The 138,021-nt window shown below is 40.9% G+C and overlaps 10 protein-coding genes across 19 annotated transcripts in view; 3 read left to right on the forward strand and 7 right to left on the reverse strand.

Moving 5' to 3' along the window:
- The window catches only part of myg1 (myg1 exonuclease), a 24,163-nt gene extending 19,609 nt beyond the window's left edge, over window positions 1-4,554 (reverse strand). The window contains exons 1-2 of the mRNA XM_063472800.1: window positions 4,227-4,554; window positions 2,805-2,917 (exon numbers count right to left, since the gene is read on the reverse strand). Coding sequence (XP_063328870.1) covers window positions 2,805-2,917; window positions 4,227-4,511 — 398 coding nt within the window. The 5' untranslated portion in view covers window positions 4,512-4,554. The remainder of the gene's footprint in view (window positions 1-2,804; window positions 2,918-4,226) is intronic.
- A 2,065-nt stretch (window positions 4,555-6,619) lies between these two features.
- On the forward strand, window positions 6,620-41,789 carry LOC134627371 (mitogen-activated protein kinase kinase kinase 12-like). Of its 2 annotated transcripts, none has more exons than XM_063473389.1 (14): window positions 6,620-6,747; window positions 26,181-26,707; window positions 28,966-29,149; window positions 29,339-29,530; window positions 30,067-30,225; window positions 32,005-32,163; window positions 32,308-32,416; window positions 34,269-34,378; window positions 34,863-34,979; window positions 35,590-35,727; window positions 35,813-36,521; window positions 38,367-38,434; window positions 38,566-38,866; window positions 39,004-41,789. In XM_063473389.1, exons 2-14 carry the CDS (start codon window positions 26,215-26,217, stop codon window positions 39,088-39,090), a joined length of 2,826 nt encoding a protein of 941 aa, XP_063329459.1. In that variant the 5' UTR covers window positions 6,620-6,747; window positions 26,181-26,214; the 3' UTR covers window positions 39,091-41,789. The 2 variants fall into 2 exon arrangements, with proteins under 2 accessions (XP_063329459.1, XP_063329458.1); XM_063473388.1 differs by lacking the exon at window positions 6,620-6,747 and adding an exon at window positions 23,776-24,289.
- On the reverse strand, window positions 40,991-53,845 carry LOC134627372 (poly(rC)-binding protein 2). Of its 3 annotated transcripts, none has more exons than XM_063473390.1 (13): window positions 53,657-53,844; window positions 52,365-52,486; window positions 51,095-51,118; window positions 50,969-51,001; window positions 50,725-50,841; window positions 50,494-50,625; window positions 50,249-50,377; window positions 49,911-49,985; window positions 48,555-48,596; window positions 47,323-47,422; window positions 46,791-46,843; window positions 45,502-45,671; window positions 40,991-42,302 (listed from the first exon to the last, which is right to left on the reverse strand). In XM_063473390.1, exons 2-13 carry the CDS (start codon window positions 52,431-52,433, stop codon window positions 42,266-42,268), a joined length of 981 nt encoding a protein of 326 aa, XP_063329460.1. In that variant the 5' UTR covers window positions 52,434-52,486; window positions 53,657-53,844; the 3' UTR covers window positions 40,991-42,265. The 3 variants fall into 3 exon arrangements, with proteins under 3 accessions (XP_063329460.1, XP_063329461.1, XP_063329462.1); XM_063473391.1 differs by having other exon boundaries at window positions 47,323-47,395; window positions 53,657-53,842; XM_063473392.1 differs by lacking the exon at window positions 48,555-48,596 and having other exon boundaries at window positions 53,657-53,845.
- Window positions 53,846-54,829: 984 nt separating this feature from the next.
- On the reverse strand, window positions 54,830-57,210 carry prr13 (proline rich 13). Its single transcript, XM_063472801.1, has 4 exons — window positions 57,100-57,210; window positions 56,218-56,264; window positions 55,640-56,094; window positions 54,830-55,410 (listed from the first exon to the last, which is right to left on the reverse strand). Exons 2-4 carry the CDS (start codon window positions 56,231-56,233, stop codon window positions 55,375-55,377), a joined length of 507 nt encoding a protein of 168 aa, XP_063328871.1. The 5' UTR covers window positions 56,234-56,264; window positions 57,100-57,210; the 3' UTR covers window positions 54,830-55,374.
- A 2,355-nt stretch (window positions 57,211-59,565) lies between these two features.
- Window positions 59,566-62,627, forward strand: LOC134627595 (cell division cycle-associated protein 7-like). The gene is made up of 7 exons (XM_063473829.2): window positions 59,566-59,646; window positions 59,790-59,885; window positions 59,967-60,119; window positions 60,462-60,605; window positions 61,870-62,019; window positions 62,224-62,360; window positions 62,539-62,627. Exons 1-7 carry the CDS (start codon window positions 59,644-59,646, stop codon window positions 62,582-62,584), a joined length of 729 nt encoding a protein of 242 aa, XP_063329899.2. The 5' UTR covers window positions 59,566-59,643; the 3' UTR covers window positions 62,585-62,627.
- Window positions 62,628-65,204: 2,577 nt separating this feature from the next.
- On the reverse strand, window positions 65,205-78,885 carry LOC134627373 (serine hydroxymethyltransferase, mitochondrial-like). The gene is made up of 12 exons (XM_063473394.1): window positions 78,778-78,885; window positions 74,638-74,829; window positions 70,877-70,956; window positions 70,126-70,326; window positions 69,868-69,949; window positions 69,437-69,559; window positions 68,910-69,049; window positions 68,669-68,831; window positions 68,220-68,319; window positions 67,557-67,712; window positions 66,729-66,836; window positions 65,205-66,472 (listed from the first exon to the last, which is right to left on the reverse strand). Exons 1-12 carry the CDS (start codon window positions 78,808-78,810, stop codon window positions 66,345-66,347), a joined length of 1,506 nt encoding a protein of 501 aa, XP_063329464.1. The 5' UTR covers window positions 78,811-78,885; the 3' UTR covers window positions 65,205-66,344.
- Window positions 78,886-81,422: 2,537 nt separating this feature from the next.
- Window positions 81,423-89,735, reverse strand: sp1 (sp1 transcription factor). Of its 4 annotated transcripts, none has more exons than XM_063473396.1 (6): window positions 89,654-89,735; window positions 88,982-89,055; window positions 85,914-87,315; window positions 84,584-84,725; window positions 84,129-84,319; window positions 81,423-83,310 (listed from the first exon to the last, which is right to left on the reverse strand). In XM_063473396.1, the coding sequence occupies exons 1-6, from the start codon at window positions 89,658-89,660 to the stop codon at window positions 82,997-82,999; spliced, it is 2,130 nt and encodes a 709-aa protein (XP_063329466.1). In that variant the 5' UTR covers window positions 89,661-89,735; the 3' UTR covers window positions 81,423-82,996. The 4 variants fall into 4 exon arrangements, with proteins under 4 accessions (XP_063329466.1, XP_063329465.1, XP_063329467.1 ...); XM_063473395.1 differs by having other exon boundaries at window positions 84,129-84,322; XM_063473397.1 differs by lacking the exon at window positions 89,654-89,735 and adding an exon at window positions 89,599-89,641 and having other exon boundaries at window positions 84,129-84,322.
- Window positions 89,736-92,855: 3,120 nt separating this feature from the next.
- On the forward strand, window positions 92,856-103,407 carry tespa1 (thymocyte expressed, positive selection associated 1). 3 transcript variants are annotated; one of them, XM_063473400.1, is made up of 12 exons: window positions 92,856-93,302; window positions 94,001-94,183; window positions 94,487-94,529; window positions 95,423-95,463; window positions 96,116-96,169; window positions 97,841-97,880; window positions 98,162-98,209; window positions 98,317-98,412; window positions 98,580-98,788; window positions 98,917-100,091; window positions 100,743-100,821; window positions 102,129-103,407. In XM_063473400.1, exons 2-12 carry the CDS (start codon window positions 94,045-94,047, stop codon window positions 102,218-102,220), a joined length of 2,016 nt encoding a protein of 671 aa, XP_063329470.1. In that variant the 5' UTR covers window positions 92,856-93,302; window positions 94,001-94,044; the 3' UTR covers window positions 102,221-103,407. The 3 variants fall into 3 exon arrangements, with proteins under 3 accessions (XP_063329470.1, XP_063329469.1, XP_063329471.1); XM_063473399.1 differs by having other exon boundaries at window positions 92,856-93,163; XM_063473401.1 differs by having other exon boundaries at window positions 92,856-93,163; window positions 98,165-98,209.
- A 162-nt stretch (window positions 103,408-103,569) lies between these two features.
- tarbp2 (TAR (HIV) RNA binding protein 2) lies at window positions 103,570-109,036 on the reverse strand. The gene is made up of 7 exons (XM_063473404.1): window positions 108,822-109,036; window positions 107,009-107,323; window positions 106,715-106,784; window positions 106,493-106,610; window positions 105,907-106,034; window positions 105,475-105,670; window positions 103,570-104,573 (listed from the first exon to the last, which is right to left on the reverse strand). The coding sequence occupies exons 1-7, from the start codon at window positions 108,872-108,874 to the stop codon at window positions 104,416-104,418; spliced, it is 1,038 nt and encodes a 345-aa protein (XP_063329474.1). The 5' UTR covers window positions 108,875-109,036; the 3' UTR covers window positions 103,570-104,415.
- A 7,902-nt stretch (window positions 109,037-116,938) lies between these two features.
- On the reverse strand, window positions 116,939-119,545 carry sp7 (Sp7 transcription factor). Of its 2 annotated transcripts, none has more exons than XM_063473403.1 (2): window positions 119,525-119,545; window positions 116,939-118,288 (listed from the first exon to the last, which is right to left on the reverse strand). In XM_063473403.1, exons 1-2 carry the CDS (start codon window positions 119,543-119,545, stop codon window positions 116,939-116,941), a joined length of 1,371 nt encoding a protein of 456 aa, XP_063329473.1. The 2 variants fall into 2 exon arrangements, with proteins under 2 accessions (XP_063329473.1, XP_063329472.1); XM_063473402.1 differs by having other exon boundaries at window positions 119,510-119,545.
- Between the last annotated feature and the right edge of the window lie 18,476 nt (window positions 119,546-138,021).

Raw genomic sequence — 138,021 nt, forward strand, 5'->3', positions numbered from 1 at the left:
TTTATGTTGGTAACCTTAAACAAACAAGAAGAATCTTCACAGTAAAAGAAAATTGTTTAGTCATATTTTTCATCACAAAAAATAAATAAAACAATGTTTATGTTCTTTTTTGAAAGGCAGATAATAAGCAAGGAAATGCATTTTCATTTATAGCCAACTGTAAACAAATAATAGAACAGACTCGATAGTTTTATAAGTCTCAGAGAGCTTCAGATACTAAATGATCTATGGGGTATTGCTGATTACACTTTTCCCATCAAATGAGTTCAGCAAGAGTTAAGTAAGAGAAAAAAAAGGAAAAAAAGAAAAAAAAAAGAGTTGTTAAGTCAACTCAGTGTATTGCAGTAACAGTGATTTAATTTAAAAATTATTGTACTTTTGAGAGGCAAGCACCAATGACTCCATACATTTGTACCATTATTGTCCATAAATTCATTCATTTTCTTCCATTTATTAAATTCAGGGTCACAGTTGGACTGCAGCTTATTCCAACTCACATAGAGCACTGGAAATGTTTTTATACATTAGTATGTACAGAGTCCAGCCTGAACAGGCTGCCAATCTATTGTAGAATTACAATAAAAGGCTTTCCTATTCTATTCTAGAAAGGCTCAGCTTGCTGGTGGATTTGAAACTAAGACCTTCTTGCTGTGAGGTGACAGTGCTAACCACCATGCCACCACCATTATTGATATTCATATTTAGACCCAAATGCAGACATTATTACAGTAGATCAATCCCAAATATTAAATAACTGCTCAACATTGGTCACATTATAATGCAGTGGTCCCCAACCCCCCGGGGTTTTCAGGGTTTCCCTGGGTCTTTTCCCGTGTTGTAATTGTTTGTCTTATTTTGAAAGAAATATTTCCACGTTACCATAGCAACCAGAGAGCGTTAAGGGCAGAGAGGAGGATGTTACTTTCAATGTTGTTGGCGCATTTCAGGAGGATGCTGCTTAAAAAAGTTTTACAATTACATTGTGAATTTGCGTTTATCACTATATTTACAAACTACCAAATACCAGTTTTTGTCTTGGTCGGATCGTTTTATTTTGTTGTATTTATCCGCGACACATTAAAGTCCGGTCCGTGAAAATATTGTCTGACATTAAATCGGTCAGTGGTGCAAAAATGGTTGGGGACCGCCGTTATAATGCACTGAAGATATGCAATAAATACATGGGAGAAGGAAAGCTGCTGTATCCAAAAATCATTTTTCCTACATTGTTAAAGATCCGAATTCAGTGAGAGTAGCAGTCAAATCTGCAAAAAAGGTTTTCCTTTTGCTGTTTATGACATGCTGCAAAATGCAGAGCATGTTTGTCACCGCTGAAAAATATGTTTACTCACTTATAATTCTTTGTTAAGTCAAAGCAGTGAGTGAGTCGAGCATAAGCAACCAATCTTAATAAATTAACTGGGTATATATTTTTTAGCCTTCAAATTTATAAATTGTATTTTTAAACATTTTCTGATTAGTAGTCATTTGATATTTGTAAATATATTTATATATAATTGTATGCTATTTTATTTGACAGAATGTGTTTGTGATTCATTGGTACTGCTGTCAGCTCAATCTGTATGCTGTCACTGTTTTTAAAGAAGTGAAATTGAAATGAGGACTACAGTTGTTCTCGCCAGCTCCTTCTCTAACTTCCTGTCACACCCAGCCCACTTACATTCATCTGTGCCATCACAACCATCATGCCCCCCATCCGGGCATGTGAGTGACAGCCACAGCCTCCTGTGGCCCCGACAGCACTGTTGCAGCCTCTGTGCCTCGTGAACCGACAGCAGGGGGGCGTTCAATTCAAGGAGCGCTAATTATCACTAACCGCCTGCGAGGAAGAGAGCCCTGGCATATCTTTATCGCCGTGGTCATAAAAGCTATGGCTGATTATCATCAGGACATTAAGCTGACAAGACACCTGGAATAGGCTGATTACTCAACGTGATGAGACGTCGAGTGAATGCAATCATCAGGAAGAAATTCTACACAAAACACAGAGCCTGTTACCTTATGATTCATGCAATCAGGGTGCTTCAAAGATGTCAGAGCAGAAGCCACCCAGAAATGTGGTTTCTCATCATTAGAGCTCAGATAATGAAAAGAAATCCCAAAGGCTGTACGATGACGATGTTAAAGCGGGAAAAATCCAGGCGTAATAATTCCGATAAATTATTCTGGCTTGCTGGAGACGGTACACCTCAGCGCTTGGAAGTGACTGGAGATTGGTGCGTGAGCTACTTTAAAGATTACGCTTCCTTCCATTGGTACATACGTATATTAGAGTCTGACCGATATAAGATTGTTAAGTCTGATACCAATATTTGGCAATTTCAAAATCCAATAATCTGATATGTCAGCTGTTTCTACTTTTAGAAACAAAAAACCTAAACAGAGTGGCCGACAGGGAAATAGAGAGTTCCCTCTGTTGGACAAACTATGTAACATCAACATTCATAACATGCCTGAGTGGTGTTTCTCCTGTATCTTCTTTACCTTTTAAAACTTTCTTTTATTGATCCTTAAAACTACCGATACAAACAGAAAACATGAATAGCTCAAAATGCAACACCATGTTTTTTACAGCACTTGGAACAAAGCAAGAGTTTAATCTTAAACTTGAAGTGCAATTTTTCAGCTGGCATAAAATTAATCTGTGATATGATCCTGACCCTTACTGTTAATGAACAGTGAAGATTAATCTCTCCCCCAGTCTTAGTTCAGAGTACATAATATTTTAGAAATCTACAGCTATAAATTTCTCTCTTTTCAGCAGCTTACTACCAGAACTGCACCTCTGATGGTGGTCATAGCGGTGCCTCTTTGGGTCAAACTCTCCTCCAACGTCCACAACAATGTCGCACTCCGCCAGCTGTGCAGGGTCCCTGGTGCGAATGATTTCTCCATCCTGTGCAGCAAACAAAAACAAAGATATGTCAAACTAAATTAATAATAATTATTATTTTATTATTTGTTTACTTGTATAACACTTATCAACACCAACATTCAAAGTGCTTTCCAGAAACACAGGATAAAAGAACAAACTAGCATGAAATTAAAACAGCAAACCCTCGATCACCTTTAGTCTTTAAATGTGAGGTGGGAACAGTTAACACGTTTCTGCCTGAGCATCTGAGGCTGCTTGGTGTTTGGTGTGGAACAGTAGTTTTAGCATATATTCTGGGCCCAGGTCATGAAGGGCTTTAAAAGTAATGACTATAATCTGAAAATCAGTTCTAGAAGTAATGGCCTGCCAATGTAGAGTCATTAAGACTGGCGTAATATGTTCAGTGTTCTTGGTTCTTCTAAGAAGTCTGGCTGCTCAATTTTTCACCATCTGAAGTTGATTTAATGCTTTCTGATTGATACCCGTTAAAAGACCATTACAACAATCTCACCAGAGGGAAAAGAAAAAAAAAAAAAAACACATGAAAAATTAGACCATAGAAGCCCAGCACTGTTTGGAGGTCCAACCTTTAAGCTTTGACTGTTAAAGTATATGTCAATTCAGATATGTTTTATTAAAAATGTTTCTGTTAAACTACGCATAAATCACGGACATGTAGAGGTAATCAAATATGGTATTTATGTTACTAATATAAATTATAAAAATTACAAATATAAACAATACAGTGCCACAAAACAACGGTACAGCTACGACAGGTTATAACCTGGGTTTGGTCACAGATTTTATTAGGGCAGTGCAGCAAATCTCTGATCAGTATTGTATCTGATCAATATTATTTTATCACACATATTAAGTATTTAGAGACAAAATGTGCTATTAGGTTGAGATTAACTATTAATTAAAAAATTCACTCAAATGCTCTGCAAAACTGGCTACATACACACACAAAAAATGTATTTTCAGTTTATTCAGACCATAACACTGAAATGTGTGACATATTCACCGTATTACGGCTTATGCTGTAATCGTTTTTGCTATCCGTTTACACACAGCGCCCCCTTTTGGTGGTTTTTTGTTGGGGTTTTTTTTGCATAACACTGGATCCATCAACAGAAGACAAGGTTAAGTGTTTTTTCCTAAAATGCAGATGTGGCTTTATCCTTACTGTGAGGACTTCCTGGGAGGATTTAAATTCTACCTAGCCAGTAACGATGAGCACAGTGATTACATTTAAAAAATTAAAAGCACTGCGGGGAGTTAGCAATAACCCCAAACATGTTTCTATCAATCTGCAGCGTGCTGCACCCACCGAGTACTCGGGTAACTGCCGGAGGAAGAAACAAGCCAGAACCTCGTCGCAGTGGAAGGTCCCGTTGTGGGTTCCGATCTTTGTAACGGTCATGTTTTCGGTGCAGAGTCTCTTCGGCTCACTTGACGTGTAGCGCGTTTCTCCGTTAGCAAAGTGCACGGGCGAACTAAAGCAGCTAACCCGCGAAAATACCCTTCGTGACACACTTGTTGCTTCACTGGTTACCAGAAAATATCTGTTTTTTGTTAATTTAATCGCCAACGAAAAAACACGCACGACCCACATCCAAAGAGTAATCCACGAGACGCGCCAGTGGCGGACAGGTTTAACAGCCGGACCGGATGTGGTGCTCCTGTTTCGAGAACTAAAAATGCCGGGTAGCATTTTTGTTGTTGTCACCATTGTTACCGTTGTGTTGTTTGCCTTTATGGGCTTAAATAACTCACGCAGACAGTGATAAACAACACAGGTAATTAGCGCGATTACATTATCACAGAAGCTCGTTTACAGGAGAATGCTTTTATGCTAACTCAACTTGTGTACAGCAGAGGACGCTGCAGAGTTAAAAAAGCAGGACTTGGACACTGTATAGTGCACAAATAGTTAATTATGTACTACTGTACATGATTTATTTTATTAAAAAATATATTCTACAATTACATAATAATAAAAAAATATTATGTTAAATTTACAAGGATTCGCTGTTTCGTATTCTCATACAAAACAGATATTTGTCAATGAGAGAGGCAAGAAAAGATACAAGGAGGTGAAGTGAAGGTGGAATAGTTTAAATGCCCGGTGTCAATTATAAAAAGCAGGGGACAGTGCACAGGAGAGGTGAAGCAGAGAGTGCAGGCAGGGTGGAGAGGGTGTAGGTTAGAGTCAGGGGTGATTTGTGAGTGAAGGATGGTAGCAAGATTTAAAGCAAAGGTTTACAAGATTGTAATGAGACGTGCTGTGATGTATGGATAGAGAAGGTGGCAGTGACAAAATGACAGGAGGCAGAGATGAAGACTTTCAGGCCTATAGTGTGAGGTAGTGCAATAAATAAATAAAAATCGTCTCATATCTATTTTTAATGTTTAGCACTATTTGATATATACAGCAGTGATGAAAATTAAAATAAATAAATAAATGAAGTTAAAGAAAAATGTAAAAGAAATGAGACAGAGATTGTACAAAAGAGTAAGGAAATGGCATTAGAAAATAATAACATGCACACTTTAAATCTAAGAAACAGAACCAGGAAGGTAAAATACAGAAATGTGATGGGGCTCAGGTCGAGGAGCTTGGACACAAAGTTACTGAGGCAAGGCTGAGACTGTTTGGACATGTACAGAAGAGGGAGAGTGTACACTGTTCAGTGGATCCTGAAGATGGAGATGTAGGCAGGAGGAAAACAGGTTGAAGAACCAATAGAACAAGAAGATTAAATAAAAAGCAACACAGACACTGCGACAGGCTGTGCATTTTTTGTCCGTGAAGACGTTGTATCTCTCATTCAAGAGGAATCTTCAGTTCTACAACTGATGGAGACTCCAGGTATTTAACACCTAGCTGGGTTATCCCATAGGATCTCCTCCACGTTGACGCATCCACTACGTATTAAATACTCGGGACTCTCCATCAGTTATTTTTAAACTAAAAAAAACCCTCTTGGATGAGGTGAAAGTCCATTTTGTCTTATTTTCACCTATTCACAGCTTTGTGCATTTTTAGTGCAACCTGAGGTCTTGGTGGTTACAAACCTTTTTGTTTTTTTCCCTTTCACAGTTATTTAGGCCACTGTTCCCGCTGGGATGACACAAGAAAAGGTTTTCTACCCTTTGCCCCAGTCTCTGCTTCACCACACTTCGCCACGCTTTCATTAGAGTAGATAAAGTCATCTTTGGAGATTGATGGCTTAGTGTTTGTCCTGACAGGCAGTGTGAAAGCTCATGGGTGTGTGTCTTTCTAAATTGCATCCAATCACTGTCCACTTTCCATCTCAAGGATAAAGTCAACAAAAAAGATGCACGTGACAACAAAAGAGTCTCAGCACAGTAAAAAGGTTAGTGCATTAGAAATGTGCACATGAATAAATACATATAAATATAAATGCATATAAACATTTTCCTGGTCAGCTTTGTTCCACACTGTTTTACACCTTGATGGGCAAAAACTGTTTTTCCTTTTTAAATGAAATCTGCAATACAGTGACAGGTTTTTAATATGAATGGACACGTGCATGAATAATATTGAAACCTTGAGTTATTGCCTTGGACTGTTTTTCCTGCCATGCTGGAATTGGGATGGGATAATTAGTGAGGGTCAGGATCAGCGCTCACCCCCAACTCTCGTTCTCGCGGTATTACCTTCAAGGTTTATTGACAAGGTAATTAGCCAGATGGGACCCCAGTAGTAGCAGCAGGGCTGAACGGAGGTAGCACGGTTTCAGGGCTTTCCCGTGTGAAAAACTGCTGCAGTTTCCTGCTTTACAAACCGATCTACCAGCGGAAACCAAACAGCAAGCCTGCAAAAGGTAGGATTTTGTATTAGCGTTATGAATGCACAGCCTGCTTCCTGCAGAGCCTCATTCATTCTTCCGATGTCGGTAATATATTCTTCCTGTCCAGTTTTAACGATCGCACGCAAATGTCTCACTGGCATCAATTCATACTGCAGCTGCTTAGCAATGCAGATGTTCCCTTAATATCGGGACAAAGAGTCATGAAGCCTGACACATTTAAAACGGTAAATACAGTCAGAGAATATTTGCCGCGACGTTAGTCTGACGTAGAACCACCAGGTGGCGCTGTGTCTCAGTCATTTAACCAAGTTTCTTCATCGTCTGTATCACCAGTTCAGCGGGCACATTGGCAAGTCTTTATTTCAGCCTAATGAAATCGATAAACATTGACTTGGAGTGGGGGAGTCCAGAGAGAGGCCGGTGTAGGGTTTCTCCTGTAAAGGGACTTAAGAAGTCGACGCCCACACTCCATCATTCTATGTATTTCCTCTGAAGCCCCGATGTTATTCGTCAAAATACACAACTTGTATTTTATGGAAGACTAAGAGGGATTTTTTAAGTGTCCCGGAGAAACGGAGCTCTACTCGGAGAGGTTTAAAGGATATGAGACAAACAGAAAACAAAGAATAACAAACGTCGTGCTCACCTCCAAATCATTAAACTGCCATACTGTTAATAGAACTTAAGCACTCACAAATGCATATATAATACTATTTTATATGCTGTTAAACTACTTAGTATAAAATGGCAATAAGAAAACATGGACACACTTCTGTCAATGGCTTTCCTCTGCATATGTGGACATCACCAGCAATGAAGCACTGGGACACACAGGAACCTGCTCAGTAGTGGATTTATATTTATTTGTATACGTATTTTTATACATACATAACACCACATATATAGCTGGATATAAAGCCAAACCTCACAAAAGAAGAAATGAATAAAAAAAAAAACCTTTCCCATAACAGGAACAAAATATCCTAGATGATACAGTCTGTCGGATTCAATAGAAAGATCAAATATCCACCTAGTAGTCCATGAATACCTTAAAAAAACATTATATGGAACAATGTACGTCAGTTTACCAGAGGTCCTTGGAACCCATCCACTACATATAATAATCGTAAAAAACAGGACGACAACAATTCCTCATTTAATCCTCCAGGATACACTGTTATATATTCAATGGGCTTCCCTTTGATGATTTCCCTTCCCTGTCAACAACTCTTTTCAACAGCCCAACCACCATTCCCCGTAACCACTGACCCTCCAGCTAACTGAAAATGTCTGGCTGTAGGGGACCTCTCATCATTTTTTCTGATGTAATTCATGTGTTCAGAAATTTTAGCTATCAACTCCTTCTTATTGTTCATAACAAAATTCAGAAGGGAGCTTTATTAAATATACTATATGTGTGGTACTAAAAGTGAATAAATGAAAGAATGGGTGAAAGAATGTGGTTAATGTAAGAAGTTATGCCTATCAGTCTGTTTTGAAAGTGGGAAAAAAACAGTCTGATCCTTTATGTTCTCATTTCAGGGAAAAGCACAGTGATCAAAAGGTTAAATGAGTGTATTTCTGGGATCAGAAAAATGTATAGAAATAACTTTTTGGCATTTACCATCCTATGCCAAGGACACATTCAGCTGTTTCAGTTTAAATGGAAAAATAAAACGTCCAATTGTCCATCCATCCATAGTCATAGGGCAAAAGGCAGGGTAAACCCTGGGCAGGATATCACAAGGCTAAACATTTGCAATGAATTTAGTTATTTTGTTGTGTTTTTGTTTTGTTTTTGCCTGGGAATATTTAAGCATAGTCTTATTTCTGTCCATGCTGCCAGGCCTACTGAGTGTATTTGGTGCATTATTGCTTTTGGATTTTGTAGCCTCTAAACAGTACCATGGACAGCTCACTCCTGACCTAACTGGCGAGGCCTTCTCCATCATAGTTTTATGGGACTCCTTGTTTTCAGTTAAATTAGTGATTCTTAATACAGCTAATGTGTGAGCTGGTCAAGTAGGTAATTACCATAACCCATGTACCCGTGTATTTGGTGACTGCTGCATTATCATGCTGAAAAATGGAAAAACTTTCCATCTGAAGAAGAGTTTTTTAGGTATGCCACTTCTTTATTGTCCTCTTCAGGCTCCTCAAATTTTTTGAGAACGCACTGCACCTCATGATGTGATACACCAGGTTTTCTGTCATATCACATAAGAGTGCTTTGGGAATCACCTTGTTGTTGCAAAAATATGATTTCATGCCTGTCAAATGGCAAAGGGTGGAGTGCCCACTCTGGGTCGGGGATGAGTTCCTGCCCCAAGTGGAGGAGTTCAAGTATCTCGGGGTCTTGTTCGCGAGTGATGGGAGAAGGGAGCCGGAGATCGACAAACAGATTGGTGCTGTGGCCGCAGCTGCACCGGTCCGTCGTGGTGAAGAGGGAGCTGGGTGTAAAAACGAGGCTCTCAATTTACCGGTCGATCTACGTCCCTACCCTCACCTATGGTCACGAGCTGTGGGTAGTGACCGAAAGAATGAGATCGCGGATACAAGCGGTGGAAATGAGCTTCCTCCGAAGGGTGGCTGGCCTCTCCCTTAGAGATAGGATGAGAAGTTCAGCCATCCGGGAGGGACTCAGAGTAGAGCCGCTGCTCCTCCACATCGAAAGGAGCCAGCTGAGGTGGTTCGGACATCTGACAAGGATGCCTCCTGGGCCCCTCCTGGATGAGGTGTTCTGGGCATGTCCCACCGGGAGGAGGCCCCGGGGCAGACCCAGGACACGCTGGAGAGATTGTATCTCTCGGCTGGCCTGGGAACGCCTTGGTGTTCCCCCGGATAAACTAGAGGAGGTGGCTGGGGAGAGGGAGGTCTGGGCTTCTCTGCTTAGGCTGCTGCCCCCGTGACCCGGCCCCAGATAAAGCGGAAGAAGATGGATGGATGGATGCCTGTCAAATGTGTAATCTTTCTATAGTGTCACAAATTCGACTAAAGAAAGGGGAACAAATTGTGTCTTTGTTACAGGCTGTTAGTAACCGAGTGCCTAATAATAATTAGGCATTATTAGTGCCTAATAATTGGTTCTTTGCTAAGTTTTCTGTTATGTGTAGATAAAACAGTGGTTCATCTTACGTGCATTTTTATGCTTTAGTGATTTGTATTATGGGATTTAACAAACAAGCAAGCAAAAACATGAAAATGATCAAGGACAAGGACTGGATTGAAAATGAGTGAAAAAGCAGCCAATGTCAATCCAAAGAAAAACTTTGAAAAACTTCAGAAAGGCTGAAAAACTATTGATCAAGACCACTTTTAAAAAATACAAACAAGTGTGGTGCAAAATTCAAAATATAAGAGAAAGTATAAAAGTAAAATATAAAGAAAGACTTTTTCATAGTGCTGTACTTTGTAGCAAAATTAATATTAATGGATTAAAAAATACTTTTGCAAGAACTCCTTTTTTGGCAAAATGTAATGGGTTCAAAAGTTATTCTTTCAGAATAACTTGTTTCCAATCAACATGGCAAGAACATGCAGAAGATGAGTTATTATATTATAGTTATTATATTTCTAACGTAACAATCGAGAAGAAACAGTAACTATTGAGGACACACAATTAAAGCAGATGTGGGTTTTTTTCATTGTTACCAATGCCAAAATCACAGCGAATCTCTGAAAGGAAATTTTAAATCAAAAAGAGAAAATCCAGTTTCTTGACTTGTGCATGGGGCACAGCTGCATCTACCTGTTCCCAGAAAAGAAATGAGTCATGGTCACAAAAAAACTCAAATAAACAAGATGAAGATTTTTTTTTCTTACCCAGCCTCGTTATACTGCTGACCACCCAGCTTTACTGTTCCCCATTGGCTTGTCTCAAACCATGAGTTACAGTTGTGGGTGGTGACCCAGAAAACGTCACAGTGCCTGTGATCTGCTGCTTCCAGCTTTACATGCTGCATTGATGGGAAATGAACCTGCTTTGGCTTTCCTTAAAAGGAAGACTAAAGCAGCTTTCAATCAAAGGACCATTATTTGCTATTGGACAAGTGGACGTCACATCCCGCGGTGCTACAGCACTGCAGTGGCTGATGTGATCGGTACACTGTAAAATGTAATTCTAGCTGTTTGTTATTTCAACATATTATTCTATATCAGTTTGACGATAGATGACTGAAGTTGTTGTTATAACATAGAATTACAAGTTAAAAACGTCCCAATTACACCAAAAAAAGCTAACTTGAAAACTCATGTCCAGCTAAATCAGAAACTTATGTGAACTTGACAATGCGGGTAAGTTGAGCACAGCAGGATTCAAAACTGCCTCACGTGACTGCTACCGAGGTGCATCATGGGGAATTGGCGGTTAACGACATGCTCACTTTACTTGGACGTTTTCTAATCGTCTTCTTTGGAATATGCTTTCAAGGTGAGTAACATTGGTTATAACTATAAGGAAAGAGAGCTACAAAAGTTGGAACATGTTTTGAATTTATGGCATGACGTGTGTTTTTCTCTTTTACCGAAATGTTTGCTTTAGCTAATGTAACTTTAGCCACAAGGTCCAGCTTGTGTGTCATGACCAAACTTGACCTAATAAACTGACATATGGCCTTTTTTATGGGTTTAATGTGGCGCTGAGCAAATCACAAGTATTGTGCCGCTAGCTTTAAGGTTGTGCACTCAACCACTGTTGCGATATTAGCAAGCTAACTCAGCTAATTAATAAAGCTTATTTCATATTGTCTCTGTACTTGTAAATTCCTTTCAAGTTCACAGGCTGTTGTATTTTGGTGGAAGTTCATTTTGGCAATATTTCCAATAACTGGCTGGGTTCAAAAAGACCTTTTTGGCAGGACTCGGATGCTTGTTGTCATCTGTTTATCCCTATGTAATCACTTAAGGTGTTATTAACTGCTGCATGCTAAGCTGCAAGAGTGCACTGAGGACAGAGACAAAATATGGTCTACAAACCAGCATTATATTAGTTTTTATCAGATAGTCCTCCAGTGTGCTTATTTTTTGCTTTAATTATATTGTGCAGTTATTTGTTACCCTGAAATGCTTTATGCTTAACAACAGTTCACTATTTTGACTTATTTTTGAACTCTTGTGATCAGTATGACTAGATTGTGTGAGTTTCCATACTAAACGAGCTGTAGTGATAAAATAATTGGCATCAGAGACACTGATTTTTGGCATGGTATACTGCAGAAGTTTTTTTTTTTTTGCATACTTTACCTTTTAATTAAACTGCATTCTCTGTATTGTAACAAAACTAACATTGTTTATATGTCAGAAAATTAGCAAACATGAATAAATGGCGAAAACAATATAATTATAACATATATTTTTATTTTACTTATTTTAGGTCTGTGAAGCCAAACTTGATGCTGGGGATTTATTTTTGTCAGTGGAGTCAAATGGTAAGTTACAATTTGTGCATTTTGTCATACTGGAAACACCTCAGATTATATTGTAATTTAATAGCTCTGTAGAACAAATGATATAAAGATTGTAGTGTCAGGGTACTTCTTAAGAAGTAATATGGCACTATTGATGATCGCATGCAGGTGGCATAAACTAAATATTCAGACGTGTTACCAACAAATGATTCATTAACAAAAGCAATGGAGCAGACTGTTTAGGTTCTTGTGGTTGTAATAACATCCATAACTGCAAGTTTGTCATTAATTTATTTTCACAGGTCTAGATGATCACATTTGACTTTGTCATTTAAATGAGGTGGACTTGCAAACTTTGCGCTCTTTGGGGTAAATTGCTGTCCACTACATATACACAGAATCTGCACAGTATTTCAGATCTAAAAAGGGAGTATGTAATGGACTTGCTGGCTTTAATGTAAAAAGCCTGTTGTGTAACTTTAATGAGGCAGTTGGACTAAAACAGTATTGCTCATCAAGGTAAACATCTGAGGAATAAGGAAACTGTTACTTGTCCTTTTACTCAGTGTTCTTTTAATCGCACGTTTACTAAAGTTTTACATCACATAAGTCATTTTCACAATCATTCTACTTTAAAAGACTTCAAGACAGAGCTTATTGTTCTCTGAACTTCTTGTTTGCTGAACGGCAGGTAAAGTGCATCTTTTTGTTTGTTTGCTTTTGTGTGTTTGTGTTTTCTCTAATGGGCCTCAGATGACTGTTTGCTTAAATTTGGGTCTCAAAGAATCTTTTTTTAATTCTGCCTGTACTCTCCACCCCTCTTCTTCTATTGCTCAGGTTGAAGCAGAATTTGCCCGTCTTACATCTGTTGACCTGAAAGGGTTCCTTTTTGCTGTGCTTGACCATTATGGAGAGGTTCGTGGAGCTGTACAAAATCAAGAGCGGCATAGAAAGGCTAACTAGGCTCATAAGATGCTTCGGAGATGATGTAGGTGTTCAACTGCGAAATCTAATCCTTTGTTTAAGTTTTAGGTTATCCAGTTCAACTGATGAACTCATTGAAAGAAAGCTGATAAGTAAAGTCTGTCATCATATTTCACAACTGGACATTTAGTGTGGTAACTTTTACAGAATCTATGTATATTGGTGGTAGGTTGGATATCATATTCTACTTGAATGTCCTGATAAGCCTGATTCAAAATCTCCAATGATAATCATATATTGATGGAATTATGCATCAAAAAGCTGTGAATTTGGAGCTGTCTACATGCTTCATAAACACTGTTTAAAAAGTGTTTTTGTTTTCTTTTTGACTTCTTTGACCAGAGCCCTACACAAAGGAAGAGGACAGAGGACCTCATTTTCTAAAGGAAGATCCCTCACACACTTTCAAGACTGTGAAGGTTAGCATTGTTTCTTTTAGTAAATTTAATAATGTCAGCACCACAGTGGATTTTAAATTAAAAAGTACATGTGTACTTTTTCCTCACCAAATGTATTATTACAAGATCTTTGACACTGGATTTGGTCTGGGTTTCAGAGAAACTAACTGGCAAGCTAGCATTGATATTATTAGTGTCTTGTGTTTATTCATGTCTTCACCAGGGTCTTTGACATTTCGCTGCTGTACTGTTCACTTCAGCTTTACGTTTGATTTCTCACATTGTATATTGTAATGGCAGAGATATTAGGATATTTAAGGGGCTGCAGTGGCTGCTACAGCTGTGGGGGGCAATACTTTGGTGAAATGTCCTGGACCCTGGAAAAGAGACTGTGTAGACTGGGTAAGCAATTAAAGGTTACTGGCCAGGAGTCATTGGGCAGCTGGGTAAAGGTGGATGTTGATATTCAGTGCCAATTATGCAACCTGTTCAGCCATGTCTATATGCTCTTTTTTCATGCTGTTAATATAGGGGGAAAAAATAAACTTTAATCAATAAACTGATTAAAGAAGCATTGTCTATGGAGCCATAATCTGATCCTGTAGTGTAGCTGCAGTTTGCACATTTCATGTATTCTCAGCCAGATTTGGTTTAGAGCACAGCCAATATTTAGCATAAGTAGATTTAAATTCACACACTGGTGATGGCAAGCTACATTGTAGCCACAGCCACCCTGGGGCGCACTGACAGAGGCGAGGCTGCCGGACACTGGCACCACCGGGCCCTCTGACCACCACCAGTAGGCAACAGGTGAAGTGTCTTGCCCAAGGACACAACGACTGAAACTGTCGGAGCCAGGGCTCGAACCGGCAACCTTCCAATTATAAGACGAACTGTCAACTCTTGAGTCACGATTCAGTCATCCACCCATGTGTGTGAATGACTGAATGTGTAAAGCACTTTGGAGTCCTTAGGGGACTAGTAAAGCACTATACAAATACAGGCCATTTACCATTTAAATTGAAAATTTTGTTTGAATTCTGCAATTGAAGACATGCTCAGTTATTTATGAACATGGTCTTTGTTTAAAGCAAGAAATGGATTTGTAACATGGGGGTGCATATCTCATTCTGAAAAAACTTTAACAACTAATAAGTGTTACCCAAAGCCAATCACCATCATCCAAAGCATCAGTATGGCTCTTCTTTGGAAAGACATGAATTGTTAAGCACACGGGATATTGTGTAATTGTAATTGTGTAATTTTTTTTTTTTTTTTTTGTCTTTGAACCCTTTTATAGCCGACAGGTATTGAAGACACGTTTTCTAAGAGGATGAAAGTTGGCATTGCGATGGTGAAAGAAGAAGACATCGATGTGTTGGTTGTCCTTGAGGCAGCAGTAATCCTGTCTAATCTGAGGGATGTCTCAAGTGCCATTTCCATGCTGATGGGCCTTCTTTTTGCCCTCAACATACACTATCCAAAGGAACTTAAGGACATCTTTGAAGTCATTCAGAACATCCTAATGAACATTGGTGGAAGGCAGTGCATCTCACTAGTGCATGGTCTAAGAAACAGACTCTTGCAGAAAGCCATGCAGAACTGTAATTGTATGATCCTTAGTGTTAAGGACAGTTTTTATTTTACTGTTTGTTTTTTTATTCTTGCAAGTTCTCATTCTCACTTTTGTATGTCACTAAATGACTACACTTTACATTCCAGATTAGACAATTACTCATTTGTTCATGGTTTAAGAAACTTATGTGAACAACAATATAATGGTGGACTCTGCAGATGCTTATCTCATGCAAGTCAGTAGTTTTTCCTTTGTTTTGCAATTGAGCAGACTCAAACTAATGTTTCTGAAATATCCATATTATCAAATGTTTCAGAAGCATGCAGTCATTTTCAGAGATATTGGTTCTGTGGAATTTGTTGCAATTGTAAACGAAGACAAATACAAGAGTTTGATGTCTTAGTTGTTATAAACTGATCTTTACTGTCACTTATCAAAGGTTTTGTACTATTTTAATATTTCAAGTTTTATGCTAACAGGTGTGACTGAGCACAATGAAGTTTAAAAATTTTGTAAATGTAAAGAATAACTTTTCTAAAATAGCAAGTGTCCCGTTGATACATTACATTAATGCAGACTTTATGTTGTTACTTCACAAGAATCACTACCGTTCCTAGAGTATTGGTCAGAATTTCATCTTCACCCAAACTGGGCTCAAGACCAAGTTCAAATTTATTGTTTCACAGGGAGCAGCCTTTGAGTTTTGATGGATTGTGAGCCTGATGAGCTACGTCACTGATTTTTCTGTTTCTCAGATGACTAAGATGGCACAATAAATGGTGAATGTTGGGTGCTCATGAGTAATTGTCTTGTCATGTTCTTAAAACAAACTTTCTGTATGAAATGATCAGATAGACTTTAATGGAATCTGTGGGGTTTTATTTTTTTTCTGTAAACAACAGAAAATTAATTTAAAGGAATGTAGATATTTAAACCTGAGATCTAAGATAAACCTAACAGGTAGTTTTGCTGAAATGGATGTTAGAAAGCCAAAAAAAAACAAAACAAAACTTAAGATGTTTAATACACATTTTTCTTTACATCCAGTCAATCAACTCTGATAATTAAAATGAAACTGATTTACAAGTTCACTCAGCTACCTTAAGGAGCTCAGTTAATTAATAAACTTAAATCAACTTAGCTAACAGATTATGTTAGTTAAGCTAAAATAGATTCCTAAGTTAAAAGAACTACTAAAGTATTTGAATTAACTAAAAAACCCAAGTCAACTGAACTAGGACAAGAGTTTAAACAATAGATTATTTTAATTTAGCTGAAAGGGTTTTCCCAAGTAAAGATGACAATTAAAGGAGTTGAACTGACTAATAAATCTCAGTCAACTAAACTAAGATGAAAGTTTAGACAACATGTGATTTTTCATTAAGATAACAATTGGTTGTGTTATAAGAACAAACTCTATTTCTTGACTTAACTTAAAATTTTAAGGCAGCCCTTTACCTCATATTTTTAAGTTGAAACAACAAGTTATATTTTACAGTGTAGAAAATCTTATGTTTTGCTTGGGTTGTTAAAAAGTGAACATAAGAGAAAAGGGGTGTGGTGAAAACATTTCTATAACGTATACGTTATGCTTTAAACTACACATCTCATTACCGACTAAAGCTGTGGATTAAAGTTAATCCAAACAACCTAATGTTGATTGTATTCAAGATTAAAAACACAATATTAAATTATTCATATTTAATATTTCAATATTAATTTATTAGTGTATAAATTCAGATTCATATGTATGTTAGGATTCAGGTTGTGCACTTGAGAAAATATGTATCTGTTTAATATTGCTTCTTATGTGTTATGGTCCAGCATCCTAAGAGACAAAGTTCATTAACATAAGCTTCATATAATGAGATACAAACTAACTCCCCTGCAGCCAAAAAGAGAGAAAAAAAAACACCTCAAAAATAAAACAGCATAAAATCATCAACATAATTATTAACAGTCCCCCTTTAACAGCTGGTGAGCTGCTAAACTCCCAAGGGTATTTGGGAAGTGTAGTTAATCCAATGATAATCTTGAGCATGGTTTACACATATTATCGCTTTAATTGCTACGTGTGCTGTGCAATTATACCGTCACCAATTACATGGCTATAGTTTACTTGCCTGTCTGAGCAGTTAGTTCCCCGTAATAGATGCCCTTTATCAACACATGCAAGTAGAGCCAACAAAACGTATACTAATGGATTTTCCAGCACATAATGAAATAATTATATGCTCAGAAATAGCGTGATAACGCTGATCCATTATATAAATTAGCAAAGGAAGTCAGGATAAAACAGGAGATGCTAAGATAAGAAGATACTGACAATTGAAGGTGACGATAGCTAACGAAGGTGTGTGTATGTGTGCATACACGTGTGTCCATCCATTAGAATGCAGAGAGTGTTCTCCAGTGTGAGTCACCCTCCCATCCACCCACCCACCTCACACCACCAGCAGCAGCATCTAACTGCAGTCACCACCCAAAATTATGCCTCTGACTTCACACTGGCCAACTGAGGATTCTGTTTCTACGGCAACATGCTCCAGATTCCTCCCCCTCTCATCTCCAGCAGCCCTCCCTCCAATCTTTTAACCCCCCCCCTACCCCACCCTTCCCAGCACATACCATGTGACTTTCAGGAAGGCTTCTCCAACCTCCCCTTTATTGTTATTAACCCTCTCCTGACTGGGCCGCTGCCAGAGGCTCTCAGCAGCATGCTGGCTGGCTGCCTTCTCGCTTCTCAGAGGTTTCAAAGGGAAATCAGACACATCTCTAATCTCCCTCGGAGATCAAAGCATTGCTTGATCTAAATGTTGGATTAGCATATTTTAAAACATAACTGAATGAGTCACTATGTTTCCTTAGTTGTGCAAGACGCCTCCTAAACCTATTTACAATAGTGGTCTCTGAATTTAAAGAATCTATACTGTATAGTTACATGACTATGTTAATAATGACCATGGATAACTTGGCTATCTATGTGAAAGGGTGTGTTTGTGACAGATCCTTCTATGCTGTTCTTGTTTTCAAACCCGCTGTACACCATCTGACCAGCATCAAACAGCAATGTAACACCTAACTAGTGAGCATAGTGATGCACAAAGCTGCTAAATGGCCAGGGATTTCACACAGAGTTGGTGGAGACCAACGACGGAACTAAAAGGCAGCGAATAGCAGACTGAGATGAACCCAGTGACGGCGTGACTCTAACATCAGTGCAGGTTTTTTTTGTTTGTTTTGGGCTTGGGGGTTTCCAAGTCAAAATGTTCAACTTTTAGCGTAGATGGAATTGGAGTTTGAGAGCTAGCTGAGATTTAAAGAGGAGTCAGAGAGTAATAAGATTATAAAGACACCTGAGCTGCTGCTTAAGTAAGAACTTACCTTGAATGGTTGCTTACCGCTGCTCTGAATATTTTTGTCGTATTGTAAGTATTAGTTATTGCTGTATCAATACTGATAATTGTACAATACTATGCACAAGTCTTGAGCCACCCCTCATTTTTTTATATTTTGCTAGGAAAAGTTGCAGCAATTTATTGAAACGTGCAAACATAAATGCAAATACGGTATTTAAGTCAAAAACATAGTCTGCACAATTCTAATAAACTGAAGAGTGAATATTTGGTATGACCACTGTTATTCTTTAACACGCCCTGAACTCTCTTAGGAAGCTTCCTGGAGGACATTCAAAACTCTTCTTTGGATGTTTCTGCCTTTTGTTTCAATCCTTTGTCAAGATGATCCTACACTTTCAATAATGTCGAGGTCGGGACTCTGGGGAGGCCAGTCCATGACCGATAGTGTTACATTGTGTGTTTTTCTGTCCAGGTATGCTGTGCATATGCATTGGCAGGGTGTTTGGAATCATTGTCATTGCTGTAAAATGTAACTGTTGTCAATCAGATGCATTGCAGATGATATTGCATTGTAGATAAAAATCTAATGTTACGTTTCTCTGTTCATAATTTGATCTCCCCAACACCACTGACTAAAATGAAGCCCAAACCATGAGTATCTCCACTGTGTTTTACAGATGACTGTAGTCGCTCACAGCTGGAAGTCTCACCTGACCTCCTTCCTTCTTATTTTCAGTCCAGTTCTTGTGTAATTTGGCCTATTGCTCAAGAGCAATAAAGCCTGATATCTTGGAAGCAAAACATAAAGAAATGAGTGGTGGCTCAAGACGTATGCACAGTATTGTAGATGGTAGTTAGGAAGATTTTTTTTTTTTTTTATGACACAGCAGCGTTTAGTTGTTGTAAAGCTTGCGTACACTGGAAGCAATTCTCTCCACTTATCGTTTTGAAGCATAGGCTGGTTATTTGCAGACATTCCAGGCTCCAGTTGCCTAGGTAACCCCCTAATGTATTTACTACCAAGTCATATGTCAGTCATTGGTATCCAGCACTATCCAGAAAAATTGATCTTAGGTCCCGCCCACTTGGCTTCATCAGCGGTAATTTTGCCCTCAGTCACAAAATAACCACCGGTGATGGTAGCACAGCGACGTAGCAAGTGAATGACTTACTACATCACCGTGAATCACTTCCAGTGTGGATGCAGCCTGATGGTTATACATATATGTATAACAATATAAATCCCAACGGTTCCATAGTGCTCCTGCCATTTTCACTTGTATTCAAATATGTTTAAGTCATTATAGTGGTCATGTTTTTATGTCTTTGGTAAAACAGGACATGTCACACTGTGTGACAGCAGGTGCCTTTGCTCAGAAATAAGCATTGTAAAACCTCAAAAATAAACTTTACCTGCCTCTGAAAGGTCAATAAAGGATTAATAATCAATTTATTAATACGACAGTGGCTATTTAGACACTCCAAGTAGACCTGCAGTTTAAAATTAAGTATAGTATGGGGAAATTTGTGATTTGAGCAAAAAATGTTACCGACTGTTGTGAGGGCTTGAAATATGAACAGTATATAAAGATTAAATATGTCAAATTTTGTGAAAAGGGATCTGTCACAATGTTAAACCTGAAGGAATCACCAACTTAGCTTAACTTCATCGAGCCTTACGACTAATTTCAGATTTGTTTTGGTTCATTCTGGTAATTCTCACAGTATCGTTCAGCAGACAGTGAATTTTCAGTCAGACTGGTGACAAATAGAAAACAGTCACAGCTGGTGAAACATCTTGTGGCATGTAGGAAAAAGATAGATTTTCCCTCATCAGTTATAAGAGATCAAAAATGTGTAATAAGACATTAATGGTGTTCATTTTTTACTGGATGTGTAAACAACTGCTTGCTTGTCACACATTAGTTTCCACTGTTTTTGTTCCCTCTCTAAGGATGTTGCACAAGTGTGGGTGAGTTTTATAAAAGGTATCAAACACACATCCTTTATAGAGTTTTGAAATGGAAAGAGGAGCCACGGCATCCGGCAGTGATCTCACCTGAATATTGCCTCATTGGCACAACTGTCTCCTCAGCATCCCATTAGGAGACACGTTGGGTTGTATGTGTGTGTGTTTGTGTGCACGTGTCTGAGCACGCGCATGTGTGAATGGATGGACTTCATGAATGAAAGCTGGGTTTTTTTTGTTTTTTTTTTTTTCCTGAGCTGCAGACAGGAGGTGAGATCATCTTGTTGGAATGGAGACTCCCCCCACCCGCTTGCAACACCCTCCCATCGCACATCAATACCAGTTGGTGCCAATCTTAATGAATCCCATCGACATACAATATGGATGAAGCAAACAGTACTGACAACCTGATTAATGGAAGCGCTGTCCAATATCAGCCTCCCCCAACAAACAGGAAGAAGTCACTCCGCAGTGCACATTGGCACAGGTGCACAAAAATGCAGACACACACACCTTTCTTCAGTCATTAGAAAACTCCAAAAATGTCTGCCGCTCTGCTGTTGGCTTCCAGTCAACACGATGATGAAACAAAGTGTGAAAATCATCTTTGCTTCTTATGTTCAACTTTGCCTTCAGGAACAGAGTTGAGTGAGCTTTAATGATGAGCCACCTATTCAGCTACGTGTGAGTGAAAGTGACAATGAGTAACACAAGGGCCTCTCGATGAGGATCCATAAATAGCCTTTCAAGTAAGCCAGAAGCAACCCTCCCCCCTCATTCTCTAGTCTACATCCCGCCACACACACACACGTATACCCTACCACCTTCCTCCTAACCGGACTTGGACAATCTGTGTCCACTTGGCACGAGGCCTCAAAAAACATACTGTATATTCAGCAGCAGAGCCGTGCATGCGCACATGCACACACATGACATTCCTCTTGACATTCTTCACTGCAGGAGTCTGTTAATTCCCTCCTACAGATTATGATACATGTTGCCAAACAATGCTGCATTTTTACATCAGCTTTTTGGATGGTCGCCACAGTACCTCTGTAGTCCAACTGCTCTTTAGAAGTTTGATTTTCACTTTAATATATATATGTAGAAAGAGTTTAAATTCTGGAGGTGTAATTTGCCAGGCAATCTGAATTCCAAATTTATTGTGTAATTATTTTAAAAGTAAATGGGATCACCATCGAGTATCGTTCTTAAAAGCTGTCACTGTGCAGGCTGACGGCTTGTATCTAAAACACGGGATACCCTGCAGTGTTACTTCTGTTCTTGTTTCTGGTGGAGTTACCACAACAGAAGCTGAAGCTGTGTTGGTGGACATCAGAGGCAGCAGCGTTGATCCTTAGAGGCCTGAACATCACTGACGAGAGGCCTTCCTGCAACTACAAGCTCCACTGAATAAATCATGAAGAAAGTTTTAACGAAAAAGATTGAAATGGAGGAAAAAAACAGAGTGTGCTTCTCTATTCAGACCGCCTTAAGACACAGTGAGAAGAGGATTGTAGATGGGGATGGCATAAAATAGCAAGACTGATTAAAGCTACTGAGTTTTTCCTTGCGAAGCCCACAGTTTCTTCTTCATGTGATATTAAAACCAAAATGAAACATTCATAAACCGCTTTTTGGCAAGGGTGTTTTGAATGTTCATTTGGGAGAGTAAGCTATGAGATAATGCTCCTTCACATTTGAAAATGAAAATAATAAGCATTAAAAATTACTATCAAAATAAAGTAATTAAATATTTAGACGTACTGAAAAGGATAATTTAGTCTCTCACAGAGTCTGACTGTGTTATTTATTCAATTGTTAATAGGCCCAGTATTAGTTTGCTATTGCTCTTGGTCCCCTTTGATGGACAGAATTATAAAAGAACTCTTGTTTTCGGTCTACTTCTTTATTACAAATCTTATTTGTATTAAAAAAAAAAAAAGAAAATATGTCTTATTTTCACTTGGCGAGGATTCAGGTAGGCACAGATTGAGAATGACTCAAAGATGAATAAATGAAAACAGAAGCAATCAGTTTCTCCTGGCTCAGATTTCATGAGGGGCATCAAACTGAGCCGGCACAGTGATCTTTTTTCATCGTGTTTTCATGCAGCATTCATTAGTAGGAGGAGAAAGTGGAGAATACTCGTGTTTGTGAGTGGTTTTCAGGTCTCTCCGTGGATTGTCTATGCGCTAGCTAGGATTTCCCTACTGTGTACAAGCGGCACGATGAGGTCATCGTTATGGATTTAAGCCCAGCACGGACTTAATCTGGGAGATAAGGGCTGGATTTGGATTTACCACTCAAAAGGGTCATGTAGCTACAACCATTTACACTCTCAGTAAAGACAAAGCTCAGCCACAGCATCTTCAGCTGTTTCACAGCCCTTTATGCTTTTTAGCTGGAGGTCCTCCACTGTTTACACTAATTTTTTAGCCTCTCAGTTAACGTGATCCTGTTCATCTAACAGCATTTCTCTAAATGTCTAGGCAGTTTAAACTAAAGTTGTAATGTTGTTGTTCAGTGTCAATATTCCCGTGAAATGGCTTGACAAAATCCTGAAACATCCTGGAAAAAATGGATTGAATATGGTTAAAATGTTGCAAGTGTTACTTCTTTATTTTTGGTACTGTTAAAAACAAAAAGTCTGAAAATCCGATCTGATTGCAAGTTTAAAGGAAGCCCTCTGAACAAAAGGTAGCGGAGGCACTCTGTTTTTGTGAAATAATATAAAAAGTTTGTCCTCATCAGAGTTTCTCCTTTCTGTACTTTTAATAGTTTAGTTTTGTTTAAAATGTATTTGCATTTGTTGCATCCTGGATCTTGTTTGTATGATATTTGAGGTGTTGGAGAAGCATGTGTGCCCTGTACACTGCAAGGCCTTGAAAATACCTTGAATAATAACTTTAATTAAGGTGAAGGCGGTTATCTGCTGGTGTCATGGTTCCTCAAACATAAAATGAGCTTTGTGTTAGAAAAAATGACAGTTGTTTAAATTCAGGTTAATTATGGTCGCTTAGGGAAACAAATGACGCTGGGGGACAGTCCCATTTAGGTTCTGCATGTGCTGTCCTGTCTCACAGAAATGGGTCAGGAGAGATTGGAGATGATGATGATGATGATAATAATATTTTTTAAAAAACCAAACAAAAACAACACGTCTTTCCTTCATGTCCTTTCTGTGGCAGACGGAGTCTGCAGATTATCCATCAATTACTCTGCGCTCTGTACAGAGGGCGTTAATAGGTTTTGAGGGGATTTACATGGTGCTGTCCAGTCAAATGCTGCATGCTTTGAGAATGACATCATTTTGGTCACCTCACATACCGGCTGACCCTCCTCCCTGCTCTAAGAGTAGCCTCACTCGAGCCCGTGTACCTGCGGTTGTCCCGTCTCTCACCGGACTGCACTCGTCACTCCAGAGTTCTCCTCTGATAGGAGGGCATCAGCGCTCCCTCCCTCCCACACAGCCTCGCTTCGCTCTCTCCATCGGTCGTGTTTACTACAGCCTGGGAGAGATGGTCGTATAAATTGCCTGGGAGTGCGCATATCGCAGCATCCTCAGAGGGGAATTGAAAAGGTCCCCCTTTTCAATTGTAGGTGTAGGATCAAGAAAACAACCCAAACAAGGAAAAATATCTGCGTTTTCTATCGTTTCAAATTAACGCAGGAGAAAAACAGACCTCCACAGAGCCCTGCGATTGGAAACCCGCACTGGATGTAGAGGAGAGAAGGCTGAGCGCGGATGCTCAATACATGGACAGGAGGACAAGGGAGGAAAAACAGAAAGGACCAATAAATCCTAGAGAGGAATAATCTTTTGCAGTCATCAACGATGGACTCCAGTTATCGGCATTGAGGTAGGAATCGTCAAATTGGCTTCTTCCAGTCGAGGTGTTAGGCAGGTAGGCATGAGGAGAAGCGGGTGGTCTTTGCATAAAATAACACATTACTTCTTTAATTTTTCCCCCAATTTAAAGTGCCATCGTGCGTTTGAGTGTAACTTCAGTGCTGTCAGTGATGCTCCACTGGCGCACCGGGTCGTAACCGCAGGAGGTGCCAGGAGAGGCAATGATGCGCCTCCGATACATCCACAATGCGCTGGCCTGTAACAGACCGTAGCTGCTCCTGCGGCTCCCGCAGCTGACACCTCGAAATAAAGAAAGTGAGAAACGGAGCAGGACTATTAGGAGGCAGGATCAGTCGGATGTGACTGATGTGTACACCAGATGTGTCTTAGTGGTTGGGTTTCTCTTAGTGCATAACATTATAATAAGGGTGGTTTTTCCAGACTTGGGGGTTTGTTGTTAGTTTCTGGGATAATGAAATCTCCAGGCTGACTCTGCCTTGTTTCAGAGTCTCTGATTAATCTGAGGACAGGGAATTATGGATGGTTATATGCATCTTGGGTAAGTCGGCTAATAGCTCATTCATCAGACATCAGCACTTTATTTCTAGTGGGAGTGTCACAGTGGGATGGTTGATGTAGCCTAATGGTAATTCACTCAATTTCCCTCAAATTGACCTCCAAATTGACTGATGTAGAAATGCATGAAGTGCATCTCATAATGACTGAAATGGAAATTGATGAGCTCCAAGTTTGTGATTTTAAAAAAAGTACCCCGTGTTTTCTTGTTGTGTATGTTTATTGTCCCATCTACTCCAAAACTGTGCTCTGTATTGCTGTGACTGTTCCTCATATTCTGCTGGTTCTTTATGAAGAACTTGAACTTAAACATGATGATGATAGTACTACGAACATTTTGACTTGTGTTCTTGTTTTACCGAGCATGTAAATCCTTTTGTTGCTTGCCCATCAAAGGAGTGGCTCACTTCAAGAGGCTCTGATGAGAAATAATGCATTTTTCTTCTCCATTGAGCGTGCAGATGCTGCTGCCCTTGGAAAAATGTACAGCTTTCAAGAACCCTGCAGAATTTGCTCATTATTTTGTAATCTTATCCATTTTAATGTCACTCGAGTAAGATGTAAATAAACAGCTGTGGCACCATTAGGACTACAGAGCAGCAGTGAGTTAATCCTGCCAAACTAAAAGCAATGCAACACTAAGCATGTAATATTCTGTAACAGTGTGATACCTAACAGTGTCAGTTTATTCTAAGAACGGGCGGTTGGTCTCTTTATTTTCTGTGCTCTCCACTGAAGGCTTAGCTATTATGCTGCAGACAGGATGTTCTTTTATCTCATAACCATTTTTCACATTTTTGTGTTTTATATCTACCAACTGGCATCTACCCAATTGATGTCAGTCTCCCGACTACAGGGTACATGTGGACTGACACCTGCCACCTTCACCTGTACTAGCCAAATTATGAGAGAGATTGTTTTCTGTGTTTGTAAGAAATGCAGAAAACGATTATTGTCTGTGGATTTTTGTATCCATATATTTATCTTTTATTCTGATCTTGAACTCCATCTTTTCCTTTGGTCTGTTGTATCTGTGGAGGAAGTCAAAAACTTTAAAATGCAGTTTGGTGATATTGATGAGAGGCTCAGGAAGATGTGCTTTGTCTGCCTGCGCTCCCTATCAGACTTAGACTACAGACTTGTGTTGCACATATGACATCATAGTAGCCAAAGCTTCTTTTTTTTTTTTTACTTAAAATGGAGCTAAAGAGGACTACGCTCTCCTGCAAATTCAGCCATTACTGACAACTTTCAGAAAGAGTTCATTTAATCTTGATTTCACTCATACTATTTTATTTAAATTCCCTTCTTTCCCTCTTTTCCAGTTCTCTTCAGTCATTCTAATGACCGCAGTCGCTCATGGCCCTCATGCATGAACCTCGCGCCCCATCGCCCTCTCTTTCCGGCTTCAACACACCCCTCTCCGATCCTCCGTCCTTTCGCCGCCTCGATGCCGAAACACCCTGCACCCCAGAAATGGACTTGACCCCAACCCAGTGCGTTCTTCGCAACGTCCTCTCCATAGACACCGGAGGTGCTGTGGAACCTGGGGGTGGAGGAAGAGAGGGTCACACTACCGGACACAACCAGACACCCTGCGAGGAACAACAGGAGCACTTTGCCAACAGTGTCCTGAAACTCCATGAGCACGATGGCGGTCCTGGAAGGACGGAGGGAGAGGGACAGGATATGGACAGCAGTGCAGTCAGAAGCCAGGCGGATGACGCCAGGTTACAGTGCCAGTCTACGGGAGGGGGAGGAGGGTTTTTGGAGGGGTTGTTTGGGTGTCTGCGGCCTGTCTGGACAATGATCGGCAAAGCCTACTCCACAGAGCACAAGCATGACCTGGACGGTGAGTCGAACCATCAGATTTATTTCAGTGTAAATGAGTGAACACACAATTATGGCTGAATTCTCACTTTTGCTTTTGCAATAAAAAAACAACCCCTAGCTCTCAATTAAATTTAATGATAAGCTTTGATATGCTAATTAAATGATCTTATCCCCCAGTTTAATTACATTAAACAGACAGTAGGTAAATGACTCCCGCAAAGGCCACGTTGTAAACAAACCCCTTCCTGACATGAACGAGCTGCAGCCAGCGAGGGAGACTCTATCAGAGCTGTAAAGGGCTTATTTTCCCCTGATATTTCCCCCCCATCCTTTTTCCTGCTCGTGCCCACCACCCACTACCACCCCCACAGTGAAACTAGCTCCCTGTGACGCTGTGTTGTTTATGTGTGCAGCCACTACAATAGCGCAGGGCTCCCCTGAGACCCCTCTGCCAAATCTGCCTCATGAATTATGCATGGCCATGCTCTGACCCTGCGCCTCTCATCTCTATTAACACAAACCTGACACACGCATGAGGATGAACGCGTGCACACATAAACACGTCCACAAATAGAAACATTTCATATCTGCCGCTGACATAAACGCATAAAGTCATATAAGGTGCCAAAAACAAAAGTTGATGAAATAAATAGAGCATCAGACATCAGGCACCAAGGTGGCAGCTTTACACTTCTCCTCGTCTTTATTGCCTTCTGATGTTTTATCATCCATTTGACTTTCACGTATCCCCTCTCCTCCCCTCCTTTTTCCATCCCTCATTGTCTCCCTTCCTCTCCTTTTCATCCCGTGCTGTTATCACTCCCAGCCCATCTGCACCTCGCTGCTCCCCTCCTCTCTGCGCCATCACAGGGAGTCTCACACACGCCAATAAGAGCAAAACGGATATTATAAAAGTGAAATAAATGGGCCTTTTGTAACCAAATGCCTGGCCACTATATAACAACACTGACTCTTTTTTCAGTATTGACTGGACCTAACAATATATATCTGTAAAAAGCTGGTCCTCTATTGATTCTGAAGGACTGAACGTATCTGGTAATGTGCTAAATTGTCCCCTCTTTTTTTGTTTCAAATGAAACAAAGCAGACACATGGAGATTCTGGTTTATCAGATGTGGCTTCATGTCTTTATTGAGGAAAATTTGAGGGGCTCATTAGAGACTGAGCCCACAATCAATCACCGGAGAGCATTAATCATTCATTTCATCCTTATTAATATGATAAATGTGTCTGAAGCTTCTTTCCCCGGGTTAAAAACAGCAGCAGGGTAGGCTGTCTATCTTCTCTCTATTAACAGTCTGTCTTCAGCCACATGGACCCCTGCTGACCGGTGGGGAATCCCCCTCCCATCTTTTCTCTTTGCACACAGACACACACACATGAGTGCTATCCAACCACCTCTCCGTTCACATACATCCACATTAAGACTCTGAAATTCCCTCCCTCTTCCAGCCCCCTCCCGAGCGCTGGACCCCTGTTTTGCGTCAGCCCCACAATGGCACTAAGGAGGATTTAAGAGGCTGAGGGAGAATTAACCGCAGGAGATTAGAGCTTTATGTCTGTCTGCCTGCACACCCCAGTCTTAGGTTAAGGTGAGGTTCAACAGCAGAACAAGATATCAACTGGGGATTCAGTTTTAAGGTTTTACTCTAACGGGTTTAGCCTTTTGTTGCAGCACGCCAGCGACTGTAATGATGCTGGATGTTTCACGTGTTAGCAGGTTTGGGTTTATACTCAGTCTTTTTGGTGTTTTATGTTTGCTGTACTTACACACAGCAGTGTACACACTGATGTTTAGCAAATGTCATGTTTACCACATATAATCGCTTAGTAAGGATGCTAAAAACACACAAACCAGACAAAAAGTGGAGGGATCCCCAGAGTTACGAGGATATGTCACCTTGAAAACTTGTAGCAATGTCTCAGCGACCCACTTTGAACCACAAAGAGAAGTTGTCAGGGAATCATTAAGGTCCCTATTACTCATTCATTAGAGAGAATACATATCAGTTTAAAAGCTGCTGAGATTTTAAAGTATATTAGACAAACGACACAAGGGGCCTAATCTGTGTCGCATCAAATGTCTCATAGTCTGGAAGCCAGGCTGACTTTTCAACATCACCAAACAAAGACCTGCAGCTACTTTCAAGCATCATTTTGCAGCAGAGTTTCATCATTCAGCATGACAAAACATGTCAGTAGACATTAGTGAAACCATTCCTTTCTTCTATATGCGCTTTTTTTTTTCTGGCTTCAGAGGAGTGGGAAGTCCCATTCGAGGAGATATCGGACCTGCAGTGGGTGGGCAGCGGAGCCCAGGGCGCCGTCTTCCTCGGTAAACTGCACGGGCAGGAAGTGGCTGTGAAGAAAGTGCGGAACATCAAAGAGACGGACATCAAGCACCTGCGGAAGCTCAAACATCCCAACATCATCACCTTCAAGTAAGCAGATGTGATCACTTGGCTTAGGTGGAAATAAGGAGGCTATCAATAATGGTTTCAGTAATTTTGAATAGGAAGAATGTTCTTTGATGGAATAAGATGAACATTTGCGCACTTAAGTTTTCATTTGTCTACATTTGTAAAGGCATACATTGTAAATTCATACATAACCTTTCTTTACTCTGTCAGAGGTATCTGTACCCAGGCTCCTTGTTATTGTATCATCATGGAGTACTGCGCACAGGGACAGCTGTACGAGGTGCTGAGAGCAGGGAGGAAGATCACTCCATCCCTGCTCATGGACTGGGCCATGGGCATCGCTGGAGGCATGAACTATCTTCACCTCCACAAAATCATCCACAGAGACCTCAAATCACCCAAGTGAGCTTTTTCTTTTTTTTTTATATGCACCTAAGTTTAATTTTTTTTGTCTATAGTTTTGTGATTCGAATTTAAGGAACAGATGCCAAGGTCACGGAAGAGTTGTATTTAAAGTTAGATCCAGTGTAAGTAATTCATAGCCAGGAATTGATCCGGCTGGCAGATGAGATGCAAGCATGAAAAACACACATCATGCCGTTTAATTTTTTTAAATTTAGGTTTTAGTGCATTTTAGAAACAGTGGAAGGATGTAGAAGCCCGGAAACTATTCTAATGGTTGTTAAGCCGCGTCTTTATTGCTGTATAAGAGTACAAGGAGCTGGTCACATGTTGTCTTTGTGGGGGAAGAAGTTCAGATTTGTGATGCTTATATCCCAAACCACGGTTTCAGAACCACTGCTTTAGTTAATTGCAATTAACAGCTATGATAATTTGTATGATTCGTGAGCAAATTAATAACTGTGAAAGTCCCCAAATGCCTCACCACTTTTTATTACTGACTGTTTAAACCTGATGGATGGGATGTTTCATTCCAGCATGCTGATCACCTATGACGACGCAGTGAAGATCTCTGACTTTGGCACATCTAAGGAGCTCAATGACAAGAGCACTAAGATGTCCTTTGCTGGCACTGTAGCCTGGATGGCCCCCGAGGTCATACGTAATGAACCGGTCTCGGAGAAGGTGGATATTTGGTGAGTGTCATAACTCCTCTGAACTGTCCCTTTGCATTATTGAAATTTTACCATAAGAGTTTTCTTATCTGTCACCAAATCAACACAGAATCTCATTAGTTGCCGTCTACTACGGTGCAGAGCGAAGGATCCTGTTCCCAGCCAATCTATTCAGCATTACAATATCTCATTACATGAAATTCTATAGGGTCTCTGCCATTTCTGATGGGTTGCCCTCTTATAAGCACTGATTTTTTCCCCCCTCCACATTCTCTGCCTCTCTTTTTCTCCTATACTGTATTCCTCTATCAGTCTTCCTCTGTGTCCTGAAAGGAACGCTAGCTAATTTAATAATTGATTTGCCAGATGCTGCAGTGCTCAGGAGAGGCTGGAATAACCTTCCGAGCCTATGGATGCTTTGGCCCAGAGCCAGCAGTGCATTAGCAGAGAAGTGAAAATAGGATTAAAAAGCTTTTGATGTAGAAGCAAAGCAAAACATGGGTGTGTACTGCACAGTTTTGTTTAAATATATGTAAATCGCTTAGCAGTACTGTTTCTGACAGAAAGAGTGCCGGAGGACGAGAGGCTGTTGTTAAGTATTTACATGTGTTGTACATATTTGATTTAGTTGTGACATACATTTCCTGAATGTTTTTAGCGTTGTTCACAAGTCGAGAGAAAGTGACTTACACAAATAATTTTTAAGCCAAGGGGAAAATACATGCAGTGCCTTGGGATCATCAGTACATATTCTCCTTTAATATAAAAAATTGTGAACATGGAGATGGAAGGACTCATTTTGAAACACAACATCATAAACCCACCTTAACCTTATGTTAAGGTGCTGTTGGCACCTTGGATATTGTACACGGTCTCCATCGCAACCCAGAGAATCACCAGCAACAGACTTTCCTTAGTTACCGTCCCCACGGGTCCGCTCTCTTCTTCTTCTAATGCTAAACTGAAACAGTGAAGTGTAATGGAAGAAGTGTTATTATGGCTCTTATCAGCTGTATTTCTTGAATCATTAAAATGATTAGCGAACATTGTTTCTTCCAGAATTAATTAAAATATCCCATAAAACATTAGAAAAATTAGAGCTGGTTCACATGATCCACAACTTACTACATAATCCTTATTTATAAGCCAGAGTTGAAATGATAATGTTGAGGACTGCCACTTTTAATGACATCATAGATGACATAGGAGCAGAAAAAAAATATCAATACTTCACTCTTTGTCATTTCTTTAAAAGTAGTCGTCAGAAACGTTTCTCCAGACGTCTTGAATGTCATTCAAAGCTCTTCTTTCTCCCTTTTTTTTGCCTTTCTATACTGTATTTTTTATTTATGACAGAATCTTTCAATAAATCTCTTTCAATAAATTCCCATTTTCCTTCCTCCTGCTGCTTGCTAGATATTTTATCTTTCATGGCCAGTTCTCTTCAAACCTTAGAGACAATCGTGTGAGAAAATCCAGTAGATCTGCAGCTTCTGAAATCTGAGTACTTCCCTAAATGCACCGAGTTTCTTCCATGTGATTGGCTGGTTAGATATTCAGTATATAAGGGGAATTATAGGTTCGCTTTAAGTTTAAGTCATCAAAGACTCCCTATAAGGCACTGGAGCTTTTGCATGAGGTATCCATCAGAAACAGCTGCTGGAATATCTCAGAAAGCAAGATTTCCTTCTCACAGGAAGTTAAAAGTGTGACATTTCTGTGAGGCTGCCTTTTATCTGCCAACTTCACATCTTTATCCATATGTCTGGGGGAAAAAAAACATGGCTCGTATCTCTGCAGGTCATTTGGTGTTGTGCTGTGGGAGATGTTGACAGGAGAGGTGCCGTACAAGGATGTGGACTCCTCCGCTATCATCTGGGGAGTGGGCAACAACAGTCTGCAGCTGCCCGTGCCCGACAGCTGTCCAGAGAGCTTCAAACTGCTGCTGAGGCAATGCTGGTGAGCAGACGTGAAGGGAGACGAAATTAGAGGGAAGAAAAAAGATAAAATAGTTGAGAGGAAAGATGCTTTAAGAAGGTGGAAAGAATAAATGTCACACACAGAGGGGGACGCTAATAAAGCCATGATTTAAACTGTTCACAGGAACTGCAAGCCCAGAAATAGACCTTCATTTCGACAGATTCTCCTGCATCTGGACATTGCCTCAGCGGATATATTGTCAACCCCACAAGAAACTTACTTTAAGTCTCAGGTAAGCTTCTTTTGCCCTTTTTATAGTTTCATTATTCTCTTCAGACAATCTGACCTGAATGGAAGATGCTCACATGCTTTCTTAAGTTTCTTTTTAGCTTCACCTGAACAGAACAACAGCCTCTCTCAATGCACTCACAGGTGTATTGTTATAAGATTGACCCAAGGAAATATAAACCAGACCACAGAGACGGGCCTTTTTGTTAAGCATTATTTTTCAGAGCCAGTTTACACAACGTTGGGGTCACCCAGTAAAATTCAGACATTGTAGCTTATTTTTAAAACAAATAAATATTGAGAATATGAGCTCTGTATGTCTGTTCGAACATTAGCCAGCATCACTAACAGTCATTTGTGCCATTTGTTCCCATTGTGCTGTGTAACTACAGCCAGAGCAGAGCAGGCAGCTGCACACAGGCCCTCGGCCTCATGGGAGCACTAATAATACCTGTCCTCTCATTCACAACATATTATTGTGAGTTCCTCAGTCTCTGACCGTAAATCAGGACTCGCATGTAACAGGGAATAAAGAAAACATTTTACTGTTTTCGTGATATCACAGTGTAATTCAGTAGCAGCGGGTGTCTGCCTCTGAGTGCGCGTGGAGATGCAAGCATATGAAAAACATATTCGACCTCTGCAAACAAAAATGGATGAAGGAGAATCAGAGATGTATAATTGCGTGGAAGATATGTTGTTGCTCAGCCATGCGGATCCATTTATAACTCAAGCATGTATAATTATGAGACACGCTTGTGCACACAGACTCACAAAATAAATAAGATTTTCTGTTCCTTTTTAGAGTAATCCACTGCTTCTCCCTCTGGTTATATCTCATGGTGCAAAACATAAACCTCTTTCATTTTCTCCACTTATCCTTGATCCTTTATTTCTCCCTGTCCCCCTTCCCCCCCTGCAGCCCTCTGCAGTTTCTCCCCTCTCTGCCCCATAATGGATTTTTCTTGTGACGTTAGAAAGAAGTATTTGCTGCTGGAGTGTATTGATTGGTTTAATGGTAGGGAGCTGAGAGCAAAGAGAGAGGAGAAAGAGGGGGACTGGAGACAGGAGACTGCAGAGAGTCCATTAGCTTAATAAGAAGAGCATCCTTTATGCACAGATATACACACACATGCACGTGCATGTACACACACACACACTCATAAATCTGACTTCCCTTGTCCCTTGTATGACAGGTATCAGATAACAGCTGTCATGCTGCACTGTGTACAAAAAAAAATGCGTGTACTGCATTTTTTTTGGGGGGGGGGGGGGGGGGGGGTGTGTTTTGGGGGTTTTTGCCTTTCATGTCAATTCTTGTTCAGTTTTGCTCCATGAGTACTGATTATCATCTGACAGCCTAATGGATTTTGTCTCAGTGATATATACACGAGTCGCTGTGCAAATTATGAGGGTTTTTTTGTAGAAGATCAAGGTTAGGTTTACTCATAGCATTGAAATCATTTTTCATTAAGCTCATTTTCATGACTCATAAACTTGAGTCATATAAATTCTCTCAGTGGCAAACAGGAACTGTTTCATCTTCCAAGTGTGCAAATCTAATAAATGCAAGAGTTAAAAAAACAGAAAGAAAGAAAAAAATGTGAATGTGCAATGAAGCATGTTTTATCACCCCACTGTTCTACTACAGGCTACTGACCTCTGATTTACACTGGTGACTTTATTAATAAAGGTGGCTCTGAGTTTTTGAATGTCTGCATGTATATTTTAAATTTAATAGCAAGTGCAACATTTTATCGGGTTGACAAGGATGTTTTTCTACCTGACATTATAAACTGTTCATTTGCACTTGTACTCGTTCTGATGGATATGTGGTGTTTTGTGTGTTCTGCCAGGCGGAGTGGAGAGATGAGGTGAGACATCATTTTGAGAAGATTAAGTCCGAGGGCACATGTCTTCACCGGCTGGATGAGGAGCTGATAAAACGGCGCAGGGAAGAACTGAGGTAAGATATACCTCAGTAAGATTGATATTATCGTCTGTATTAGTTTATATTTGGCAGTGTAGCTCTGGGCTTCAACCGGCAGGCAGAGCAGTAGAAACTGAACAGAGTGAACTTTACTGACAGCAGATATGCCTTAATTCAGAAACAACAAGAAAAGCAAGAGCTGGGGTAGAGGTGGGTTGTAAAGTGGCTTGCAGATGCTTAACAAGTGAGAATACACCCTCTATGATATTTGCCAACTGAATGTGGAGACGCTGATTTGTGACTGTGGCTGAACTAATGCTATAGTGGATTTATGTGAACATCACAGCCTGTATTAAAGGCAAGTGGAAGTGATATTGAAAGCAGCAAAGGTTGATTAATGGAAAACAGAGTGTAAATGCAAAATGTAGAGTAAATAATCAGAGTTTCTATATACTAGGTGTAGTAGGTAAATATCAGTATTGCCTATTTATAGCCTTCCCCTGCTTTCTTCCCCTCGCAGACATGCACTGGACATCCGAGAACACTACGAGAGGAAGCTGGAGAGGGCCAATAACCTCTACATGGAACTGAATGCTATCATGCTGCAGCTGGAGATCAAAGAGAAGGAGCTGCTTAAGTATGAAGACAAACTGCATTGTTCTTAATTTTTTCTTTTTGCAGACTACAGGGTGTATCAGAAAAAATCCTCTGATTTCGAAAGGCCATATTTTTTAAAGTAGTGGGCACAGACTGAATATAAAGTTTCATGTCACAAGTGACTTATGCCATGCCCCCCAGATGCACAGCATATGTCCATCCAATAGTCAGACTCCTCCCATAGTTTTGTGAGCATGTCTGCTGTTGTTATGCTACCGTCCCGTACGAATCCCCTCTTTCTGACAGAACATGTTTCGACTGTTACCGGCGAAGTGCTGTGAAATTAAAGCACTTTGACTCTTTTTGATACCCTGATCAGGTTTTAAATAAATGAGACCAAGGGCACTATATTGCTTTAAAGTGAAAATTAATTAAGAAATTGATGGCTTCACTTATTAAAATACCCTAAAAGCTTTTTAATACATCAACATCGGTGAAGTAATGAAATAAAAGACGGAAAAGTGAATCCGAAATGTGACGTAAGTGGCCATTACATATATAGTCATACAAGGCTATTGCATGTCATAGGCCGCTCTCTTATGCTCAGTGACATCCATTAAATGGGTATTGACTTTGTGTTTAAACATTAGGAGGGAGCAGTCACTGGACAAGAAGTACCCAGGCTGCTTCAAGCACCACAGTACCAGACAGTCAGCCTCCTCCAATTCCATGGAGAAACTCATGAAGAAACGCAATGTACCTCAGAAACTGCCCTCACACAGCAAGAGGTGAGGCGACAAGGAAGATGTCTTATCCTGTAGTTTATATAGCAATAATTTGCTAATAACATTCGTCCGTGTTTCTCCTTTCCAGGCCAGACTTACTAAAGTCAGAGGTCATCCTCCCTAAGCTGGACTCGTCCATGACCCAGGTCACAATCCCCAACAAGGGCTCTACCTCCCCCGGCCGCTCACGCCGAGGAAAACCTCGCTACAGAAAGGCTGGAAAAGGCAGCAGTGGCGACCTGGCTCAGCTAAAAGCCACTCTGTCCTCGTCTTTAGCAATGATCAATGCAACCTCGTCTGTTCCCAGCAAGCACCGTCTAGACCCCAGCGCAGCCCTCAGGGGCTTACAGCATGACCTTCTACTCAAAAAGATGTCCTCCTCCAGCCCCGATCTTATTTCTACCACTCTGGAGGTCGAGGGCCGGAGGAAAGGCCAGGTGAGATCAGGGCTGGACAGAGCGGGCAGTCAGAGCGCCTCAGCTGGGCTGGAAGAGAGCAGAAGGACTGATGGGCCAGAGCGGGGCCCTGACGTGGGTGTAGGGGGGGATGACTTGGCAGAAACGCCTCCACGCAGTGATACACCGAGCGAAGACGCAGCATCTATTCCTTTTTCCAGTAGCCCTGACTCCCCTTGTGGCAGAGGAGCAGCGGCGGGCAGGGTGTCCGCACTCGGGAACACTCGTGCCACCCAGGAAGGTGAGGAGAAGGAGGAAGGGACGGTGATTACACGCTCGCCCAGAAGTCAACGGCTTACGCCTTCAGCACTGCTCTACAGGGCAGCAGTCACACGCAGTCAGGTGAGAATTTAATCTCAACCTAAATAGCACAGACGTACACCAACATATTTCAGATTTATTTCTGTCTATATTTTATCAAAGGGCTCTTTAATATTCTATTCAGAATTATAATTATAGGAGTTCACCTTTCGCGGTCTCGCTGTTTCGCCGATTTTTTTTTTTTTTTTGCGCAATTTTGCATGCTTTTTTTTTTTTTTTTTTTTTTTTTTTTTACAGCACATTGTGTTCTGCATCCTGATTGGATGTAGACCATTGTCAATCTCATGCCATGCCTCCCGTACAGGATGCATTCAGCTTGTCAAATTTACATAAATGTTTGTAAGTTTTCTTCCCAACAATCTCGACAATCTCGAGGGGTTTTACAGCCTTAAAACATCTATAATTGTAAAAATCTAAAGTTGGCTACTTCGCGGATTTCACTTATCACGGGTTATTTTAAGAACGTAACTCCCACGATAAACAAGGCACCACTGTATAGTATTTTCTGATTCACTGAGTGATGAAATGAGATACGTTTGAATACCGAAAACTTGAATTTATGTACATGAACACTACATCAGGAAAAAACTTGAGGTTTCACATTAATATCTTTTGGTTTAAATTTCTTCTCTATTCAGCTACAATGTCTCCCCTTACTTTGCTCAATATACAGTCACCGGACACTTTATTAGGTACATCTTTCTAGTCTTGGATTAGGTTTCTTTGTCCTTCGCAACAGATTCCATAATGTGTTGTAAACACTGATCAGAGATTTGGTCCATATTCACATGATAGCATCACAATTACTGCAGGTTTATCAGTTGCACATCCCAAATACCCCCTTTCACCACCTATTAGATTGAGATCTGGTGACTGTGGAGCCCATTTGAGTACAGTAAAACTCATTGTTATGTCCAAAAAAACCAGTTTGAGATGATTTTAGCTTTGTGACATGATGCGGGAACTTGCCATCAGCCATCAGAGGATGTGGTCATGATCAGGAACAACACTCGGGTATGCTGTGGGTTTGAAACGATGTTCAGTTGGTACAAGGGGTCCAGTATGTGCCCAGAAAATATCTCCCACCCCATCCTGCCTTTGCTTGATCAGTAAAGATGGGATGAATCCAAGCTTTCATGTTGTTTACACTAAATTCTGACATTACCATCCAAATATTGCAGCAGAAATTGAGGCGTGGGAGCATTTTTTTCAATCTTCTATTTTCCATTTTTGGTGAATGTGTGCAAATTACAGCCTCCTGATCTCAGTGGACTGGAGTTAGCACATGGTGTGGTCTTCTGCTTCCAGGATTGATGTGGTGTGCATTCAGAGATGCTCTTCTGCATGGCTTGGTTGTAACAAGTGGATATTTGAGATACTGTTGCCTTCCTATCAGGTTGAAGCAGAGAGATGGTTGTGCAGGAAAATCGCTGTAAATCAGCAGTTTCTGAAATACTTAGATCAGCCCGTGTGGCACCAACAACCGTGTCACATTCAAACCGCCCAAATGCCCTGAGCTGCTACCATGGGATTGGCTGATTAGATATTTTCATTAATGACTGCAGCTTCCTTCTTTCCATTAGGTGCAACTCATTTAGATAAACACTACAAACACAAAAAACTCAAACCTTAGTAAAAAGTAAAAAATTCAGTGGGATTACGGTCCACTGAATTTGGTGTCAGTTATTGGTTCTTGTGCACTGACTGCTCACATATCAGTGGTTGCACCTTCAAATGTCTGTTTTATGTGTTCTAGCCGAATAGCATGAGCAATTAAAGATTGTGTTATCTATTCTCAGACTTATCAGAAATCTCAGCTCAATTAAGTCTAATTACAGCACATTGGAAAATGCTTTTTCTCCACAGAGACGTGGAGTGTCATCAGAGGAGGAGGAAGGAGAAGTGGACAGTGAAGTGGAGTTGCCGAGGAGACGGTACTTAGTGCATTTTCATACCGCTGCTTGTTGTGTATCAATATCTGTATGTACTATCCTTTAGCCATGGTCACTGACATACTTGCAGATTTTCATTAAAATGCGTATTCTCATATTGCGTACCCTTTCAGGCGGCCTGTGAGCATCACCAAATGCCAGTCCCTGTCGACCTTTAGCTCAGAGAACCTATCGGTTTCGGACGGTGAGGAGGGCAACACTACTGACCACTCCCACAGCGGTACGCCCGACGTGGTCAGCACCAACACAGACGAGCGACTGGATGACAAGAGCGACGACCTGCTATCTCAGGGCTCGGAGATTCCTGCTGACCCGTCTGACCCGACTCAGCTGGGCTCCGATGGTCTGTCTGAAAAAGAAGCCATTCTGCAACAAGTCAAGACGCAGCTCGCCTCAAATGACCCCAATTATGAGGTAAGGCAGAAAGAGTGAAATGTAGTATAGAGGTCTGATATCTGTCAGATACGCAAACATCTTTTCTGGCAAGGAGATGATAAATTATCCTTCTATAATCTGTTCATTTTCTGACTCCTGATTTTCCTCCAAACCAGGGCCTGTATGATGACTCAGACTGTGACAGTGCAGAACTGGACCATTCGTGCACTGCAGACCCCAGTCAACCTCCAACCAACTGGTGAAAACCGGACACCTCTAACCCACTCCACCACCTGCAGACCTGGCCTCTCAATACCTCCTTCACTCTTAGAAACTCTGAGTCATTATCAGGGACATCGCAGAGAGGCAGGAAATTGAGCAATGTGTTCTTAAAAACCACATATCCTGGTTAAGGAAACAAAAAAAAAGGAAAGTCGCATTTCCTTTGGAGATGAATGCAGCACGGGGATGTGAAAGTGAATTGGGGCACTATCCGAGCTGACAGCACCTTTTGTTCTCTGAAATCACATCAAATGACACCTCAGCGACACAAGCTTCGATCAAAGAGGCCGACGTCTGCACTGTCTGTTGTCGTATTGTTTTCGTGTCCTCCATCATAATTCATGTCCGTTTTTCATTTTTATTCTAATGAAAATGATCATGAAACTATTTAAATGTCACGATTACTGGAGACGACCAGTGTCGCTCCTTTTACTTATAATTTATGAAATCTTCTGACTTTTTGTCTTAAAAAAAAAACAACTTATGCACTGTTTAATTTATTAGAAAGAAAACAATGTTTACATCTTTTTGTGTCGTTTACATTTTTATTTATAAATCGTGTCATAGATTACGTTTCCATTTTCTACTTCTGGTTTTAATATCGGTGTAAATATGGGATGTAAAATGAACAAATTTTTAAAATGTGAGATTGTATAATTTAAGGTGCTGATGTTTCTAATTAGGTGGAACTATTTTATTTGAACTTCTAAAGCTCTCGGTAGTAGAATGTACTGTAGCTGCTGTTCATGTCCGAGCATCCAAACAGGAAAAGGAGGAACAAACATGTGAACAAGGAAAAAGCAATATGTCTGCTCTGGTCTCACAGCCGGGTTCTTTTAGGACAGATGAGCTTTTTAAAAAATACTTATCGCACGTGTTTACTGTATTTAAAAATGCAAGGTCATTTTAAAACATATTCCCCCGTTTATAGCATTGAGAAAAAGCATGCGAGTGAAATAGTAGGGACACCTTACTGAAGTCAAACGCCGTCTCTGTGTCTCGGCTCCAACATGAGAACATCTGCAGAAATTTATACCCTCCAGTGCCCAGTGACTGAAGGCACAAGAAACACCAATACAGATCCTACAGCGTGGTAATTTTAGAAGCCGAAAATCATTTATGCAAAAACCCGTTTGTGTCTAGTAACTGATTTATCTCTGGCAGAAACATTACATCTCAACATCATTTATCTCTTTAAATGTGAACATTTTGGACCCAGACGTTGCCATTTTCATGCCTACTTAATTTGGCCAATTTTATTTATAGTCTACTCTCAACATAATCATTGGCCTCGCCGGCTGAAAACTTCGCCATCCAATGGTTATTTTTCACTCTTGTAAGGGCTGCGTCATAAACTGTGACACCTAAAACCCTTGTGTTTGTTTGTTCTCCTTGGCAAATGTCCTTAATGTGCACGTGCCTGAATCTGACCGTACAACAGCACATCACGTTATTCCATGAATCCATGACTGATCAGGTCACAATCTATAAGCTAAAAATACAAAAAGGCAGCTTATTTTGTTCATCTTTGAAAAGAAAGAAAGAGACAGGTTATCTTTTGCAGTTTATATTTGTAGAAAGATTTTACAGATTGTGGCCCCCAAGGTTTGAAGCTAGAAATCCTCCTGCAGGATTAAAATGTTGCCAAAAAGCAAGATTACTGCCCTCTATTGTCCAATCGTGGAGGTACTCATGTTTCCCATGATGCTCACTGAAAGCAACCCTGTTAAATGTTGGCTTTTTATACAGCATTATCGTAACTGTACAATAACTATATTTAAAAAAGAAAAAAATGAAATGCCGTTAAAAATAAATTCAAACTTGTAAACCAAACATGTGGTTTCACTCTCCTTTCACATGGTCACAAAACTCGCGAGAGGGTTTGTGGTTTAAGCATTTCACATCTTTATTTCTGTATTCTTTTTAAACAACGTGGCACCCAGGTCTACAGTCTCAAAGGAAAAAAAAATAAACGTGCACAAAAGTTTTTCCTTTCCTGCAAATAAAAAATAAATTCTTGAGCAGAGCAAAGAGCAGGAAACTAGTGTTAACTCACAACCCTTTCTACTTCCAGAGCATCAGTGATTTCACTTCTTAGCCTCATTACATTTAACAGATCAGTGTCCAGGAGTTCATCCCCCCCCCTCCCACCACCCTACTTTGGTAGTTAAAAAAAAAAATATTTCCTCCATTTAAAACAAATATTTCAACTTTTAGTATATAATCAGTCTTTACAAAAAAAGCGAGGAGAACCCTCTGCTTCCAATCCCTAAAGCCGACCCCAAATCCCCAAAAAAACAAAACAAAACCTCCCATCCCAGCAAAATATCAACACATGATCTCAGGACAGGAGCGGGAAGGTTTAGGAATGACATGTAAAGGGAAGAAACGTGACATGCGTAGTCATACACACTTTAAATTATCTGGATAAATTCATCTGAGTGTTAGAACATTTACTAAATAACCAAATATAATTTGTGACGGTGCATGTACAGCTACGTGTTCTCGTCAGTGACACAAGTGCAATCCATGTTACAAGCACTTCAATTGAAAAGGTGACAAAGGGGGAGAATGCTGTGTATATTTAAAGCAAGTAAGTACAGGTATTAAATGGACAAACTGACAGGTGGATCTCAGAGAGGGGAGGAGAAAAAAAAAAAAGGAGTGGGGCGTATATAAACACAGAATAAAACAGTCACTCTATTCTTATTTTTGATACTTTTTTATTTTTCCTTTTTTGTCTTTTCCTTTTTAAAGAAAAAAAAAGCTGACTGTACAGAACTAAATCTATGTCTATTCAGAGTTTTTCCAACTCATGTCTCTGTGATGGCAAAGAAAGAAATGGAAAGAGCGAGATATCCATCAAGAAAAGAAAAATGCCTAAACAACAAATCATTAAAACCTCTGACTGGACTCCAAAAAGGGAATTTAAAACCTAATCATTTGCTTTGTATGACTAAAACCAAAACAAAGAAAATAAATAATGAACTCAGCGGATCAAATCAGTGGCGGATGACATAATTTTTTTTGCTTTTGTTTTTTTTAAATGAGGAAGAGGCAGTATAATATATAAACTCTTAACTTGGATAGTTGCATTGACTGCTTAATCATAGCCGATGATATAAAAGTGAGATTTAGTGCAGATGCAGTGTCTTATCAGTTGGCTGCCAGTCCAGTGGCCTCAGAGGAAAGCCTGGAGAAACAGACAGGGAGACACCCAGAGAGCAGGGAGGGAGAGAGTAAGGCATGCAATCAGACAGACAAGATAAACAACAATATCATTATGTACATTTATATATATATTACTATGATAAAATCATCTGGATTCATTTAGCAGGAAAATTATGATTATACTTAGAAAAACAAAAATTAGATGTTCAGTTTGAGCTCCTGCTGCCAGTGAGAGGGTCTCTTAATCAACAGCTGATCAAACTTACTGGTTTGCAAATGGAGCTGCATTAAAGAATTGGTCAAGAGTTGGATGAGATGATTCACTCTGGTGCCACTTGATACGGCCCTTCTAGGTTAAATGAAACTCTGCACAGCACAAAAACTGCAACCGAGAGGAAACCGCAAGCCCGACTCTCTGCAACCACCACATCACAGTGAAGAATATATGAAGGGCACTATCTGAAAACTCAGATGCCCTCATAACCCAAATTTCACAAGCCAAACAAAGTCTGCGCAGGCTGTGGATGCATGTAAATAGTCTATGAAGAGAAAAAGGAGGACTGCTTTTCCCAAAATGTAATGTAAACAGCCAATTCAACTTCAGGTCAACTCAAGACCTGGAGTCTAACATGCATCTGCATTTGTAAACAATTACAGGCACACAGAACTGGAAATGCTGAACCGGATAACTGTTATCTGCTATCTGGCCCATGTGGCTACAGCGGAAGCCCTGAATAATCTGCGGCTGCCCCTGAAGACCGAGTCTGCAGACTAGCCGACGAGATCAAAGACTGCCTAATGCCTTATTGTTCTAAATTCCGAAGCTACTCGTTTACAGCTCTGTGTGACAAAGGAAAGCAGTGACACATCACGTTATGAAGCTGAAGTCTTCGTTCGGATGCAATCGATCATCTGCCTCCATCTTACTCTATCCCTGGGATCCTCACCGAGCCTCTGCATGTCATCCTTCACTACATCCATGAATCCCTCGTTGTAGTCTCCCTCTTTTGATGGCAGCTCCATCTTCAACATCTCCAAACCATACATCGCAGCAGGTCTCACTGCCACCTTCTAACCCTTCTCTTTCACGCTTGCTGCTATTCTTTCGTCACTCATCTCCACCCCGCCTGCACTCTCTTCTTCACCTCCCTCATCTGTTGCTTTGGATGGATGACCCCGGGTATTTAAACTCATCTACCTTCACTACATGTCTTCATGTCCATCTTGCTTTTACTGACTTTCATTCCTCTTCCGCATAGTGCACACCTCCACCGAATCTGCTTACAGATCACAATATCGTCTGCAAATATCACAGCTATGAAACTAATATTTACATATTAGTGAATTTCCTTTCTTAAAAATCAGCTAATGAACTAGGCTGTTCATTTATGTAGAGTCGGGCTTGTCATTTCTACCATAAGATAAAATAGTCTAAGGAACTCTTGGCTACAGAGTTTGCTTCATACAAGATTAATGAGAGGGCTAGAGGTCTTCTCATCCAACTCTTTGCAAGAAGGTGACCAGATATTCCCTAAAAGATCAAATTATTCCTTTCATGATTTGTTAAATCAGCTGCTTTAAGCTAAAGCAGATGGACGTTTTTGTATTTGTACCAACATGACAAAAGGATGATTTGGTGGCTTTGATACCTGAGGGTACTTTGAATTAATTTCTTACATAAGCAAAAATAATAATAATAAAGTCATCAAGATGCAATCCATTACAACAGCTAACAACAGTCACTTAAAATTCACTACAAGAAAACTTCTCATAAATACAATGTGACATCTTAAAGAGAGCCGCTACCTGAGCAGAGCTTACACAAAGAGAGAAATGCTTCAGTTAATCAGTGAAATAATTCCCTGTCCATGCTAAGTTCAAAGTTGTTCAAAAATATAATGCACTCAACATGTCATTTCTTTAGCAGACAAGTAAAGTCAAGCTACAGATTATCTATCTTAGAAATATGGCGTCGTCGACCATCTTTCTGGCTTTGTAACAATGGGCTGTTCGGTAGTAAGCGTGGCATGGCACAGCCAGATACAAAAGCAAGTGCAGGTACGGACAATAAGGAGCATTGTCGGTACTTCAGTAGTAGATGACTTATGTTTCCTCGGTTAGTAAGGGGAGAGCCTTCGCCTTTTAGACTTGGAGCCCAGCTCTGAGGCAATTTTGGGCTCAGTGGGAATTGGGTGTGCAGGGTTACTGGCCCCGCTGACAACATGGAGGGCCAGGAGAGGGAGGGGCTTGAGACTGAGGAGACTCGACACACAGGCAGGAGAGCTGGGGAGCAGGGAATCGGTGGAGGAGGTAGAGGAGGAGGAAGAGGAGGAGGGAGGAGGCGGCCCTGGAGCCAACAAGGACAGAGGGATGGAGGCTGTGGGGGGCACCACACAGGAGGAAGAGGAGGAGGAGGAAGAAGAGAAGGAGGAGGTAGCAGCAGAGGAGGTGGTGGTGGTAGTAGTAGTAGTGGTGGTAGTAGTAGTAGTAGTAGAGGTGGAGGGAGGGCACAGGCTGGTCTGTTCAGGGTTCAAGGAGGAGGAGGGAGGAGGTTTAGAGGACTCTACACTGTAGAAAGAGAGACAAGGAGAGAGGGACAACACAGTCGGGATGGGTCACAGGGCAGGCTGGTGAGCAATGGGTGGGGGGGATAGGGGCAGGAGGAGGGATGGGGTAGGGTGTTGGGGGAAAATCACTCAGGGATGTGACCAAAACACAAGACAGAAAGCATCAGTTACAAATCAGCAAGGAAAAATAAATAAATAACATATCTAGTGATGGATCAGCGTGGGAGTAAAGGACAGAAAAAAGAAATCGACACAAGTGCAGACTGACACAGAGCTAGCAAACACCACAGTGATGGTTAGCAGGAGTTAAAAGAAAAGCCAGTAATCACTACAATCAATCATCTGCACATAAATCCAAAGAGTAAGAGTGGATGCAGTCGAGCTATCTGTGTGACATAAAGTAAATAAAGCTTTTCAGTTCATGAATTACTCTAGCTGTGCGGCATTAGGCGAAGTGAAACGTGCTGAAAGATTACATTTAAACAGAAAATAATCTTTCAGGCACGCCCAAGTGACCTGACTTTTACATCTAGCCCCTGCAATTTCAAGTAAACCACCCCGGTGCAGACAAATAAGTCGACTTGAAGTGAAACTAAGCCCATGACTGAATCAATTACCCATCTGGAGTTAAAGTTCTTTTCTTTATTATCTCACCTGGCGTTGATGAGGTACTCTGCCAGACTAATGCTGGCAGGCGAGCCTGTGATGGTAACCTGGCGGTCAGTCGATCCATCCACTGGATTTGCAATCTTGATCTGGGCACCTGACATTTGCCTGATCTCGTTGATCTTGGCTCCCTGGCGGCCAATGATGCACCCAATAAGCTAGTGGAGGGGAAAAAAAAAAAAAAGTAAAGAGAGAGACACAGATGACTGATCGCTGCGATTATGCATATGTGAGTCTAAGCAGGGCCTGCTCACTCTTAAACAGCATGACTAACAAGAAGAAAAATCCTCCACAGATGAAGCACTGTGCCCCAATAATTCTGGGGGATTTAAATCTGTAATAAATGCACGATTTAAATCAATGCAGGGGTAGCAAAAGATACAAAGTCATGTGAAAATAGTTTTCAAAGTACTCTTTGCAGTCCTGTGAGGGGGAAACCCCCCCCCCCCCAAGTACAACTGATGACTCAGTAGCTCACAGAACCACTTTTAGCAGCAGTAACCTGGAAGCAATCGCTCTCTTTAGGACTTCATCTGTGCCTTTTGGCCTGCTCTTTTTTACAACGTGGCTTCAGTTAATCAAAGTTTATGGCAATTCTTAAGTCTCTTAAGGTGCTGCCACAACAGGTCGACATCTAAACTTTAAGCCACTGCACACCAATTCTTTTCTTTTTCAGCCATTCTTGTTGTAGATTTACTGCCGTGCTTGTACGAAGCACATTTGGCCAAGCTGTATCCGTCAGACAGACGGCCTCAACATTTGACTCTAGAATACTTCGGCATTCAGACGAGTTCATGGTAGATTCATGCTTGACACTTTGATTATCAGCTACTGGCTGCTCCTCAACCTCTTAATTCCCATGGAAGCTGTAAGGGTGTTTTTCACAGGAAAGCATAGAGTCCTGTGATATTCTCCTTGTTCACATGACTAAAATTCCTAATTCTTAAACTTTGTGTCCAGGTGGTCAGGAGGTTTCTGGTACATCTAACATGAAATGCAGATTTCTAACCCACAGCAAGTGGGTTTCATATGTAAACCCTACCCGAACTACCCAGGCAACTCCATCAGCCCTAACAACAGTAAAAATGAGCCTGAGCAGGACCATTTACTGCGGGTTGCTGCATTTGAGAAATTAAAAAATAATAATAGAACTTTAAAGATAATGCGTGAAACAGTCTTTCTAGTCTTCAGACACAACCAATGATGCTTCCACTGACCAACATGCAGTGTTATTTTTAATAGTGTTTGGAATGAAATTCACTTCCTGAAGGACTTACATCATTTGGAATGGTCATCTCATGGGAACTGGTTTGAGCAGAAGCATCCATCCCTGACAAAGAAAACATGAAAGTGCTTTAAATGAACCAAGTTGACAAAGAGAAGGTACTTAAGATACATGAGGTATAAAGCAGGTAAAATTGTAATTATGATCATTTTTAAGTCACCAAAATCAATTTGAAATGAACTGATTAGCTAATTATACTATGTTACTGACACAGTGAACTCACGCTGACTCAAGATCGAAACGATTTGTTAAAAGGCCAAAAATTAAGATGTTTGATTAGAAAAAAAACAAAAGACCACATGGGGCTTTCCACACGTCAGCTGCTTTTCTGCAAACATGTGAGAAATGCCCTCAGTGTGTCATCACAACCACCAGCAGCTGTCATTACATCTAGTTTAGCAGTACAGGATGTGTGAATGTGTGTTTTGTCACGTTCTGTGTTTGATCTGTAAACCTGGGAATTTTAAAGACTGAGCAGTTAAAATGTTGCATTCAAAGCCCGTGGGCGTTGCTGCGCTGCATACCAGTGAATCCCTGGTTGCTTGGTGCAATGGGGAACGGGCTCTGCTGCATAGCCAGCTGGTGAAGCTTGGTGAGCTGTGGAGAGATAGCAGCAGAGGAAGACTGTGAGAGTGAGAGAGAAGGCAGGGAGAGAGACGGAGGAAATGGAAAACACAGGAAGAGGAGGGGGGAAAAAACAGAATGAGAATCACAATCAGTAAAGACAGATACACAAAGATTACAAGGAGATTTCACACAAATCACTTAATTTTGTGATGTGAGGACCTCTAATCCTTCATAAGTTTACTACATAGCTCACTGGTGTCTGACAATGTGAATTATGGCTTGTCTATGTAGGGTACCGCATAGGTATTCCTCCAAAGAGCAGGCTGCATCTCTTGGTAAAGCTTTCTCGCAGTCTTCGGGGTCAGGACAAAGTCACAATACACAAGGGAGGAAGTTCCCAATATGCAGGTGATTTCCTAACCAGCAACAGTACACACCTGAACATAAACTGACAATCTTAGCATGACTCTGTACCAGCAGCACCACTACAGCTGTACAGGAACTTGTAAGGAAGCGATTATGTGCGTATGAGCCAAAACTGCTAGAGTAAGCAATGACTAACTCATTATGTAATAATAATAATAATAATAATAATAATAATAATAATCAAGCATAATTAAACTGTATAAGTGTTACAAGTCTTTATTTTGTCTCTGGCTGGTACCTCCCTGTGCTGATGCCAATAGTCAGTGGCAGGTATGACTAATTATATACAGTCTATCACATCCAATGCTCCTGATGGAACTCATTAAAAAAAGAGAGAGAAAGATTAATTGAATCAAGCGACAAGTGGCCATTGTATAAAGTAATTATGAAGGGGGAGAAAGGAGAGAACAGTACGTTTATCTAGGACAGATTAATGAAGCAGACATGTGAAACAAGACAGCACAAAAGGGAAAAGACAGAAAAGTGAGCAGCAGGAACAGTTTACAATTCATGGAACAGTGGAGAGTCTGGACCAACAAACAAATGTCTGTCTAAAGAACAACCAATCACCAGTGAATGTATGAACTACATAGAATAACACTAACAATAGTATGTCAGCGTAAGGTAAAATAAAAAACAGGGGCAGGTTCAGCTACAATTACAGGCTGTAAAATGTGGTGGGGGCGGGTGGGCAGCTGTACATATTGTAATTATGGGTGTGGGGGGGGGGGGGGGGTCATATAAAAATATCTACTGCACTTACATCTGGCTGTGGAATTGCGTGCTGTCCTTGTACGGCATATGCCTGAAACAAATGAAAACAAAGCTTTCATAGGCCTCACATCTGATTTTGTTGGGCAGCTCATTTCTCCAGCATCAACACTCTTGGTAAACAAATCTCTCTCAAAAAACATCAAAGCCTCGTTTGTGGCCTGAAAAGCCAACAGAACCTTTCATCGTCTAGCGTCACCAAACCCAATCTGGGAACTTGTCACAGAGTCTGCTGTGGGGAAAGAGCCAATTTTCTGGGCCTTCTGCTAAATACAATCCTCCTTTTTCAGTCCACACAGACTGTTCCTGCTCACAACTGAATGTGAAACAAATCATGAACATTCATTTCCAGATATCCATCTAGAGATGGGACTAAATGCAACTACTGCAGTCACACTTTGACGACAGGAAGGTTAATTAGCTCATCAATATCTCTTCCCCATCATAAAGTCACAGTTACTAACAACACTTATGAATCAGCGTGTTGTTTAGGCATGTTACATATTATGGTAGGACAATTATGACCCAGTACTACTCAGCCAGCAGGTTTTGGGAATGAGTACAGAATAAATATTAGGAAAAAACAGAAAGAAGAAGAATTCAAAAAAGTAGGCTTTGCAAATCTCCTAACAGGTCGATAACTAAACCTAGAAGATTTAATGCGTTCTGTTTCACGATTTTTATCATCAAACAAGACCTAAAAACCAAGGAAAATGCTATAAAATTGCTTGCATTAAGTCAGGGAAAGCCAAAGGGATAATATTAAAATAAGTATAAAAATGATCAAAATGTATTCCTTGTCCAAAGTCTCCACATTTCTAGGAAAAAAAGAAATATTTAGAGGCGTTACAGGAGAATTACGGAAAATCAAAGGAGAGATTTTGTTTTATCAAAAGAAATAAAAAAGGTGTTTAGAAGGATAAAAAGAGTTTGTAATGTTAGGCCAACAAGCACCAGAAAGCATTTTGGTTCAGACCAACATTAGTAGGAAATAGGCCACCACACTTCTGAAACCTGATGCTCAAAACAATGAAAAGCTCCATGGAAATAGGAGGAAATTCAAGGCTCCGAAACAAAAATCTTTTATTCTAGGTCTGCTGTGTGTGGCTTTAAAAAAATAAAAATAAAAATTAGCACAGATACCGTTTTCTAACCTAAATCCATCCGAGCTGCTCTTTTACCTGCTTTTCATGATCTTTCCCCTATCATGTTCTTCTGACTTAAGTATCCTTTCATCACAAATCAGGTTTTCCAAGTATGTAACAAAATCCATAATCAAATATCTCACACACAAAAAAAAACCCCAAACTCTGGCATCTACTGATTCCCTCCAAAGTATCACATGTACCTGTCCGCCTGCAAAGATGACGGGTGATCCTGAAGGCTTGGGTCTGTAGGGGATAGTGACCCCCTTAGGGGGAGACTGTACAAAAGACAAAGGATGTGTTAATACACTGATATCCATTTTATCATAATGCTTTATATCTGTTTACATAATCATTAATACAGATTAAACACAGCTGCAGTGTAACAGTATCTGCGTTTTTATATATACAATAATATCAGCTCAAACCATAAACTCTTATCTGAGCCTAATAAACAGCAGCTGAAAAGCCAAGAGATCATATATCTGAAACGACTACGATACAGCACAACAACAGCCACTTCATCTGCTTTACTGCTTACCTCAAGCATGACCACACAGATCTGCTTGACGCACTCAATTATCGACTGGGGAGTGCCAGCAATGGTGATGGCACGCTCCGTGGAGTTGGGGAGCATGTCTCCAGCCACTTGTACCTGAGCACCGGTTGACTGAAATACACAAATGAAAGAAAGTGAGATGCAAAGACAAGTGTTGCCTTATAACCTAAAGCAGAAAGGTGACAGTTGGCTAAGGTTGAAGAGAATACAGTTTTTGTAGTGCACACCTCTCGAATTTCCTTGATCTTGCATCCACCTTTTCCAATAAGCGAGCCACACTGGCTGGCAGGCACCACAATGCGTAGGGTGACCGGGGGCTTGCTGGTAGCTGTGCTGTTTGTCATCGAGCTGCTGATATCCTGATCAACAAAAAAACAAAACATTTGGGTTAATTCACATTCTGACTGGACTAGTCATCGCTTTTTTCCTCTCTGAGGTCAGGAAAAAATGGAATCTACCTCTTCCAACTTTTCAATGATCATGGAGAATGCTTTAAATATGGCAGTGGTTGGACCTGCCAATGTAATGATCCTCTCAGGACAATTGCCCTCTGAGATGTTGATGCGAGCTCCGCTCTACAAAGAAAAGTAAAGAATAAAATGAGTGATCTGGAGCCTTTTGTAGCCTGTTAGTAAGTATAACTTTACATATTACTGTTTGCTACTATATACAAAAAAAAAAGCTGTGTGTAAAACACCTCACCTCTTCTCTCATCTTCTTCACAGATTCACCTTTCTATTTGGAGACAATAAAGACAAATTTAGTATAACTTAAAAACAGATCTTCGATGACTGAAAATGAAAATTGTTCATTTAAACAGCATCCTACCTTCCCGATAATGCTTCCAACTTCCTAAAAAAGGAAAGATCATGTGTTATTAGCTTGAATTTGCCTTTTATTACCACAGAGTTTCAATGCTCCCAAGACATGGTTTGCTTAGCTTATCAGGGAATTAAAAATAAATAAATTTAGAGACATGTCTGTAGGGTTTCACCCTCGGACACAAAAAGTTATTACTTTCATTCCTTTATTAAATCCTCAGTTGTCACAGTCATTAAATAACTAAGGATTTTTCATTAATCTCCTGCTGATCATTAAAACTCCTTCATCTAATCGTCTTTGGAACATTTAGCCTGATCCATCATGAACATCCACATTTGTATGTCCGGTCTGTCTCCACATACTCAAATGAGATCCGGGAGGCAAACTAGCACACAGCATCTGTCGGTTTCTTACACTTCTCCAGGCTGCTGTAAGATGCTACAAGTTAAGGAGCCGACTGCGAGTTGGCCCCATGCAGAGCATAGGCGCAGCTTTGCAGACCATCATCTACATGTTGTAGGTGTTTACTGTCACCAGGTGGCAGTGTTAAAAATATGTGGAACAACCAGCCTGCGGGCTATTCTTGTGTCTGCTGTCGTTGGGTTTTTTCAGCCTGCAGGAGAAGACCCAAGTCAGAACATAACACGTTCAACCTACGCATATCATCACAACCATCCCGCTACATGCTGCTGGTTTTTCAAGGACTGCAAGCAAGCATGCCTGCATAGGCATATCCATAATCCTTCGCTTTGCCAAGCCAAATACCAATGCAAACACACACACAAATGTGGTAGCATAAAGTTTTTGGAAAATCTTTGTCTTCCTTGTTAACATGACATACCAACATTTTAAACCACCATTTAAAAACGAAATAAATTTAAAAAAAAAAAAAAAAAAAAAAAACAGGCTACTCTGGGACCCAAGAGATGCCACGTGTGGCTTTCCACTGTCATAAAGCCAGATGGATTAGTGAAATTAGCAATTTTCTGCTTACCGATTTTAGATTTTACTACATTGGACAGTGATGCCATGAATATATTTGTGTAATATCATTTCAGCAAACACTTAAACAGGAGATTTTAAAGGTAGAAACTAAAGCTGAGTCATAAGTGAAAACACTTATTTTGGTATACAGGATTGTAACACTGAGGCACTATCCCTAGTCATCCTACTAATGTCCCTGCCTTCAGTATATCTCAGGGAGAGGCTTAATTTTCATAAATAAAATGTCATACACTATCAAATGCAGACACAGGCAGTCGATGGATGACCTCACCTTGCCATGCATGAGCAGCCTAATGGTAAGGGTGACATTGAGCCCGCCTTCAATCACACCGGAGTCCATGACTGCAACTGCAGGTCAGTACAGAACTGAGGTCTTTGGTCACTGAGATGGATCTAAGGAACACAGAAAAACATGCACACCTTAAACTAGAAATATGATGTAGAAAGACTGAGCCGCCATTCATTAAATGAGACAAATATAATCTAAAATACTGTTCCAAGATGCTGGTAAATAAGCACACCAAGTATTTCGCTATTGAATGTTACATTTCACAATGTGTTTAAAGGCCCGTAGATCCCATTCACCCATCTTACTAAGCAATTATCTTACTAATTATACCAACTCACAACATTAAATTTTGAAATTGAAATTTCACAAATCTGTTGGCTGAACGAATACGGCCTGATAAAACAGTTCCAAACATATTGTGTTTATGTGACATTTAAAAAAAAGACTAATTCCACTTCGTGACTTTAGAGGATTCGAAAAAATAGTCCACAATAAATTTGGGAGATAGCATATGCTAACCTTAATGCTTATGAATACTGATGCGTACTAAGATGAATCAGACAAATATGGCCAAGATTCTCCAGGGTAGGTGAATTTACTTCCAACTATCTGAATGCTGCTTATGCGACTCTAAAGAGGCGCTGGAAAGACCTCGATGTTAACTAAAACACATATAGCTTATACGCTAACGATGCCTTAATCATTAGCTATGCAAGTTTATCAACAAACATGCGGACACGCTCGTCACGAACCGGACCTAAATTTCATAAAACAGGCACACAACAATTTTCCGTGTGAAAAACAAGACATTTAGTGGCACACTTTGGCCGTGTTGTTTTAGTTAAACTCAGATCATTTAACTATTAAAAACTAGTTGTGAACCTGTTAGCCACTTAGCATTGTGGTCGAGCTGGAAAAATGAATGGAGCATGCGTGCGTTACTTAGCTAGCTAGTTAGCTAGCTTAATTCGTCAACGTTACAAACAGCTGGCTAGTTATCGGTGGTCTTCATAGCGAGGTAGATTGGTCCAGTTTTAATCAAGTGCAGGCGATAAAGACGAAAAAACATGCCCATAAAGGAGACATTAAAATAAAACTTCCCCCTTGGCTAGCCAAGCTACTGAGCTCAGTCAGCACGGAGACTGCGTGCTCATCATCACGCGGCCTGTTAGCACGCAGAGCGAGCCGCGGCTAACTGCTGGGCGCGATTTCTTTCCGCGACTTCTGATCATAACAACAAATATAAAAAGAGCAAACAGCGAAATCAAACTCACCTGACTCGTGCGCTGATAGGTGATCGGGGGGAGGGTTGGGGTTGTAAGGGTAGAAGGGGAGAGGTTCGGGAGGGTAGAAACCCGGGGGAGAGTTTAGAAAGGACTCGGGGAAGAGGGAAGAGTGATGTGAGATCGAGCTCCACTCCTTTACACAAAGACAACAAAATTGTGACCTCTGAACTTTCTCCTTTCACCCATCACAAACCCCGACTCCTCCCCGAGTCTGACCTATTTTTTTTTTCGTAAAGCACGCCCCAATAAAATGTGGGACAGTTTGCGACAATATGGCAGGTTATATGAAAGGACATAATTTAAAAAAAATAAGAGTTATGCAATACAGTGCATTGCTAAATTAGTTTTGAAAACGAAAAGCCAGTTGATGGGAATAACAGACTGTCTACGTGTTTTATCTGTTTATAAAAATTAACAGAAAAAGTTTTAAGATATCTTTCAGATTTCTTGCAGTTTCTAATATATACAGATTTAAAAGCTGAATAAAATACTTTTTAAGGAGCCGCTAGAGGGCGTGATATTCCTTCCTCTCCTCTTCTTCGGCTGCTCCCTTTAGGGGTCGCTACAGAAGATCATCTGCCTCCATCTCTCTCTATCCCTGGCATCCTCCTCTGCTACGCCACCCTCTGCATGTCCTCCTTGACTGCATCTATGAATCTTCTGTATGATCTTCCTTCTGCGTGGCAACTCCATATTCAGTATCCTTTATTCAATATATCCACTCTTCCTCCTCTGCACCATGTCAGCCTTGCCTCTCTGACTTTTTCTCCAAACTGCTTAAACTCAGCTGTCCCTCCGATACACTCTAATCCTGTCCCATTTTGGTTAAATCCCAGTGAAAACCTTCAGAGCATCTTCAACTCTGCCTCCTCTCTACCAAACATCATAGCAGGAAACCCTTGGAAACCTTTCTATTTGCCCTTGCTGTTATCCTTCTGGGACAAATCATCCCTGATTGGTCTCCACCCACTCCACCCTCCCTACACTCTCTTCTTCACTCTGGATGGTTGACACCAGGTATTTAAATTCTTGTATCTTCACTATTAAATCTGTCTCCTTAGTGAGCATGACATTTATTACAATTTCTTTAAAAAAAATAAAAAAATCTCGATTTTTCTGAGCAATGTCAAACACACCATAGACTTTTTATGTAACTCCATTTATTAATACAATTTATTTAACTTTAAAATGAACAATATTAACAAGCAACAGGTTTTTTCTGCAGCTATGCACAGTAGTGATCATAAAATTAAAAAAACAATTATAGACAGTATACTTTTAATTAACTATATTTTCTATCCCTTTTAACTTAATTACATTAAGAAAATCCATCTGCACAGTGCTGCAGTCTCTTTTTCAGTTATCTACATGTTTGTAATTGTAATATTAGAGAATAGTAATAGTAGATAAATTGCAACATTTCACCTAAAAACCACAAACCAAAGTAAAATTCAACATGAGGTGGAATCCCAGTGCCGATGAAAGTTATGACAGTAACACACACACAAAAAAAGAGCTGCTGTATGCATTTCTAGTGTCATACATTTCTAGTGAACATGTGAGATTTGCTGCGACTCAGCAAAAATCTGCAAAAGGCTATAAGAACTGCTTTAATGCATTGACAGTTAACTGTTAGTAGTTAATAGTTGCGCTGTGCTGTTGTTACACAGCTTTTTTTGTGAAAGCCATGCTTCAAACCAGTCGCCTCAGTCTGAGTCGCTGCTGCTGCTGCTGCTGGAGGACTGTGAAGACAGAAACAGGAAATTATACATCTATGAATTGTTTTAAAACAGTTAAAATATAGATTTTAAATTTTAAACAATGCCTGATCTGCTTAAGCCATCTTCAACAGTGAACAAAGAAACACACAGTTTTAAAAGTCACCATCTTTCAAAACCGTTTGCTCTTTTCACTCAAAACTTGAAAATTAAACCATAAACTCTGACATTTTAAATTTAAACCCAGTCTCACCTTGCCATGTTTGTAGTGCTTATGTTTGTGTGCCTTTTTCATCTTCTTGTGCATCTTTTTGTTTGCTTTGTGCCCCATTAGCCCCATTCCCATTCCTGCAACTCCCCCGGCTAAGGCTCCAGACATGGGATTTAGCCCTCCATGATGAGGATGACAACCTTTGTGTTTGCCGCTTTTTGGGGAGTGTGGATATGGACCTGGGTGAACACCTGCAGGAGGAACAACTGGATATCCACCTGGAGCCATAGGATAAGGGTGAAGTCCAGGAGCTCCATAAGGCATCGCCCCTGGTGCACCGTGTGGTCCCATGGCTGGATTCATAGGAGCTGGGAACTGGCCAGCAGAATATGGAGGTGGAGGCTGGGGGAATGCTCCTGGAGGAGGGGCAGCAGGATAAGCAGGATTGTAGCCAGGAGGAAAGGCAGGATTTGGTGGGCCGACTGGAGGAGGAGGACCTGATACAAGTAAAAGCACACATCCATCTTACACACTGTATGCTTCAAACTCCTAAGCTATTAAGCAATTATAGACACACATAAAACATCATAATTAAATGATAATCATGTTTGATGTCCTACCTTGATTTGGCCACATGGTTTATATATACTGACCTAACAGAAAAATCCTAGAGGAAAGACAAAGGAAATGCAGTTTAAAAATATTGGATTAAATAAAAATGACACTTTAAATATATCACTCAGTATATCTTGATTGAATTCTTGATTCTAGCCAAATTAAACAAACAGTTAACATTTAATCAGTGGCTTCTTCCTTTTTCCAGATCAAAACCAGATATTCACTTTACAAAGACACAACAAAGGGAAAAGCAGTCGGTGCTTACACTCAACAACAATGAGAAATATCTGGTGGGTTTTTTTTTTTGTTTGTTTTTTGCTTTTAGTAAGCATGTTGACAAAGAGACATCAGAGCCAGAGGCAGTTACTCACCTGATCACCTCTAGCTGTCACGGTTTCTCATTTCACAATTTGTGTTTGGTGTACACACAGATGCACAAAGTAAGCCGTTTAATGCGAACACCTAAATAAAACTAAACCATAGTAAACCCCTTCAATTAATCCTCCCTTTATGAAGGTCGTGATATCTGTCGTCTGTTTGTTTTTAAGTGTTTACCGTGGAAACGGTCACATTTTGTAGCACTTGTCAGTACAGAACAAGACTCATCGCTGCTATAAACCTCAATACAACACACAACAAAGGCTTAAATGCCACATGTATACGCTTACAAAAGATGACCTGACAAAACATGAAGTCTGAACATGAAGTCATAATTGCTCAACAGCTTGTAAATCCGCAACACTTTCTCCATGTTTCTCCACACAGCAAGTTCAGCACACTCAGTCAGTCGTTATTGTGAGTTTTAGCTGTTTGTCCCAAACGTGTCACTTATAATAACTGCATCAAAATCTAAAGATTTCACAGGTTTTACCCTAGGAACTTACCTCGATTGCAGTGAAGTTTCAGGAATTCCGAAAGAGCAGTTTCGTGTTTGTCTTCCGCATCCAGCTCCCGGAAGGCTTAAAGAAGCACACCAGGAAGCCACGCCCTTTGGGAGGAACGCTGCGCACTTTATTTACGCAATGGCCCATCATACCTGGGAACATGACTAAAACAGAAAACAATCTGAGTAATCTTTTTTTAATGGGAGGAGTCGGGAGTTAAGGTTTGTGTCGTAACACACACACGCCTGACTTGACACTATTGTTATTTTCACCTGTGACTCATGCCCTCATGGCAACACATAAAACCCATGACATCATGGATCAGCACTTGGAAATTGTTCAACAATACACAGATTTCAAAAGGGTTAATACAATCAGTTTACAGCAGACATGATGGCTGCAGTGAATTACATGGTTTAGTTTTAATGTTCAGGAACTGAGTTTTTTTATGCTTGTTGTCACCAATGACATCAACACAGACTCTGTGGAATTCATAAAAGTTTCACAATTAGCTAAAACACATTGTAAGAAATAAACTATAAAACTGACGCTACATTAAATTAATCCATAAATAATATGATTAGTTATTTGCTATAATCAGTGTAATGTTTCAAAATATGATGCTTCAAAAGGCCTTTTGCGCAGTGGTATGACCTGGGTTGTCTCACTGGAATAAATATTCAAACATATTACATACATCCAGTTTTTTCAGTATGTGGAGGATCTCTTGACGAGGAGTACAGGTTCATAATGTAAAGCCACCTGCAGATGGAGACATTTGAGCATAACTGTAAATGTAAAATTTTACCTTTTTTTAGTTATGCTGTACATTAATAAAGCTATCACAGAGGTGGCCACAGACTCAGCTGATCATTCATTACTCAGCCCAAGTGAGATGAGCTTCAGGGCATGATGGCTGGATATTCTCCTTCAGGATGAAGGAAGATAAACATCCTTCCACACCTTTCATGGCCTCCATGGATCTCTTACTGGTGTTTCACTGCTAATCAGCCACAGTGCATTTTTGGGAATGTAGGAAAAGAAAAATATCTAGTCTAACTGCATTATTTACCACATAGCTGAACGTGAAATCAAAATAATTTTAGCTACCATTTTGTTATCACAAACAGCAGCAAGCGGGATGAAGCTCTTCGTTTCTGGGGTCGGTTTCCTCAAACTTTAGTTTTTCTGGCTCAAACGTCATGTTTTTGTTAACATACAATAAAAAAGCTTAAATTTAGAGAGAGAAAAAAGGTCATATAATAACGTCAGCAAATTCGTGCTAATTTAACCCTCAAAATCACAACAATCTATTTTATTTTCGGGCAGCTTTGAAATCAGCGGGCAATTAAAACGAGACATTGAAGGTGTGTTTGCAGGTGTGCGGGAGCCTAGCTAAAACTCACAGGCTAGCAGGGTGCTAGCCACAGTCCAGGTTAGGCACACACACAAGAGGCGACAAAGAGGCCAATAAAGTAGCATTTGGTACCTGTTTGTTCAGATAAACGTATCCTACACAGGTTTTGAGGCTAATTTTGGTGATTTTTCTGTCTTTAGGGCACGGTTTTAAGGATGAATTCGCTAACAACGGAGCTAGCTGATGTTTTTTTAGAGGACTCTGAAAATGATGTGACATTTTACGGCTTTTCCGACACTGAACTCAAAGATGAGGTAGGGTTTTGTTTGGTTTTAGACCTTTAAAGCTTCATATATCCATACTGGGGTGACCAGAAAGCCAAGTACTAACTTGGAGTGGTTGTTTATGTGGGACACATTAGGCTGAGAGGTGGCTTAAATTGTTTATATACTACATTTAAAAAGAAAAAAAGACATTTAAAATGAAAAAAGAAAAAAAGCACCAACTCTACAAGCTAATGTATTTTATTTGAAGACGACTTTTAACAACTTCTTCTGAGCATCAATTGATACTAACCTCCTTTTTATGATCTAATAAATCTGTATTCTCTTTTTCTTTTGTAATGATTCTTAAAGATGTAATCATGTGTGGGTTTTCTCTGGCAATAATTATAATTGGCATGTATTTTGGTTGTTTCACGATAAAGTGTTGCCAAATCCAGTAATTTTACTCTGCATTCATTCAGACAGACAGACTACTTCTGTAAAGGGATTTGGCAAAAAGATCTGTTATTCTGTGTTGATATTCAGCAGAATTGCAGTTTTGGAGATGAAGACGAAGCTCAGCCTGACATTTTCCCCAAGGAGGAGGAAACTACATCTAAAGCATCTGCTACTTCTACAGTTCAGCCCTTCAGGCTGAGGGTGGCTCTGCGCTCAGCTCCCTCTACCCAGCAGTCTACCGACGATGACGATGCAGAGGTGGAGGAGAGGACGACACACAAGAAAGGAGTGAAAAGGACAGGACAGCGCAATAGGACAAAGAAGGAGAGACACGTGAAATTCGAGGATGGCGAGGCAGCAGTGACTCGGCCTGCTTCGACTGAGGACCATGGTTCTGATTCAGCAGATGATGCGTCGGACACTTTCCTGGCCAGGAGAGAGCAGAACATTAAGGCCAACAAAGCCATGGTAAATCAGACACGGCACCACATACCGAGTTTAAAATGTGACAGACTGATGTGAAAACAAACACATTTGGTCTCAGTGAATAGTACAATAATACTTTCAAGTGCTGACCTTCTACAGTGACTCCTGTTGCTCATCTTTAACAGTTGGCTCAGCTGATGGCAGACCTGCAAAAAATGCCAGGAGGTGCAGGGCTGCTGAAGAAAAAAGCAGGCAAACAGAAGGCAAAAGACAGAAGCTCTGTGAGTGTCGTGAAAAATGTAGGAATTTTCAGCAGATCTCTGAATTTTTGAATTTCTTTATGGATCGTATCGCTCCTGCAGCATCCGCCGCGATCTGCTGCGACTGGAGGGGAGTCCAGGAGAAACCCAGAGCGGGCATCTCGCAGGCTGACAAGGTCCATGTCGGGAACGGAGGATCCTTTGGCCGCTGAGGAGGCAGAAGTGGAGCTCAGCTTGGAGGAGGAGCTGCTGGAGGTCAGTTCTGTCACTTATCAGCAGCCAGTTAAAGTCTACAAGGCCTTTGGAGCATTTGTTCAATATAGTGCAGTAATGTACATATTTACATGTGATTTATTTATTGGTTTAGCTTTGAAGTAGATGGCAGTCAAGAAAATCTAATAAAAATTAGTGTTTGGAACCGTGCGTATGCTTTCCTCAACCAACACTATACAAACATTTAGAGAACCAGAGTGATAAGGAGTGTGGCAGTGAGTGAAAGCCATCATTTTATTCTGCTCTATTCTCTAATCTGTTTCTTGTCAGTATCCATGTAAAACTTGAAGCTAAGTGGATTATTCTTCTCATCATCTGTTTCAGGTACGCCAAGCTCCACGGCGTCGTGGCATCCCACGAGGTAATCGAAGCAAACCTCACATTTTTCGTCCGGTAGAAGAAATCACAGAAGATGATCTCGAGTTGGTTGCAGACAACATGACTGAGAAAGTCTACAACAGTGTCACAGTGAGTTCACTGCTGGTATTATTCAAACCCCGTTAGCACTCAGTGTTACCATGTGATCAGGATACATGGTTGGATGATGACTTCTGTGATTAACACTCTTTTTAATTCTGTACACATTGCCTTCACATAGTAATAAACCTATTCTTTAGGCTTTCATGGCAAGCTTGTCTGTGTCCTAAGGTCAAGAGAACATCTGACAGTTATATTTAAACCCCTTTTTATGAGTGTACATTTGTGACCTCCACCTTCTGGTTGGTGCTCTTAAGTGGGATTCATGATGGTGCGATTGCCTTTATCTTTGGCTATGTAACGTGAAGTATTTTCTATATGCAGCCTGTGTTTTTGTACATAGCCTGAAAGAGATGACGCTTTCTGTAGGTCAAGTGTTTGACTGAAAAGGTAAGGGAGCGACAGAGCAACAAAACCATGCCATTCCCTTTAAACTGAATTTAGGCTTCTGCTCTGTAGAGGCTACAACGAAGCCTGCACAAGCATCCAACACTTTTCCCATGTTTATGCCTGTGCAGCTGTGTTTCCATGACGTGTAGTTACATTTGTAGAGAGGTGCACAGCAGGTGACGGCGCAGGTTACACAGAAAGGTTTGAGGTTACGGTTCACCTAAGGTGTTGATTTACCATGGGCAGATAAATCCACTTTAGCCTGGTGGCATAAGGTAACCTAGCTTGGTATGCTTTTTTTGTTTTCTTTTTTTCCTTCTTCTCCACCTAATAATGATAACACTGCAGACTGCATAAACACCCAAGAACTGAGGGTTGTTCTATGAAGCAAGATTAACGGCTTAGTCAGCTATGTCAAGCTTAGAGTTTTATGTACCAAGAAAGTGTACCTGGTTAAATCACCAGGGTTGGGAGCAGATTATTTATGTTCATTAAAGAATCTTAATCACTATTGTATCACATCATCAGATAACGTGTCTGGAATAAGCAACACTCGTAGGGATCGTTTTGTGAAGAAGAGTCATGTGACCTGTGAAATGAACCTTTTATCTGAGTGTGCACAGAACCTGAAGCAGAGAGACAACCGATAAAGATAAACCACCGTTCTGAGCTCAGACTGGTGTTTTTAGGGGGTTTTTTCGAGCCAGAAACCTGGCTGTGCTGAATGTTGTTCATAATAAATCCGTATGATCAGAAAGCAAGTCTACCTCCACGTGTAGATTAGCAGTTTGATCAAAAATGTATTTACACCTTCTAAATTTGGAGAATGTTGAGGCTTAGTTTTATGTATTTTATGCATTTTCAGGGTTCCACGTGTCATCAGTGCCGTCAGAAAACTGTTGACACAAAGACGTGCTGTCGCAGTGAGGACTGCCGTGGGATTCAGGGTCAGTTCTGCGGGCCGTGCCTGAGGAACCGATATGGAGAGGATGTCAAAAAAGCGCTGCTTGATCCGGTCAGACTGATGATACCCCAACACTGAACTGTGCAAAAGCAAAAAACTGTTCATCTTAGACACACACTTAATTATTAAAGTTTTGTATAGAGATATTAGAACACGGGTCATGTATAAAATTATAACAAAAATGAAACCTGTAGAAACATTGACCTCCCATCATACCCGTAGATTCGGGTTTTAAAACCTTCATTTTCTCTCCAGGACTGGAAATGCCCTCCCTGTCGAGGCATTTGCAACTGCAGCTTCTGTCGTCAGCGTGAGGGCCGCTGCCCAACCGGCATCCTCTTCCCCCTGGCTCAATATCACGGCTTCTCTGACGTCCACTCCTACCTCACCAGGTGACTTTGCAAGACTGTATTTTATATATAAATGGTGTTCCTTTTTTCACCCAGATGGTTTGGAAAGTAGTGCCACATTGAGTCATTCAGTCAAGGGATTTTATGATGGCCTTAATAAGTCCTATCAAAGCCTATTGCTAGTCCAACTTAATGAGTGACCTAAAACTTCTCTTTACAGCCTCCGCAACAAACTCAAGACCGAGGTGGATGATGTAGAGATGTAATTTTAACACTAGAGGGAGCCAGTGTTCAAAGGTTTTATTGTGCAATGTTTTACTTTCTCTGAAAATAAAGTTTGGCATTTTAACGTTTTTGACATTACATTCTTCAACTTATTTGGACAAAAAAGGGAAAATAATTTGCCTCAAGCTGGACCTTTTCCAGTTACAACTTTAGCATGTGAGGAAATGCGAGGAAAGCAGCTGGTCTTGACGGTGTAGCCGGTAGAGTGCTTAAAGCATGTGCAGACCAACTAACAGAGGTTTTCACCACCATCTTCAACCTCTCACTACTACAGTCTGTAGTACCATCGTGCTTTAAGTCAGCCATCGTTCCAGTGCCCAAGAAGAACACGATGAGCTGCTTAAATGACTATCTATAATATATCCCTGCCCATAATTGCCAAATGTTTTGAGAAACTTATCATGTCACACATTAAGGCTGTTATTCCTACAGACCTCGACCCATAATACGAGGCAAACAGGTCAACAGAGAGGATGCCATAATAACAGCTCTTCACACAACCCTCACATATCTGGACAGTAGTAACACTTATGTAGGAATGCTGTTTGTGGACTTCAGCTCCACCTTCAGTACAGTTCAACCCCGCAAACTGGTTAAAAAAACTAAGCAACTTAGGACTCAGTAACTCACTGTGCACCTAGATATTGGACTTCCTGAGCAATAGACCCCAGAACACAGAGAGCACACCACCTCCGTCCGCATTCTGAATGTAGGCGTTCCACTGGGGTGTGTCCTCAGTCCCCTCTTATACTCACTTTTAACCATGACTGTTCTTCAATTCACACCAATAACACTCTGGTTTAACTGCTGTACTGTGGAGGACAAGAGAAAACTGCAGCGGGTGGTGAGAGCGGTAGAGCAGGCAATTGGCACTTCACTAACCCCCCTCAGAGACATTTATACTGGCAGACTTCAGCAGAGAGCCAGTATCATCATCAAGGACCCCTCACAGCCTGGACACTGACCTTTTTCCCCCCTTCCCTCTGGTAAACGCTACAGGTCGATCAGGTCAAAGACAAACGGACTCAATAAAAGTTTCTACCCACAGGCTGTCAAACATGCCCTACCTCCACCCTGATTGAAGGTTAACTGTGCTGTTAAAATTTATGGACATTTCCACTGTATTTATTAACCAAAATTATTATTATAGCAACCAACATTCCTACATTGAGTCCTACCTGTTACTCAATGTGCACTACCACCGATCACATTGCACCTCATATTGCACACCTACCTGCTCCTTTATATGGGATAATTTAACTTGTACATATCTGTGTAGATACTTGTACTATTACATACATTCCCTGTGTAGGCACCTCATAAACATTAAGTCTATTCTTTTTTTGGTTTCTTTTTTTTTTTTCTATATTCTCTCTTATTCTATCTACATATTTACATAAAAAATGCTTTGTGATGATAGATATCGAAGCATGATATCGAAGCATGATGGCTCAAGTGTCCTGGGGTTACTCTCAGTGCTCTGATAACTCTATATCCTTACACTGCACTGATTAGTGCTTTTGGCTCTGATGTCATGTTCACGTGCTGTGGATCAACCGGTGATCCATGGACAGGAAGTCTGGACTGGCTCTCCGTTTAAAAGGTCAGAGTTTCTGAGTTTTACTTTAACAGGCAGTGCAGAAACTGGTTTAAGCCGGTGGTGAGCAGACTTGTCCAGCTCTAACAGAAGAAACACTGCATGAGTAGTGTTGCAGATCAAGTGCAATTCATCAGCCACACCCGTTAACTGTGCAGCACTCCTCTGATGATCCTCTAGGTAGAATGAATAGATTCAGAAATATACTGCAGGAATTAGTTTCTTGGGGGGGAACATTTGAACCATTGAAAAATGCGGTCGTTTTTCACAAGTTTTAACCTTTACTGTTAAAATTTTAACTTTTGAATGCTTATTTTATTTAAGCAATTTAGCAAGAGCATCAGATAATAAGAATAACATAATTAAATCACCTAAATTTGATCTTAACCTCACTAATCTACTCTAGGTTGATGCTGATTTCTGATACCAGTCTTGAGATGAAAGGTAGAATAAAAAAAGAAGTGTGTCATGGTCACAGGTGCAGTCCTCTCCGGGTCTCGCCTGATGAAGTTCAAATGGGGAAGTAGTGACTCGGTACAAAGTCCCCCAAATTCTTTCAGACAGCCAACACAGCAAAAATGAGCTAAGACAAAGCCAAAAACTGCAATTCTTTCACAGTGGTTAGGCAGTTAATCTTCTGGTGCTCCTATTTTTGACTGAACTCCAAAATCTTCAGAGGAAGAACCCCCCCCCAGAAAACCCTTTTTCTTTTACTCATTTTCTCACATGCATGACTTGTTTACTCTGTGAGACACACATCTATCGACACACATACTTACAGCTACGCCCCCTCCTGTCTGCTAGCTGTGCATTCTCCTGCACTGAGAAAACAGGTGGGCTGCAGAGGGAGAGATATTTTAGGGCTACAAATGAAAACACTGCAAGCAGCGACGAAGGAAACATGAAAAAGTTTTTTCACTCTACGTTTTTCTATTTTAATCGTCTATGGCTCTGAGAAAAAAAAAACATGTAAATATTAATGACAACACTGACCCCGTTTTCATTACTGGACTTTATTAGTAAAATGTGTAAAAGGTTGGTTCAAACCTTTGTGTACAGCAAAGATCAGAGATTTGGGAACACTGTAGTAAAATGTATTTTGGCTGAATTGTGATGTGGATCATTTATTTGCATTTGTTCAAAGAAAAAGTACCACGTAATTTCTAACATCCAGTTCTTAATTGTTGAACGAGACAACTCGTTTCTTTTCACTGTACTGAGAACAGTCTTTAAACCAAATGTGCAACAAAGTCTGAAGCAGCTTGATTTTCAGTTTTTCACTTTATATCACACAAAAGCCACAGTGGAAAAAAAAACAACCCACATCAGCAGTACAAAATCCTTCTTGTAATAAAATAAAGGAAAATGGATTGAAACGACATGACAATTAATACTTTTTAAATAACACATAGAAAAGATTTCTCTTTGTAAACAGACCAAAGGTATGACTTAATAAGGAATGCTATTTACGATTCCATTTGGTTATTTAGAATTATTCTGACATAATAAAATATAGAGAAATTTTAACCTGCGTCTATGATATGCTGGAAGAAAAGCAGTGCCAAATGACGACAACATGCATCTCAAACTTATTATAAAAGCAGTTTGTAGTGTTGCATATTTAAGATATAGTATATTAAAATATATTAAGATCTTGGTGTAATTTCCGATCCCCTCTTTTCCACAAAAAAGTCCAGCACACCCGTTCACATTGAAATGACATTAATGACGTTAGTTAAGACTCTCAAATGAAGTAAGACTCCGTGCATCTTATTACAGTAACTAATCATGCACTTACCAAGCCACAGACTGTGACACTGACTGTTGCTAATTTTTTCTTCCACACACTTTTGTTAAGAAATCATGTGAAGAAGAAAATCTTCACACACACACAATAGAAAATATGTTGTTCTGCTCTAGAAAATCTGTCACATTTGATTGTTTATTTAACTCAACATGGAAGCTATATTTTTACCCAAACAGATGACCGACTCGTGACTGCAAAGCAGTATAAAAATTATTTCCCATTTATGATTGGAAAAGTGAACTCAAGCCATTTCAGTTCACAGGCTCCAGCCTCATTTCACTCCATCCACACTTCTGCCATCTGGCTGTGATAGACCCGTGGGTCCACAGTGGATGGGCTAATGGTCGGAGAACCCTGGCATGGGAAAGGGCCTGGCAAAAGCTTCAACACGATGGCGCAGATCTGCGATGCGAGCCACCGTTTCTGGGTCCTGAAGAAGGAAGTTCTTGAAGTCCTGGAGCTTTCCTGCAAACAACAGAAAAGAGAAATGCTCAGATGTTTATTCTTAGCTTCCTCTGTTTCACTACCACTGGGCATTTTGTCCTCTCTCATGCAGCAGTTTTAAAGACTGTACACTATATTTTCCTTTATAAATTCACTAATGCTATTACAGTTAATAATGAACAGTTTCAAACTGTGCTTTGGAAAAAAGAATTTAAACATGTTTTAGGCATCCACTGAGCTACAGATTAATCTGCCTCCCTCCTCACAGCAGGCTCACCTGTCTTTTTCTTGACATCCAAGGCAATCTTGAAACCCTCATCCATGAACTCGACAACTTGCACAAAGTCGGCTTCTTTGAACTGTCTCGAGGTCAGGGCTGGAGCACCTGACAGAGAAGAACACATCACTCAGCTTGAAATACACTTCCCATTGTTCTTTTCCAGTTTAGGTCTTTTAATTCCTGTTCTTGTGTTTTCCCCCTAATTTGGCTATATAGTCTTTTAAAAAAATAGCATAGACTGGGAGCTTCTTAAAAGGTCAGTAAATAACCTATACAGGCTTGAGATGTGTCAAAACTACACAGATAATGAAGGCTACTGTGGTGCAGGACAAAAGAGAAGATAATAAGTGCAGGACACTGGATTACAGGTAAAAGATACAGCTAAAAATGAGGGATTGTGTTGGACACAAATTAAATGTGACAAGAAACTCCAAACAACCTAAAACAAAACTACAATATTACACTGCTGAACAACCGATCACCACATCAGATCAAGAAATTTCATTGCACTGTTGTGTCTGTATCGTTCTGTCTGGTGTTGCACCGTCTTTGCACATTGCACTTTATGTAGTCCTGTGTTGATTGTCTGTTATATGTCATATGTAGCACCATGGCCTTGGAGGAACGTTGTCTCGTTTCACTGTGTACTGTACCACTGCACATGGTTGGAATGACAATAGAGCCACTTGACTTGAGATGGGGGAGATTTAAATTAAGATTTCAAATGAATATACAGGGAAGCACGTGGTTTCTAATCCTTAATAAGTATGACCACCTCCTGGTGTGTGTCCAGCAAACACAGTGTGATGTGAAGCTGCTTCTCACCAAGTCTGAGGCCACCAGGCGTCAGGGCGCTCTTGTCTCCGGGGCAGGTATTCTTATTGGCGGTGATTGATGCAAGCTCAAGCACCCTCTCAGCTCGAGCACCATCAATACCCTTAGGTCGCAGGTCCACGAGGACCAGGTGGTTGTCGGTCCCACCTGGAACATCCAGAGTTTTCAATAAATAGGGGGAAAATATGTTGTTTTTAAAAGTCACCTGTACATTACACGAGATTAAGGGAAAAAATACACTAGGAACGTGTTTTACTGGTACGGTCTTCCACTCTTACTAGTTATTTGGCTAAAAATATTTACTAAGGGATTAAAGAAAGATGTATGTACACACTGCAGAGTAAGCACAGGACAAGTCTGTATTTTTTTTTTAGAGTATCAACTAAAGGCTATACATCAAAACAAAAACAAACAAAAAAACAGTGGAGGCCAGCGTATTGGATTCAGTACAAGAAAAGTGACCAATTTTATCTGATTCTTTTTTCTTGACTGACAAGGCAGGCACAGCGACATTAGCCTATTTGCACGTCGTGGATTTAAATGAATTTGTGCTTTTTTTCTTGCTGTGTAATTTGCATTTTGTTACAGGACATTTTATATGAATTTTCAGTGTTAAATGCTCCGTGCTGAGTAAAGAAGTGCATACTAGATTACCTGATACCAGAGTGTAGCCTTTGCTGAGAAGAGCTGCAGCCATAGCCTTGGCATTCTTTAGCACCTGGTCAATATACTCCTTAAACAGGGGGGACTGTGCCTGGACACACAGAACCAAAAGTGTACAGTAAGTTAGCCTTTACATTTGGCTCTGTAATACCCTATTCCAGGGGTAGACAACTCCAGGCCTCGATGGCCGACGTCCTGCAGGTTTTAGATATCACCCTGAGTCAACACACCTGAATGAAATGATTAGTTCATTACCAGGCCTCTGGAGAACTTCAGGACATGTTGAGGAGGAAATTTGGCCATTTGAATCAGCTGTGTGGGATCAAGGACACATCTAAAACCTGCAGGACACCGGGCCTGGAGGCCTGGAGTTGTCTACCCCTGCCCTATTCCCTTTACTGACTGAAGTTTATGCAACATGTTCTTAAGGTTGTGCAGACCTGTCTGAGCGCCACTGCTACACCACCAATGGCATGGTTATGAGGTCCACCCTGCAGGGAGGGGAAGATGGAAAAGTTGACCCTGTCCTCGAGGTCGTACATGATTTCCTTTCCCTTTTTGTCAACTGAGCGAACACCCTTCCGATAGAAGATGAGACCAGCCCTGGACAGAACAGAATCTTTTACTGATGAAGCGATTTTATTTTTGTCCCCACCCGTGTCTCTTACAGTTTGACCTTACCTTACTCCACGGAGGGACTTGTGCGTGGTGGAGGTGACCAGGTCAGCATGTTCAAAGGGCGAGGGGATGGCTTTGGCTGCCACCAGGCCACTAATATGAGCCATGTCAGCAAGCAAGTAGGCATTGATGTTGGTGCACAGCTGGAAGAAAAAGAGGCAGGATGAGGGAACAGTTATAAAATTAAGACCAACATGTATACACATGTGGCAGGAAAGTTCCATTTTTCCTGTGGTTTACAAAAGCTTTTAATTAGCCCTAAAAGGTGAGGTGAAAATACATTCTCTTTTCCATCTGCATTAGATTCAGATGGTTTTTGGCCCTTCTTATAAATCTGTCCTCTATTTTAAGGTGACAGAGGACCAAGCTGTCACCTCAAAAAAGCTGTGTTTGTATTTAAAACTTAATCAAAGCTGATCCATCCTTTTGATACAGGATAACAAGAAGAAGAAAAGTGAAGCACACAACAGAACAGAAAAAGACGGGGTGAACACGGGGTGAGCTGTGAATGCAGAGAGTTCTCTGTGCACCTTCTTGATGCGGGCATAGTCAATGAGCCGGGCATAGGCACTGGTGCCAGCGATGATGAGCTTGGGCCGGAACAGCTTGGCCGTCATCTCCATCTGGTCGTAGTCTATAAGTCCTGTTGCAGTCTGCAGTAAAGAAGGCAGATAGAGGAAATGGCCTTGGCCGGTCAATGATTACGTTTCAGAAAATACAGTTTGCAAGGACAGCACTGAACCCGTTATAAACATCTTACTGTAACATACTGAAAATTTGACTTTCTTAGTATTTGCTGGCTTATTGACTTTTGGAAGACTTCTCACACTGACATTGATAAGACATAAAAAAAAATACATCAGTATATCCCAGTGTTCATACTCTACCAAAAAAAGGCTAATCGTTCTACACTGGTATAAACGGGTGTCAGTAGATATCAGTAGAAGGCTTTTCTACTTACATTTAGCTTGTAAGGCATTGACTCAAAGTAGATTGAGGTTGCAGAGATTCTTTTCACATCAGACATGTAGCCGTGAGTCAGACTGGAGTGAAAAAAACAAAACAAAACAAAACAATATATACATAAAGAATAAAACATGGAAGCTCAAAGACAGAAAATGAGATTTATGAATTAAAAAAATAAATAATTTTTTTTATACATATATGAATCTAAAAAGGGAAAAAATACAGCAAAAATAAAGCAACAGTGAATACTAACTGTCCACCATCAGGCAGGTCCAGGCCCATGATACGATCGTGGGGATTGAGTACAGCGGTGTAACTGGCAAAGTTGGCAGGAGAGCCAGAGTACGGTTGGACGTTGATGCCCCACTGAGCTGGATCCAGGTCAAAGGCCTCCAGAGCTCGCTTCTGACAGAGCAGCTCAATTTGGTCAACCACTTCTGCTCCACCATAATACCTGAGGGTGGATATGGAAACATGAACTACTGTGAATAACCTGCTAATTTCAGCTTTTTGGTAGAATTTAAACCAGCAGTGATTAATTGTTTGGCCACAACGCACAATAGTTCCTTTTAGGCCAATGTGGTGAACTGTTGTTTATGTGCATTCCCAGCAAACGCAGAAAATAAATATCATTCAAATCTGATAGATGTAAATCCAGTGTTCAGTCTTATGTGTGTTTTTGTTACAGTCAGCTCCCGATGAAAACTGCTTATACACCCAACAGCAATCGCCAGCTACTTGCTCTCTATTTGTCTGTTGCTTGAGATTGAGCAAGTAGAACATATTGGGAAAAAAAAATCAACACTATGACAGGTGTACATTATGGTAAAATATTTCCTCCATAGCGTAGACTCATCGGTATAAGCAAACCCTTTAAGTACAGCACTAATTCTGCACTATCATTTGCAGTCATTACTTATCTGAAGGAAATAACAGAAAATTGATTAACTGAAAATAATATCAACCATGTTAATAAAAAGAGGTGTAGCTGAATAAAAACCTACCTTTTTCCTGGGTAGCCTTCAGAGTATTTGTTGTTAAGACAGGAGCCGAGAGCTTCCAGAGCGGCACGGCTGCAGAAATTCTGCAATGAAAACACACACATGCGAACACACACAGATTAATGGCACAAGTGGACAGATGGGACAAGGCCGGCAAATTAAAGTCTGCGAAGTGATGGTGAGAAATTCTCCCCTGATTAAAAGCCGGTGGAAGGAATACTTCGAGGACCTCCTTAATCCCACTGACACATCTTCCGAGGAGGAAGCAGAGTCTGGGGATGACCCGCCAATTTCCGGGGGCGAGGTCACTGAGGCAGTTAAACAACTCCTTGGTGGCAGAGCCCCTGGTGTGGATGAGGTCCGCCCCGAGTTCCTGAAGGTTCTGGACGTTGTAGGGCTGTCCTGGTTGACACGCCTCTACAATGTTGCGTGGAGATCAGGGGCAGTACCCCTGGACTGACAGACCGGGGTGGTGGTCCCCATCCTTAAGAAGGGGGATCGGAGGGTGTGTTCCAACTACAGGGGGATCACACTCCTCAGCCTCCCTGGGAAAGTCTATGCCAGGGTGCTGGAAAGGAGAGTTCATCCTGGTCGCGGAACACTGGACCAGCTCTTTATCCTCTCAAGGATACTTGAGGGCGCATGGGAGTTTGCCCAACCAGTCTACATGTGTTTTGTGGACTTGGAGAAGGCATTCGACCATGTCCCTCGGGGTGTCCTGTGGGAGGTGCTGTCGGACTCGTTCCCGGTGGGTGATGGGCTCCGCCAGGGCTGCCCTTTGTCACAGGATTTCTAGGCGCAGCCAAGTGGCGGAGGGCTTTCACTTCAGTGGCCTCAGAATCTCATCTCTGCTTTTCGCAGATGATGTGGTTCTGTTGGCTTCATCAGGTGATGGCCTCCAGCTCGCACTGGAACGGTTCGCAGCCAAGTGTGAAGCAGCGGGAATGAGGATCAGCACCTCCAAATCTGAGGCCATGGTTCTCAGCCGGAAAAGGGTGGAGTGCCCACTCCGGGTTGGGGATGAGTTCCTGCCCCAAGTGGAGGAGTTCAAGTATCTCGGGGTCTTGTTTGCGAGTGATGGAAGAAGGGAGCCAGAGATCGACAGACGGATTGGTGCTGCGGCCGCAGTGATGCGGACGCTGCACTGGTCCGTCGCACCGGTCCGTCGTGGTGAATCTACGTCCCTACCCTCACCTATGGCCACGAGCTGTGGGTAGTGACCGAAAGAACGAGATCGCGTATACAAGCGGCGGAAATGAGCTTCCTCCGAAGGGTGGCTGGCCTCTCCCTTAGAGATAGGGTGAGAAGTTCAGCCATCCAGGAGGGGCTCAGAGTAGAGCCGCTGCTCCTCCACATTGAAAGGAGCCAGCTGAGGTGGTTCGGGCATCTGACAAGGATGCCTCCTGGGCCCCTCCTGGGCCCCTCCTGGGTGAGGTGTTCCGGGCATGTCCCACCGGGAGGAGGCCCCGGGGCAGACCCAGGACACGCTGGAGAGATTATATCTCTCGGCTTGGTGTTCCCCTGGATAAGCTGGAGGAGGTGGCTGAGGAGAGGGAGGTCTGGGCTTCTCTGCTTAGGCTGCTGCCCCCGCGACCCAGCCCCGGATAAAGCGAAAGAAGATGGATGGATGGATGGATGGATGGATGGCTGGATTAAAAGCAATCAGCGTAACTCTGCATAACTCAGCGTCTTTTTCAGGCCTAACTGAAATAGTGAAAGCCTTACCAAATTCAGAGGTCCAAAACAGCCCTAAATATGACAGATTTGGTTGTCTAAAATAACAAATTTTATGTGTGGCTACTGCAGGCACAATGTGAGCTCCAATTTAAACGAAAATGCTGATAAAGTAATCTACTCTGCACAGAAACTTGATAAAACTGATAAAACTGTTGTCAGTGGATGATATGAACAGCACCTCCCTTTTCACTGGTAGAACAAAAGATGAAAGCAGGGCCGATTCAAATAAACTGTGCTTGGTGTGAAATGAAAAATGTTACTATTCAGAAGAACAGACGAGGTTTTATCTGCTGCTGTTTCTTCTTCGCCACAGTAGTTGCAGCCCTGGCTGTGTAACATGTCTCTCTTGTATATCGTCACACTTGTCAGTAACAGGATCTGACATAAAATGAACACAGATAAATATAGTCTGAATTCTGCCTCTCTGAATGGGGTGGTGGTCGTGGTGTGTTGTTATGCTAATGCTTCACCTGGAAGCTAACAGCTTTCTACTGCATCCGCCTGTCACGCCAACTGCTGTGCATATATTGTGTGTACACATGTGGAAAACTGTACGTCTTCTCATTGAAGGAATGTCTGTCTGAGCTGTACTGTGATGTGACTTGCAGAGTGAGCTGGGGAGGAGGCAGAATGAAGATATCAGCTTTATCTCACACTAGAGTGGTCAGGCTTTGTGTTGAGAGGGGGCTGACATACTCCACTGAACTGTGGCGAAGAAGAAACAGGAGGAGAGAGAAGGAACAGCAGAAGATAAAACCTCGTCTGCTCTTCTGAATAGTAAAATTTTTCGTTTCACACCATCCAGCCTTGGAATGAAAACAAAGAGCTGCCTGAATCTTTCTGATAACTGAACTAGTCTCGCTTACAACAAGCAGAGTTTCTGATAAGTGTTTTTACTATTAAAGAAGTCGAGTTTGAATGACTTCCAGCCTACTGTGGGCAGTTTCTCAGTGAGTGAATAATGAATTAACAGGAAGCTGGATATGAATTTATTCCTAACAAAACCATTTCTGCATTAACATAAAAGGTGTGTGCTGACTTATTCTGACTTCCAATATATGTTTATATTCATGTATATTCACTTATTGTGCAGCCTATTCCATCCCCACTAGGGCAGGGCAATATGGCCAAAAATATTTATCACGATATATATTTGAAAATTTGCGATAACGATATAACTGACGCGAGACAAAATACTTTAAAACTCCACAAGTTTATTAGTGCAAAAAAAACCCCCATCAATGTATTTTCACCTAAACAAGCAGCTGTTTTTTTATGTGCATTAAAGTTATATAAAAATTTAACAGTGCAAATGCAAATTCCTTGCTGACAGTTTAGCCAAAAGTAATTTCCAGTGGAAATTGGCCGACATATCCTGAGCATAACCATGTATAATATCCACAAAACTTAAAGAGGTTATACACATACGGTAATATTATGTTGAAGCACAGTACGTATCACTCCGCGAGGCTCCTGACTACGGTAGCCGTAATGCTCCGACAATCCATCAAGCGGTGCGGGTTCATAGCTTAGCAAAGTGGTACTAAAACATTTTTGACAGATTTTTGAGCGCCGTGTAGCACATAAAATCGGTTCGGTAATAACGGCGGCCCACTTGCATGCTCTACCAAAAATTGTGCTTTGGTGTGTATCTGACGGACGAAAGCCAAACCAGTTCCACACCACTGAAGTTGCACCATTTTTACAAACCAATTGTGCTTCATCTGTTTCATTCAATGATCTGCTTTCGCCCTTCTCATTCTCCGTCGCCGCCATACTTTTTCCACCATGTGCGTATGAAAACAAAGGCACTGCGCATGCGCATTTTACCCATATTCTATCGCGATATTTCATTTTCTTATCATTGCCTAACGTTATACCGGTATTACTGTGAACGGCATGATATGGCCCAGCCCTAATCCCCACTATAATTTGTTAACTAAATATACAGAAAAAGCAAAATAAAAAACAAAACAAAAACTGGCTTATACAAAAGCACTTAAATTTACATTTCTAAGATCTAGTACCTCAGATGCAATGAGCTCCAAACCACGGCACTGCCTGTCCTTCTCCTTCTGCAGCAGATTCCACATCTCGGGGTCATCCTGAGCCAGGCTCTCCTGACCCGTCCAAGGACGATCTTCATCCGCTGCACGGGTGGCAGCGTGAGACTGGTGGGCACGTGCACTGAGACAAGCAGGGACTCGCTGGCACAGCGGCTGTGGGTGGAAGACGAGTTGGGAATATGAGGAAAGAAAATACAGGAAGGAAAAGGTTTGATTTAGAGTTTGTCAGCTTTACACAGATATCGCAGTTACAGTAGAAATGTTTTCTAAAACTCTGTCATTGCACCAAACTGGGTCATAAGGACTAACATGAGTTGCCAGAGTGTGCGAGTGTGCTTGTGTGTGTGCGTGCGTGCGTGCATCATCCTGCAGCTAACAGATGGTTGTATTGGATTTCCAGGTACAACTATTGTATATTTCCCACCTAATCATGTCGTTCTCTGCTGAAAGCTAGTCACCTCAAAGTGGACAAACTTAACTGAAGAATCAAATTAGTTTGACTTGGTAGCCACAGATCATTCTGCAGTTAAAGTCCCTGTCATCTCCTAAAGTTGCTGAATTTTCATGGACATTTTTTAGTTTTTGGTCACCACGTTGCTGCTAGCTGTCCTATTACAAAGAACATCAATTCTCTAAAGTCTTTATTTGATCATTTCATATATTTAAAGTGTTATCCTAATTTGTCCTGTACAAATTAGGAGACATTTGCCTCCTTTCAACTACTGTGCTTCCCTTACACTCTAATGCAGCCTGGTATAATTAGAAGCTGGCGTGTTTTCGTGATATCAATAATCAGCATGGTTGTTCAATTATGCCTCTATCAGCACTTCTACAAACTGGGACCGACTTTTACAGCCTCAGTGTACCAGCAGAAGGAATACAGAGAACAGATTCAGCACTTCCTGCTTATCTAATCTGGACTGACCATGCTTCATCATGCGAGATGTTGCAGAATTAAGTCATTTGTGCATACTTGCGTTGCATTTTTGTTTTCAGTCTTCATGTATGTCAGGTGTGGGGAATGGCCCATCCAGCATTTCCTGATTTTTAAAGTACTTATGATGTCATGTCTGACATCATCAGGTTAAACCAACAGGAGGGGTTTCTTTGACCATAAGAATGTTTACTTTAGTTTGTTTTAGGATACAAAGGGATTTGTTGAATATTTTTACTTATATAGAGCCATCTAGTTGTATAAATGTGTTAATCAGAAGAGTGGGGAGCTTTATGTAACTCTCAGTCATTTGAGTTTTAGATTCCCCAGCTCAAGCTACTGGTACTGGGTAGACCAGTGGTCAGCAACCCCTGTATTTTATTAGTGTTAGTTTTTTTTTTTTTTTTTTTATTTTAGTTCGAAATTGGAAGGTTATTGTGATCTTGAAATATTACAATAAAATTATATTTTATTAATTTTCGTCGCTCAAAATAAGCGTCACACTTCACATCAGAAAGCCACTCTCATTCAGAATCACAAATGGAGTGATACTAAGAACCTTCCAAGATGTTCCTTTACTCCAATGTCCTGTTATATTTTAGGAAGCAAAGAGCAGATTAATTTTAGGATTAAAAATCCTTGGAAAAACTTTAAAATGCTTAAATCACAAAATAAATTTCCCTGACAGAAAGACATCGTCGTGGACAAATCTCAACGCTATCCTCTGAAAAAGTACACACACAGAAATATTTTTCAATTTGAAATCACATGCCCTGACCACAAGACAAACCCTGTCCTGTGAGTCCATTAAAACTTTAATCAAGATGCACACCAAAATAATTATATTCAACAAGAACAGCATGAGTGCATGTGAACCACTCAGTTTCATGAAAAATGTCAAAAACACCAACAGCGGCGACTTTTAAAACCAGCTCTGAAAACATGAGATTTAGACTCAAACTTTCTGAGAAACTACATGAAAGTTCAGAAAAATGTTGAGTCAGCTTTGTTATGCGTTCAGTATGTGATTCAGTTTTTCAGCATACCCAATCAACTTTGGGAATGTGGAAGTCTAGTACACTGTCCTCACTGTTCAATGACCCGATTTTAATTTAATTATATGATAAATTTGGACGGGAATGTTACAATCTTTAATAAATTAAGACAAAAACCTGATTTCTTGTTCATAAAAGGAGCCAACATCTACATGAAAAGCTTATTTTCCCCCTGTGCTGGATTATGGTGGTGTGATTTATAAGCATGCCTCTGCCTCCGCTCTTAAGCCCTTGGATACGGTTTACTGTTCTGCAGTCAGGTCTATTACTGTTGATTTTTATAGCGCTCATCACTGCATCTTTTATGGGGGAGAAAAAACAAACAAACAAACAGCCCAACCAGATAAAATAACAACAGATGATATAGATAGCTGTATGTTATTGTCAATACATTATTAGGACGTTTTACACCACGCCTGTATCTGGGGCATCCCAAACTTGTTCATATCAATGTAATTCACTGGAAGTCCGTACTAAGCTTGGAAAAATCTTTTTTTTCCTGTTCATTGAAAACCTGGGACTCTCGATAAAATAATTACTCATTTATAAAATGTTACTTAGCACTAAACTTTTGATGAATTTCTAATGATATTTTAAACCATTTAGCTTCTCTTTTAATCTACACCAAATATCTGGATCCTGTCTTAATTTACATTTGTATATGTGGTTTTTTTTTTTTATCTGATCTTTTTTATCCTGATTATGTTACAGTTTAGCATGTTTCTTTCATAGTTTGTATCCTCTTTTTCTATTTTAAATACTAAGCTTGTGATAACATTTTTGTAAAGTATTTATGACAGCAGTAAATACTGATGAGGATAAAGAGTCAAACAGCTGCTGGTGTGACTGAAACAATGACTGTTACTTTTCAAGGTGGACAAAACACCCACATGTGTTACATAATTATCCCCGTGTAGAACATTTGGTTATAGTGCTTTCTTGGTGCTCCCACCAAGACCTATGAGGCCCATTTTGCACTTTGAACATTATTTGGACCAAAACCAGCTTCTTCAAGTGTTGAATATTATCATCCGTTAACCTGTGCTTGCATTATCTGCAAACTGTTATCGGGATCAGGGCTCGACTTCACTCGACTTTATTAAAGCCCCTGTCAGCATGAAAGCCACTCATTAACCAGCTAAAAATACCTACAGCTTTTTTCCCTTTTGGATAAAGTGGTGTAACACTAACAGACAACGTTACCAAACCTACAGTGTGCCCCTCCACTTCTTCCAGTAGGCCAAAACAACACCTTACAAAAGTAGGTCACCAGGGTTTAAGAGATTGTTTTTCCATATGCACTTATATTTATTATGACTTTCCAAACACACTGAACTAGCTTTGAATACACTGGGTTATTTTCAAAGCTTGTTGGTATGAATATAATACTCGAAAATAAATTAAACAAAGTGTGGCTTTAAAATTAATTATTCAGCATCTTTTTTCATGATCAAAACCTAATTTGTTTTTTATATTTATATCTATAGCATATATTATTTAAACTCTTATTCCACTTCAAAGGCAGACGATACACGGTTCAACACTACTGCATGCATTCTTCCCTTCTGATCATCTATCAAGCTGTGTGGATAACACAAAAACACACATGTATGCCACGCATCAACAACTCTAAGCACGAAAACACATCCCTGCCGCAAACGCTCTCACTGAATATCATATCATCTTTAAATATGGTTCATGTGCCCCCTTATTAAAAATCGTACACTTTTCATCCCTGTAGTTTGTTGCAGTTTTGCAACATGATGAAACTGAGCAGTCGCTGTTGCATCATCACGTGGACCCAGCTGCGTTCACCTAACTTAACCACTGGCAGCTAGCTTACCGGTGGCGAGCAAACAAGCCTCGAGTTTCCATAAATGAAATGCATAAAGGACAGAAAGAAAACAGTTAGCGGTTTGTTGCATTCGCTAAATATAAACTGCACACTTGAGCAGCAGTAAGAAACATAACCCCACCAAGCCTGTGAATTGGTAAAGAGTAAACTCTGTCGTTAGCAAACAGCCAACCACGCAGAAATACGAGCTTAGTAACCCAACCGAAAACAACACCGGGGGCAAAACAGCGTAGAAATATATTTAACGGCATAGTTACCCGTGTGAGCTGTCTCAGAGCGAATAGCAGCATGTTTCCAGGTGTAAGACCAGACGAAGAAGCAGCACAGCAGCGCACACACAGCTGGTACGGTCGAAAAGGCTGTTTGAGAGACGGTTGGTTACGCTCGTCCTACCGAAGGGGTCGATGGGAAGTGTAGGCACATTGTTTTGAGGACGACACATAAACTAGCGATGTCCCTGCAGCGCTCACTCTGCTGTTTCTTTGCTCGTACACAATCTGTCCGTTTCAGGTTAGGTTTCTCTTATTCAGCGTTACATTTTGAAAATATCTATGTCTGCTAAATATAGCGAGCGGAGCATGTGTGACTCCTTTAATGGTGACATTGAAGTCCAGCTCTTAAAGGCATAAAAAACACTGCTCAAAAAAATAATAATAAAGGGAACACTTAAACAACACAATGTAACTCCAAGTCAATCACACTTCTGTGAAATCAAACCTTCCACTTAGGAAGCAACACTGATCGAAAATCAGTTTCACATGCTGTTGTGCAAATGGAACAGACAACAGGTGGAAGTTAGGCAATTAGCAAGACATCCCCGATAAAGGAGTGGTTCTGCAGGTGGTAACCACAGACCACTTCTCAGTACCTATGTTTGACTGATGTTTTGGTGACTATTGAATGCTGGCGGTGATTTGGCAGCATGAGACGGAGTCTACAACCCACACAAGTGACTCAGGTAGTGCAGCTCATCCAGGATGGCACATCAATGAGCTGTAGCAAAAAGGTCCAGAGCATGGAGAGCATACCAGGAGACACGTCAGTACAATAGGAGACGTGGAGGAGGCCATAGGAGGACAACAACCAAGCAGCAGGACCGCTACCTCCGCCTTTGTGCAAGGAGGAACAGGAGGAGCACTGCCAGAGCTCTGCAAAATGACCTCCAGCAGGCCACAAATGTGCATGTGTCTGCTCAAACGGTCAGAAACGGACTCCATGAGGGTCCAATGTCCACAGGTGCTTGTGCCTACAGCCCAGCACTGTGCAGGACGTTTGGCATTTGCCAGAGAACACCAAGATTAGCAACTTCGCCAGTGGCGCCCTGTGCTCTTCACAGATGAAAGCAGGTACACATTGAGCACATGTGACAGTTCTCCACGGTGTCTGCAGGCAGCGTGGAGAATATTCTGCTGCTTGCAACATCTTCCAGCATGACTGGTTTGGCAGTGGGTCAGTAATGGTGTGGGGTGGCATTTCTTTGGGGGACCACACAGCCCTCCATGTGCTTGCTAGAAGTAGCCTGACTGCCATTAGGTACCAAGATGCGATCCTCAGACCCCTGATGAGACCATATGGTGGTGCAGTTGGGCCTGCAAGACAATGCGAGACCTCATGTGGCTGGAGTGTGTTAGCAGTTCCTGCAAGATGAAGGCATTGATGGTATGGACTGGCCCGCCTGTTCCCCGGACCTGAAACCACTTGAGCACATCTAGGACATCATGTCTCGCTCAATACACCAACGCAACATTGCACCACAGACTGTCCTAGAGTTGGTGGATGCTTTAGTCCAGGTCTGGGAGGAGATCCCTCAGGAGACCATCTGCCACCTCATCTGGAGCATGCCCAGGCACTGTAGGGAGGTTATACAGGCACGTGGAGAGCACACACACGACTGAGCCTCATTTTAACTTGTTTTATGGACCTTATATCAAAGTTGGATCAGCCTGTATTGTGTTTTTTGTTTTTTCTTTCATTTTGACTCCAAATCCAGACCTCCATGGGTCTGGACCCCCAAAACAGGAATGGTTTCAAGTGAAGGCCGCTGACATTTTCCTCTCCTCATCTTTTCTGGCTGTTTTTTCACCAGTTTTGCTTTTAGCTTGGGTCTGTGCCACTACTGGTAGCATGAGGCAACCTGGACCGTACAGAGTTTGCTCAGGTAGCTCCTCCAGGATGAATGCATCAATCAAGCCAGCAAATCTTCTGGCCAATGACAGGCATGCATACAAACATGTGGGGTCCTTACAAACTACTGATTACTAATTTGAATTGCTGGAATGAAATGTGGGGAAAATGATTTTTTTTTTTTTTTTTTTTTTTTGGGGGGGGGGGGGGGGGGGGTCCCTTTGTATTGAGCCCTCTGTAGCTTGATAATTTTTTTTGTTTTATCAAATAATGTGGCAAACTTTCATTCCTAACACATTACCCAGGCCACATCAATACAGATATCCAGCTTTCTTAAGTAATGTATAAACTGTCTTTCCCTGTAATGCTTATAGGGATTTTGAATAATCTCCTGTTTACATTGGAAATAACACATGCAAGGATGGTGGTGCTTTCTGAAGACAAGTAGCACATATTGTTCAGTGCAGGGATTTAATGATGGGCTTAAGTCCCATCAAAGACACAATTTCACTGTCTAATCCAAGATAATAACTTCTCTTTACAGTCTACAACAAACTCAAGCCTGAGGCGGACAATGTGTAGACATGCAATTCCAACACTAGAGGGAGTCAAAGGTTTGTTTTACTTTCTCTGTAAATAAATTTTGGTCCATTAATTCTTTATGTCCGAGTGAAATTTAAGTCATAATTTGAAAAGAAATGTTTTTTGACAAACTGTGTGTGTGTGTTGGACTGATACAAAGAAATAAGACAAAGTATATTTATTATTTTAATCCAGCTGTTGGCATTTGCAGTAGTTGTATACAAACAATATAAAATCCCTTGTTTAAAATGAGCCAAAAAATAAGAGCACTTGTCGCCCAATTGACTTAATCTCGAGTTGCAAAGAATTTTTAAATGTTGTTTCTCAAAGCAGAAACAAACCATTTCAATAGTTAAGGGAAGCACAACTTTTCATGACAAGACTTGGTACATTTTTCATCTTATTTGGACAAAGGGAAAATAATTCAAGGTTTGCCTCAAGCTGGACTTTTTCCAGTTACAACTTTAGCATGTGCATTATAATAGAAAAATTATTAGAAAGTTTATGGACCAAAGACTATTTTTTTTTTTAAAGTTTTGTTTATAAAATGAGTATGAACCTTTGGTTTTGAGCTTACATATTTATGCTGTCTGGAAATTATTACAAAATCCATAACTCTGAGCAGATATGAAACAACAGTTAACCCAAAGAAAGAAACTGAACTGAATGCAAGACAAAGTGTTGAGGAAGAAGAGTACCACAGGAAGAAAATAAAGTACTGGAAGATCTGGACTGTACAGAATCCATTATTCTATGACAGAAAGGCTGAAGTTTACACATTTAATCTACATATACATTTATAAATGTAGGAGTAACAATATTAAACTTGATTGTGCATGAAAGGTTTAGAAATCTGAAAGGCAATCATGAAAGATAATCCTGCTTATACTAAGAATTTCTGCAGCATTTACACAACCAAATACATATTTACATAAAAAATGCTTTGTGATGACAGATATCAAAGCATGATGGCTTAAGTGTGCTGGGGTTACTCTCAGTGCTCTGATAGCTACATCCTTACACTGCACTGATTAGTGCTTCTGGCTCTGATGTCATGTGTACATGCCCTGGTCCACCTCCTATCATTTAATAATTATTCCCGTGGCAATCAGATTGCTGTTTATGAACACATCCAGTTCTCCCAGCACTGCAATCTGAGAACTGAATATGTTCTGCTAAAGATTGTTTTCATCTTATGTGTGGTCAGTTAGCCTGAGGTGCATGTGTGAGACAGGAGCCCAGTCTGATGGGAAAGGAAGCATCTATGAGAGGAGGGATGGCAAAATGGCAAAGCACAGAGCTTCAGAAACAAAAAACAAACAAACAAAAACAAACAATGGGGTGGGGTGGGGCTGAATTTATCCCTTTGCTAAAGAAGAGATAAGATTAAAGAGCGTAATATAAGCTACAAATTCAACATGAAGTGTGGTGACTTATGTGTTTTATTGCAATCCCACTATCAAGTAAGACCGTTCTTTACGTGTGATAAATGTTAGTGTAATGCCATTCCCATTTTAAGGAAATCAAATGGTGATTTTTCTAGTCTAACATTTTAATTCAACTGAGCCTTCAATGCCCAAGGTCTCAAATACGAGATGGAAACATATTTCTCCCTCAGTCCTCAAAATTTATAGTGTCTGTTGCATTGCATCTGTCACCACCTCTCCTGCCTGAAGCCTTTAAAAGCTTCTGCATCTGCAGTAAGGTGCCCTTTTTAAAGCCCCAAATGTCCAAATACAATATCCACCAAGGCCACTTTACTCCACCGATTTAGAAACTATTGCCATTTATTTGGTGAAGGTCCACCTGCATCATGTTAATACCACTGCTGGCTAATCGAGCCAAGCTCTCTGCAGATAAGGTTTCCATGGTAACGATGGTGTGCTGGTCATTTGCTGAAACCGCTCCGGTGCCGGCTTCTGTTCCTGCTGCAGGGGAAGCAGCGTCAGCTGAGAGTGTGGTGGCGGCGTTGCTGCTGGTAACAGCCGGCGGTTTCTTGTTCATATGGGTCTTGACGTGCTTTGAGAGGTGGTCGCTGCGCATGAAGCGTTTGGGACATTCTGTGCACGCAAACTTTTTCTCACCTGAAGAAAGGTAAACAAAAAAAAAAAAATGCATGTGATAATATCAGACTTTTTGCTACACAGTCAATGATCCATTTGAGATATGGTAATAGTTGACCCATTGGAGTCAGTCTGTGTGAGCAACCATTTACACTTCTTAATAAAAAGAAGTTTAAACCAGAAACATCTCAACTTTTTCTACCAGTGTTCTGGGAATCTCTGTGCTCCTGTACTGATGCTGGTAAACACTGGCCCATTCAATCAAGCATGCTGGTGCTGGCATACACTGTAAAATTACACCCCATTTAATGTGGCAAACATGCCTCTATCACACATCAGCTTATTTGGTTTTCACAGTGAACTCTGGGACATTTGGGGGTATTGGTGTCTGAAGTTGTGCCTTCCAACTTGTAGCACATTTTGTGAGATAGGCCACCTTGAGGCACGACTGTTACACCTGCTGTATTCTAGCATCAATGTTGGATATCTGCACTCACGTGCATCTTCATGTAACGTCTAGAATAGTTAAAGGCTGCACTGAATTCCTCTAATCTTGACTCTTTTTGCGTTAAAGAATAAAAGTAAATATGTCTGTGAAGGTTCTCAGTCATCCAGGTCATCGTAGTCTAAGGAGCTTGGAAAGAAAAGCTCCAAAATAAAAGTGAACTTTCCCCACAGCAGACACATTTGGGAAAACAGGGTTGTTAATAATAAAACAATGTTGGCTCAGTTCAACTCAGTCATCCCTGCAAGCCATGACAAGTGACTCCGCACAATAACAGGGCCTGAAACTAAAATACACCAGCTAAACTTATACAATAAAACGTTATCACTTATACCTGTGTGTGTCCTCTTATGGCGCTGAAGCTCATCTGAACGGGTAAACCGTTTGCCGCAGTAAGACCAGTTACAAACAAAGGGACGCTCTCCCGTGTGCCAGCGAAGGTGGGCTCTGAGGTGGGATGTCTTGCCGTAGATCTTCCCGCAGCCAGTGATGTGACATATGTGCTGCTTCTTTTTAGTCGGATCACTGCTTGATGCAATAACCACAAATCATGAGCGTGAGAGAAATTAAAAACAAGTGATATTCAAATGGTTATCTGTTAAAAAGATTGTGAAAAAACAAGTTTGCTTCATCTTTTGTGTAGTTCAGTTTTATAGCTAACAACAATGACTGATTGTTGAAGTCATGCTGAAAATTTAGGTTTATATCACATATTTATAAATAAATACATGTAAAAAGGAAAATAAAATTTAGTCAGGAAGACTGCTATAACAGGGCTCTGTAACATACCGTCCTTCTCCATCCTTGCAGAAGGGGCAGGTACATGCTTCCCTGCGGTTACGTCGCCCTTGAGGTGGTGGGCTTATATCCTCTTCATCCATAGCTGTATTTTCATCCAAACTTTCTCCACCCGTCTGTAACGGCTGCTCTCCTGTAGCAACGGAAAAGAAAAATACTAAAGTCTGACATAACATACAAAATTTATCTAGTGTTTCATTAAACAGCTGCTGCTCTAAAAGCTTAAACCAGTTACATTTTTACATGTTAGAGATCTAAAATACAGCTCTATAATTTCTGATCCAAAAACCATAGGGTTGAAGAGCTATGCGCTTTCTTCTCATAGCTCCTCATTGGCATAAAACCAAAACAAACAGTACTAATCCAATGTTAGTATAAAAAAGTTGTACTATCTAAAAATAAGCTACATTTTCAGTAACAATGACAGCTTTAGTCCTCTGGTCTTTATCCATTATGCTTAAGTAACTTTAATGACAGAGTAAGATGTAGAAAAATGAGCCATTCACTAAAACAAGTCTGAACAAAGCCTGCTGCAAATGTAACTGCTCGGAGGCATACGATTTCACAACACTGTTAACAGACTCAGCGATTCTTTACAAATGGGGGAATTCGATAACATCTAGCCCAACAAACGTGCAGACATACTGGGAGGAGCTGCCAATGGCCAAACTTGGGGAAAAAAAGGAAAAAAAAAAAAAAAGAAAAGAAGGGAGGGGTGCAGTTACACCCTTGCTATAACAGAGAAGTCGTGGCTGACCCACAATTGCATGTAATGGGACCAGCACGTGGAGGTACGTAGTGTCACAGGGAAACAAAAACTTTAACAGGAACACAAACATGTGAAGTGGCCTAACGAGGTCAGAAAAACACTGAACAAGCCAGACTGGTTCAACCAGTATATTGCACTTCGTAGGTAAGAGGTGAAAGAATCAATCCAAAGATACAAGATAAAGAGGGAAAGAAAAACAGAAAGTAAATCTAATCTTCCAGGGTAACCATTGTTTACTAAACCCAACTGCAAGTCACATAGTGTACATGGTAATTGTAAAGTAAGTTCTTTAACTACCAATTAAACTGGAAATTCTAAATAAACACAAAAAGTTGTTTGTGTTTAGTTAGAATCTAAAATTATTTATGAAAACTAAATGGTCCAAAGAAAAAGAAAAACATCTAATACGAATGAAAGTCAGTAACAGATCAACTGGTCTTAAACACACCAACTGCTGATATAGTAACCTGCATGTTATAATAGATGAAAGTATTATGCATGTATTTTAACGCTGAATATTAACAGTTAATGAAAATCAGTCCACTGGCTGACCTGCTGTGCTGGCGATGGTGATGGGCAGCTGGTGCATCTGCAGCCCGGACCCCCCGAGGCTGTTAAGATTTATGGTCTGGATCCCTGGGATCTGCACGGTGTTGACAGGTACTCCTCCAGCTGCAGCTGTTCCCTGAGTCTGGCCGAGCTGGGGAAGGGACTGCACGGGTGCCAGCGTGATCTGCGCTCCTGTTGGATTCTGGATCTGAATGGTCTGCCAGGTCACCTGGCCGTTGGGGGCTACGGTGCGCAGCAGGATAGCCCCTGTGTTTGGCATGATTTGAAGATTTTGAAGCCCTTCCTGGCTGAGTGTTGGAGTAAACACTTGACCGCCTGTGGCTGCAACAGTACCGGCCTGGATGGTTTGGAGTTGCGCTCCACCTTGGATAACCTGCTGAGGCTGGATGAGGATTTGCTGTGGCTGCCCCCTGTCTCTGTTGTCTGGCTGTATTGGGACACCCAGAGAAGAGGCCATGTTTTGCTGAAAAGTCCCTGTCACAGCTCCATTGCTGTTCTGCTTTTGGGTAACTCCATAAGAAGAGGAGGTCTGTGTAGTGACAGTGGAAGCACTGGTCATGTAGCCGGACTCGCTGTTGGAAGACACTGGCTGTTGTTGCTGCTGCTGCTGCATGAGTTGGTTTCCCCCTGCTTCTCCTCCACCATTGGTATCCCCCCCTGCAGCACCAGCAGTGACGGGTAACAAAGTGATGTTTCCATTAAGAGACACAGGCATATTTGCCAGGAACTGGGGCTGGTTTTGTAACAAACCATTGCCTAAACTTATGTTTTGTATGGGTATGGCTCCCTGAATGAGACTGGGCATGGTTATGATGTTTCCTGCTGCACCGGCTCGGTTACTCGCAGTTATGATCTGTTGGCCATTGGGAGAAGACACTATCTGAAATTGTTGGCCTGGTCCTGCTGCAGCAGGCACAGCAGACTCCTGCTGAGCATGTGTAAAATGCAGCGTCTGGCCATCCACTGTCTGAAACTGTGGAATGACCTGGTACTGGATGTTGGGCATCACACCTGATATAGTGGTAAGGACCTGCTGACCCTGCATTGACGGCGCCTGAGCAACTACAAAGGGCTGTTGTTGCTGCTGCTGCTGACCCTGAGAGCTTGCAGCTGGCGACAGCACCTGCCTGTTCTTGTTGAGGTCTCCTCCTGACATCACTCCTGAGGAATCTGTGGTGACTGTGTTGGAGCCTGAGGATGCTTGAACACTGAGAGGGTTTACCTGCCAGCTGTTGGCACTGGAGGTAAAAACAGCCTGGTTTAGGTCCAGTTGTTGCTGCTGATTCTGTTGGTGCTGGTCGGCAGGGGAATCGTTCTCTCCCGGGGTGTCAATGCGACTGCATGTGGCTGCCAACAAGGCGAGTGGTGACGGCTGCTGTGAGTCCTGGAAAAAGAATAAATGAAGGAGTATTTAGAAAGTAGAAATATATGAAATGCAATGTAGAAGTAACAGCTGCCAAAATATCAGCATGTTCAAGTAAAGCTGGATACTTGCATGTGATTGAAAGAATTAAACTACATAATAAAGTTTAGGCGAATAAGAGAGTGCAGGCAGGGTGGAGCAGGTGGAGATGAGTGTCTGGGGTGGTTTGTGACAGAAGGATGGCAGCAAGAGTGAAGATGGTGCCACTAACTCAAAGGCAGATGATGGAACTGGACGTGGCAGAGCTGCATACACACTGGAAGTCAATCGCTTGTCGCTGCTTTAAAGCGGACAGCTGGTCGCTTGTGGACATTCCACGCTTCTGTTGCCTAGGTAACTCTCTAACGTATTTACCATCAGGTCATGTGCCAATCAGTCGTATTCTTCACTTTCACTTGTAGTCTCGTCCGTGGGTTACCTCAGGTCCCACCCACTTCCTATCGCTTGCGGTTATTTCGCTCAGAGTCACCTGAACCTGTGGAATATCATCCACTTTCTGTGGTTTCTAGTTATCCGGACACTGCGAATCACTTACAGTATGCATGCAGCTTTCAAGTTTCGTTGGGCGTGAACTGTAGGGATAGGTTTAGAAATAATATTGGGGGAAAGCCAGGTGGAGTGAGAGAGAACGTTAGAGAGGCGAGCCCGAGATGGCGGACATGCACAGAGGAGGAAAAATTGATATATTGGACAAAGGATGCTGAAGACTGAGCTGCCAGGCAGGAGGAAAAGAGGAAGACCACAGAGAAGATTTCATGGATTTAGTGAAGGAGGACATACAGAGGGTTGGTAGAGGATGAGGATGTTAGAGATGGGCTGAGATGGTGGTGGATAATTCGCTGTGGCATCCCCTAAACAAGAGGAAGTGTAGCCTGGTTTGGAAAGCCCAGTAACACATTAAAATGTAAATATTGTCCCACTTTGTCCAACTCACTTTGAATCAAAAAATTACAAATTACAGAGTTCATTTTTTCCTTCCTTGCACATGATTCAAAGCATTTACAATACAAGTTTAAATGGTTTAAAATGTCTATTAAAATTACTTTCCAAATTAATTTTCTGATTTAAAAAAAATGCTAGTGATGTGGTAGATTAATAAAAAAAAGGAAGAAGAGGGATTTCTTTTCTGGATGTCAGAAATACACACTCCACTACTAACATGAACTTCATTAATAAAATTAAACCTTTCTTGCCCTTTCCAGGGGAGTGGGCATCAAAGAAAGATAGGTGAGGGGGTGTGGGCAGGGGGTATGGGCAGGGGGTATGGGAGGGACCACATTTTTGTGGAGTTGCGGCGGGCTTGGCTTCCCCTCCCCCCAAACCCACCCATCTCCCTCCCACACTTTTAGTTTGCCCTATAAACTGACTCACTCCGCTAGCCACCCCCTCCAAGGCCAGCCAAATGGGCCGAGCGAAATACACACGAAGTGCCGGGGTTTAACGGGAACACCCCGTGTGGGCGACTTTTACCTGCCCATTTCCCACCCCGGTAACATGTGCTCTGGGGAGAAAATCAACAACCCTCACAGACCCCGACACAAACGAGCCATAGAAGCGATCAAACAGATGGGAAGTGCACATGAGTTCAGTCTGGCAGTATCTCCAGTGGATGTGTCCCGTAACCTACTTGTGAATTTGCGTTTCGCTTTTGACTGAAGCCTCCACCGCTCTCCACAGCGGCCATTTCACCCTGCTGCTGATCTGCGGAAGAAGAGTTTTTGTAAGAGTACATCTCCTTAAAGCACTTCACAAGAAAAAAAAACATCACACATCGAAACTTACTACTGCGTGTAATAAAAAGGACGGAACAGCACAGGCCACGAACACACAATAATAAGGGTGTTTTTCGGGGCCGCTGTGGGGCGATTCAGACAAGAACTGCAAGAAAATCTAAGTGCTCACAGGGCCAGCTACATGCTAAGCTAACGTGAACTCACAAGTAAAGTATGAGCTGAAGTGAACGAAATGTTTTCAGCCACCGCTGTAAGTACAACTAGCTGCGAGCTCACATCAGTTGCACAGAGTTAAGTGACACTGTCTGCTTACCTATTAATTTAAGTCCAAAAGTAAAGTTACAGGTGACCAGTTGGTTAATTGTTGTTAGCCGTGTATTAAAAATTAGCGGGTTTGTAACCTTAGTTGCTCACTTTTTTAAAAAAACAACTCGGCATTTAGTTATCGGCACACGCCACATTTACGACACGGAACACATTGAAAACAACGTACTGCCACTCTACTCCTTACTGTTCAGTTATCGGTTCGTCCACAACATGCCAGTGAGTTTAAAAAGTTCACTTACTGCTCATAATTTGAAGACGGGAGGAGTTTCGCTGCTCTTTTTTCTGCTTGACAACTTTTCACAACTTCACACTAACTTGACGCCCCCCCTTCTTTGAAGGAGAACGGTGGGTGCGTTAGATTTAGAAACCCGGCAGCCTGCCCACGTCGGGGAGAACACGCGGTATAGGTTTTTAACAGGCTTATCAGAGAAAGTAATGACGAGGAAGTCATTAAATGAAAGTAGCTCCCCTATACAGCTCAAGTCCAATTCCAGTTACGCTTAATTCAAACTTCTAGGACCTAATTATTATTCCTTTTAGTTCTTAGTACAATGTTCTTCCGTAGAAAGTATTTATCTAATATCAAAAATACAAGAATACGAGTGGAAAAATCTCCCAGACGAAGTAGTTAACCATATATTCAACAATGGGCGTTTTGTTACATTAAAAATTAAACTCACCCCTGTTCACTGCACTATCGCACTGTTCCCATGAATAAAAGAAGCATACCCTTTTAAGAGCTTCTTTTGAGCAATCGCTTCTTTTCTCCAATGGAGAAGGGCGTTTCTGCCAACGAGTATCAGTCGGCCAATGTAATTGGACTAGAGGCAGAAGACTGGGCGGAACCAAGCACGGTAGGTTGTACCCCTGAGTATGATTGACGTTTGGTTATCTTTTTCCGCTTAAAAGACGCCATGAGTAAACAGTTCTCGGAATATGGGCGATCGCTTTTATTCGGTCAGACACTTGAGCCTGTGTTGTCCATCTGAGACATTAAGGCTCGTGTCTTGGTTTGAAAACGGAGGTGGGGAAGGAGGAAGGCCGCATGGGTATTTAAGTCTTGCCTCCGTGGCCACTGGCCACTCCCTGGTGGCGCCCGGTGGGTCGGGAAACGGCAAGGAGGCGGGAGGAGTTGGCCAGGGTGGCGGTGAAGATTCCCCCATCACACGCACACACTGGCTATGAACCGCGCGGGGAGGAGAAAATGGCTCGCCTGTGGGAGGGCTTGTGTTATTAGGATTGTGAGGGGGCTGTCAATACGGCAGCACATGTGCCCGTGTAAACAGGAGAGAGAGGGTGGAGCCCATCCCCAGGCCAATCCTGCAGCCACCCACCTCTGTGTGAACTCCATCACTGACACTTCTTCAATTAGACACAGACATGAATACTTCTACCGCCACACATCGATGCATGCATGACACCACCACACTCTGAACTGATCTAGCAGCACTAACTGAAGCATTCAGGTAGTCTGGAAATAAATGCAGTGATATGACACTGTTAAAGCACGCTTAGTAGATGCTTTTCATCATATACTTTACTATGCAGACAATCATAACATCAGCTTTTTGTCCAGTATTAGCCCAGAAAGTGACATCACTACAGCATTTCATAAAATACAGTACTGTCCTGTAGACCCACGTCCTTACAACAGATAAATAAAACTACAGCCTACATGCAAAATATCTGAAAAACTTGTAAATGTGGACCCACAGTCATTTTCAGAAACCATTGCTCCTGCGTTTCAATGGCACAGGGTTTTTTTAAATTAACACAGTTTCTACATTAAGTGATTTTTTGTGAATATTTAAAGGAAAATACTAGATATGCATCATAGTGGAAAATGTTAACATTTATTTAAAACATGACTTTTACAGCTTTTTACCTATAGGTGATTATTAAAAAGTAAGAATAATCAAATAAAAATGTTATTTATTAATCAGTTGACAAATGTTGATTAATAAATAGCCTAAATCAGGGGTGGGCAATTCATTTTAAGGTTATAATAAAATAAAATAAATACTGGGCAGAACTGAGTTCAACTCATTCGTATCTTTACTGGCTTCATTAAATTACACTTATTTTCCCATTTTTTGTACTTTATTGCATGGATAGTCCTGATTTCTGAATACTCTAAATCCCAGGCCTGCCCTCTTCTGACAAGAGACCTCTGATGTTGTGCGAGGAATCTGCAGGAGCCACTCTTCCAATTTCAGGGTTATAGCTTCTTACAGCTCCTCTTACCACCACGACTACTTTGGACTTTACCTCCACATCTGCTCCAGTTGTTCCTTCAGCTTCTGGTAGTTCTCTGTCTCCTCGTGCTCCTTCCTGATGTTGCTGTCTACTGGTATTACCACAGTCATCACTATGTCTGGTTGGTTGACCTGCAGCTGCTTGTCGGTCTGGAACTCAGAAGTCTCACAGGACATTAGGACCTTGCTGTTCTTGTAATCCATATGCAACACAGATGTTCCTGTACACTATCCCAGCCACTTGGTTGTATCTCTCAGAGTATGCAGTCCAAGCTTGTGTCTTGCATCCTGTTACTATGTGTTGGATAGGCTCTGGGGTGCCGTTGCACAGTCGGCAGTTTGGGTTCTGTCAGCTGTGGTAGAGTCCTGTCCTTTATGGTGTTTAGGGCCTGTTCATGTGCTGCCATGATCAGACCCTCTGTGCTGTCCTGTAAGTCATATTTTTCTAGCCACTGGTAGGATTTCTGATGTCAGCTCCTTCTAATATATATATGTGAGCACCTCTGTCCTGAGGAGTGCAGTCCCAGAGTACCTAAGATAATGTGCAGGACCTTCAGACTCCCAGGCCTCTGGTAGAAGACCTGGGCATAATGATTAGATGAATCAGACCCTTCAGGAGGATGGGCCCTATAGTTAGAGATTGTCACTATAGTCAAATTTGTAAGGATACATCACATTTGTTAGTCAGTGCAAAAAATTATGCTAAAATGTCAAACTGGCATTAAGTGGCACACTGCACTGGGATGTTGGAGTGATGGCTACAAATGGCCTCTGTACTCCCATGGCATTAGCAAGGGTACACTTTTTGGGTGTCTTCATGATACACTAAGATAGAGAAAATCTGCTTTTTCTTTCTTTTTTTCATTTTTTTAAAAAAAAAAATAGATATTTATGATTTTCAGCGACTCATTGCTCTTTTCAAGTAGTTTCCCAGCTGCATTGAGAACAACTACACACCTCACAGTAAAACGACTGAAGAAGACGATTGTGGGCCACTGGACACAAAAATAATATTTATTTGTTTTGTAAAATTCAAATATCACAGGAGAGGTGCATAAACACGCACTATTTGTCTATCATATGATTTGCATTCAAATCACTCGTGTCGCACTATCAGCAGAGGCAGTCAGAGGCAAACTCTGACATTTCCACAGACCTGTCTGTGTTTTTGTTTCTGCAGGATGTGCAGCAGCTGCATCCCACGCTGATAAAACTTTTGTATTTCAGACGAGATGCAAAGTTACTTCCTACAAAGGCTTCTCAAACCGCTTCACCGCCAAGATCCGCGCATATTCAGCCCGACTTATAACTGACTGCTTTCGAAAGGAAATCACCAGAATCGTCGAGCGGTCGTCGATAAACGGGAGCCTGCTGGATGCAGTTTTAAGTGTTTTGTAAAGATTGCAGATGAAGTTGGTCGTATTTAAGTCGCCACATACAGGAAACGAGACAAAGAACGCCTCTGATACAGAACTGAAACCTGCGCCGATGAAGGTAAGGCTGCTTTTCGGTTCTCATGAGCTCTAAGGCAGCATGTAGACGCTTCGCTGTAGCTGGATGGAGAAAATCTTACTCCGTCTTATTATCGAGAACATAGCATCCAACAGACGGTTCCTGTAAGCTGTATTTTAAAGTAAGTAAATAATTATTCTTAAATAGTATAATCATATATATTTAATGGTTTACACCTCATCGATAAATTTATGTAAACTACACTTGGTTTGGCTTACATATTAGAGTAAATTACGACTTTTAATTAATAATGACTGCTTTTACTTTGAAGGGATTTAGACTGAACTGCCAGTCAGTCATACTGAAGGCAACAAGAAGCCACCTTATATCATTTTCTGTTATCTGTATGTTTATATGTTGTTTGCTCTGCTAAATGCGCTTTATGAGTATTTAACCATAACATACCAAATTTTTATGAATATTTATCTGTACATGTTTTATATTGTGTCTGTTATCTTGTCTCCAGCTGTCCTGGAGGTACAATATTTCATCTGAACTGTTTGTCTGACTTTGATGAGCCTTAAGCAGTATAGTCTCTGAACTTAATGTCATAGCTAGTGTAGCCACCTCATTTTTACTGCAATATTAAGTATAATCTATGCACAGATGTCTTAGAAACACTACTGATAAGGAAGCGGCTGTTAATATCCCTATGCAAAAATGGCTCAATTTTAATGATAAGGGATACTCACTGAAAATCCTGAATACAACTGACTTTAGAGTAAAAAGTTATTCATTCTCCTAAAGTAAACATTAAAGCCTAAAACTGTGTTGCTGCTTCAACGTTTCATCCCCGGCTCTTTCGTTGCACCTTGGCAGCTTTGACAGAGCCATGTCCCCCGGCTGTCCTGTGAACTGAAGCGATGGAGAGCTCGTCCTCCACAGTGAGGCGGCGAGCCTGGATCAACAGCAGCCGTCAGTGGGTCACTTTGGAAGACCCTGAAGGGCCTCTGTGCCCGCTCCAATCTGCCTCCATAGCGGACGATGATGTGTTCTCTGATGGTAAGAGCAGATTCTGGAATGTGGGAGGGATCGTCCTCCATGGTGGTTTATTATTAACTATCTTCAGCATACATCAAGTGATCAGCTGAACTTGAAGATACCTAAGTAGCTGGATACCCCGTTTATTGGGTAAAGAATAAATAGTGGGTTAAAAAATATATTTGTTGTGACCAATAGCAAAAATAACACGAGTACATAACAGGATATACATGACAACAAGCGGCTAACTGTCAGTTAATAAAAGGACAATGCATGTGTTCCTTCAGTGGGGATCAGTCATAATCTTAAGTGTGATTTCCACAGGATGCCTTACGGGAAAGATTGAGAACTGGCTTCTCGGTTGTGGGTAAGTCAACTTGTCTTACTGCTTGTTTTTCTTGTAAGATGATATTTTGAGCACTGAAGGACAAGTTGTCAGTCACTGGAAACTGGTTAACAAAGAGCGGCGCGTAGCAAGTGGAAACTCTCTGAAGTCAGGTGTTCCAGGAAGACGCTGCAGCAAGGCAGCCGCAGTATTGTTTTTCACCAAAGTCAACTTTGATGATGACTTATTATTGTTCCATTGGAAAAAAATAATTTTAAAATGAAACTTTAAAACTATAAAACCAGTGCAACGAACTGACCTTTTGCCGCCTTGGGAACACTTGTTTGCAGAAGATCTGTCACAGAAGATACTTGTTACTGAGTATGATTAAAATACGTGGCCAGTGTATCAACATATAGATGTCTTCAGCCCTAAGGATTTTTCATCACACACAAACTAAACCTGACAAACAACTTCTGCTGCTTCACTCTTTGTAATATTTCCTAATGGGAGAGAAAATGATATAACTAGGAGGAAATCATTTCCTTTTTTTCTTTCATCAACCTGCTGCAAGGAGCACAGTCAGATTAGTTCACATTACGTCAGTTATCAAGAAGGAAGTTGCATTTAGTGGTCAATGAGTTACTGCATAGTCTGCGTTTTCACTGAAATGGCCTGTAACACCAGAAAAGAGTACAGTAAAAGAAATAGGAGAGAATAACCAGACTAGTTTGAAGGAGTTATTACATCTACAAGAGGAAGTTGACAGATTCCAACAGTAAGTTGATTAAGAAGCAGCTCTCACGAGCTCCGGCAGTATCGTGCTGCAGATGAAGCTATCTATGCAAACTTAATCACTCGTTTGATAAAAGCATGACACTGATTGGATCTCACAGTGCGTGTGTTCATGTTTTAAATATTGGAATATTTTACAGGTCAGATGCCTGCTCAGAGAACAGCGGTCAGCTGAGTTTTGGTGAGTAGGAGCTGAAACAAACCTGATCGTTAAAATATATTTGCATGCAGTATTACTTTTCATAATACTGCATACTGATACTTTTATCAGGGTTTCAGATTCTGATGTTATGTTATCAAATGTTTCTGTTGTCAGTGTTCCTAATTTGAGCTGTTTTTCATTCAAAAGAGTTACAGAACCGCAAGGAGCATATTATGTTTAACTAGTACATGCGACAGCATTGTTTGGTCTGTGATTTTAGCCTGTTGTTAGATGGATGGTAGGCAACCTGATGACGCCATAATAGCTGATATAGATAAGAACCTTCAGAGGCCAAAGATAAACCTGTGTGTCAATTTTGGTTGCTCAGCTCCTAATTATGTACGCGTTTGCAGGACAACAAATAGACGTATGTTTTGTGTGTCATAGTACGATAAGGAACTAAAGCTGTCAAAAAATTGTGGTGGAGTAAAAACTCCTTTTGAGATGCAGTAGGCGATTTTTAGTTTTAATTTGCACAAAAACGAAATGGTGAGGTAAAATATAAGTTCCTCATATTTGCTACATTCATAATAATGTACATGGAGGAAGTCTACATTACAGTTTGTTTTTTAATTTATTTTAAAAGTATTTCTCATCTCATGATTCATATCTGTGACTTCCTTGTCTTCAGAGTCTGTGCTCCAAGCCGGTAACTTTGCTGATGACCTGAGTCTTGGAGCAGATGGTAAGCATACGCTGTATATGTTCATGCATGGGCAGACAAATATACATGACTGCATGCATACTTAGTGTTATCCTAAAGGAATTTTAGGAATTACATTGATTTTTTGCCTGGGGTTAGCTCTCTGTGTCAGCTTTCTAGTACAAAGAGTGTGTGATGTGCCACTGAGCCGGTGTGAGAATAGCAAAGGAGTGTTTCTGGATAATTCACATTGATTGACTGGAGGGGTCATAGGTCCTGCCCCTTGCTCTCTCTGCTAACTCTTCTAAATCAAACTGAGTATTTGTCTTCATGTGAGTGCATCTAACGTATTAATTCCTGTTAAAGGAAAAAGGAAACTGCAGATAATGACAACCGCAGATATTTCTTGAGAATAGTTTTGCATGAATTTCCTGAAGACTTAGCCATAACCGCTACTTTTCTCATATTCATCTGAAGATTAGTCAAGCCCTTAATCTAACCTTCATGTGTTCTCTGTACAAATGACGTAATACATGATTACCCTTGTAAAAGACTAATAATAGAGCAGAACATATTAGTATAGGAAACTTGACTGTGAATCCTGATGTTTTTAAATCTCTGTTTATGTTCAAATTAGACTGACCAGTTTATATGTCAGTGACACACCCAGTATTGCGCAGTGCCACGAGGACGTTTTTTGAGAAAGCTGGGTGTATTTTGTTTATAACTCTTATGTTATGTCATGAATGGGCACACTTATTAAAATAAAATACAACTTTACACATATACAGATTTTTATGGATCACATGGAGATCATATATGAAAAAACTGTTATATGATTGTTATTGTAGGGGTTACGCAACAACATTAATAACCACCTAGCGGATATTCGGACCCTGGAACAATCAGCTTAGTGGATTGTAAGCAAAGGTCACAGGTTTTAAGACTTGTTGCATAGACTGAACAAGGGGTCTGAAACATTCTTCAGATATTTTGGACCATTGTTTCAGCAGTTTTTCAACAGTTGCAAATCTTCTGTTTCACTAAAACCCAAAGCTGCTATTATTGGATTGAGATATGGTAACTGTGGAGGCTCGTCTGGCCCCAACAACCATCTTACATTCAAAGTCACGTAAATCATCCCTATTCTGCTCAGTTTGAACTTCAGCAGGTTGTTTTCACTATGTCCACATGCCTAAATTTATTGAGTTGCTTACATGCGATTGACTGATAAGAAACTTGTGTTAACACGCAGCTGAAATTGTGTACCTAACAAAATTCCTTCTAATATTAAACAGATAATTCAACAAAAATACCAAAAACTAACTCACACATTTTCCATGTCTCTTACTAAAATATTGTTAAGCAAAACTGAAATCATACAGTGTTCAAAGTACAAAGTTATTAAAGGTACACAGCCATTAATTAACAGAAGTTATTAATTTGAGACAGGTTGGTGTTGTTGCTTGTTAGAGATCTTGATTGTCCCTTTGCAGGAAGCATTGCATTAAATGAAGGAAGAGTAGCGCCAAAGGCGATTTTCTACATTTACTCACATCATAGAAATATATCTACAACTTTATATCCTCTGTAGCGTTTTGTCTTTCCTGATAAGTGAATTTCTTCCTTGAGCAACCCTGTGGTATTGTGCCTGGGGAAACTGTCGAACCTAGAAGTGTTGTAATTTATTTTAACATGGCTTCCTTGTTTCAGCTTCTGTGGTAGAAGGTGGAGACATTAAACCTGAGCCTGGGTGAGTAGTCAGCATATAAGCATGTAGTTAGAGCAGTAGCAGTAAAACAGGAAAACAACAAATATTTGGTAAAGAACTGGTAGTCATAGGCATATAGCACAGGTGATCTTTACACTAAAGGCATTTCTCATTTAATAATTTACTTGTAATATACAAAGCTTGCTGTGTGATTGTTGTCCATCATGTGACTTTATAATTTTACAAAATCAGTATTAGAGAAACATAAATAAATGATCTAATGTTATTTATTTATAATTTTGTTTCACTGTGTGGTGACCAAGAAGCTTGGCGCGACATCCATCCTTCAGACAAAAGAGCAGGCTCACCAGGTCAGTGACCAACTCTTCCACACGTCAGAATAAACAGATCATGCACAAATAAAGGCTTTAACATGCAGGTTGGATGCAGTCTAACATCTGACATGTCTTATGTTCAGCACCCCACGTCAAGGACTATGTTTGCCATCAATGAACTTGGGCCACAGCATAACTTCTAGCTGCTTCTCTGCCTCAACCTGGAAAAGTACATCAACGTGAGTCTTTTAAAGGAGTTATTATTCGCCAAATTTTCAAAAAAGGTTTTCAGATGACATGGTATACACCATTTCTAACATATTATTCACTATAGTGGTTACATCTTTGATGACTTTGTAAAACATTAGCTGTAACACAACATTTTCTCTCCTTTTTCTCACACTAGTATATCAGACGTCCTCGAGTTGTGTTCAGAGGATGCAGAGGAGACTTTGTATGAGCTGGGTTTTGGCTGTGAGGAGCCACAGGTTACTGTGCGCATCCCTCCTCGTTTCTTTACCTTTCCTTCTCAGGCTCAGGGCATCAACTTCCGACTCTTCTTGGATTCACAGATAAGGCGGATAAGAGAAGAAGACCCCAGCCTCTCTCTTGCTAGTAAGAGTAGTTGTAGTTCTTCTGTAGGTTATCTTGCTTTGACTTCTGTAGCTGTAATCTGTATATGATTATTTGTTCTGTGATAAGGTAAATTATATCCATTTATATAAGTCTCTTTATTCCCATAGGTCGTTTCAGACAGGTTCAAGTGCTGACAGCAATGGCCAACGCTTTCTATTCCCTGTACTCCCACGTGTCCCGCACTCCTCTCCAGAAACTGTCCACACCGGAGTTTACCTTCTCTTCCCCTGTGCAGAGGATCGAACGGTTCAGAAGCAGCATTCGAAGTGAGCCACGCTCTCCGGTGGAGAGGCTGAAGGACACTGTCAATAAGATGTGTCTCTACACGGGCTCTCCCCGGGGCTCTGACTCCACCTCTCCACAGCCTTCACCCAGGAAAAGATCCAGCCTCCCAGAGGTTGTGGATATAGTGTGGAAAAACAAGAGTGGAGTTAACAAGAAGCTGGATTTGGAGGAATGTAATAGCAATAATTCAGCTATGGATGTTAACCAGATCACAGACGGTGAAAATGGGCTGGAAACTCAACAGTCAACGACGGACATGGAGATTCTCGAGGACAGAAATAAAACCCGTGAAACGGAAATGGGGGATGATAATAAACATCCAAAGGATGTTGACTCTGGTGAAAATGACTCCATGACTCAGAGTGTAAGAACATCTGTAGCATCATCATTATCAGAAGAAACTGTCATAGAAACCCACTCTGAATCATTTTCATGTCAGCCAGAGCCGGACTCATGTTTGACACAAAGTAACAAAAGGACAGCGGAACCAAAGCCTGTTGCCAAGGTTACATACGATTTAATTTGCCCCCAGATAGTCGAGAGTGTACACCAGGCGCCTTTTTGCAGTCAAAGGACATACAATCCAGAAAGTTTGACTTGTATTCCCTCAGAGAGAGAAAGCACAGATAAACCCTGTTCTGTATCACACAAATTCAGTCTACAAGCCTCCGTGACAAAGTCTAACCTGAATTCACACACAGACGATGTTGCCTCTTCAGGTGAGGCCACGCGGGGGGACTCATCTAGATCGCTTCCTGTCTCGGAACCCAGTGGTAGCTACACTCATTACTGCATAACTGTGACTGGCTGGGAAGGCGATGATGTACCATCCTCTTCTTTGAAAACATCAGATTCCAGTCATGCTTCGCATGGTTTCTATGGTGAGAAAAAGTCTCCTTCAGAGAAGCAAGGACAGTATCTGAATCCTCTGATGCATCAGAGCCTGGGCAAGCTCTCCAGTAACCTTCAGCAGGTTAATTCCTTTGAGCTGGAAGAGGTACAGTAGTTTTACAATAGGCTTTATGTTGCTTGTTATCTCAGCACTACCATTTGAAAAGAGTTTAACAATGCTTGGCTGACTTTCATTAAACGAAAGCAAACTGAGTACATCACAAACTGATTCAGTAAACATTTTCCAAACAGGCTCAAGTCATCATAATCACACCAGAACATGATGAAAAGGGTATAAATTGATATAACAAAATGATAAAATTATTACTCAAAAGCAATCTCACCTTCAAATATTCCATATGTTCTTTCCTTCTCTGATAATGTTTGGTATTGGCTATGAGCCATTTATGATTCATAATACGTGGGTGTTTTGTGTTGCTCAGTTTGACCCAGAATACAGCCTGCATTAGGAATATGTCTTGTGCTTACATTTTTTCTCTTTCAAAAGGATTTTGATCATTGATTATTGTTTGTTATATAAAAAAACAGGCCAAATAACAATATTATTTATCAGAAGTATTGGAAACCTAACCAAATGATACAAAAGAGGCTCTTATATTCACTTATATTTGGCTTCAAACACTGTATAGTGATAGACATCCATGATGCAATGACTTCTTCAGCTCTTGCTGTGTGTAATTGTTCATGAAATTATTTTTAAACAGTTACTAAGCAGGCATTCCCTTTGTCTTTTTAGGTGCATAGTGCAGGAGAGGAAGACTTGGGACAGTCAGAAACTCCAACCTCACCATTTTCAAAAAAACATCAATACAAAGGTACCCTGTGTGCTTACATCTCATTTGAGGAACTTGACTTTTATTTTGTGAACACAGTTTATGGGAATTTGACTTGTCACAGTTTTAAAATAGCTGTTTGCAGTTAGCAGTGGTCATAAAATTGCTGACAAAAAAAAAGAAAAAAGATGCACCCAGTTATAACAGTTAAATGTGTGAAGTCAAAGGGTGTTGCCATGTAACACTGCTCAGCTACATGTGAATAAACTTTGAGCTTATTGTAGGTCTTGTATTGAGGTCAAATGAGGAACTGAGTAATTCAGGCGAACCCAGGTATAAAAATACACACTGCTCGTGCTGGGTTGGACCCTCTTTTGTCTTGAGAACTGCCGTAATTCTTCACAGATTCAGTAAGGTGCTGAAAGCCTGCCTCAGACTTTTTGTCTATATTGAAATGACAGTACTGCGCACATCTGTGATGGGAATCTCCCATTCAAGCACATCCCAAAATGCTGTGTTGCACTGAGATCAGGTGTGTGTGGAGGTCATTTCAGTACAGCGAACTCACGGTGATTTAAGTTTTGTGACGTGGTGGTGGAAGCAGCCATCAGTAGATGGGTATGTTGGAGTTATAAAAGGATTTTCAAGAGCAAACAATGCGTAGTTCATACTAAGGGGGCCAAAGTGTGCCAAGAAAATATCACCCACACCATTACACCACCACAGGTCTAAACCACTGATGCAAGGCAGGATGGATCCGTGCTTTCATGTTGTTTACATTAGAATCTGACCACACCATAGGAAGGTTCAATGCTTCAATGTCCGAGTTGTTGTGTGTTCAGAGATGCTCTTCTGCAAGGCCATTCTCCTCTGACATCCACAAGGAATTTTTCACCCAGATAATTGCTGCTCACTGGTTATTGTCTCTTTTTTGCACCATTCTCTATAAACCTTAGAAATGCAAAGAGCAGCCCATCTGGCACCAACAACCACGCCACGCTTCACATCACTTAATCTAAATCACCTTTCTTTCCCATTCTGATGCTCAGTTTGAACTTCACTAGGTCATCTTGATCATGTCTGAACATGAACATGCCTGACTTGCAGCCATGTGATTAGTCGATTAGATAAATGTGTTAATGACTGGTCGTACCTGCTAAAGTGGCTGGTGTGTGTATGTTTGAGCATGAATATGAATTCAGCATCACATGAGAGCTTGACAGATGTGTACACAAGTAGCTCTGCAGGTGTGTGTTTCTGTGCCTATTTAGGTCAGTGTGCTGCTGCACTTGTGCTGCACTTCCCAGAGTTTGGAGAACATATCTGACTGTGTTTGCGCCCTTGTATAGGTGAAGTGGTCCGCGGTGACAGTATGCAGTCGGACAGCAGCGGCTACGCGGACGAAGAAGTCAGCCCCTCATCAGACAGACACAGCAGATGACAGAAAGCTCATGCAAACAGCATGTACGGCAGTGCCTGCCTTCATTGAATCAGAGTTTGTGAAACTCTGGCGAGGACTTTCTATCAAAATAAAATCATCGTACTGTAAGACTTGCTCATGTCGCGATTTTAGAGTTTTTTTCAGTGAGAATATTTTTGAACAAAGTATTAAGTTTTTCCATTGTGCTCATATTTAACAAAGATTATTGTATTGTTAATAAGTAGACAGTGGAAAATATTTTATTTAAATGGCAATCTAGTCATAATACAGGTGAAAGGCTGCATTTCAAAGATTATTCCTGTGGAGCTAACATTTTACTTCCATTTATTGTTTTTGTATCACAGCAGAGGAGCATCACAAGTTTAATGTCAGCATCACCATCAGTTTCATGCACCTTGAACTCAATGTCAGTGTGAATAAAACTACACAAATGTGTCTATCCTGCATTGAGCAACAGATGTTTTCTTGAGTAGTGCAAAAAATTATTTTATTAAATGACTTCACAGCATTTTACCAACTAACAGCTACAGTAACGCAAGGTGAAGTGACACAACAGGCAGTTACAGAGCATACTCTGGAAGCCAGTCATCAGCTTTTATGTGGAAACTTATCAGTCACATCAACAGAAAAACATAGGAAAATGAAGGGGATTGTTTTAATACTTTTGGAAGTCCACATGAGATGATGGCTTTGTCTGGTCTGTGATATTGAAAGCTTAACACACGAGAGTGAGTTTAATGTTGAGAAGAACAACCATTTATTATAAAACTCACTGTACCGCTTCCTTTTTCTGCCAACACATAGCTGTGTCTTTATCTCAACAGAAATGAATTTGCAAACTTAACGTAAAGTGTGAGAAAGAAAAGAAATTAGACTGTGACACATCATGAAACTACATGAGGGCAATTCATAACAGAGTTTCCAAAATATTAATGTTATTTAGAAAACATGGCCAAACATTCAGAGCACAGCACAGCAGAGACAGTCAGCTTTAATTTGGGGGTTTTAAATGTAAGAGCCTCTAACACTGTTTTGGGGGTCGCTTAGCTTTGTTTGTGTGTAAACTGTTTGGAAAGTTAAAAAAAGGTTTGCCTACATGGCAAACATAAAACATGAAACATAATAGACTAATCTATGTCACTACGTAACGCACTGATGTAATCAGGAGGCTAGTTTGGCACATCATCAGTAAATGGGAAGCTGTCTTTGCTGAATCTTACAGTAAAACTATTTTACCTCTCTGAAGAACTGAAGACCCAGTGACATGCTTTTATTTCCATGGAAACAGGACACAGCAATGTGAAACATTTCATTAAATAAAACCATTTTCAACTCCCTGATTTAACACCAAAGTTACCTTAAAAAAGCCCACAAATTTAAAAAATATTTATCAAGACACTGGGATTTCAGATACCACTGTGTCAGTTCAACTGACCAATTAGAACAGATGGGGGAGGAGTAAAGGCCGCACAATAATATAAGTGGACTGTTTCAGAGAGAGGGCGACAAAAGGTGTAGCCACAAATAATGTGTTTATTAAACATTAAATCATATAAACCTAATCTAACAGACCCAAACAAAGAACTAGCATGTAAATGAGCATAACAGGGGGACTATTTTCATACTAAAACCAGCATTTTTCAACACTTGTGTGTAAAATGGTCAATCTTCAAGATGATTGTCCTATGACAATAACTCGGCAGTCTCTTTTTCTTAAGTTTTCTTCAAGTCTGGGCTCTTTTTAGGTCCGTGCATGAAAACAGGGATTTAACAAAGCAGCAGTGAACGGATGACTCCAATCCATTTTCTTCAGACCCCTTTCACGCCCTGGTCATTTCACGACATCAGAATTTTATCTCAAGTTATTTGCAACTTTGAGTTTACCACGATAGCACCATTTATAAATTCAGATGAAAACAAATAGGGTGATATAAAAAAAGTAAAAATACATAATTAGTGATAAATATTGTAAATGTCAAGTGATTTTTGGAGGGGCAACTAAATCTTCATTGGCATCATCAATAGGACTTTTAAAAAATCTTGGGGCATAAAGAGTCTTCATTTCTAAATTTGAGGTAATTCATGTTATTTGAGTTCATCACAAAAGTGCCTCCATCATCCAAAGTAGAAATTTATGATGGCATTTTGTAGTGGTGAGTTCAAGTCTGTGAGGGAGGGGGGGGCTGACACGCTCGTCATTTCCCTCCTGCCATGATTTTGAGGTACTGCAATGCATTGTGGGCTGCGTTGGCTCGGGCACCGTCTACGTTTGGGGCGAAGCCGTGACACACGGTGATTGGCTGCGTGGAGAGCTCCACGAGACACTGACACAGGCCGCTGAGACTGCGCTCCTCTGAGAACAGAAGGAACAAAATACAAAATCACGAGAGTTTCATTTTTATTAGAAAATAGATATTTACAGGATTACTGCTACTTTTTAAATAATATCATAACATATGTATGGTGTACTTCAGAATGAAAGATTTGACAGTTAACATTGTTATTAATACTGTACATCTAATTCAATGTACCGTTATTATATACAGGCATAATAATAATAATAATATGATCAAAACTACTGTAACTAAAACATATATTAGAACATAGCAATAACTAGCCTCATCTACTGCATATTTTAAGAAAAACTAACACTTTTGTCACGATTTCATAGATCATATAGTTTGTAGAAGATAAAATAATGACCATGACAGGTTTAAATACTACAAAAAAAGAAATAAAATGTGTGCTAATTATACAAATAAATCGAGCAGAGATAACAAACAAATGCCAATAATTCGATTCATTAATGTAAATCTGCTACGTTAAACTCTGTTGTTTCGGTGAAGAGCTGTCCACATTAAAAAAAATAGTTCTACATAAAACCAAGATAACAAGCAGCTGCAGGCTACTTCCTCAATATCTGGTGACAGTAATAACGACCACAACACAGCTTGCCTTTTTTTTCTTGGCATGACATCAATATCTACACTTAATCCTCTGCAAGTAGTGCGTGCAGATGGTGCAAACCAGATGTGAAACAGTAAGAGGCTTTCACAACCTAACAAGTTTGATCTTAAGCAGCGCAGTGAAAGCTCCACTGAATCACCATATTTAACAGATACTAACAAAAATGCAGCTCTTCCTGTCAGCAGGCGCATCAGCAGTGGCTCTTTACGCTTTGAATACCATCCTCCTTTTAACGAGAATGCAAGAACGCAAGAGAGAAGTGTGACAGGTACGGTCTGTGAACTCACCAAGGTCCAGGTAGCTGACATCAAAGCGCTGCTCCAGAGACAGTTCACTGAGCAAAGAGCAGAAGTTGGAATCAGAGGGCATGCCCAGAGGGTGGCTGCGGAGTTGGAGGATCTTCTCACCGGCAGAGTTACGCAGAGAATCCCACGTGCAGCTGAAGCCTTTACTTTTACCCGACTCTGCTCTGCTGCCCATGTTCTGTGCATGCAGGAATTAAGGCACAATGTCATTATGTGCAATAATCATGAGACAGAAGAGTAACAACAGGGCATATGAATCAGAGATTATGCTAAATTGATAATGCTTCAGGAAATACAGAAAAAAAATTAAAAAAAAAAAAATTTTGCTACTACGGAGAAGTGAACTAAACTCTAATTCCTCTAATGATTCTTAATAAACATTTGTCAGTCAGTGTAACAGTGTTTGATTCCCACCATAGTAAATGTATCATCTTCGGCATCAGGATCATTGCTGGTCCTCATATCTACGGGGACATCATGTATGCGTGACAACATCTTAGCTGCTGCGTTTCTCTTGGCTAGCTTCTTAGATGTACCACTTCCTGGTGAGGAAGAGGAGATTGCATCAGAAACCAAAGGATGTGCTTGATATCTCTTAAGTTTTCATGCTTTAAGAGAGTAAGTCAAGGAAAGTCATAAATTAGTTGACCAGTGTGAAAGGTGTAACAATAGATATATGATTTTGCTCAGTTTTATTAAGCTGTTTTCTATCAATAATATTTCATTAGTGAACACACACACACAAAATTGTGTTTTCATGTCTTTGTGGGGACATCTAATTGACATAATGCTTTTCCTAGCAGCTTACCTTAACCATTAAAAATGAATGCCTAACCCTAACTATAACCTAACTATAACCCTGACACTAAAACCACATTTTGAGTCTCAAAAATGCCCGCAAACTCGTGGGTCAGGCATTTTGTCCCCACAAAGATATGTAAACATGGTACACACATACACACGCGCACGCAGGCTGAGAGATTGAAACAAAGCAACATACCGATTTCTACAAATCTCTCCACTCTGCAGGTCATGGTGAACTCTTTGCGATGTGCTGGACCAGACTCTTGAGTGACTGTATACTCTGGCAAACGCCATCCTTTCTGCACCACCAGCTCCTGGCAGAACAAAGTAAAAAACGAAACCAAAAGTTGGAAAATTTATAAGCCGCAGAAATAATGACAGCAAAATGAAACCTTGGTAGCTGTCTGCGTTTATTTACCTGCAGAGCCCCTACAGGGTTGCATTCAGACTGCTGTGAAGTGCCTGTAGTCTTCATCTCTGACTGGGCACTACACAGACGTTGAGAAAAAAACAAAAAGGGAAACAATGAAACCACACAAACCTCTATCTTACTCTTGTTAAGTGTTGAAATGCTCTTCTTAACATTCAGGCTGGCCTGCTTATTAGGTGTTTAAAGCAGACTAAGCTTGATGGATAAACATTTTTAATTCATTTTAACTGTAAAGAGGTTGTTTTATAAGAAAGTAAATAAAAATTAAACAGAAAAACTGACCCATCTGCATCAGTAGACACATCAACCCCAATAAACCCGTCTACTCCAATACCAACTCCGGCAGGACCTCCGAGGCCTCCCTTTAGCATCTTCAGAGCAGCCTCAGCTGCTTTGTGCTTGGCTGCCTTCTTGCTGGGCCCCTGGCCGGTGCAGCTGATCTCTCCGACGGAGACGCGGAACGTGAAGTTGGGCTGGTGGGCCTGTCCCTCGGCCTTCAGCAGGTCATACACTGGGGTCTTGCCTATCCGCGTTCCATACTCCTGCAGCAGACTGATGGGCGTCTTTCCGGGATTCACAGCCAGCATTTGCTCAATACTACATAGGAGAAAAACCTCGCATGAGACAGATTCTCCAGAAACACCTTTTCATGCAAACAAGAAAAATAATTGTATGTAGGGTTTAATATATTGTGTGTAACTTCATAGTTTTACTTTGTTATTTCTTATTTATTTTCATTTTCATATCTATATTTATTTTATCTTTTAATCACTCTAGTTTTTTATTCACTCAAAAGTTAAAACAAAAACTATTAGGAGAGTAAAAATCTCACTAAATATTACGGGGAACTATATTTTTGATACTTTTTCTATATATTTTGAATTCTCTGTCTTCAAAAGTTAAAAAAAAAACACTGGTTCAAACAGAACTTGGACACATTAGAGTTACAGAAACAATTACAGTTACAAATATCTATGCTTATATTCACCGATTAAATGCGATTTTAATTCCCCTGAGAGTTGACAGAAATATCAAATAATGTTGACAGAAGAGTAGAATAAAAAATGAAGTAAAAAGAAGAAAAATGCAATGATTTCAAAGTCTGACCTGTATAAAAATATATGGCTGCAAAAATGTCAATGTCAATGTCAATATTCACATTTTGGACAAAGAAGACAGTTTGAAAGAGGAGTGAAAGAAGCCATTTATTTCCACTGTGAAGCACCATTTTTGAACTCTCTGCCACCTATAGTGTAGTTTTGAGATCTCTTCCCATGTAAATCACATGATAGGGTGAAGCAACGTCTCACAATGGGTTCACCCGAAACCTCTGCTGATAATGACCAACACCCTGTTTCACATCTTGGCCCATGTGATGAGGCACATGATCAATAGTTGCTTACAATCTGGGACTTTCCAGAATTTGGTCTTAGAACTGACGTAGCTTCTCGGATGAGAGGTAAAACATCTTCAAGAAACTCAAAGAAGTCCAGTCCCTTTTCTTTCCAAGGTCCTTAGATTACGATGACCTGGACGACTGAGAACCTACACAGACATTTCTTTCTCAAGCCTTCAAGTGCAAACTGTCCACAGTAATGTGCTTTAATAATGAAGGGCATCCTTCAGTGTTACAACTAGATAAGCTCTATGGAGCTCAGGTCCTCAGACATGGATAGACTTAGACAAAAAAACAAACAAAAAAAACTTTCTTTAGTGGAGATCTGAATTTCCTGTTTAATGCACGATCAATACAGCCATCGCTGATCTAATTATTCATTAATAGTCACTTTCTATGGGAAAGGGGAAGCTTACAAAAGTTTTCAGTGTGAGTGTAGCCACTTTATTATCGGAGAGCCTGAACACAGTGTGGAAACGGAGTAAAACAGCATGTATGTCACCAAAGTCTGCAGAAGCCCCGATGCCGTCATTCTGGCGTCACAGTTTTGCAACGTGCAGCTGTCAGGAAAAAAATGCTAGCAGCTCGTGTTTACAGCTCTGTTTCTGAAACGCTACTAAAAGCCAGCCTTCTCGTCTCGTTTGTTACTGGAGGAGGAGTGTGGCGGTCTGACCGGGCGAGCTGTTAGCTTAGCTTTACCTGGAGCACCCGGAGTTTCTCTTCCAGCTGTCCGATGCTGTCTCGTCGTTCATTCCCTATTTCACGCAGACAGAGCCGGTCGGTTTCGGATGGCAGATCCCCCCCACCAAAACAAACACTTGCTTTCATCAGACGCTGTTTATTGTTCCCCCTTACAGATGATGAGGCGACAGCATAAAGCGAAGCCCCCCCGTCACTGCCGCCCCGACAGACTACAACAGCGGAGTCCTCTGGCGCGATGATATGACGTCATCGGCTCACTGCGAAACCTCTGTTTTGGCACGTTTAACGTTGAGATTTCACGAAACATGTCTTTCTCTGGATGGTACAGACAGAAGTATACAACAGGCGTCAATCCAAGTATTTATGCACATTAGAGCGGTCAAAGATTCAGACATTCTTCTTTCGGCTGTCCCCTGTAGGGGGCGCTAAACGAACCATCTGCTTTAGCATCGTCTTCTGTCACACCACCCTACATGTCCTTTTTCGCAGCATCTATGAATCTTCTCAGTGGTCTTCATCTTTCCCCCTGCTTGGCAGCTTCATCTCCAGCTCAAATCTCAGCATCTTCAGCTCTGCCTGCTGTCTTTTGTCAGCGCCATCATCTCCAAACCGTGAACATGGTCCACATTTTTTGGTAAATGATCGCTTTCACGGTAGCCAATCTTCCACCTCAGGCCACTCAGGCCACCTCAGGCCACTTATCAATCTGTTTGATAAAACAGATTGATAAGAAAATAGAGAAGTACTGCATCACGTTGAATTACATTTGTTACTTAACTTTTAAGTTATTTGTTTAGCCTGTAAATGAAAAATGGCCTTACAGTTTATTTTTTTACAGTAATTTCTACAGTTGTATATGTTTTGCATGAGGTAGCTAAACTGTGTATGTGCCTAATTATAGGCTACAGATAAGTTTGATAAGTTTTACTAGGAATGGTTTGGTGTTCCTAAATGTAACCAGAAGAGGGCGACAGTTAGCTATAGATTTCCCCTGCTGACAGCCCTCCCTGTTGGGTCCCTGGGATGTCCAGCACCTGTCATATCCACTACAGACCAACGTGGCAACACGAGAAATTCCTTTCGTGTAGTGGACTGACCACCCTAAAGCTGAAAATAAGGTTTCGAAATCAGATATGCCCCAAAGTGTTTATTCTGAAAACATTCAGAGTTAAACCTCTCCATGGAATAAAAAAGGTTATAAACTTTCAAAAGAAACATTTTCAGCACTTTTAATTTATTTTAAACAATTACAATGAAAAATAATTTACCCAAGTAAATGTTTTTACAATGATATTACAGTCAGGCAGCTCTTTTAATTTGGGATCTTTTTCCCTGCTTGGTTTGGAAAGATGTGTCTTCATAAATAGCCAAAGGAACCGTGCAGACCCCAGAAATCATCTGAACCCACAACGTCAGAGTCTCCTTTCCAAATTATGTAGCAGCGCTTTCGTAAAATGTTTCATTTTATTAGCATTTTCCACCTTTCCATGAATTATCTTTAATTCCGGGGATCAACAATTAATCCCACGATGGTGCGCTTGCAAAGCCCTGCTGGCCACTGCCGAACCGGAGCTCTGAAAACTTCGTCCACTGGCATCAGCGTGTCAGTGTGGATAAGTCCGCTTTGCCAAACGCAACACAAAGTGAACTGGCCATGACAATGAGTAGAGCTGCCTCCCATTTGAACTCCTAAACCTACAATCCGAGCAGCGTGATTTATCACTGACCTGAGTATCTGTGACCGGAGTGCACCCCTCCTCCTCATTACTCATACTTTCAGCGTTAATTTGTCTTATTCTCTGAGACTTTATTTATCAGCTGAAGGCTCCAATTTATTGACCTATAATGTGATAATGTAAGCGTTTTTATTGAGCTTGTGGTTAAATCTTTGACTGAATGAGATCAGCGATGAATGCCATCTCATAGCAGTTACAGTATACTTCATCCAAATTGTATGCGCACATCCACAAACACACTTTCCTTTTCCCTGCCTTGGCCTGGTGCATTAGTATGTGTGGTTCTTTGCTTGCCAAAATCATCAGTAGATATCTTGAAGCCCCGAGCTGCTCTTTTTCCCTCCTTCCACAATATGATGTGTTTCCTTTTTTGTGTGTGTTTTGATCCTTCTCTTGCGGCCAGGCTGCGCTGTGGTGAGGCGCGGGTTCGAGTGGCGCTCCTGTGTTATTTTTGGCAGCAGCAGTGGTTGGTGGCTGTTGAGGAGAGAGGAGACAGAAGGGGGATAGCATGAAGACCAAAACCAAGGCTGTTTAAGGGATTTCTGTCTGAAGGAATTGCTTTGTAATGATCGCACACTCATTATGGATGTGCGTGCGTGCATACATTCACTCACGCACACAGAAAAAAAAAGCTGGCATGCACATTTGTTCATTTAACACTTCTCAAACACCTCATATACATGCTCTCATTCACGGACCACACACTCAGAGTGGCTAACTTGCCCAACCTGTGATTTCTTTTTTCTTTTTCACTGAATCTACACGATCCACAAGCTGTCATTTGAATATATCAGCACAGTCACACATTCGGCTTTGGTTAATTTTCTGTGTTTCTGTCACACTGGGAGTATCTTTTGCTGTGAATGTTCTCTCTTTCTCTGAGGGAACCAGACTGAGACATGCTCAGGCAACACGCAGTGTCAGACATTCGCGCTCCTCCCTCTGCGCTTCTGAAAACACCATTTGAAAAAGATTTTCTCCGACTCCGCTCTTGGCCACAGATCAAGAGAACGTTATTACTTGACTTTATTTATTTATATATTGTGGTGGTAATGTGTGTGAATGTATGCGCGCTTGTACGTATGTGTGAGTGAGTGATATGTAATTGTGTATGTATGTGTGTTAACCCGCAAAGATATTTCAATTTCTTCAGAATATTAAATAAACATGCAGCAGCAGCAGCAGCAGCTTCAGTGAAGCGCTGCCTGCCAGTGGGTTTTGGGTTGGATGGGTGGCGGTGGTGGTGGTGGTGAAGGGGGAGAGGGGGTTTGTGGCCGTGGCTCTGGGGGGGTGAGGCAGCTCATGGTCAGGGCCCCCGCCGGACACACTGGCGCCTCGCGCTGGAGGACTTCTGAACCACCACACTCCTCCACCAAACCCTGCCAACCCTGGCTCCCAGCTCCCACTTCCAACCCAAATCGCTCCGTTCTCCTTCTGCGTTTCGACTCTCTGTCTCTCTCTCTCCTCCCTCCTTCCTCCCTGACTGTTTTTTCCTTCTTCAGTTTCCTCATTCTGTTGATTCGCATCCAGATTCATTTACTATTCGACTCCGTTCTTTTTCTCACTTACTGCTGTTCTTTCAGTGGCGGTTCTCCCCGACTCTGTTTTCTCTACCTTTTCTCCTGAGAGCTGTGGGTTTTTACACCTCCGCCACCCCTTCTCTGCACTGTCTCTCTTAAATCCCTTCACTTTAAATGTTCCAAGGAAGTATTTAGTGGCTTGACTTAAAAAAAGTAAACAAGGATGGTTTGGGCTCTGTGTCAGTCAGAATACCGTCAAGATAGTAAGCATTTTCAAAAGGAAAGAACACTTTAATGGTGCTCTAGATATTTGTAACGGTATTAGGTTATAATGGGCCATCAATTTTCAGAGTGGTTTTCCAACCAGCTCCAAGAGATATAGGCCTGCTTGTCTTGAAAGAAAGAAACTTTCCATCGTGGCAAAAATGGGGTAAACCGTGCTTTGCTGTATATGTTCTCATGATAGATTCTGTTAAAGCTGTGATCTGCACGCGAAGACAATCAGGATTGGGCGTACGTGATTATTGACAAACAGCCAACGTGTGCGCCTCATTCAAACCCCGTGAGCAAATGTGTGTGTGTGTTTTTTTTCTTCAAAGAATCCCAACTGCACCTATTACTGTGCATATTTGACTTATGGATGCCAAACATCCTAAGTTGAGCAGATATGTCTTTACGTGTCACACATGCAATTTTCTTAACCTAATTTTCCCCTGGAAGCAATTTGTCATCCGGAGGCCATTAAATGGGAAGCATATTATCTTTTTAAAGGGGCACAGAGTCACCCACAACCCTCCCACAGTTCCTATAAACAAAATGGCCTCATTTAGTGGTGCATTTGGTGCGTTGGGCAGTGAGGGAGCACTTCTTTTTAAACTTTAAAGGAACTTCACAGACTAGGGAAAAAAAGCTTTAATATTGTAAGATTAGCGTTGGAAATAAGAGAAGCATTACAAGTTTGATGGTGTGAGGCGCACGGCTTACACTTGATTCATTAACACCAAGGCCGGCCAGACCTCGATCGCCAGTGTAACAGTGAGTGTAGCACAGCGAGGAGATTTAGGAAGTAATGCAGTAGGATTGGGACGCAGGATTGCGATTGAGTGGAATTTACTGCACAAATAAAGCAAAATCCACAAAGATGCTTAATCACTGAGAAACATCTTTTGTACATTGAACTTTTTCATAGTGCAGTTTCCTCTTCAGCCATGTAAAGCATTGCTAAAAAAGATAAAACAAATCAACATAAAGTACATCAGCAAAGCATGCTTGACCTTTTTACCTCTTGCCCTCTGTTACCTGTAATGTCTTCCTCCTTTACCTTTGTTTCATTTAGCCTGACCTCTTTTGCTCTTCGGGTCGTGCTATGGTTCACTCAGGTCACTTTACCTTTCCACTTTGCCACTAAAGCCTTATCTTGTTTTTACTTGCGGCCTGGCTGTTGAGCCTCTGGGCATGCTGACATTCTTTCCCATTTCAGCCCACTGTCCACCACAGAGACCCAGGCACACCTGCAGACACCTGCGCTTTTGTCCTGCCTCTCACAAACCCCCGCCTGCACACGCGGGCAGGTAGAGGTAGGGGTACTTGTGCCTGTGGCTATGTCAGAACACAGCCCATTGTTTTACTTGACTAATCAGTTAGGACCGGATAATAGCAGGAAAAGAGGTTAATTAGCATTTTGTTCAACACATCACGATGAGGGCTTTCATTCTAATGAACTGGAATCTGATCCCCTCCCCGGAGTAATTCATTAAGCTTGAGTTTGCGTAACTCATCGAGTCGTCAACGCTTAACAAAACACCGGGCGAGGAAATATTCTAAAATTGCTTCTTTGTTTTTGTTAGATCGGAAATTAGTTGCATGATGGCTTAAGCAGGTGTGTCTAGGATCCTCTGGAATAACCTTTTTAGTCTTATTAAGTCTGCTTTTGATTTTGTAAATGGAGCAAATGGGCACTTGTGGGCAAACCATATGGAACAGATTGTCCCAGCTTCTGCTTTTTGCCTCTATGTGTCACTGCATGTATATTTTCTTTTTACGCTGTTATTTGAAGAAACACTTAATGTTTCCTGGCTTTCTAAATAAAAGAAGTAAAAATAAAGTTAAGGCTACAGTATACCACCACCACTGCAAAGGCAGTGTATTTTAAAAAGGCAGAAAATACCAGTAGTAGCAGAGGTTTTAAAAGCCACTGACCGTCTTCTTAACCCCCCCACCCTCTCTCACTGGCCTGACACACCCTACCCATACCTCATTCCCCATGTTTGCCTTTTATGTTGTGGACTCGACCGTGTGCCCACTTCAGACCACCATAAACATGTCGGCCCCTGATGACAGAGTCGGCCCCGGGACGTTTTATATAAATTGACCTCAACTACAGCTCATTAGAAGCCCTAAATTGGAACCATGCAGCCTGGGAAGTGTAAATGTTACAATAGTAGAGTCAGTAGATTCAGGGGGGTTCAAACAGTGCAGGTCTCCTCTTCACTTCTGTCATGAAAGTCTTTACTTTTATGAAGCCAGTGTTTTGTTTCCTGTTGTAGTTTAATGTATTGTAATTGTTTACGAACAGAGATTTTCCATGAAACTTGACCATATCTCTAAATGTGTCACGTGTGCTTGCCTGCCTTGCTATATTTTGTTGGAAATATGCTTAATTATGATAAAGATTAGCTCCTTAAATCATTGTTGTCTGGCACTGCTACTGGTGCACATATCTGGGACCTCATTTGGTCTATCCTGAGGCTACCTCTCTTTAAAAACACAGCGGGAAATCCGCCCTCCTAAAGTATTTTTATTAGTCTGGAAAAGCCTGAGTAACCTGACAAGAAAGTGGTGAGAAAGACAAACAAGTGCCACTTGTTGTGACTTTAACTCTTCCTCAAACCCAGGAAAAGTGTCAGAGAAAAAGAGAGGCGTTTTAAAAGATGCTTGGTGATCGGCTCGGCCTCTTCTCAGCGTCTGTATCTCCACATCGTGTCTTTCGTCCCGCATCCTGCCTTAATTGGGGTTCTTTGTTTGACCGCCTCCCTGGATAAACAATACAACCACAGCTCCCCTGTCCTAATCCCCTCTTCTCCTCTCTCCTGACTCTCCTGGAGCATCGCTCTCAGTAATTACCCCTCTCGAGCTGGAGAGTGGAGTAATTGTCTTGAGTGTAACTACAGTGGATCTCTGAAAGGGGGTCATTGTGTGGAGTTAAGACTCCAATTCAGTGAACAGCTTTGTTTGTGCTGCAAAAGATAATGAAAGTATTTGGTTAGCCAGGCTGGGGTGGAAATACAGTAAGATATGAAAAGAATGATGTGAAGTGAGGCGAGAGAAGGGGATAAAGTGTGATAAAATGATAACGTAAAGGCTCAAGGAAAAATTGCTTCTCATTATTTCCGTCTTCATGTTAAAGCTTCCTCGCTGAAGGATTTTGTGTAGGAACAACACAAAAAAATTCTCTTTCAAATTTTTTTTTACTCTTAAAAGCACCAAAATTGTCATTATTCTACACCATAAACCTTACAACATGTATACCATGCTTCATCGCTATTTACAGTATCTTTTACACTCATTTCACAACAAGTCAGCAAACACTGGGACTTCAGTTCTGCCAAAATAACAAAATTAATAACCAAAAAAAATTAAGCTTTTACTTTACGTTCTTTGTTGTTGTAACCAAAGCGTTCTAGACATCATTTCTTGTGGAAAGTTATACAAAACATAGAAAATGCATAAAAAAATAACACACCTATATACATATCTATATACTGTTGTCAATATATAGTATGCACAAACAAGGAAGAAAGCCCTTATTGATCATTATTTTGCCAGGTGTGGAAGACTTCACAATTAAAAGATTATATAAGAATTAGTTTACACGCACATTTAACTTCAAGGTTTATAAATAAAACTTTTAAAACAACCCCCAAACTCTTCCTTATAGCTAATAAATAAGAAAAAAAGTCTTAATTTAATGTATTTCATTTTCTTTTTGGCCGGCTTCAACCATCTTGCATTCTTTTTTTTCTTCAGGTATTTCCTGCAGGTGCAAGATAATCTTTCATGTGTATAATTTAAGACATAAATTAGATTATTAAAGTAAATATGAAATTAAATTAGACATGGTAAGAAGCAAACAGCAAACAAAGGTGAAATGCAATACCTTGTACAACAGAGTGTCTTTGGCAACAAGAAGCTGTAAGTGTAGACTGTCCATTGATTGTTTCAAGAATAATGAATAAGTATCAAAGTACAGCTGTAAATCAGATTTTTCTCTAGGCATGCAATGCTTCATCGACTCCATCATTGTGACCATAAGTCTCGTTTTAAAACTACTTTCCTTTTGCGGCTTCAGAGCTCTTTTCCTTCTGCTTTTGCAGATTAAATTTCCCCAGTGGTTTGTCTCATTTGAAAGGCAGAAAATGTGTGTAGGCTACAAAATTTGTGCACGAGCATGTTTACTTGTATGTGTTTCCGAGCAGACGTACTTTTGTGTATCCCCCTGCATGCATGCATTATGGATGTTTGCACATTTGCTCATAGTTATTCCTGTTCACATGTGCATATTGTGTTCATTTATGTCTCAGTTGCTCATATTTGTGCATGTGTGTCTGCATACTTTTGAGGATCGCTATATGTTTGCAGGCTTGGTCATATTTATGCTTGTGTGTGTGTGTGTGTGTGTGTGGTCCAGAATTGATTTCTACCTTTATCAGTCCTGTATCATATCAAGTCTTTTCAAACACTGCCTCCTTTGTATGTCTTGAAATAAAATACAGTTTTGTGTTTGTAAGGTGAGTTTTTTTCCTATTTAAAAAAAAAAGAAGAAAAGAAAACACCTCTAAAATTTCAAGACTTCATCAAGTCAGATCTCCAACAATCCACTGCTGTTCTCCACCCCATTAGGTGTGCCAGTCTTCTCATCTCCGTTGGTGATTTGGTCAGCGCCAGGATTGGTAGGTACAGCGCTGGAGTTGAGCTCTGTGGTCTCTTCGCTCCGAGAATCTGCGTCTCCCTCCACAGCTACAGCTTTGCCCTGCATTGCAGAATCTGCGTGGGTCTTCTGATGCTTTGAGAGGTGGTCGCTGCGTGTGAAACGCTTGTTGCACAGTAGACAGGTGAACTTCTTCTCCCGCGTGTGGGTGCGCACATGCCTCTCCAGTTCATCAGAGCGGGTGAAACGTTTCCCGCAGAACAGCCAGTTGCAAACAAAGGGCCGTTCGCCGGTGTGCCAGCGCAGGTGGGCTTTTAGGTGGGAGGCCTTGCCGTAGACTTTCCCACAGCCCGGGATGTGGCAGCTGTGCACTGGTTTCTTCCTCAGGGATGCAGCAGAGGCTCCCAGCCTCTCCAGCTCCTGGCAGTTGGGGCAGTCGCATGAAGACCGGGTGGGTGTAGCCCCTCCGCTGTAGCCCCCTGATCCCCTAGCAGGCTTTAGGCCCATGGGATTCTCAATTAGCCCTGCACTTGGCACAGGTTTGGGCTTGTACATGTCCTGGGGCAGCATGTGCTGGGAAGGTTGGAGGAGATGTGAGGAGGAGCCCAGTCCCACGGAGGGGTAAGGAGCTGGGTTAAGTGGTGTAAAATCGGTGCTGTAACTGGGCAGCTGTGGGCTAAGGGATGCCTGTGGTGCCACAGGCTGCAGGGAGGCCTGCAGACCTCCATCTGCTTGGGGCTGGGTTGCTGACAGCCAGTTGGAGTTGGGATGGACATCCCACCAGGAAGATGTAGCATTAGCTGGAGCAGCAGTTATGCCAGGGTGGATACCAGCCTTATACCACGAGCCATAGGGGTGTGTCATATCCAGCGAAGTATACACACTGGTGAGACAATCGGCTGTAGCATGGGCCTTGGACACTAAAAGAGACGGGTCCTGTGAGACCGAAGTCTGGAAGGAGTGAGAGAAAGGGTTATATTCTGTAGTGTAGCCTCCGGCTGAAGGAGGGGGACTTCCAGTGGGTGTAAGCAGACCGCCACCTCCTCCTCCTCCAGCTGAAGTGAAGGAGCCAGTGTAGGAGTCTGCCAGGCCACTGCTGTCTGTGGTCCGCCCGTTCTTGGCTGTCTGAAGGTCAGAGGTCATGTTGTAGGGCTTCTTTACTGGAGAGGTGCTGCCAGTCTTACCGGGTGTAGCTGAATCCCTGACAGGGCTGGTGCTGCCAAACTTGTTGCAGGTAGCTGTTAACATAGCCAGAGGACTGGAGCCATAGCGTGCGTCTTCCTGGGGAGGAGGAGACACGGGAGAAAATGAGACTTTCTGCAGGAAATGGCTGCTTGCTGCTGCCGCTTCTGTCAGTGTCAACTCTAATAAAAAACGTATGTGTGACTGCCACCGCTGGCTTTTCCTCCTCTCTCTGTTTTCTAAGTGGTCGCGGCAATTTTAAGCAGTGGATGTTTGTGTTTGTAAAGTTTCTGCTCTGCTCAGCAAAGCAGGAACTCCCTCACTTTTAGTTTTGCTCAAACTGCTTTCGACCAGCTTAAATTAATTTAACATTTATGTTTGCTTTAAAAATACAAAAATCCATCTGAATTTACAGTTCTCCTCTTACAGACGATTTAAATATGTACCAGGTCATCCAACTGCCATCATGGCAACGAGCTATTGTTCTCGTTTGTGATCTTATTATCTACAAAGCAAAAAATGTGCCATTTTTGAACTGAACCGATTACATCAGATTATATATTTGACTCAAATATGGCACAAGAATTTAATTTGATATATGTTAGGTTCCCACGTGGCAAGTACCTAACGCTACAGCAGAACATTTCAGAGACTTTCTGCAGGATGCACAGTTTACACATGGATATAACTAATAAAACATCACGCTTATATTCCTGTATTTCTGTTTAAACTGTGCGCTGAGGTGTCAACTATCAAACCAGCTGTGACACATCTGTAACTACAGGATGTAACTTTTAATATTCGTGGTTAAATATATATATATATATATATAATATTCTGCTAACTTTTAGATATAAACCTGACTCACTCCCAGTTCATTCACTTTCTCTCACAACAAACTCTGGTTTAACTCCCTTCTTCATGCAGATTTTCCTCTGTTTTGTAAATAATAAAAAAGTCGTGACATCCTTTAAGATGAACTAGCCTGCTGCCCCTACAGTACCTGCTATCTTCATGTCTTGCACCTCTGACAGTTCCCAGATAATGAGCAATCACATCTTAAGGAAACGCCAAATTTGTGCAAATATAGGCTCGGTGTGAATAGAAATGTGTCAAGGCACTTTCAGCAGCTTAGCCTTTAGTATATTTAAATCTCTTTTATCACTCTTTTTTTTCTCTCACTATGTATAATAACCTATGAGACGACTTGAAACTAAACTACTGAAAGTTTCTTCCTTAATAACTGCACGACTTTCTTATAAATATTCCACCATCAAAAGTTTGTATTAAGAAGAAGGAGAAAAATGAAAAGCTACTTACAATTACATTCCCTACCTCCAGAATAGATGCGGCCATCCCTGAGAAACAAAATCCTTAGGAAGCTGAGGGGAGTGGGAGCAGCGCAGCTCAGAGTCCCGGGACAGTTTGGAAGAAGTTGGGCTCTAACGCGGGGAAGTGTTTTGAGGCACTCGGGTCCCGCCCCCTAATTACAGGCTATGGGCTCTTTGAAGACTCGCTAAGAAGCAATAAAAACCCAGAGCCGGAGGAAAATGGACGGAGATTGGTGGCTAAAATCAGGACATCCCACCTCCCCAAACGAGAGTGTCGAATCATTTTTCAATATAAATGCATGAATGGGTTAGTCATCAATCACAGTGTGGACATTATTTCAATTTCACTGGCATTATTTTTTCCACTGGGATTAGTCCAGTGGAGTCTGAAGGAAACGACTACATTTGACATCCCCTCAGAGAATTATCTGGATGGACTCGTCTATAGAGACGCTCACGCATGCCCTCAGTTATAAGTTGGCTGTGTTAAACACTAAACTGCAAAACTGCAAATAAAAAGTGAGAAACGACTGAAGCTTTCTCTTCTGCTTCTTCTCCGAGAGAGCAAAATGACAAAAGAACGTGTAGCCTCTGCCACATAAATTTAAAAAGAAGAAAAAAAAAATGAGTTGACCGAGTCTGTGGTTTCTATCAGAGATTTTATTATTCTGGTTTCAACCCTCTCTCTGTTTCCAATATTCTTAAACGCATTTAACTGCCTTTTCAGACATTAACTGTGATGGTTAAAGAGGTTAAACTACAGAGGCATGCGAAGAAGAAAAGGATCCAGTCATTAAATAAAATAAAGAAAAGATTATCACATCAAATAAAATGAATTAAAACGCTTAGTTAAAAAAAAAAAGCCCAAAAAGAAGAAGACTGTTTCCTTAAAGTGGGAAACAAGGGAAGAAATGAAAGATTAAGATTAAGAAAAAAAATGAAAATCCAGAAATATGTAAGAAATATGTCTTGCCTAAAAAAATGTTGCAAAGTATTTCAAATATTATGTTAACAGAGGAAAACTGTTAGTTAAAAAATGGGCTGTTGGATAAATTTTTCAACTTGTTTTAAGTTTGCCAGCTTAAAACAAGTTTGCTCCCAAACTGCTTTTAAACTGACTGGAGCAGTCTCTTTGCATGTTAGACTCCATTTAGATTCACAAAACATAAACTATAAATTACTATTTGTTAAGAGGTTAATTCTATTGGTTTCCATTTTATCCAAATTATTATATTATCACAAACCTGTCAGATTTAACTCTTCAGCTGATTCTTTTCATTGCATAAAAATATAAAGATAAAAATTCATACACATTATGCAAATGTGTCAAATTAAGGGAAATTGAGCATGAATTAAAAACTGTATATTTATGGATCATAACATGAACCCAAGAGTGAATGAAGGGTTTTTACAGATTATTAATATAAAAACATTAGGATTTAAATAGAGTGGAATCTGTGGATAAACAGGCCTAAATGAAGGTTAAAGTAATGATATTTGCTGTGTTTACAGTACAATAACTGTGTTATAAATGGGGAATACATATATATGTTAGTAGTAGTTTAGTTTTGATTTAATTGAAATTTTTTCTACTGAGGCTTCCCTACACGACAGGCAATGTTCATTTGACGGATTTTGTTCACTGGTTGAAAAAGTCAAAAACTCAACTCTGAGTCTCGAGTAAGACAGAATCTCAGCGCCTTTTTGTGGGCGTCTCGTTTTCTGAAGGAGAGCACAGAAGATTAAAATTGTTGTCAAAAATAAACATATAATTTCTGTCCTTATTTTCTCCTCAATTACAGGGCATGGTCAGAGCTGGGCTTGTCGTTCTGGAGAGTCTGGCCCTCACATGAACACAGCGGCTATATTTGGCAGTCTGCTCTCCAACTGACCTTCATCGCTTTATTTTCTTATTCCAGAAGGAGTGTGAGTGGAAGAACAAAGGCCACAACATGCGATAGTTCACACTGTCACACACTCCTACAATACTGTGTTCGCAGTCATATAAACTTACAGAGCCCACTATGAACTGAGGGCAAAATGATGAAATATCTATCTATCTATCTATCTATCTATCTATCTATCTATCTATCTATCTATCTATCTATCTATCTATCTATCTATCTATCTATCTATCTATCTATCTATCTATCTATCTATCTATCTATCTATCTATCTATCTATCTATCTCTGATGTGTTCTACGTGGCGGTCTTTTGACACTTTCAGGGGTATTTCTCTCCCCTCTCATTTGACACATGGTCTCTTACTGGTGTAAGTCTTTAAGTGAAGTGTTCCTTTTCTTCTCACTCTTCATTAATACTTTATGTCTTACACTTAAGTGAAATGATAGGGGACGTAAAAAAAAGCTCTTATACTCCTGTAAAGTGGTCTGCCATGGGCTGTTTTTCCTCATTTTTTATGAGACTTGTAGTAATCTGAAACTTTGGCGTGCTCCCATTTACAGTTCTCTTCAAAAGACAACAAGTGAGATCTATAATTAGAGAATGCGTTAAGCTCTTAACAGGCTCTTCAAAAAGCTTTCTCTGCCCTATTTGCTATTTTCTGCGTTGTGTGGCTTGGATTTTTGCGTATAGACACTGTGAGCCCAATGAACCTTTGGGTGTTGGGTGGGCATAGTTTTGTTCCTCAGGGCTGATTATAAGTTTCATTATGTTACTGTACATGTGACAACTATCACGTTTCATAGCTAGCTCATCAACCCATGTCTGTTTGAATGAATTAAGTGGTGTGTGATTGCCTTCTTAATAAAATCATTTTTATTTAGCCCAGTTTTCTGTCTAATCACCTGCAAGTTTATTCAGCTTCATTTCATTTTTCTGCACATTAAATAAATAGATTCCTTTACTGCTTCATCAGTAATATAGAGCTGTTTTAAACTTGGCTACACCTTACTCTATATTACTGAGATTTTATGCAAACATGGAACTCTTGTGCGTTTCTGTTGCACAGACACAGCACTGACATCATCTTCTTCTTTGATTTGATTGCTGCTGGCAGGTAGATACTTCATTTTTGTTATTTGCCAATAAGTTCCAAAGATACTTAGAAAGTGTATCTTCCACCAAGACCAATACCCGAACTGGTAGTTTTGAAGAAAGTGTTCTGGGTCTGCACCAAAACTGTAATTTCCTAATGCTCTATGTCTTCACCAAGTTTGATTAATATATTTTCTGTTGCCTAATCTTCTTACATGACTGAAGGAATGCAATGAAACTGCATCCAACACAGACTGTCTCTGCCATGTTCACCAGTGGACAGTTTTTCTGTGGGAGCTGTTACACGTAGGCGAAGAATCTGCTGGTTTTTCAGCTTAATGGTGGGTTGAAATGATGGCAGTGACAATCTGGTGCTTTAAAAAAAATCATGTTTCATACTCTGTACGTGACAACAATCACAGTTTGAAGTTGTTACTAGTTGAAAGAGGCAGTGAATCGTGAAAAATTTACACAATATTTAAAAAGGCTCCTGTATGGTTTTCTGTTCATGTAACACTATAAATATTAATGCTATTAATACAATTTGAGAATCTACCCCAAAAGGTTGATTCTGTTCAACGTCCAGATGAACAGAATCAACCTTTCGGGATTTACTTGCCTACATGATTGAGCATACATCAAGATAATCTGAGAAATTAGTTTTATTATTGTATAATTATATGTTTATATGTCAAAAATGTAAAATGAAAATGATTAAAAATGATAAAAAGATTTCAGTCCTGATATGAAAATCCAGTTCTTCCACATTCTGCCATACGTGTTCCTTGCCTTTTGGAGTATTTTCTAATTTAAAAAAAAATATTGAAAAAATGTGTACACAGTGGAAGAGATTAATGTGAATAGGTCAGGATGTAGGCAACTCTGGAGCAGCTTATTTTATGTATTTGTGTCTCGGAAGTGGTAAATTTTAAATTTATAATCTGGTAGAATGATTTTAAAGAAAATATATATTTTTGTACCTGGTACATAGTACCTCGGATATTATAGTCTTTTAGTAGTAAGTTCATACAGGAGGAATCTTTCCTGAAGTAGTAGTAAAGAGTACGACAGATGATTTGTCATGGTGTTTAATACAAATGAAGCTCAAGACTGCCTAAAACATAGCAGCAGGACTTTCTAGATGTTAGGTAATGTCTACATATACTAGGGGTTTTTTTTATATGTCTTTCTTTTCGGGGTGACTAACTTTCTGTTTTCTACATTGGTTTTAAATTGGCCTCTTGGTATCATTAGACCATTACAGCAACCAAGTAAGTGTGTATAATGGTGGATCAATGGAATATCTCGCCGTAATGCATTTCCCTTGAAAATTCCCTTTTGGGCTGCAACCCTCAGAAAATTAACAATGTTAATAATACTGCGACAGAGGGGGAAAATTGAAATGATTAGATGTGTTTTACTTTGGTGCTGATGGAAATGTGGTGAGAGGGAATCAGGGTCAGGGATAGACTTGCCTTGCAGCATGACTCCGTGCTATTTTTCCAGGCTGTGTGGTCAAAGATTCAGAGAGCTTGTCAACGGAAAATGGGAAAGCGAGAGAAGTGGGGGAGAAGAGAGAAAGAGGGAGATGTATAGACAGCGAGACTGGGAGGAAGAGAGACAGGGCAGTGAGTTATACAGCGCAGCGGAGACTATCGCGTTCATTTGTACTGCTGTTGATGCTGCTGATTGTGGCCTCCGATGTTAGTCACTTATGCCTTCGTTGAGTCCGACATGAAAAGGAACAACATGCTTTTAATAAAATGACCTGCCAGGCTCGAGCGGTCTGTCTCTGCTTTGGGGCACGTTGGTGGTTTTGAGTAATTTAACCGCCAACAGGCTACATTTCAACCAGTGGACAGAACATATTCAGACACGAGACACGGTGGTAGTCACATACAGCAGGGACGACGATGTACCAGTAACCTTGTCTCTATATGACGAAAAGAAGCTAAATGTTTCCCTCTGCTTATTTCCTTGAGTGTTATACCTGAACAGCTAAAAACTTTGTTCCCATTTTGTGCCTCCGTGACCACACATGTCAAAAATAATCCCACATGGGGAGACATTACATTTTTCCCTCTATGAAAAACTTTTATTGTTAGCAGAACGACACACTTATTATCCCACTTTGGAATCACGAATGTTGTGCAACATGCTGAATATGTTGTTTGCTGTTCAGTGTATTACATGCTACTATCAGCTCTGGAAAATACAAAAGTTCATCTATTCCCAAACAAATCCCAGTCCGCCGCCTTCTTGCTGTATACAAGCCGACATCTGGCCTGTAATCTCCCCGTCTGTCGAGGAGACCTGTGGCCACCTAATGACCCCAACAGGCGTCATGCATGCAATTGCCCAAGATGGTGCAATGACAGCAATGACAGTCTCTTTCAATATCTCTTTATACATACTTTGTGAAATGAGAGGGACTTTTAAGCTACTGTGCTTTTGACTGGACAATGCGCATTGTCTAGTGAGCGACATGCATAAATGCAGTGTGGCAGCATTAGAGTATATGTTTGATTAGGTTACTGTAAGTTCAGTCCACACTTGGATTTTCATAAAAACAGATTTGATAGTAAAAATAAATAAAGTGATGGAACAACACTTGTCTGCGTGATATTGTGCAGAACTACATAATCCTCAGGCCGAGTGAGAACTCTGATTTTACACATGATTTCACTTTAACATGAAGAAAAGAAAAGATTATTTGTAGCCCCCCTGCTACAATTGACTTGTGTATTATTTTTATTGATAAATCAGTTCAATTCAGGTTTGAACAAAAGAATATTGTGTATTTTTGTGCATTTTGTGCAACTTTAAGATATTACCATACTGGTTTAAAATGCCTGCCACATCATCAAACAAACCTAACTTTAAGATTTTTGCCTTCATATTTCATGTGATTCGTGACTAAAGTGCTGGCTTAGATTCTTCCCAAATGATTAAAAATGTAATTTAATGTCTTACTGTGTTAAAAGTATGACATTTAACAACCAGCGTAGAGACTGAACCAGATTATTCATCACAGAGAGCAAAATAAGATGCATGAGAGAACAATCACCACATCAATAATCATTTTAGTTAATTAAGCCAAGTGTGGTTGAACCCAGGGGGGCAGGAATAACTCTGACTTATCTGTGTCATTACTGTGATCTCGGTAATAGATTTTTATACTTTTTGCTATCACATGTTAACATTTATAGATTTTTTTGGATAATACTTTCATGTCAGAAGTTACTGATTTACACCCACCAGGGCAGCAGACCACCTTACCCTCTCCTATATCGCTGGTTTATACATATTTAGTGCCCCCAGACCCTGACAGCAGCTGGTGCTGAGGTTTGGGTGGGAGCTCATTACTTCTTGGTGGAGCCCTGCCAAAAAGAAGGAAGGGATTTTTAAAGGGAGTAAATTGAGGTTTTCTTTTTTGGGTTTCTTTATTTTGTACGGGCAAATCCGACTCCATGCGTCGTGTGATCTGTTCCATGTGTCGTGTGTGTGCCACCAGCAGGCAACCCTGGTCCTCTAACACTGGAAATAACTTCCGCTCGCCTTCGTTTAACGAACTACCCTCCTGGGTGTACTTGGTGAACTGAAAGAGACACATTTTTACTCTTTGTTTGGTGAAGTCTTTTCATTTAAGGGTGATTTTTTTTTTCTGAATTTTAATAGCAAAAGTTGACATTTTCTTCGGCCTCCAAATTTCCCTAGAAATAGTTTGTTGTCTAATTATGTCTGTTGGCAGCAGCGCATAAACAATTTTGCAAAAAGTTAAATACTTAACAACTGGCTAGTATGATATGATAATATGTACCTTTACAGGTTTTCCTTAAGAATCTTGACAAATACAGGCCTGCACAGTCAATTACATTTTTAGATATATAGCACCAAAGCACACTGTGAGCACTTGTGTAACTATGATTGTTTCTGTCTGTATAGCGTTTCTTTTTTCTCCCTTGTGAGATCCACTTCAGCTCTGTGGTCTGCCACTCACAAGACAAAGCCTCCATCTCTCTTACTCCTTCGCTACTAACAGAGGATCGTTCAAAGCTTTACATTTGATGTCTTAGTGCCATAACGATGTGGTTTGGAGGACTGGAATTATCGTTTATTTATGAGAGACATATTGCGCTGCAGGAGAGGGATAATATCTTCAAGTGGGTCAAAAGAGAGCATTTGTCTGCATGGGTGACCAAGAGTATCAGATGTCCCTAACTTTTGAGTGATTGTGTGAAACAGAAGTGAAGTGTTCCTGACTTGTGTTTCCTTTTTTTCCAAGGGGAGACTGATGTGGGGACTTCCTGATGAAACTTATCAATCAGGGAGACTGGGATGAAGATAAGGAAGGGGCTTGAAAGGGGTTTTGGGGTTTGAGCTCATCAAAACTATAGCTTGATATTCCAAAGTCCCGGAGTTTAATCTGGAGTGAGCTAAAACCTAAAAAAGCTGTAAGTAATCAGAGAAATGGTGAGAGCAGCGGGCAGGGCTTACAATACAGAAATAGAATGACATAGGTAGGTAAAATAAGCAGGTCGCACCTAAAGGGGACTGACTTACTTATAACCTAAAACCCCTGAAGTCAAAACAAAAAGGCCAAGCCGCACCATATGTGTGCAAGAGGAAGCTCTAGTCTCTCCTTTAGACCACCCAATGCTTCACCCACACACTCTCCTGAAAAACACTGAGACTGTGCATGACTGTATAAACCAAACTTAACATATTTCACAACATCTTGGAACTAACTTTAATATTTTCAGTTCATCTATTTTCTATGATTGGAAGAAACGCCAAACCACACAAGTAAAACAGACAGATTAAGGTATTGGCATATGGGCTTTTATTGCTTCTGAATGAAAAGTGCCCTGTTAGTGAACAAAAGCTTGGGCAAAACTTTAATCAGGAGGCTGATGGGAATTTTTGACAATTTCATCTAGAAAATAAACAATATCTCCACTCTGACTGAGCGCAAGTGCAGAAATCCTCGCAAAGCCCGTGGAGCTTTGACTGAAAATAAAGAAGAAACCTTCCTTCCCCCCACTTGCCTGAAGCCACAGCATGTGGTCTACTCTGTTGCTGCTCTAAAAATGGCAGGCGGGCGGCCTCGGGAGAAGCCCAGAACAGCCTCCACCGTAATGGCCGTGTGGGTGTGGCCCCTCGTAGATGGCTTTTGAGGGGGCCCCTCCCGGACGCCCGCACCCCTTGCCAGCGCCCAAGGGCTCCAGGCTGCCTGACCAGAGACACCGCGATGCGGCCCACGCTGAACCCAGGCCGAGCCGGGCTAGAGTGGGCTGGGCTAGGCCAGGGCCAGGACAGGCTCCACAGCTGCTTTAAGGCAGGTTCCTGCACTCCTGCCCTCTGCTGGGGTCAGAGGGAAACAATGTGACCAAAAGTATGCGAGTCCATCACAGCCATGCAGGTCAAAGCAACATTTTAGAGAACAGAGATAAACACGGGAAGCGCCTGGAGGCATTTCAACAAAAAGCCGTGTGCCATGTCTTTTCATCTACTTATCTGTATGTTTGTTTGAATTTAAATTGAAACAAATTATGAATAAAATGTAAAGTGCTTTTTTAATGAAATTGATCCACGTGCCAATTTTTCACAAAGATTTGCAATGAAGTGCTCGTAATCTATTTCAGTTCGTGGCCTCTGTGTGTTTTTACAGTTATTTTAATTTTCTATTTCATTGTGATTATTTGTAGTTTTTATTATTTTGGTTGTACAGCGCTTTGTGAAGATAAGTCTGTGAAAAGCACTATAAATAAACTTTCCTTACTAACTTACATGAACACTATATTTAAGGGAGGTATTGAACTTTTCTGTCAGACCACATGTGCCTGCCACCAATAGCGACGAGTTACTTTGAAGGTTAAACTACCCAAAAGTACATAAATAAGCTCAAACATGGCCGGCTTCAGCAGTTCAAAGAGGCTTACACGTGAATACACTGGCAATACTAATCTAGTAGCCTATATATAATAATAAAACAACATTTAGGAGTTTTTTAACGAACACGGCTTCACGTTAAACATGATCTGCTTTGACTATATAACACGTAAACACAAAGATGTTTCCAGCTCTCATGCAAAACACAGACAGATTGTGCAGTCAATAGTAGGTCCCTGGCACAGGCTGACGCCAAAAAATGAGAGAAAGAAATGAGCTGGTATGCTATGTGCTACCATTTCCACTGTTTTAATGTGGTGAAGAAAGGGCTTTAATCCTTAAAAGGATCTTTGGCAGGTCAAACAAACAGTACAATTCCACATATGCATCCTGGCCTGTCATTGAAAGAAACACACAGCAACAACACTGGCGAATCGCGTCCATCAGTTTTCACATTTAAAGCCCTGTAATAGGATACGGAACAAAAAAAGGAAGAAAAAAACAAATGAACGGCTAAATTAAGCTCTGGGACGCCATGTAGTGTTGCTAGCCTTAGCAGGCTACTGTATGGTTGAGCAGAACTAATGAAAGCCTCTCAGCTGATGATCATGTTACCCTCTGGCGGATGATACACCTAGCATCCATGACATGTCATTACACAGGTTAAACTTTGCTTGTAATACTGCAAATCTGACAGCCTGAACAGTGATGCTGAGTGATAGTGTGAAGCCAGCCACTCAGCCTCTGGTTTGAATCAGTGGAATAGGATTGAAGGGGCTCACTCTCGGTAGGTTGGCTTTTATTGCTTCTCCCCTTTGGTTTTAAACAGATCTGCCTGTTTGTGGAAGTGTGGCTGGCGGTCGGCTCCTCAGCTGGCAAGGCAGCGGCGTTTAATTGCTCTTTGTTGTGGCGGGTTGGGGGAGAAGGAGGCCCTGTGGTTGTCACAGCACAATGGCGCTTGAGCCTGCCAGCACACTCACACATGCACAGGCACACACATGCACCTACACATTTACACAACATGCTGCGCATATTTTAATGGCACGCATGTGCATGTGCATGCATGTATTTCCTGATAGATAAATGTCTAGGTGCTCGATGTTTCCTTTTTAAAAGAGCCACTGTACAATAGGAAACTTTATTGGCATAACAATGCTGGTTTATAATGGATTAACTGAGTGTCAGAGGAAATAAAGGAGCATTACAGGGAATTATGGGGGGAATAAACAGAAGCAACTTGGTTTGTGTATTTGTGCTGTTCTATGGAGGGGCAAGCATATAATTATCACATTTGCAGGGAAGAGCTGCTGAATAATGGGTCAGAGTGGGTGCAGCGGGGCAGTGTATCCTCCTTTATTCAGCCCCTCCCTGTGTGTGTGTGTGTGTGAGCTTGTGTGATAAAAAGAAACCAGAAGCAGAAACAGTGTGATGAACTGGTGTTTGACTAGTGAAGAACAATTACATGTTCCTCTAAACCACATTGCATCCTGATTCCGATACACACTACCTAAAAACGCAGCTCTACCTTCTTTTGTTTCATCTTTGCCATCTCATGTGACTCGTCCCCACCAAAAATGTCCTCACCTTGTTTACTTTTCCTGCAGCCCCTGCACGTGTGTTTATCCAAATCTAAAGTATTCTTTTTTCTGCTCCTCCGTCACGGTGGCTTTTGTGCTCAACTGTGGTGAGTCTTGTGTATTTCTGTGTAATTTACTCCTACAATTGGAGGAACGATGTGCTCCTCTGCTGCACTCGTCCCCCCTCCCCTCCTCTTCCCTCCCAGTGAGGTTCTTTCCATTGATGCACTTACTGTAAAGTGTTCCCTCTGCCTCCGTCGCTGACCACATCAACTTGGCCAATCACTGATGACTCATTATACACACATAAACAGAACGAAGCACAAACAGTCATCACAGAGTTACTGCATACGTTTACACATGCAGCACAGCAGTGTCTCTCAGCGCCTTCTGTCTCGGTTTTTGTCTCCCCCCCTCTCTTTTCCTCTCTCTTTATTTCTCCCCCAGTGTTTCTCTCTCTAACGTGAACACTGTAGCTCGTATGGATGCACACAGAGTGAGCAGAATGCTGCGCCGCTGCAATTTTTGGAAATGAAAATGGAAACTGGCACCAATTAGGAAACCAATAAAGTAACCTCAATTCTATACGTCTGCCAAGTGGTAGAGGGGATTCAGCGAGAGAATATAGCATTACATCCAGCCTTTAGGTTATCATCCAGATAACATCGTCCAGTTTTTTAAACAGGGATGCAATTACATCCATGCCGCCCACCCATCTGGTCTACAGAAGCAGGGTATCATATAAAGATAGATCTGGTATCACTTGGGATTAACTTGCTGATTTAATGTCTTATTATCTAACATATTTTTTCTCTACAAGACAAACAGATTCCACCAGCATCAAAGCATTTTATTAAGTAAGTCTGTGTTTATATCCACTTGAAGCACAACCAGCAGTTGAGCAGTAAGGGCAACATGTTGTGATTTAGGCAAACACTAATTGCATCCCTCATGGCTGCTGTGGTAAATTGATTCCTGCAGAACGATATGTAGTAGAGAGGAGAAGGAAGGCTGGAGATTGGTCTGTAAGTTTAATCCTGCCTCTGGTAGACACGCAGCAATGGGGTAATGACTCTGAAGCCCTCTGGTGCTGATGTGGTGTTGAGAGAGCAAACAGGAGAAAGGAAAGAGCGAGAGACCTGAGCTCCAGGAGAACCACTAAATGCTGCCACATTCATGCAGAGCAGTGACGCCATGCCACACGCCAGTCAGGAACATTGCCATATATAAACATGCCCACATACACATGCACAGCTCAGCCATTTTTCATTACAAGTGCACACAAACGCACACATAAAGTATGAAGACCTAATGACACCCAGAAACAGGCAAAGAAAGGTCAATTAGTGTATACTAGTACATAAATAAAACAACTTTTGGCACACAAAAAATACACAATGAGAAAAAAACAAGTCTAATAAAATCTGACAAAACACTTACAACTCAAGGTCCACTTAGCAGCTTTACGGATGTGTTGCACCGTTGCTGCATCTCAAATTACTGCTTCCATAACATAGACTATATATAAAAGATGGTCATAACTTCCAGATTGATAACTTGAAGCATGTTTGAGAATGAGATTTAAAAAATGAGACTGTACTAACCAATGGGAGACATCATAGTGTCTAAATCTTTTATAGTTTGTGTGCCATACTTAAAATTTGATTGCATTAAGTGTGTGAGCACTGACTGCTGCCTACATGAAGAGTCCATTAAGTAACTGAGTGTGTACTCTTATTGGTCAAAAACTTGTGAACCGTAAAAGTGTGAACCGTACTGTACACTTCTCAACTTCGGGCCATTTGGCATATCAGCTATTAAAGAGTCAAAAGGAACCACTGTTCTTTCAGGATGCCAGCTAGCTGCAGTTGTATTTTCAAACACTGATGCCACATTTGTTGTTGAGTTTTTGGGTATCAACACTTGCTAATACTTCTTCCCTTTATGTGTGACCATAGCCTTCAAAGATGTTAACTTTCAGCAGCTAGCATTACACGCCCAAATGTTGGTAACGTCAGTTTTGCTATGTGCACAGACAGGTTTGTCAAGGTCAAAAACTGATTTTCATGTAATATGAAAGAAAATTCTAAAGATGATGTCATTATTGCGTCGTTTACATTTTAATAGAATAGTTCCGGTAAAAACTGAGCACACTTCAAATGTAGAGATGTGAGTATCAGCTGAACCATCAGGAAAAAACCAGTAAGTGTCTTCTTCTAAAAGTTAAGAATGAATTTTCATGCCAAATAATGCAACATTTTTGCTTTGTTTGTTTACTGATGTCGTTCTGCATTGATGAAAACTTGCATATAACTCAAGGACGCACACACACAGACACACAAACATTTCTGTGGATAAGTCACAGTGACTTGTGAGCATAAATCCACAGAAATGTTGTCCTGAGCGATGCAAATGTATGCACGGTCACAAGCGACTGTTTGTCTTCTTTTCATGCCTCTTCGGTCACTATGATGAATGTATCCAGTCAAATATTTTTGTATTATGCACACAATTTTATTCTGAACAGTAGTTTGTTACAAAACCATTTCTCTGTGGCTCTTTGTAGAGCCGTGTTCCAACATTTGCTTCCTTCATGGCTCTTTTCTTCTCCCCTGGGTTGTCATTCCTCCTCTGTTCATCCTGTTCTATACTGTCTACTGTTTCCTGTCTCTTTTCCTGTCCTCCTTCCCTCCCTCCATTCTCTCTCTCCATCCCTACCACCCCCTCTGTCTCCCTCTCACAGTCTCTCTGGCCTCTCTGTCTCCCTCTCCCTCTCAGTTGGACTCATGTGGGACTGATTGAGCTTGAGGATCCAGCCCTCATCAAAGGCGGAGTGTGGTTGAATGCGAGCAAGCCACTGAGGCTCCAATCTCGCACTGGTTAATGAGCCCCCCCTTCTCCCTCTTTCTTCCTCCTCCTCCTCCTCTTCCTCACTCCCCAGCCACGGCACCCTTCCAGTCTCCCCCCCTTCCTTCTCTTTTTCCTCCGCCTAGCCACTTCACATATCACTTTTCTCAGTCATCTACTTTGCTGCTTGCTCTTATTGCTCCTTCAGCCCATTTGTTGCTCTTACAGCTTCCTCTCTATTCTGTCATTCATCTGTATTTCAGCGTTTCAGCATCCTCGTCTCCCTCTCTGCCTCGTTCCCCAGTCCCTCCACTCTCCGTCAGCCACAGTCCCTCTTCAGGCGCAGCTCCAAACCGAGGCTGGCGTCTGTCTCTCTGTGTCCGACTCCCCTCCTCCTCCTTTTCCCCTTCCTCTTTTTCTAACCACCACTTCTACCATCACTGCACCAATGATACATACGCTGCCTCGCTCTCTTGCTGCGGACCCAGTCTTTAATCACTGCAAGCACTCGAGCACACCCCAGCCACAACGTTGCAAGTGCACACATGCTACGTGCATGCAAATGCAAAAGCTAAACACAGGTGGGCAACTTGCAAGCTGCCACATTTTTTCATAAGCGCTTGTAAACACATGCACACATCGGCATTGTTTTACTTAAGGATACATGAATAATTTATCATTTCCTCTTTCGGTTCTGTTTAAAAGTAGAGAAGCAAGAAAAGTACCACAATAATTTGCATCAATGTAGTAACATTTTTGATCTGATTCCAGATGGTAACTGGAATCAGTGGTTGATGATTAAAATTCAGCAGCTTCAGCTCTAAACAATAAACTTTAAAGAAAACAGCAGCTAGCTCCCACAAAATGTCTTTTAACTGAATAACTTTCAGAATCAACATAAAAAGTAAGATAAATTCATGCAGTTTAACAGAAAGAATTCATGATTGACCTTTTTGTCCAAAATTGTATTCAGTTTCAGACTGGATGTAGTATTTTTTTTTTTTTTTTACAAATTATTGATAGATAAAATAGTTTTATGTCTGTAGAATAAAGTAGCTTTGCAACCACTGCAAGAGGCTGTGGTCCAGCAAATGATTATTAAGGTCAGATTAACATGTTCTGCAAATAATAGTTTAGATTAACCCGATTTGGGACTATTCATTTATTCTATTCAAACCTTTGTGTGTTATTTTCATGCATATATTTATCAGGTAAGTCACATAATCTTTCTTGCAGGGATCCGAATTTTTCTCAGAGTTATCTTTTTCTACCTGTGTAGTACTGTGCATGAGCAGATTAAGGCATAAAAGATGGCCGGCGCTTTTCTTTTCATTTTAATGTTTCTTAATTCAAAATTCAAGCTGGCAGTAAGAAATAACCACAGAACATGTTGTTTTATTATAGTATTTATACTTTTGTGTTAATCTCAAAGTTACATATTTTTCTGATGTAAGTGACCTTGAACATTTAGACACACAAAGAAGAACAAACAGTTTACCCGCTCTTGTTTAGGATTTTTATAACTTGTTGAGCTTTAGACCAGGATCCCTATAATTATGCTCAGATTTTGTGGCTTCAGTTTGTTTATTAGATATGAAAAATGAAAGTTTTTTTTTGTTAGATAATGATGTTGCGGATAAAGTACATTACTGTTTGTGGTCTAATTTAAAACATGAGGTAATGTTGTTGTAATGCTGACATTACTGACAAGCAGGATAAGGCTCTTCACAGCTTTGCCTCTCAGACATTTAAATCTTGGGATGATGTTAAAATGCCAAAGTGAACTGGTTAAGTTTTGCCGAGAAATCTCAATTTGCAAACTATCTTGGCCGTCAAAGATGTGTTTACCATATTGTGCGCCTGAAATAATGAGTCACAATCAAACTCAATCACACTGTAATGTGTCATTTTCGCGCTTGGGCGCATTTAGATGATTGTTGTAGAGAAATACCTTTGACTCACCGCTCTTTTGGTTGATTTTGTATAACAAAGCCACACGATCCAGTCTGGTATTTCTTTCTTTAGACAGTGAACTTTGGCAGATGCGTTTCTAATGCGCTTTGAAACGCGACCACCGAGACCTTGAGTTTGCAATTTGACCAGCTCATCAAATTAATTAAGTAAAGCTGAAGAATCCAGTGGTGTTGGTTTTTATCTCAGCTGGCTGAAAATGAGAATGCAGAGAGGGAAAACATCACAGATGTTCTGTAATGTGAAAGAGTTTCATTATAGCAGAGAGCGACAGTCTCAGAGTTGTTACATGTGTAACCTCAGGGTTATAAAACAGTTTTCGGTGTTTTCTAATGATAGCGGTAAGGTGAGAACTGGGCAGAATTCAGAAGCAACATTTTTTTAATATTTATTTGCTTTTGGCTTCTTTTGTCATAACCTAAACATAACTTACTTATACACAATGCAAAAACCACACACGTACTAAAACAGCCATCTGCAGTTGTTTAGCCTTTGCTAGCTGCCATCTTTGTTTCATAGAAAACTACTAGTCACTGCTCATGTATCATCACCTTCGCACTCAGCCTCACACCATTTTTGGCCCATCTCCTGTCTTTGTTGTGTGTGGTTGTCTGGATGAGGCAGAGGGGGGAAGACCAGCAGTCAGACCACAGCACATGTTTTCAATTCCCCCCTTGCAGACCTCCCCTCTCCTCTTTTGGCCTACTCTTGGCCTTCCGTCTCTCCTCTCCTCTCCTCTCCTCTCCTCTCCACCCGTGCGTCTTGCTTTCTGTCCAGGTCCATCTAATTGCCCATTAGACTTTTTGTTTGTCTATCTGCAGGCCTGCCTGTCTGTGGCATGGCATCCAGCTAAAACTATCCTCCAGTCCATGCCAATTACACCATGGGAGACCACTTCTAACATTTTATACTACATCGCTGCCAACTAGGTCTTCTTTCTACACTCACACTCACTCACACACACACACACACACACACACACACACACACACACACACACACACACACACACACACACACACACACACACACACACACACACAGAATACATCGTGCAATTTTTCATTAAATGTTTCAGGAATAAATGAAGCTCTGGTGGTCAATGAACACTAAAGCTCCTCCTCAAATCCTTTTTGGGTTTAGATGTTAAATACGTAGCTGAACATAAAACTGTAAAAACACAGCTCATGAGGGTAGAACTTGACATCTGGTTTTTCCCTCATGGAGTCTTTCATATATGCCATAAACAGTATATGTTCTCAAAGGGTTTTTTTTCTTTTTACATCTCTTTTAAGAGACATTTGAAAAACTGTCACGTCGTCTGTTTCCAAGAAAAACTGACTGATCAGCTTCACACTTTTCCAGTCCAAGACAGTGACCCAAAGAAGTCAAATGATGCGGTCAAATGCTTAACTAAACACTGTTGTTGCATTCTGTAATAAAGAGAGGAAACCTAGGAAACCAAAGGCCCTCTGAGGGAAAGTTATTAATATCCTGTCAGTGGTAAATTAACTGTACTTGTACATGTTTTTGCCCCCTTTCTTTGTTTGGTCTAGCAGTGGTCCTTCCAACACCGCTGCTAACTGACTGTGTGTCTTCTGTATATTATAGCCTGAAACAGCATGGTGATAAAACTGCTGACAAGGATGAAGACATTTTGGAGCATATACAGTATATATATATACTTCATGTGTACATCTGCTTGGCTTATGGAAGAATGACCTATACTCAGTAGGTGGATGTGTTTGTGTATCTGTATGTGAGAGAAATAAACTAAGGAAGCGATTAAACCGAGTCAAACTCAGAAACTATCTGGTTGACATGAGGAATGGTTAAAGGATGTAAAGGTGGAAAAAAAACACAAACATTGAGTAACAGAAACTTTTACTGTCTAGCTCATTTCTAGCAGGGTCAACAAAAGACAACTATCTATGGACACGGCACGAAGCAATGCCACACACAGCGAAAGGATTCTCTCTACAGTCATGGTGAGGTCTGTGCGATGACAGGGGTGTAGTGACTGTAGCACAAAGTAATTAGAGACAGTCTCCACTAGGTCACAGTTTAGTCTATAGTGGCCTTAAAAGAGACAGAGTGGGAGTGAGTGCACAAAGACAAAGGTGAGAAGAAGGAGGAGGAGTATGGCAAGCAGAAAGAAGATGTAATAACCCCGAAGCAAAATTACGCTCTGTTGTGGAAAAAGAATTTATGTTTTAATAAAGCTCCAATTTATGTCAGTGTATTTAACAATAATGGTAGATACAGTTGTTTCAAATGTGAAAACTATGATGAGCCTACAAGGATACTGTTGCATTAGTTCATCGTGGTTTTTAGAGCCACCAGTTCACTCACGTGAACCTAATTTCCAAGAGCGACTAATGGCTAACCCCCAAAAAACTGTGTACACACTTCCTGTTCATTATCAAAAACTAACAGGTGAGAGACTTTTCATTCAGAGATGTTAAAACAAGTAAAATAGTGTGACTATTGTGCTTCTATCTGTCAGGTGACAGACATCTCAAAATGAAAGTTATTTGTTCTCTAAAACTTTAGAACAAAATCGCATTGAGAACAAGTTTTATATATAATATATATAGGTACTGATATATTTAATGTTTTTTGTCTGGTTCTGCTGCTGAACGTTCAAAGTTTTACTTAAACATGCCAAAAAGAAAATAAATGCACTGTTTATAATACAAATGAATAGAACTGGATTATTCTTAATGTTGCTCTACTTTGTAAGTAACATTTTTTTCATCTTACAGATGTCTGAAGTGAGGAATTTTTTATTATTCAGTTCAGTTCAATTTTATTTATATAGCACCAAATCACAACAGTCTCCTCAAAGCACTTTACACTGTAAGATAAAGACCCTCCAATAATAGGGAGAAAATTATGATTATGATTTCAACAAATTGGTAAGTACAATATATTTTAAATGTTTTTTACGTTTTTAAAATATCAGCATGTAAAGTTATTAGTAACTGTCAAACAAGACAGTACAAGCACCTGAAAGCAAACAGCACAGAATGAATGTATGTAGTCGCTATCCACCACCGTCCAGCAGCATAAAGCTGATACTTGGCGTGTGATAAACATTAGCAGTCAGTTTGGTTATGAAAATGAATTTTAACAATGATAGAAATCAAACTTTAATTGCAGAGACTTCAGGATTTTAGGATTTGCCTGTCAAAAGTAATACACTCACATACGTTC

The sequence above is a fragment of the Pelmatolapia mariae genome, linkage group LG5 (assembly GCF_036321145.2).
Source record: "Pelmatolapia mariae isolate MD_Pm_ZW linkage group LG5, Pm_UMD_F_2, whole genome shotgun sequence".
NCBI classification, from domain to species: domain Eukaryota; kingdom Metazoa; phylum Chordata; class Actinopteri; order Cichliformes; family Cichlidae; genus Pelmatolapia; species Pelmatolapia mariae.

What these genes read in the sequence shown, in the direction of transcription:
- LOC134627371 (XM_063473389.1), top strand. Translation starts at nt 26,215, where the DNA reads ATGGCCCTCATGCATGAACCTCGCGCCCCATCGCCCTCTCTTTCCGGC. An exon ending in CTGCTGCTGAGGCAATGCTG is followed by an intron (nt 32,164 to 32,307) that starts GTGAGCAGACGT and finishes AACTGTTCACAG; the next exon opens with GAACTGCAAGCCCAGAAATA. An exon ending in CAGCAGTCACACGCAGTCAG is followed by an intron (nt 36,522 to 38,366) that starts GTGAGAATTTAA and finishes TTTTCTCCACAG; the next exon opens with AGACGTGGAGTGTCATCAGA.
- LOC134627372 (XM_063473390.1), bottom strand. Translation starts at nt 52,433, where the DNA reads ATGGACTCCGGTGTGATTGAAGGCGGGCTCAATGTCACCCTTACCATT. An exon ending in AGATCAAGGAAATTCGAGAG is followed by an intron (nt 50,378 to 50,493) that starts GTGTGCACTACA and finishes TGTGTATTTCAG; the next exon opens with TCAACCGGTGCTCAGGTACA. An exon ending in GAGTACCTCATCAACGCCAG is followed by an intron (nt 42,303 to 45,501) that starts GTGAGATAATAA and finishes CTGTTTCTCCAG; the next exon opens with GCTTTCCTCTGAGGCCACTG.
- prr13 (XM_063472801.1), bottom strand. An exon ending in AGCACTACAAACATGGCAAG is followed by an intron (nt 55,411 to 55,639) that starts GTGAGACTGGGT and finishes CTGTCTTCACAG; the next exon opens with TCCTCCAGCAGCAGCAGCAG.
- LOC134627595 (XM_063473829.2), top strand. An exon ending in TGGAGGAGGAGCTGCTGGAG is followed by an intron (nt 60,120 to 60,461) that starts GTCAGTTCTGTC and finishes CATCTGTTTCAG; the next exon opens with GTACGCCAAGCTCCACGGCG. An exon ending in AAGTCTACAACAGTGTCACA is followed by an intron (nt 60,606 to 61,869) that starts GTGAGTTCACTG and finishes ATGCATTTTCAG; the next exon opens with GGTTCCACGTGTCATCAGTG.
- LOC134627373 (XM_063473394.1), bottom strand. Translation starts at nt 78,810, where the DNA reads ATGCTGCTATTCGCTCTGAGACAGCTCACACGG. An exon ending in ACTATGCCCGCATCAAGAAG is followed by an intron (nt 69,050 to 69,436) that starts GTGCACAGAGAA and finishes TTTTTCTTCCAG; the next exon opens with CTGTGCACCAACATCAATGC. An exon ending in TAGCAGTGGCGCTCAGACAG is followed by an intron (nt 68,320 to 68,668) that starts GTCTGCACAACC and finishes CTGTGTGTCCAG; the next exon opens with GCACAGTCCCCCCTGTTTAA.
- sp1 (XM_063473395.1), bottom strand. An exon ending in CACCATCGCCAGCACAGCAG is followed by an intron (nt 84,726 to 85,913) that starts GTCAGCCAGTGG and finishes CCGTTGCTACAG; the next exon opens with GAGAGCAGCCGTTACAGACG. An exon ending in CCATAAGAGGACACACACAG is followed by an intron (nt 83,311 to 84,128) that starts GTATAAGTGATA and finishes ACCTTTCTTCAG; the next exon opens with GTGAGAAAAAGTTTGCGTGC.
- tespa1 (XM_063473400.1), top strand. Translation starts at nt 94,045, where the DNA reads ATGGAGAGCTCGTCCTCCACAGTGAGGCGGCGAGCCTGGATCAACAGC. An exon ending in AACTGGCTTCTCGGTTGTGG is followed by an intron (nt 94,530 to 95,422) that starts GTAAGTCAACTT and finishes AATATTTTACAG; the next exon opens with GTCAGATGCCTGCTCAGAGA. An exon ending in CCTGAGTCTTGGAGCAGATG is followed by an intron (nt 96,170 to 97,840) that starts GTAAGCATACGC and finishes TCCTTGTTTCAG; the next exon opens with CTTCTGTGGTAGAAGGTGGA.
- tarbp2 (XM_063473404.1), bottom strand. Translation starts at nt 108,874, where the DNA reads ATGAACGACGAGACAGCATCGGACAGCTGGAAGAGAAACTCCGGGTGC. An exon ending in GTGTCTACTGATGCAGATGG is followed by an intron (nt 106,785 to 107,008) that starts GTCAGTTTTTCT and finishes ACGTCTGTGTAG; the next exon opens with TGCCCAGTCAGAGATGAAGA. An exon ending in TGTCAGCTACCTGGACCTTG is followed by an intron (nt 104,574 to 105,474) that starts GTGAGTTCACAG and finishes TTCTGTTCTCAG; the next exon opens with AGGAGCGCAGTCTCAGCGGC.
- sp7 (XM_063473402.1), bottom strand. Translation starts at nt 119,545, where the DNA reads ATGGCCGCATCTATTCTGGAGGTAGGGAATGTAATT. An exon ending in TGGAGGTAGGGAATGTAATT is followed by an intron (nt 118,289 to 119,509) that starts GTAAGTAGCTTT and finishes CCTCCTCCCCAG; the next exon opens with GAAGACGCACGCTATGGCTC.